We start from the raw sequence: 144,179 nt of genomic DNA on the forward strand, positions 1-144,179 counted from the left end.
CTCTACACATTTTTATTTTGTCACTGCTCTGCAAGGCGTTTAAGTACGTGCTTAACTCCAGGCCTGTCAGTGCACTACTCATATGCATAAATATGTGTTTAATATTTATCTTTCTACATCAGTCCTGGGACTCCCTCTGCCTTACTTCCTCTTTCTTTCTCCACACCCACCAAAAATATAGTTCTTTGCTCTGTCTCTGGGTTCTGCTTTTCTCTTGGTTTTTGGTTTGTTTTTTTTTTTTTAATATTATCTGCCTGTGTTCCTCTCTTCCCTCATATTTCTCCCCTGCTGATTTTCTTTCTTACTTTTCAGCACTTTCTTCTTTTCTGCCATGCTCCATTGCCTCTCCCCTTCTAGTCTTTTGGTGCTTTTTCTGCTCAGTTCTTTCCATTTGCCTCTGATTTTTTCCCATTGAGCAGCTAAATTTGAAGGATTACAGGGATATCTTGTTTTCTATAATATTCTATTTCACTAGAGCCTGCTACTACTGAAATCAACGGCAAGCCTCCCATACACTCCCGGGAGAGCTGGAAGGGATCCGAAATATTTGCTATTTGCCAAATGATGGGAGTCTCTGAGTCCAAAGCTGGTCTGTTTACATCAGGATCAAATGCAGACTCCAGTTTGAATCAGAACCATATGCTCTTCCCAAATTATGAATTTTCATAGTAAAATAATCTGCATAACGCATACTGAAGGACAATAATACCCCTGTTAAGCGCTGACTCAGCACCATGGGAAGGGGGAGGGTTACCCGGCTTTGGAGTGCAGGCTGCAGGACGCAGCTCAGATGTGATGGGCTGGGGCAGAGCAAAGGGGAGCCATGCATAGACAGAGAAAAGTTGGTCATGTTTAACAACAAAATGCAGTCAGAAAATGTTTCACAATGTCTACCACCAGTTACTGAGTGAAACTCTAGCTCCACTGACGTCAATAGCAAGCCTCCCATTGACTTCAGGCGTCTGGAGGTTCACCTACCAAATATTCAGTTTGCTGTTGTGTGTATGTGAGCAACATGGCATCCCTTGGGGACGAGGCATTCTTGTAAGAATCTCAATGATGCTGCATTTTGCCACTGTGACACTTATTTTCTTATTGTGTTGTATTACTGTTGGAGACTCTCAAGATATTCTGATAAATGTCAGCTTGGTTAAAATAAATAAAAATACTGACTACTTTGCTTTTATACTGATGATTGCTTTTAATTTTACAAATACACAGAAAACTCAGAGCATTTGGAACCTGATTTTCTTCTTTGTTCACGGGGCGTTGATACCAGCTCTGTCCCCTCTTTGGCTGAGGTGAAACTCAACTGGGCACAAATGCCTCCTCCGCCCGGGGACAGCTGCGTTTGTTCTGTATTTGCAGAGAAATAGCATGTGATAAACCTGGCGGTGGTGGCGGCTGCCAGCCCTGGAGAGGTCCAGCAGTGGCAGCGAGAGCATGGGGGTCCCTGCTGCTGGGCCTGGCGTCCCCATGGCCTACAGGGCAAGCTTGAGTCTGTGAATGTTTTTATTGCCTATAATTGCAACCCGTGTTTTTAAAACTGTTATTTAATTTAAAAAGAAAGGAATCTGTTTTCCTAGCTGAAAGGAAGCCTGCTGTATGAATTACGGATGAAGCACCCCCTCTGCGCAGCCCGTACCCAGGACACAGTATAGGCACTCTATTTAATTTCTTGTTAGGTCCTTTTTTCCTTCTTGGTCTCTCTCTTTTCTAATGTTGCCTTCATGTTGATTTTTCCCCTGCTCTACTTGTCACCCTCTAATTGCACTGGATTTCTTCCTCTCCCTTCTGCTGACTTTTTTTCCTTTCCACTGTCTCTCCCAAGCAGAAAGCAAACCCATTAACATTCCCACTTCCCCATGAACAAGTAAGCCTGCACCGTGCCAGTGCGCTTCTAGCAAGGAAAGACAAGTTGCCTCCCTCTGCTCCCCCTGAAATCATGGTCGAGCGCAGCCCTTGCTCCTCCCTGACAGGAGCTACTCCCCATGCATGATGGACCAGGAGAGAAGATACCCCTACATCCCTGCCCTGACGGAATTACACCCCCCCAGGATAACAGGGAAAGCAGGGGGGCAGATCATGGGCTGCACAGGAGGTTGTTTGCATGACTACCTCAAGGTGCCAGGGGTGGGCTTGGAGAGGGGGCACACCGCAGCCACGGAGGGCTGGGGTGCCCCATGCCAAACCTCCTCCCTGCAGCCTGCCGTGGCAGCCACAGCGTGCCCGACTGCGGCTTGTTGGTGTTTCTCATTTCCCACTGGGAAGGCAGGCAGGCTCTCCGCCCAGCCCTCTCCTGACACTGTGCCAGGCAGCGTGTCTGTGCTGAGGACATCTTCCCCGGGGAACGCGCGGTACAGCAGCTCCAGCACCATGGTCCTTCAGAGCAGGGTCAGCTCCTCCAGCAGCGATCACGTCAGCATATTCCTCCTCTTGCGCTGAAATGTGGGGCTTCCCATGGTGGCTCTTGTATGGCAGATGGCCAGAGTCCCATTTCTGGCACCACATGAGTGAGTCGGTCAGTATACGTGTGTGCCGCAGCAAGCGCTTCCACGTGCTAGTCATTTTTGAACTGCAAATGTCACCGACTCAAGGGGAAAGGGAGGAGGAGGAGAGGCCTTTATGTTGTGGTAGATAACAGGAAAGGGAGGTGGAGAAAAAGGCTGTCTTGCCTCAGCCACTCTTAAAATGAGTCTGTCTGCTGTGAAGTTGTGCTACAGATGCCTGCGCGTGGCCTCAAAGCCACCCTAAAGCCACCCTCCCTCAGAGCCTGCAGCGGGCAGGCTTCAGGATACCTTAACTCTTCACCTCCCAGTCTTCAGAACTTTCACTTTCACCAAACCCAGCTTTCTGGAAAGGCATGAAGCATCTCTGTGTTTGACAAACCTTATTTTTGGTCACTAAATTCATTTACATTGACCAGCCAGTGGCTGAAAATGGCACATCTTCAAAAGTGACCTAGAGATGAAAAATCGTCTGCAAGTCCCCCAGACTACTTTCTCCTATTAAACATGTACGCTCAGAGCTTTCAGAAAGAGGAATTTTTGCAATGCCAGGTTGCTCAGTGCTGATTTACAAATTACTGCTTCTTTATCATGCACTGAATTTTAACCCTCAGTCCCTCAGTTTTAAAGTACATATCAACCCTATGCTAAAGGAGTCAAGAAGATAGGCTTCAATTATTTCATTTTATGGAGGTTAAAAAGGTTCTTGTAAATGACTGATACAAATAACTGGAAACCCAGTTAAAACAACTGGATAACAGATGGCAAAGGAAAGCGGTTTACTGTAAAGTGTTGCAGAGTAGAAGATCATTTACAAGAAGCAATTACACAAACATCCCTAAGCATCCAAGATCCCATAAAAGGGTTGCTGAGGTGGAAGCACAATTTCAATTGTAGATTTTTGTGCTTGAATGAAAATAAAATCTTTACTTTAATTTTTTTCCATTTTTACTTTTTTATTCCCTTCCCTCTCCATGTCCCTTCATTACCAAAGGAGCCTTAGCGTTTCTCATCCTGTACAAGTAATGAAACTGGCCAGACAAGCACTCCCTCCAACAAAATCTTTTGCAAAAAATATTTTTTTTTTAGTTCTTCATGCATTTAATTCTTATTTCCTCTGGGGTTAAGGATCATTTAAAGACCAAGGAAGACAATGCCTGTCTTGTGGACATAAATAGTTTTAACAAATTAAACCACTAGAGTAATAACACATTTTTCTTCAGTATCATGACAGAAGACAGAAGCTGCTTCATTCTGACATTTAGGAAACTAAACATATATCTGCCTTTACCTTTTCAAGCCCTTTTCATTCCCCCGTCTAATTCATTTTGTATAGATAACGGTAGCACCACTTTCTTGTACCATCTTGACATAGTGATGAGCTAATAAAACCAAAGCCTTTGCATGCTGGATGTCTGCAGACCAAAGTTCTTTCCCTCAGCTGGAAGAAAAGCATTTCTAAAGTTAGCAAAGGCAATTCTGGCCTGTGTCTGCTGTTCTTCTAAGGATGGAGATTTAGCAGTTCCTGCAGTTCCTAACACTCGCCTGAAAGAGATAAAGAGGGAGGGGCAGGCAATAGAAAATAAAAATCTGTATTTTTTTCACTACTTGTCACAGTATCCATGGATTTTATTAACAAAGTTTGGCAGCCTGGCCACTGGTAGGAATACTGGATACTTTCTGCACTCATAAAATTATCTGCAGTCCTGTGATACGATCTTAGGAGAATCCCCTTCATGTCTAAGAGCCAGTATGAGTATGAAAGAAATTCAGCCCATTGACCAATATTTCCCACAGCCTGTCTGTATCTCCCTAACCATCCCCAAATCCAAGCACAGGGCACAAGCATCGCCTCAACAGTATCAGGAGGGTGAGGCTTCTCTTGTCCTGTAATTTGCAGGCTTGTTCTTGATTATATATGTCCACATATGTCAGATTGCCCTCTTGCCATTTATTCTGATTTGACACTGCACTCACAGGTACTGGATTAGGAGAGTGACAGCCTTTCTTATTCCTTACATATACACTCATAACACAAGGTTTTCCCATACATTTCTAATATGCAGGTTGCATTTGGCTCCTGCAGGCCAGACTTTTACCAAGACTGCTGGGCAAAGTGGTCCAAAAGATGTCTGCAGGAGTGGGTGGAAGTCTGTCCCATGTGAAGACATGCCCAGTCTGGGTACCTGCTAATAAGTCCCTGACTGCTGGGGCATACCCAGGGCCAGAAAATATGGGTCGCATTCCCAGGTGCTGGAATACCTCTCTAAGGTCAGAAGCATGCACATATAAACTAGATCAGCCTCAAGGCTGAGATTCAGGAGGCAGGGAGGGGTAAATGTAACACAAAGCCATTATTCCTCCAGTCCCCAAGGTGAACTAAGAGCAGTCCAGACACAGCTGAGGATCAAGAGTCTGCAGACCCAAATCCAAACCACTGCACTCAGGCACAGCGTATGCCACAGAGCTGTAGCCACTGGTCTAACTTGCACTGCTGTAGTTCCTGATGACCTGCACCAATCTCACTGTTTGTTTTTATTTTTTCGTGTGCTGCATGGTTTTTATCAAACCCAGCATCAGCATGGTGTCAGAGGAGTTATTTCCTGACATACATTGGTGTTGATGAGATCAGAAGCAGGCTGGCTATCAGACTGATACTGTCACTGCATTGGCTGATAAGTTGGTACAAGTCTAAGAGTTTTGCAGTATGAACATTTGTTAACCACCACAAGGTTAACACTGAACAATGCCTGAATTTTCTTCTTGTCCTCCTGCACATATACACAAACATTTCCTACCCTGCCACAAGTGACTAATAGATGTGAAGCCCTAACCAAAATGTCACTGTTCTCATGGAGATACTACGAGATTCATTGCCTCCTGCTCTGGAACCAGAGGCGCAGCTTCCTGGCCAGGACTATCAGCCTGAGGCAGGAGCCGCGGCAGCCCCAGCTGCCCCCCTCGCCAGCTGGAGTGACTGGGGCATGGCCAGGCTGCCCCAGCAGGAAGGTCTCTACGCCCTGCTGAGCTGCAGCTATCTGCAGCGTGCATCAGTACACAGCACTTTAGCCAACATCCGACCTAATGTTCAAAGTTACACGTACAGTCCAGGTCCCCTCGTGGGGAGCGAGACGGGGAGAAAGACTCTGCCGGGGAGGCAATTTAACCCGATCCAAAGCAGGTGTCCTGGACAGGTGAGACGAATTGCCCATGCTTATTCCTCCTCGTTGACAACAGAGGGAGGCCTGGATGACAAGTTCAGGGGGGACATCTCCCTTCCAGACAGCTAGGTAAGAGAGGTCAATTCCTGCCCATCTCGCAGGGATCTTCAAAAAGAGAGAATAAAGTTAAATGGGAAAAAGAGTGTTTGCCAAGTTGGACTCTATTTAGAACAATACTAGCTACCAATCACTGGCCAAGAGTGCTATGGACTGTGGAAGAACAGTTCTAGATTTCGTCTGTGAAATGTGCCAATGACGGAGCATTTCCTGAGCAGTGTAACGGAGGGGTGAGAGATGCTCAAGGGGTCCTGCAAACAGTCACTGTGATCCAGGGTATCTGAATAATGTGTTGGTGCTCCTTAAATGGGCACCTTCTGTGGCTGTCCTAGAAAGAGAGTTTACTGACAGGATTTTTTACTGAAGCAATGAGCTCTATATGAAAGACTGAGCAAAGCTTGCAGAAAGATCTTTTCTGCACTCTGACATAATACCGCTCCCAGCCTGAATTTCATCTTCATTAGGTACCTGACACATCAAAGCCACAATTTCCCTGGTACTTAATAGACAACTTATGTGGTCCTAATAACATATCAGCAAGTGCTCAGTATTAAACATACATCATCTGCATGAAGAGGGAAGGGAGGACTGAATGCCCTCATTTTAATTAAGGGGTCTTAACTAAGCCACTAATCCTCCAGATTCAACATGTTGGTTATGTGCCTAACTATCACCGTTTGGCCTACTCATTAAATTGCATCTACAGTTAATTGAGAGCAAAGCATTTCATCCAGAAAATTGCAGGCTACATTTGAAAAAAAAAAAAAAAAAAAGGCTAAAGATGCGGTCCACAAGCAAAAGCAGTTATTGTATCTCAGTAGTGAAGTACGTTTTTTTAAAAAATGGAAAAAGTTATGTTTTGCTGTGAACTCAGCAATCCCTTAGTACTGGTAGTGCTGCATGAAGGCAATTCCCAGTCAAATATGAGGACACAGCATACCAGGCACTGTGCAAATACCCCCATACCAGACCATCTCTGCTGTAGTGAGCTCGCAGCCAGCTACAGTAGAAGTCCTAGTTACAAACCAGAGGGCATTGGGCAGCAGTAAAATGGAAGTGCTCGGGATAACGAATGAGAGGGTAGCTTGCCAACCTTTCAGTGGGGCTAAGGTACAAGTGTCCTCCGCCATCAGCAAGAAGATGACAAACCCTTCTCATGTTGGCACTGGACCTCCAGCTCAGCCCAAAGGGGTGTATTTGGGCGTGTTCGATCCATCGCATAAGGACCAGAAGACCGAGATGGGGGTCTCTGCATTCCCCTGGCAGTGGGGCTCTGCAAGGTGAGGCGGCAGCCCACTATCTCTCCCTGCTCCTGCAGGGATGGAGGAGCAGGACCAAGGGTTCCAGTCTCAGGGAGGACAGAGTGCCTCAGCCCTGCACCCCTCCTTGCTGGGCAGCAGGGCCAGTCACCCTCAGGTTCAGCTCTTCCACAGGGCTGTCATCAGAGCCTCCCCAAGTGCCAAATGAGTTGCTTCCTCCTCATTCGTCAAAAATGCTGCAAACCCTTGATTGCATAGCAAACGCTCCCATTCCCTGGGTTCCTGATGACAGCTTGTGGAATCATCTGTCTTTGATAGAAAGGGGTTTGTGTTAGTGCTTTATGTATCTAATAGGATAAGAGCAAGAAGAGAGCCTGGCTACTGAGTAATATAAAGCAGGTAACCAAATTTAGAACAGTTGTTCACAGTACAAGTATTTTTGGCAGCTTGCTCCTCCAGTGGATCGCGAGTGCAGCTGTTAACATTTTCTCACCCACCTACACAGTCAGGACAGCCAGTGTTTTTTGGTTTGTTTTTTTTTTTTATAGGATGAATTGTATCCATTGGTGAAAGAAGTTTTTCTGGAATCTGCTGCCTTCAGCAACACATCTCACAAGGGATTTGATAGGAAACCCCTCTTAAAGGAACATGAGTCAGTTATGAGCCTTTTTTTTTTTTTTTTTTCAAGCTGTGCTAAAAGAATTGGTAAGGAGTTTTCCATCCTTTACTTACATGGACAAGCTAAGTTTCAAATAGCTTTATAATGAGGAGCTTTTCAAGAAAGTCTTTGTGCTTTGATTGTTTGAAAACTTGGTCTGGGAGTTGCTTCATTGATCCCCTCCCTTCTCTCAACCTGATCTCCCAGAGAAGCAGCTCATGATGAATTAAAGTGTGCATTGCATTCCCCAAAGACTGTGAATGCAACAGCTGGTTACACGTCACCCAGGAGTGGAAAAGAGGTTAAAACCAAGTGTCTCCTTCCTTCTTTTCTTCAGGCCAGTAGCTTGTCTGGAATAGGGCCACTGTTTTCACTCTGAGTTGGGAAGTGGTGATCCTCTCTGCCTCCCTGCCCTCCTTTGGCCTCCTCAGATGCTTCTGCATTGTCTGAAGTGCTCCCCAAATGGTCTAGGGGGAAAGTCTGAAGGTATGCAGAGATGAAATAATGTCCTACGTGGTGATGTTCTGATTTCACAAATATGTCTGTGAAGCAGTATAATAATTTTCCAGACTAGAGCATTTCCCTTAAAAAGACTTCAGATCAGTGGCCAAGACACATGCTTCTCCTGACATCGGGGAAAGCATTCCAGGGCTGCTTTGACATCCAAAATGCAGCACTAACATGGAGGGCTTTTCTTACCTGCTGCCCCAGTTAGGCACACAGATAGCCTCACTGCTTTTTGCTTCAGCTTTCACACTCTCTAAAATCCAAAATGAGACTACTGCACTTGGAATTCACTCTTCTTTTCCCCACATATCATGAAGCAACTCAGAGGCACCAAAGAAATTGGAGTCCTGAGTCCTATGCACTTCCTTGAGGTGACGGATTATCTTGCTACATGAGAAACTCAGGTTCAGATACATGAAGTTCATCAGGTTAATCAGGAGCACAGGTTGCCTTCTTCCTAATACTTGATCAATGATGCCTTCATTTCCAGAGCAACACTAAACACAGGAACGGTCTTACACAGTTAGTTTCAGGAGTGAGTCCTGAACTGATTTGTTGAAAAGCATCCAGATATGCCACACAAGGAGGCTGTTGAAGGAGCCTGGGGAAGGGCTCAGTCAGCACCAGGTCCTTGACCAGCCCACCAGCCTGGGGAGCAAAATGCGGTACAGGACACCACCAGCCTAATGAAGAGAGAAAAGGAGCTTTTGTAAGACAGTAGCTGCTCTTTATGCAATTACTGCATTACATTTTGCAGGATGACATTTCTGACTTTAAGTGAGGAACAGAGAAAACATGTTGTCAGAATTGACGTACATATTAAAGCCTAAGCAAACCACAATGAAAATGAAACTCAGACAAAATGTTTCCCATTCTGTGTGCATTCCTGCAAAGAAGACTGTCTCTCTCAAGACATGGAAAAGTGTCATGACAGAAATATCTTATAGCATACCAGAGGACACCTTCAGAAAAAATACAGTGGCTGAACAAACAACAAGGTACTTGGTGTGGAAAAAGCAACTTGGAGCAGGGGCATGTGAGGAGCAGCTACCTGCCATGACAGCTGTAATCCCCTCTCCCTCTCCTCCTGCAGAGCCACTCACCGGATGTGAAAGCAGAAAGGGCTGAGTGATTGTCAGAGAGGGAAATGCTGCCCTTTGTAGCAGCCACGTGCTGGGATTCCCCAAGATAAGTGGACATTTATACTGTCTTTATGGTTTCAGGCTTCTCTTCAATGGCCTGACCTGCTCCCTTAAGGGAAACGAGCACAGCTAAATGCAGGTCGGAGTCACCAGGTGATAAGCCAGGAGGTCAGAGGAGTGAAAAGGACTGCTGAAACAAAATGCAAACATCACGCACCTCCCTAGACATCTTGCAGTTGCTGGCTTTCTCCAGGGGACCATGGATACTTGTTAGTATGGTTTGTGTTCAGCCTACACTGTAAGTGAGGTACCTGCAGAAATGTATGGTGCTTGGCTTCCTGGGCAGTGAATCAAAAATCCTGATTATTCAGCAGAAGTGAAGAAGATTTTGTGTTTTCTCATTTGCAGGGAAAATAATCAGCAGTTAGTTGACCATAGGTGGTCAGGAGGCCATTTCCCCCATAGACATGCACATACACACACACAGAGTTATCTCACTGTCTATCCAAGCCTGTCATTGATTAGCTGATCCTAAGAGGGCTGAAATACAGGGGTGGGGTGGGGACAGTGAGTAGCCTTTTATTGCACTATATTCAGTTGTTCATATCTAAACTTGGCTTCAGGCTGGAACACAGCAAGTGCTGGTGAGTCCTATCCCCTCCCAAGTCTGAACCTCTGAAATATTGACCACTGTTTTTTCCTTACCACTGGGTGTGGAAAGACATTTCAACAAAATGCTCGTGTCATCTACAGAACTCAGGGTGGGAGTTTCACTTGCATGTTTTTTCTCCTAGTCATAAACAAACCTTAGACATACTTAGCTCAACTATTGACCCTCCTGATTTCATGAGTATAGCATTTCCATGGATGTTGCAGTCAAGCTGAACTGCCCAAGGAAAAAACATATTTTTTTAAGTCCTGTCAACCTTGGAGACATTGACAGTTCTAAGAACAAAAAGCTTATGCTAACAGACTTGAAAAATGTGGCACATGGTTTCTCCCACTTCCAAAAACTGCAGGGCCAACTACCAGTTTAGTCTGAACCACTTCACTGTACTCCTGTTTTATGTCAGTGTGGGAAGTACTGAACAGAAATGTGTTTCTGTTACTACCCTGTCATGTTCTGATGACCTTTCTACATCTTTGGGTTAATGCTCATACTGCTCATATTGCTCACTGGGAAAAGGAGCTGTGAAGCCATCAGATGCACTCAGAGCAGCAGCAGAATATGATTCACAGTTTGAGCACTCATGGCTTTAGGGATGGTCCTTAAAGCAAGGAAGAATTAAAAGCCAACTCCATGACTGGTCTGCAACCCACCAAGGGGCTAAAGGCAGCTTGGGGCTCTTTTTCTCAACATAGTTCAGCTTACATGGGATAGAAAGGTAGTAATGACTTAAATCATTCCTGTTTGTCTTGGCATTTGACCACTGAAGAAAAACATGCCTTAGCCATCATAGCTACCAGTTGCTGCAATGAAGGTGCTGCTGATGTCATTAGCAATCGCACACACACATATTCCCCACTTTAAATGTGAAACAGGGACTCCTCACTGCATTCCTATGTGGCATGAGTTTTTCTACACAGCAGCTGTGGTGCCTAGCCCTCACCCCTCCAGGAGGGTTTATGGTGCCCACAGCCAGAACTGGGTCCTATTGACAAAGGCTCCCTGAATGCTGCAGCACACATGGCCCTTAGCGAGGCAGAGTCATGAGAGGTAGGAAGAGATAAGCCTTGCCTTCAGCTGGAATAACTGGGGGTTTTGCAGAATTTTCTGCCTGCCTTTGTATGTCGATCCTCTGGATAAGAAGGATCTAATGTAATTTCTGCCTGCACCCTTCTGGGACAAAGTCGGGAGCACAGGCAATAAAACTCCTGTGTCAATAAAATCTGAGGGCATAATTCTGCCTTTGCCTTGGGCTTATCCCTGTGTAATATGTCTGTCTTTGGTGAACAGACAAAAAACAGGAAGTGAGACCAGACTTGGGCCTGTGCATTAGAGAAGAGTCAAGTCTTGGGATAGGGCTTTTAAAGATATCTCTCTAGAAGTCATAGCCTTGTGCAAAAAGTCTTTATTTTTCCTGAGTGTTCCCCAATATTGGTACATTTTTGAAGATAACTTTTTTTGAAGTAAATAAAAAAGGAGAAGCAGCCCAGGAAGTACATGGGAATTACCATATCAAACAGAGATTTGCCTAGCAACTGCTACACACAGAGAATATTAAAACAGATGTTTTAACAGGAAGAACTCCATCACTTGTAGTTTTTGCAAACATGCACTCAGCAGTGGCCTTGAGAAAAGCATCTCATCTTAGAAAGCAACCTTTTAAATGAAATTAAACTAAAATGTGCATATGCAAGGTAGCAGAGAGAGAGCTGTGGCTTGCTTCCCTATGGAGGCATATTTTTTTATTGTTGGAGACTTCTTAAAGAAGGCTTCGGTATGTCTGGATGTTAATTGTTGAGTTGTCTAGACGGTGATGATATTATTACCAAGTTATGCACAGATACTCACTTTGTCACTGTTTCCAGTGCTGCCTACACATATTGCTTCATTGAGTACTGTTGACATGTGCAAAAGCTCCCTAGATATTTATTTTTCTCATTTAGACAGAGATACAGCATGTTTTTGAAAACCATTATGCACTGAACCATTTCTAATGTTTGAAATGTCTTGTGGGTTAGAACTGAAGAATAATAAAGGGGATAAAAGGCACTGTGGGCAGAATTTGATGGTCTTGCTTGCTGATACAGACCAAAGTACCTGGGAACAGAACGGGGAGATCTGAACATCCGCCCGATGTGTAGGACAATGGTATCTGCTCTTATCTGCTCCAAATCTAATATGATGCACTACTTGTCCCCATGGCTTATATTCACCAGGACCTGTACACATCTGGGGAAGAAAGAAAAGAAAAAACAAAACACCTTCTGAGACTTTAAGAAGGACTTTTGAGCATATGGTACTCAGGTGGCCATCTAGGGTGGTTTTCAAAGGCAAAAATGATGACTTTGGAATCATACCATCATGCAGAAATGTCATCCTGGGCAGGCTGACCAGGGTGAAGTCACCGAGGAACCAGGGCACCTCACACAGGAATAATAAATAGTCAAGGCTCCCCATGTCAAGTCTGATCCTGAGTGCCACCTCCCATGCCATGTTTGTCCATCACGTTTCAAAACACCTAAAGCATGTGATTTAGCTTGCTGCTATCTCCACAGGGCTTATTGCCTCTCTGACATGCTTCAACCCAAATCAGATGTCAGACCTGGCTTTCCTGAGACATCCTCTGGCATCCTCAGCATAGCTGACACCCAACAAAAGGAATGAGTGCCCTGAAGAACACAACAGACACTGAAGCTTTCCTTCAAAAGGACAGAAGTTACCCTGCTTCTCCACAGCTAAAGCACTCACCCAGAGAGGGGGATATCTGGGCTTAATGCCCACCTTGTACTGGGAGGGTTCAAATGTATGTCTCTGCTTCCCAGAAAGATTCTCAACCAAAAGCACAGGCTTTTGAGAAAAAGAATCTGCCTCTGTCCTTCTCACTAGAGTTGAGCCACTTGGCCATATAGAGCTTTACGCAAAGAAGGAGGGCAAATGAGACAATAATCCAGTGATACAGACACCTGAGAAAGGGATGCTTCGGTTCTAGTCACTGTTCCCAGGCCATTTCTACATCGTGCATCCTCACTGCAAGAACCCAAACTCAGGGCTTTCCCTCACCAAAAGAGCACCCTAACCACCAGCAGCCATGATCCTTCTTGCTAGCTCCTCCTAACTCAATGAATCTCAACATTTCTTTTTGCTTTGCAGTGGATCAGTTTGCACAAGAAATCTCTCCAGCCAGAGAGCCAAGACACGCATGTAAGGTAGGAGTATGGGAATGTCAATATGCTGACTGCTGTGGATCCCAGTCTGAGCCATCCTGCTCTCTCTGGCCTCATATTGGTATTGTAGGGACCAAATGTAGTATTTTAGTTCCTTCCTGTACATTGGACACCACAGTATTTTATATTGCATTTCAGTGTCTGTATCAACATTATGGTGTAGGTGTGGTTTCACCAAGTCACAGAGTCACTGAGGTTGGAGGGGAGACTGTCTAGTCCAACCCCCCTGGTCGAGCAGGGTCAGTTACAGCAGGTTGCTTAGGACCATGCCCAGCCCAGTTTTAAACATCTCCAGGGATGGAGACCCCAAAAACTCTCAGAGTACCCTGTTCCAGTGTTTGATGAACTTTACAGGAAAAAAAAAAATTGTTACGCTTAAACAGAATTTCTTGTGTTTCAGTTTGTGCCCATTGCCTCTTGTCCTTTCACTGGACACCACTGGGAAGAGACTGTCTCCATCTTCTTTACACCCAGGTAGGTATACACATAGATAAAATCCCCCTGAGCCCTGGTCTTTTCTAGGCTGAACAGACTCATCTCTCTCAGCCTCTTCTTGTATGGCAGATGCTTCAGTCCCTTAACCATCTTTGTGGCCCTTCACTGGAATTGCTCCAGTATGTCTCTGTTTCTCATGTACTGGGGAACCCAGACTGGACACAGTGCTCCAGATGTGACCTCACCAGTGCTGAGTTGACAGGAAAGGTCACTTTCCTCAAACTGCTGGCAACCCGCTGCCTGATGCAGCCCAGGATGTTGTTGGCATAAGGGTGCACACAACTGCTTGCTCATGTTCAACTTGTTGCCCACCAGGACCTGCATGTCCTTCTCTTCAAAGCTGCTTTCCAGCTGGCTGGCCCTCAGCCTATACTGGTGCTTGGGGCTATTTCTCTCCAAGTGCAGGAATTGGCACTTCCCTTTGTTGAAATTCGTGAGTTTCATTTCTTGATGTCCAGCCTGTCTGGATCCTTCTGAATAGCAGCACAACCATCTGGTGTATCAACCATGTCTCAGTTTTGTATTGTCTGCAGACTTGCTGAGGGTGCATTCTGCCCCATCATCCAGGTCACTAATGGAGAGGTTAATAGTATTGGCCCCAGTATGGACCCCTGGGGTACACCACTAGTGACTGGCTGCCTTCTGGACTTCATGCCACTGATCACAATCCCTTAACCCCAGTTGTTGAGCCACCTCACTGAGACAGTGAATTGTTCAAACCATCTCACTGTCCATTACCTAGTCCATACTTACCAGTTTGCCTGTGATGATGTTGTTTGACACAGTGCCAAAAGCCTCGCCAAAGTCAATTTAAATTATATCCACTGCTGTCCCCCCATCCAACTTGCTATTCCTTTCAGCATAGAAGGATACCAAGTTGCTCAAGCGTATTTCACCTTTGTAGATCTATGGTGATTACTAAATGAAGAGTGAGCATCTCATCATCACCTAGAGACTGTTGGGAGGATCCATGTTTTGAAAGCTGGGAGGAACTCAGGTGTAAGGAGTACAGTGCTCCAATGCAACTGTTGCAGTAAGAGTGTTGGCAGCTTTAATAACACAGTGGCAAGTTCAACAGCTTTGATGATAAAGATTTAGCTTGAACTTTCCTATTTTAAGTCATGCTGCAACTGTAGCAGGACTTCTTCTACACTTATTTCAAAAGGTGCCCTATGCCCTGGCTTACTTTTTAGATAACTCTGTGTGACCAATAAAGAAAACTAGTTATAAACCAACAGTTTTGATCCATCTACTGCTGGACTGTAAAAGTTGGCCAGGAAAAGGAGCTTATACATGCTATACAGCACTTTATATTTGTGTCACTGACTGAAGAACACTTAGGGGTCCACACAGCAGTAGCTGTTAAAAAAATAGTATAATAAATGGTTTCTTATTTAGATATGTTACATACACATACATCATAGGAGGAACCAGAAGAGACCATTTCCCTTCAGGCCATCACCGTATATGGTTGAGTTTCAAAGTCTACTGGATGCTTCCCTGCTTTGATTACTTTGTCTGTCAAACTCACATTCACTTGGATATGAGGATGTTTCACAGACAAAAATCCCAATGGAGAGAAAAATGTCTATTTTCTTACAAAATAATATGTATGAGAAAAGGTAGAAAGAGGAGGATTTATGCTGTTCTGTATGGGTTTTTATATAGATTTTGCCTGAGTTTTAGCAGTTTTTAGTACAGCTTGATCAGATCCCTGTCAGGAATGCTTTTTGCATACCGTTGAGGCAGAACAGGTCCAAGCTCTTCAATCCCAAAGACTTCCTGAGATCCTAGCTCTACTTTCTCCTGTGTAACTGGGTCAGAACCCAGTCTGACAGAGGCCATCACCAACCAGTCGCTGCACACAGTAATTCTGCAAATCTTCCCATGCAAATATCCCTCTTAAGTGCCGTTCCAGTTAATTTTCATGTGCAGTTCTTGAGCTTCAAGGTCCTTTGGGCTTTTGAGGTATCCAGCAGGCAGTGACAAACTTACTCAAAATGAGCTGTGGATTCCTTTTAAGGGGAGGCTTCAGTAATTGCCTATGGCACAGAAAAGCCACTTCAAGTTTTGAACCAATGAACTGCCAAATGAACGTGCATAGGCAGCATTTCCAGAATCTTTTCTCAATTTACCCTTACCCTCTCACCCTACTCTTTTAAGCTGTTCTGCAAAGGACAGTCCTGGGTCATGGATGCAGAGCTGTGACACTTGCCCTTGGCTAGTCAGATCGTCATTCTTGAGTACGTTCAGCCTGAGGGAGGTTTTACAGGAGAACGTCTACTCTGAAGTACACAGTAGCGGTATCAGTAGCTTCATCACCTTCTCTTGCAGTCCAACTCTCCACCACTGTGCTCACTGCACTCATTATGCACATGCAAGAGAAGGATTGGATGCTACAGAGAGGGCAGGAGGCAGCAACAAACCTGGTGCTCAAAGCAGCATCTGCATAACCAAGTGCATGATCTGAGCTGCAAAGGTGAGGCTGCGTGGGGCTTCAACTCTCACTAGACAACAGCTAACTACTACACTGCAGAGGCTTAGCGAGCAATTGCTTGTCAGCTGAGGTTACAGTAACCCACACAGGAGCTGAAGTTCAGCAAGTCGGTACTGCGGTGGCAGCATGCACATGTTAGGACACTTCAACTGGCAGGCAGTAATGCTTTCAGTTGTCATCATTTGATCTGTTGCAATTTGCAATGGTGAATAGTTGCATTGGTGAAGCGAAGGAGCTGGGTTTCCTTGCTGGGTCTGCAGGTTGACAGAAGTGGGATAACAGTAGAGGAGATGATACATATTTTTGTACCGAGAATTCACTGTAACTCTAAATATACCAATAGAAAGGTTGTGCTGAGCTCACATGGGGATTTTACTTTTCAAAACAGAGTTAGACTTGAAGCGTTCAGAAGGATGCACTCATCCAAGGAGATAACAGAAGTTTGGCTTTCATGATTGCTCTGTTTGCTGATCTAAATACACAGAAAATGACCATCTGTCTCTTTTTCATAAAAAGCAGAAATTGATACTTTTCTCCATGAGTGGCAAAGAGATGATAAGGGGTTTTTTTTGGTGGATGGTCCCCACAAGAGCATTAAGTCACATCCTGTTCAGAAATCGGAACCTTGAAGCTGTGGTTAGAAAACTGAATCATGAGCTCCACTTTACTAACATTGTCCCTGTTTTTATGTGGGATTTTTTCTCTACTTATTTTCATTTCCCCTTTTCCCTTGCTATTTCCTTCCCTACACCAAGCATGCAAAGGCTGTTACTCGGTGCCAGAGGAGCACAGCCATATGCCCATGCTGTTTCTAACACTGCACTTGACACGTGAGTGTGACATGTATTTGATGGGAGCGAGAGACAGAGACGGTGACACCCTCATCCCTCCTACCCAGCCCCGATGAAAGCCACGTTTGATGTTGAACAAAGCTGATAGCATGACTGGCGTGAGTTGAAACAAGCCGCTTAGTCATTAATTTTTGTCCGCTCTGGATAAGTTATAAATTACATCATCATTTGAGGAAAGTGCATGAAATTTAGACTAGTCTCTGTGTAGCCTGGTGGCTCAGGGCCTGGGATCTGGTTTCTGGCTGGCCTGTTGATGCTGGAGGAGGTGCTTTGTGGCTCCGCTCCCCCCCACACCCTTTCCCTGCCTGGAGCCTCGCCTTGCAACCCCCCTGCCCTGCTGGCTTGGGCGCAGTGAGCGCCTCTCTGATGGAGGGACAGGGCTCCCAGGAGGGGATGCAGCCGATGGGTTTTAATACTTTACCAGCTCCGGCTTCTCTCACACCCACAAGGCAGGGAAATAGTGAGTGTTGCCTCATCTGCCTGGGGTAAAAGTGTGCCAGGTCCCCAAAAGGAGCCTTTGCATCTCTATACACCTGCATCTCTATATAACCTTTTGAGCGACCCAGGTATCAACTCTAACAAGCATATGATCCTCTTTTTACCTAAAATAAGTAGACACAGCATATTTTTTTTCACATAGGTTCTTTATATTTAATATCTTTGTAATGAATTACTGAGAAAAGGGGTAGGGTGCTCCCTGGTGAGTAAACCCCAGTGAGTCAGAGCGAGACGGAGGTCCCTTAGCCCGCTTGCCTCCTAATTGTGGGAAGTGTCTGACCCGAGCATTTCCTGTCTTTATAGGAACCACGAAAACATAGAAATTAAAGAAATGGCTTTTGCACTCAAGGCATCAAAACACTAAATGTTGCAGTACCCTATTACCTCACTCACAGTCCCCCAGTCTCCTCTCATTTATAGCAGCCTGATGCAGAAGTGACCCTTGAGCTCTGGCAGAGGGACACTGGAGCGATGGGAGCCAGCCCCACAAGAGATGGATTCACCATCACCCCGTTCAACCATCTGAACCAGAGGCATGACAAATGCCACCACCCGTCCGGATAAGCCTCTGCAGTCATATTCAGCAAATTATAGGGGGGCAGTCAGACAACACAGAACAGGAATTGCAAAGTCATATTCCCATTTTGTATTTCATATTCATAGTTTTCATTCATTTTTATAGCTATCTAGATGAATGTGCTATAACGTTAACTCCTCTGTGCCTACATCCAGAACAACAGGAAAATATCAGAATACTATGGAAAGAAAAGTAGGAAAATTAATTTTTAAGCATCCCATTTTCTAATAAAATATGAAATCTACCTAAGAAAAGTCAGAACTACTTTTAATTAGGAAATAAGCATAGCTGTAAAATTGCTGTAAATACAAGTAGGATAATTAGACCTATGCAAGGTTACTGTATTTCTTGATTTCAACATGATAGCCTCAAGGAAAAGAGACAAGCATTTCTTTGCTATGAAGCACATAAAAAAAAAAAAAAAAGAAATCTTCCATTGTAATACTAATTTAATATATTAGGAATGTTTTGTGTTATGGACCTATTGCTATTATTCTCTGTTAGTTTGGAAGCCACGCAAGCTTGAAGTCAATGAGAATTTTATTCCTAAATTCAGTCAGGCTAGGACTGACTCTCTTACTGGTGCCTGGTTTTTTGCATCAGGTTTTTTAGGTTAGGAAAGAGAGTGTTTGAATATTAAGAATATTTTCCGCATGTGTTAAGAATAGTTGTATCAACAGTGCTGCCGGCTAGTGTTAAAATCTTGTGGTTAGAAGCAATTGGATGGTTTGTGACTAGTTTGTTCCTCCCATGTGCCATGTATGCAAAGGTATTCTCATCTCATCATTCATTTTTTACAGTGGTTTATTTTGTGGTTGAGCTTACTCAGTTTCAAAGAGCAGAGCAGACTTTTTCTAAGGTTGACCCTTCTCTGGCCTTTTTTTTTTTTTTTTTTTTCATTAAAATACTGGGAAAAATGAGCAGGGTGCAGGATTGAACAAAATCAGCAAAATATGGATATGGATGTTTTAGAGTAAATGTAAATGATACTAAAATGAGGTAATGGTAAGTTCACAAAATAAGGCTTCCAAAATTAGGAAATGCCAGAAGTTGCTCTGGTAAGATTAAGTTAACCTTCATTGCATATCAGCAATAAGATGCAGTATGATACTGATTAAAACAGACCAGAGAGCAACATGCAAATATTTCCATTTAACAAGGAAGGAAAGAAAGGATTTTGCAAATGAAACTTGTCCATAATAATTTTGCCATTAGAGATTAGATTTATGGGGGGGCATTTCCTGAGTTTGAGTTGCTTGATTTCAGACCACTGAGGCTGTGTTCATTGTGAGGGCACTGGTGTTTCTCTGTATAATTTCTTACATGTCTTAAGCCTTTTTTACAAAAGCTATGGTTTGAGTCAGAATCCAAAAGTCTCTGATTGTTTTAATGCTTCCTGACTGCAGAATTGAAGGAATGTTTTCCAAGGTCTTCAGAAATGATGCATCTTCAGACAAAAAAAATGTATATAAAATTTCAATCAAAAAAGTGGAGATTTTTGGTGTGTGAAAACAGGTAATTATAATGGAGTTTATTTTACTTTTTAATTAAGCTAGGAGCTACAGAACCGGTAGTCATTCTAGTACCAGTTGAGTGTACAGCCCTTATTGTTGTTCTTAACAGAACCAGCTGAAAAATGTTATTGAAAAAAAAAAGTTAGAAATCACTCAAATATCTCCTTAACAAAAAATACTTTTCAATGGAACTTTCTTCTTTTTGGCAAATTTTAATGAATTTATAGAGAATTTTATATTTTAGAAGAAACTGTCTTTATCACAAACTGTTATCAAAATCCACAGAGTTCATATGAAAAGATTTTTTTCCTGCCAACCCCCTTGTCATATTTTTCACTTAATCCGTTATTCAGTGGTTTCTCTTTATGGCTGACTGTGGTGAGCCAGCTAGCTAGTATAATTCAAAATCAGCTTCACAGAAAGTCTCGGTAGTGTTTATACACGTAGCATTCTTAAGGAGTTTTGCTCAGAAAAAATGGTGAACATCAGTTAACTTCTTTGGTTAAATTACCTCATATCACTGACTAACTCTCTTTGCAGCTTAGAAGTGAGAGCTGCCTCTCTGTTACATCCCAGGGAGAACGTCTGGCTGATTTCACGCCGCAGAAACTTTTCAAAGAGTTATACATCACATATGAAATACAAGAGTAATGTAGACATTTTCACTTCTACCAAAACCTAAGAAGCCTGCTTGAAAAAGTGAAATGCATGCCTCTCTTTGCTTTTTCCTACTGTTCCTTGTCAAAATATTCGGTGTTAACATATATCAAACTCTCATGTTTGGTATTTTCCACTGGTGATAATCCACCACTGCAGATACCCTAGCATTTTCTACTGCTGTTATCCCTAGCATATGGGGCTATTTGGAGAAAACACAAATAAGCCTACAACACCGTACACTCCTCGAGCCTTTTGGTCCTGCTGGAAAAAAAAAAAATAGGTGAGTAAAACCTGGAGTCGCCCCGTGTGAAGTCAGCTGTTTCGTTTTGTTTAGCTTGCGAAAGAGATGCAAATATCCACCTGGCCCCTGCAGCAGAGATGTTTATGTTGCAAACAGCATGTTTTCGTCCCAGCGTGTGGCTTCCCGCTGCCACCACAGACTGTGGCATTTTGTCTGTCAGTGATGGCCTCTTGGACTGTAATTACAGTACACGGATGTGTTTCTCCCCCCGTCACCAGCGTTATTATACTCTATTGGTTTGTGGTTTCCCGACTGAAACTTTAGCTACCTACTGGTTAGAAGTTGCACATTTTGATGAAGTACATTTACCACGTACCACCTCAGTTTGTGGGACTAGAGGTGCTACAATATTCACAGCCAGGGGTTTGCACAGCATCTCTCTCCCTCAGCAACGTGTTTATGTCACTAAAATGGAAAAACTACTGCTCCAGGAAAATGGTTACTGCCCGGATAAGGTTATAATTTACAGCATACCACACGCTACTTGCACACATCAGGAGGATGACTTTCATGCGTGCAGAAGAAGGACGATCTTGTGGTTTAAACCATGGGAACAGGACTCTGGCAACCAGGGCTCCGTGACTCCAGATGAAGTGCCACCCTGCCGCTCTGCCTCAGCTCCAGCGGTGAGGAGACCCGTGCCACACCTCCTTCTCTGGTTTTTGGCAACCACAGTGCCTCACTGGCCAGGATGCTTCCCTGCTCCCTCCTTCCCGGGGCCCTGGCACAGCGGAGCCCTGACCTCAGCCACCACAGCAACAGCAACGCTGCTGTGTGGTGCCTTCCACGTGCATGGTGCTTGCTCAGCAGCTCTCAGCAGACGGTGATTTTGCTTCACTGATGAAGAACCAGTGTGTTATTACAGACCCGGTTCCAGTCCTAGCTAGGCAACTTGAGATGAACTTAAAATCTCAAACTAACATGCGACATGGGTCCTAGATACACAGACATTACAGCAAAGGCACTTGGAATTATGGTGCATGAACTAATTTAATTTTTGTTTAATTCAAACCCCACTGTAGTGTGACTGTCTAATAGTTGATTCAAGATAAATAGATCTTTACATAGTTGAGGGGAGACTATCATTAAAGCTGAGCATAGCCTGAAAAAGTCCACAAAGATTTATGTGTGCATATGTGGAGCAGTTCTTTTTAACTGCTAAAATCTCCCTTAGTTTAAAAAGAAAGAGTCTATAAAAGCAAGAGGAGGAAATCACTCCAGCTGGACAGGCTAATAGAGGATGCTGAAGCACTCAGTGTTTCCTATTACCCAACCCAGCCATGGGATCTACAGATTAACCTAGTCAACCATGCATCAACTTGGCCAGGGTGGATCAGTAACATCGGGTTTTATTCTTGTTGCTTTCCATAACCAAAACACTGTCCTGGCACCCTGAAGGAAGGACAAAAGTCAAAACAAGGCAGAGCCACGTGACTCTCAGCTGTTACCAAGCGACATAGCTCCACTGCTTCACATACTTCTCCGACTGACACAAACTGAGGATCCAGCCGTCTTGCTGAGCACATTAAATCTTGCAATGCTGTCCAGAAAAAAGTGCATCTTACATTTTCATTCCTGCCACGGAGCTGCAGTTGAAGACCAGGCGTGCTTTTATGGGCCATGATAAAATTCTCCCTCCTGGGAGCCACAGGGTGACTGTATGACTCAGTGCCTCTGCTTCAAAACCATTTGAACCTCCCTGTTTCTTCCACTGAGCTTTGAATGCTTTGCAAGGAGCGGGTATCAGCAATCCATCGCACAAAATAAATCTTACCTACCAGCTACTTGAGGATAAATAAGTCGAGAACTTTTGGAAGAGGAGGCAAATGTTTGCAACTTCTGAGCCTTTTCTTACATGAAGATGCTTGTTTGATACCTGTGATAGTTAAATGTTAAGGGCTTTAACAGCACAGCTTTGACCTGGAGATGGCTGGGAGACCTACCAGCTCAGGGTAGGTGCCATGCAGACTGCAGCCCTGCTCAGGCTTTGCATGTAGGTATGGGGCTGGCATGTGGGGCAAGGAGTAAACATCTCCCACTGTCTCTTCGGGCAGCGGTGCCTCCTGAGGGGCAGCTGCCACCCCACAAACCTCGCAGGAGCCAAGCAAAATACCCACCTCAGTGTGTCCCCACAGGAAGCAGCCACTGCGAAATTACAGAGGAAATTACCCAGCACACTGTTTTGGGAATAACATTAAAATAAGGTAGTCCTCTTTTCTGGAGCCTAGAGGAAAACCTGACCAGCATCGAAGGCCGTTCGCACGCACAAACTGCACAGAGGTTCACATCAGCCCACTGAGCCGCCTGCAGGGAGGTCATGGACGGACTTTGGGAGAAAGGCACATTTCTGGGGGCACACGCCCAGCGGCCCTTGCATTACACGTGCGGCTCAGTCCAAGCGCCTGGCCTGAGAAATCCTGCCTGGGCTGCCTGAATACTGCAGATGACATCTGCTCCGCCGACACAGCATCTAGCGTTTGAGGTTTGGCGTCCGGGGCCGGTCGGTCTCTGCTGGCCGTGCTGCAGCTGCGCGGGATTGCGCCGGCCAGAGTGGACGGCGGGGAGAGGGAGGATGCTGGCTGGGCACAGAGCTTCCCGGAGCCTGGAACAGCTGATCTCATGGCTGCTGACTGAAAAGCGGATGTGAATTGGCAGCTACGCTCGCTGGAAAGGCAAACCAGGCCAGAAGTCTGTTGAGCTTGAGTATCTGTCAGGATGATAGCTGACCTCCCTGCGTTAAAAATAGGACTGCTGGGAGAGGAGGGAAGAGCAAGCACAGGAGGGTGAAAATACCCTAGCTGAGGTTCTCAAAGAGATAGCCATCCAATTCCCCTTGAATTTAGGAGGTAATGGGTTTCCAAAACTCTCAGGCACTTAAAAAAACTTCCGCGGCTTTTTTGAAAACTGCAAAGGCAGAGGTGGGAACGGATGGTACAAACCAAAGAAACAAACCAATGGATTATACCCAAGAAAATATTTATTTCTTATTTGCAGACTCTGAGCTTAGTGGTAGGGTAAATTTTCAAACCAGTTGTACTTTCATTAGTAATTAATCCAGTACAAACATATTTAATCCATAGTAACATCAACTGTAATTTAATCCTGTCTCATGATGATAGAAGGAACAGAAAACACTTCCTGAGGCCAGAATCGATACCCAAAACTGTAGACAGTTTTAAAGATACCAGTCTGGAAAATAAATACCTCTGTTTTGTCTCAGCCAAGTCAGAGATGATTCATGTGAAATACATGCACCTTTCATTAAAGAATTATCTTGCTCTAAATTTTCAAAAGGTTCGCTGCCCTCCTCCCCAAGCCTGACATGCAGTAAAGCACGCCTTTAAACTGCTGTGAATCTTTACAGCGACCTTTGGCCTCCTGGTCCTTCAGCTTTCAAGCTCGTCCTCATTAGGAGGCTCCTAGTTTTGTGGCATAAACTAACAAGGATGGGAGAACAAATTAAGCGGCACGTTCCAGTGTTGGCGTCGAACTGTGCCTCTGCCAGTAAGCTTTCCCTCTAATTTTTTCCCTCTCTGTACATTTACGCATCCAGCGCTCTCTGGGAAGACATCCAAAGGTGCCTGGCATGTCACTGTGCATGGTTAGAAATGCAGATGCAGCATGCAGGGGACATATCTGCCACTTCATGTGACTGGGGAAGCACCATGCATGGAAATAACCTCACTACCCATAGGGTAAACCAGGAGCTTAAGGAGGAGCAGAGCAGCTGAGAAGTAAAGGCAAAATTTGGCCCTTTGGTTTTAAAAAAGATCTATATATTCATGCCATAGGTATTTTATAAAAACTTGTTTGGCAATAACCATTTAGAGAGCACATTGTGACCCCCAAGGGAATGGATTAAAGTGAAGATGTGGACACTGAGACATGCTATTAATGCAACATTTCTGAACTTGATTTTCTTGTATCATCAAGGGTGCAATATGCCAGAAACCTGATCCCTGGGAACCATTCAAGGTTGAGCTCCTAAAGAATGCCGCTCATGCCAGTCATTACAGCAGATGGGATGGCTTGTTTACCGTCTGGAATCACTCCTCCATTCCTCTGCCTTCTGAAGTTAAAAAAGAGCACTGCCTGTAAGAATTTGTTTTGCTTTTCCCATAAATTTGCTCCCTAAACTTAAATACAGCATTCCAAAATGAACCAAAATATCACTGAAAACCTCTGCTCTTATCTCTCTGCTGTCTGGCTTTGTGCAATATTTTCCATGACAACCAGTAGCAGCAAGCAACTTAACCAAAGCCTAAGACAACAGCAGGGTATATAAGCACCAACGTAAATAAGGAGAAACACAAGTAATTTTTATCTATGAAAAATAACTTCCTAAGCAAAGATGCCGCTTTAAACATTCTTCCAGACTTCATTAACTTCCTACTGAGTAGGTATTCTGGAAATGTCCCACAAACAATGGCTGTCTGTCTATCTATCTGTCTGTCTATCTATAGATATAGACTGCTAATAAAGAATCACCTTCTGCTAGAACTCAGAATATTTAACTTCTGCAGCTACATATATAATAGTTTCTGTTAAGTTGCGTGTACAATGTGTAGCTTCTTGCACACAGCTCTTAGCAGTGATCTTTCTTGTCATGTTGTGTTAGAACAGAAATATTCAGTCTCAAAAATATTTTCTCGAAGTAGCATTTTTGGTTTAGGTTTTGGGTTGGGTTTGGGTTGTGAAAATGTAATATTCAAGACAACTGTGGAAAAGACAAGTGGCTGCTTCTATCACAAACTGACTGTTTGCCCTTCTTATCATTCCTGTGATGACTTCTTCTGATCTCAATAGCAGTCAATGATGATGTTTCCATCATCAAAACTAACATCTAAAACTGGCATCATGAAATAACTGCAGTGTGCTACCACTAACAAAGGGTTTTTTCAGTTATAGTGCTATCTAACCTTACAAGTAAAGTGTCACTACCTGCGTTTCTGGTGATAGGACTGAGCAGCTGTGCTGCCTTCAGCAGATGACGCCACACATGCACAGGACAGACAGCAAAAGGAGCATGTTAAGGATCAGCCGAGGGGAAAGGCATCATTAGAAGCTGTCGCCTCTTGCATGACTGCATGATAGGAATTGCTGCAGACAGGCGAGTCAGGCTATATGTCGTGTGATGCCGCTGTGCCATGGCAAATTCCTGTACATGCTCCTTTTCACCCCAGGGCTTGGCTCCTCAGGGTGGGTTGCCACTTCCAACAGGATCTTCCTCCAATAGCTGTTTCAGCTGCCACATGTAAACTGCCTTGTCTGCTCCAGAGCATGGAACCGGCCAATTAGTGGGGAAAAAAATTATTTTTGCACAGCTGGCAGCTGGCACAGCTGTTTGTTAAATTTGTTTATGCCAAGGCCCTGAGCATCTCCTACTGTACTGTAACGCACTGCAAGAACTTTGTATTTTTAGGAGGAAATTTATGTTGGTGCAGAAAGGTGTGATGAGCCTCACGTGCGACTTGCGTCCTTTTCAAGCCTCTAGACTGATCTGAAAATTTGATTATTTACATGTTTGTTATTTCACCTCTGATCCCTGGGACCATGTTCCACAAGCAAAAGCGTGAGGACCATGGCAGAAGGATTCACTGCCTTAAGTTCAAAAGCTGCTGAGTTCCCCATGAAGATAAACCATGAAAGTTATAAGAAAATATTATTATTTGTTTCAGCTTTTTTATTACTGAAATTTATATTTCCCACTGTAAGTGAGGCACAGGCTGTTCACTTCTTTCTATAAGGAAATACCCAGTAATTTTGCCTTGGAAATCGTATTTGTCTACCAGAGAATGCTCAATTATGAAAGCTGAAAAGACAGATAAATTCAGTGGAGTTTTTTTTCTATTTTAAGTGTCTTTGATGGTGTGAACAAAAAACCATTTTTTTAAAAATAAGCCAATATAAGACTGTTCTGTGAGAGCATTGACCATCGTTTCAATAGAAGTGAGTCACGGTCTAACTCTTCCAAAAGAGTGTGTGTATGTGTATGGGAGGGGGTGTGATGCACCCTAGACACTACTGTAATCTGTGAAGATGTCTGTAACAACCAACACTCTCCCTAATGAGACCTCAGAATGTCTTGATGATCTTCTCTAATTGCTCTGTATAATTGGAAGATGTTGCAGCCCCACTCTGCACTAAGGATGAGCATTTCAAAAATGCTAATCTGCAAATCGTATGAATATGGCTCTAATTGGGCTGGGGGGGGTGGTTTTTTTTTTTTTTTTTTTAGTCTTGATTATTTAAGGAAGAAAGCAATGTAAATCAGTGGCCAGATATATCGATTATCAAATTGTGAACATAAAGCACCACTGAGCAAGAAAATTGCCTGTATGACTGCATTAAAAATGTTTTTTTGCTGTCAGGATTTTACAGGAGGGTTAGTCTGTACTGAAGTTATCTCACTAATGTGCTGATCCTTTTGGCTCATGAGGGGATTTGCACTGTTAGCAAGGGACCACCAACATTTCTTAATACTTCACTTGCTTCCACTAAATGAGTAGGTCTTTCCAAAATTCTCACTTTCAGGCGCCACACAAATAACCAGAAAGATCACCTGTAAAGGCAGCTTAAAAAATGTAAATGTTTATGATGAAAACACATGTGAGTCTGTCGACCTGGCTTGCAGGGGTGGTGGACTTGGCTCCCACTGTGCAGGAGCAATCTCCAGTGAGGTCTACCAGCCTAAGGGAGTGGGTTTAGCTCTTCCGCATCCCCAGCAGACAGAGCCACTTCGGAAAATGCCGTCCTAGCCCCCGATGCTGGTCCAGCCCACCCCCTGAGCTGCTAGGAAAGGGAACACAGGGCCTGCCCTTGTACCTGGTGCTTTGCCAGCCCCCAGCACTGCTGTACCACTGCTGCAGGTACAACCACCATCCTCCTTGCGCTTTTGGCTTGACATCAAGACGGTGCCTGTGGCAGCCGTGGCCTCAAATGGTTCCTGCGGCATCACTGGCAGCTCTGGCATTAGTGCTGTGGAAAGGATGACACGTGAGGCCAAAAAGTTAATGGAAAAGTCAGCCAACCTGATTTAACTTTTTTCCTTCTCAATCTTTCCAACTAGGACAAGGGTGGTTAATGCAAAGCCAATGTTGTAAAAGCTTCGTTTGCTTTTTCTTCTCTCCTCATTTCCAAGGTGGAGTCCCCATCCCTGGCAAGGTTTTGCATCCCATCAGAGTTGCACAATGAGACACAGAGCTGCCTTTAGCTGGCATCCAGGGACTTCCCTGAGTGCGGAGGACAGTAAGTCAGGCCTTACAGCATCCCACTCTAGCCCACCTCCTGCCTCTGCCTGGTGTAACAGAAATAGCCAGCAAATGCAGTTTTGGCCAACTCCCCGAGGGATATGGCAGTAGGTCAGGCTGTGTTCAGTCATGCCAGAAGTTATCGCTGCTCCCCACTGCCAGCAGGGCTTGGGGGGTGGAAAGAGTGAAAAGCCACACTGCCCCTGCCTACTTCATTTAGGGTCCCAAGGGGACAGATTCATTTCATCTAACTTTGGCACCTCTCCGGGGCACCAAGTTAGGAAGCCAGTCCTCCTTGTATAGTTGGGGGGAGAGAAGGGCCTCTCCAAAAAACAATGTATACCACCCAGATGGAGACCCCTGTCATGCCACCAAGGACACTGCTTGTCTCGCACCGCAGTGGGATCCTATGCCTAGTTAGGCACATATGAAGATACTTCACAACACAGGAGCCTCCTTTCACCTCTTTAAGCTAGAAGGGTGATACTGACCCATGGAGCTTGCCAAATCCTTTAACATGCTGTCAGACATGATCAGTCACGAGCTCCTTGCCATAGATTAGGTTGCATTTATCTCTGTGCTGTGCCGATGGCTGCAAAAGATGTGTGATACAACTTTTCTCTCAGGACTGGATTTCTTTCTCAGTAGCAGCGTGGCATTTAGACTGCACAGCTGACAGAGAGATTAAAAGATTGATGCTCTCTAGGTTTGCTACTGGAAAACCATGAAATCTAGAGCACTTGTTTCTAGCATGTGACTAAGTTATAAGCAACAGAAATCTTGAGTTTTATCATGGAAAATGTCTGTCAGTCCTATTATCTGACATTGCCTACAGTATCTATACTTCCACAAGCAACTCTGCAGAGAGAGAGGCTTGTAAAGGAGAACCATTCTATGTAAGGAGAATCATTCTATGATTCTATGATTCTATGAACCACATCCTCAGCACACTATATGCATCCATAATACCGTAGCTCATTTGCTGGAATATTGGCCAAAAAAAGGATAAGGAAAGGAGTATGAGCACAGACTAGGCAGCCTTATTACCCTTTCTGATCACTACCATCAGCAAAGCTTTGTGGTGTTTGCCCCGTTCTTTTTTTTTTTTATGATTCTTCTTTAGTAGCACAAAAGATACGGGAGATAGAATCTAGCACTTCATCATCTCCCTCGTAATCTCTTTTATCGAAAATGTGTTAATTTGGAAAAATAAAAAGGAGGATAAAAGGATGATTTATGAACACACATAGGCTAATAAATAAGCTTATAACATTGCAAAAGAGCCATTGTGAAATATGTTTTACATTTGAACGGCTATAAAATTTTTAAAGAAACCTCTGGTGAGTCTGGTTTTAATGAAGTCTTTTGTCTCTCCAAGGTAGCATATTCCATGTGGAGAAGGTTATTTTCCCCCCATTTCTGATATAGTTAACTCTCACAGAGAAAGGCAGGGCACTTGTTATAGGTAGTGTATATTGTTCTTTTCAAAAGGAACAAGAAATCCCCCTATTCAATACATTCCCTTACCATGCGTTTGAAGTGGTGTCTGCCAAGCAAAGTGTCAAGTGTGCAAAGTTGGGATTTCTCCTGAGTAAATGGTTGGTGCCAAAAATAAGACTAGCAGCCCCAAAGAGGTGAAAAATACAGGATCTGTCCTCTGCGTTCGTGCCTAGCGAGCACATGCAGGCTGGTTGTCCTTTCCAAAAGCTTTGCTTTTCACACCCTGAAATCCCAGCACTTCTGACTTATTAGTCTTTACCACCATCACACCCCGATTCCCTGCTCCTTCTCCTGGCTTCCCAATGATTCCCTTGATGCTCAGGTGTATGACCTGCTGGCATTTTTTTTCTGTTTGCTATTCCCCAGGGTAAAAGATACAATTCATGTGCCAAAGTATTTTTTGAACAGTGCTGGTCAAAATAAACACAAACACAAGCCCCTGAGGTTAGGTATGCATTCCAGTGTTTGAAAATGAGCAGTACTCCTCGAAGTGTTAACTACATTTTAAAATTAAAATGTTAACTGGGCTGGTTATAAAAGCAGGTCATATGATGAAAACCAAAGTCTGTTGTGAATGCAAAATCTCTGTAACTGATGTGGAGGTCATTTGTCTCTAGCTTTTAATTAAAATTTTGAGCACAAAGGGCCATTCCAGTCGAGGATAAAAACAGAAACACACTGGTAGAAGTAGTAGTTTGAGAGGTAGAAGTTTAGGGTGCTGTTCTTCTTGTCCTTTCAGTGAACCACCAACCCTTTCTCGCTGGAGTTTGGGTAGGAAAGAGTCCATCAGTTCCTTCATGGTTTTTCTTTCTCCCGAATGGCAGGCAGGGCCTACATGTGAGTAGCTTCTGATCATCCCACACACCTTTTTAGGTTGGTTATCCACTGCACCTTTTCTTACAGCCCCCTGAGCATTCAGGTATGCACTGTGCATCCTGCTATGGGGTAGCTTCATCCATGGTTTCTCCTTATCCTCACAGTCTGCTTATACTTTTGCTTGTTCCTCCAAATGGCAGGTTGTATTTGACCCACCCCACAACTAACTCAAACGTTCTCAGTAAGCAACCACGTGTCTTCACACCATCTCTGCAGCCCATGAGTGTCCTTCTGTGTTATTAAGCTGGGATTTTCTTCAGCAGAGTGGACTCTGAGGATCAGCTCTTCACCTTGAAGCCCAGGACAATATTGCCTAGCATGCCCCTTATTTCTTTTGTAGGCTTCTGGGGGAAAATTATTTTTCTCTTAGTTTCCTCTTGCCACTGTGAACTTTCCCAGACCCAGTTAAAAGCTCAGAACTAGCCAAAAGCCCTCTGGCTCCGCCACAGCTGAAGAGGATGACAGTTTTGCCAGTGCTCACCAACTCGGTGTTTGGCTCTATTGGCCTCCCTGTGCATAGTAAAACCCTGGGGGAGTGGAGCAACAGTGTGAGATTGGAGCATCAGTGTGGTAACTGAAGGTAAAATTGGTGATGCCTCCCTACTCTTGTCCTGTAAGGGAATGCGGATGTGAGGTGCTCCTGGCAAGCTTCTCATCCTGAAGAGAAAAGATGAGAGGAAGAAAGGAGCTGTAACTCGAAGATGTGTGCGGTGAGTCATAAAACCTCTTGGGGATGCTTTTGAGGTAGAGCATCTCATGTGTCATCCTTCACTGGTGACTGCGGCTGAAGCAGGGAATCTGGTCCTGCAGGGATGCATAGCAGCTTGCAACTCACTAATTGGCTTTGAAATGAAGGGTGGCCTTTGGCATGCTGTAGCTCTCCCATGTCTGCGTGGGTGTTAGCTTGGCAGTAACTTTAAACTACTTGCATACCCTAGACCTGCTCCTTGCCCTTCCCTTTCTCCTTCTAAAAAAGAATGTGTTTATTACCCCTTGGCATGCCCAGTGATGGCTTTGCTTCAACTGAGTTTGCGCCTTCTTTGGCTAGAGGAGCATTCATTCCCATCCTCAAGATTTTCATTTGGAGCCCAACATGAGCCACTCACGTCTAGCAGGTTTCACACTATCCTAATACATCGCATGGGAAATCTATATTAGCAGCAGGTAAACATTTACTGGACCCAGTTCAAAGGCTCTGAATGGTGACCAAGCAGAGACTGCAGAAGAAAAACAGCCACGGTTCACAAAGCTGGTATCCCACCCACCTCACGGGGCAGGGGATGGACGGGCAACACAGTGGAACATATTTTCAGCAGTACAGGCCCAGGATAATTTATGAGAGCTTATAATGCTAACTACTAATGTTAAAAATGCTATATCCTGTGTAGAGGTGGGCAAAGTAATGAAGCATTAAGTCTGGCTGCAGCTGAAAACCCGGCTCTGTCTCGGCTCCGTGCCCGTGAATGAGTGAGAGTCGGGACAGAGCCAAAGCGCTGAAAACTGTCTGGCATCGCTTCCTGGCGGTCACAGCGACCTGAGGTGCATGCACATATGTGTGCGTGAGCGTGTGCACGCACGCGTGTGTGCCACATTAGGTACTGTTCACATTTTCATGCTGTACACTCAGATCCAAAGATCTGATGATGTTTTTGCCTCATGGGGCTAAGACAAATGTTTGGCTTGTCATAGCCTTAGCTATACCTTCAAACCTTTTGGCTTGTCTCGGAGTAATGCTTAGACATAATTGGAGACATCTTTCAGCAGGGCCTATCTTTGGGACTGCAAAACATAACAAATTGTTCCTGCCCCCGAAAAGGTAAACTGCTGCTGAACTCTCAGCACTGTGTTCACCTGCTTGATGAAACATGTTTTGAATTACATAAGACTAAGTGATATTTAGTTTCCCAAGCAGCAGCGGTGAGACATTTGCACCTAACAGGAGATTATCCCTGAGACACATTTGTAGTTGAAGAAAGCCTAAAATGCAAGCATTGGCATTAGATTTTGAAAAGCTCAGAGGTGGGGACTAGGATTTCCACTAGCTCTTTATAAAACCTGAAGTGATTTGCAAAACCTGGGTCTAGATTTGCCCCAAATTGGGGCAAATACTAATTTCTTTTCCAATTCAAGATCATCTCTAATATTTGGGAATGTAGAAAAAGACTTTCTGGTAATTCACATTCTTTGCAAGTTGGACTTTTCCAATGTTGGGAATGGATGCGACTTGAGTTTTGCATGTGTATTACACATATTTTGAATTCAGACACATCCACTTATATTTTGAATTCACATACATCCACATAAACCCAAACAATATTTTTTTCACATTGAGTGATAGTTGCTAAGTTGCATACGCTTTCAATGCAAACAATAAGCGAGCAGTGAAGTCATCCAAATCCCCAGCTCAAAACACTCATGAGTTCCTCTTTTTGACCTCAAGTACTTCTTGCTGACTGCCCACGAGTCCCAGTCCTCATGCTAAACACCCAAGGGGCTCTCAATCATACTGATCTTTTCATGTGCTTCTGCACTGTTTCATCTGCAGAGGGAAGTGCTGATAATTGCACAACATGTGTTTTTCGACCTATTTTGGGGCTGGTTTTTAGGCACTGTAAAAACTATAGACTTGATACATCTGGGCTTTGTTGAGACTTAGTGTCTTCATGCTCTGGTAGGAAGTGGGCACTGTCCTGTGACTCAGGGAATCAGGAAACCTGTGTTCTCTGCCTCTCCACTTTTGTGGGCTTGCTGGGTGACCTTCAGCTGTTAGCTGACTTTTCCATGTTCCTATCTCTGCACTAGAGGGATGATAACAATTCCCACCTTTTCCATGAAGCCAAATACTGGAGTTAGATACTATAGTCAGGGACCACATATTATACCAATGATTATATAAAAAACTCTCCTCCTCCCAGCCATCCGCCCCCCACGTACATGTGTTGATGCACACAAACACCTACTGGTATGCTATATGCGCACATATGCATATCTTCCCCCTATGCACGCAAGCATGCATAGTGCTCTGTGTGGTATTTAGAGTGCTGAGGAAAAGGCAGGCTGGACTGAAACAAATTTCAGCAGAAACACTAAACAGATTGAAGTCAAAACAAGGATTTTGCGTGCCACATGCTCGGGAAAACATTTAATTCAGTTTCTTACTGAGTACAACGGCAGAGCATTCTTAAGAAGGCACTTAAAAAACCTAAAATTTCCCCCCCCGCCCTTTTTTTCCAATGTATGGGAAAGCTTTACTTAGAAAACAAAGTTTCCCTTGTGCTTTAATTGGCTGAAAACCATGTGGGTTTTTTCCTGATTTCCACTTCAACCTTTGTTTTGCCCTGCCTAAAGGTGCGCTAATGTTGTGGTCAAGACACTTGCTCAGTCCTGTCTTTATATTGTGTTCACAGGCAAGATCTGTGAAACAAGGACTGGGGAACAGTCAACAAATTTTCTATGCCTTAAGAATCGTGAATTTTGCTTAAAAGTGGGGAGGTTTTAAAATAAAAAGAGTAAGTTTACGGTACTTTCCACTGGCTTTTTGTCTATTGGTTTTGAGGTGGGCTTCTGGGTCTTTAAAATTATCTGCCATGAAAGCTAGCAGGGGGAAAAAAGCCACAGGACTGTCGTGTTGAGTGGCAGGGAAAATGCCATTATCAAGAGAGTCAGGATGAAATACAGGGTGGGAATCATGACAATCCCCTCTTTCCCTATTGCTCCGTTTATATCCCAGCTCCTTGGGAACGGTCAGAAGAGGGGCAAGGCGGAAAAGCTTGAGGAGAGCGAAATGCAACGTCGAGCGCAGGTGTTCCCTCAGATGAAATGCTGTTACAGCAGGCACCACAGCCAGTGAAACCCAAGTGATCTCAAGCTTGGGAGAGGCGCTCGACGACGGCTGAGGTCTGCCTGAAACAACTTGGTGACCTGAGCAGCCGATGTTTTACCCCCTTTGGCTTTGGTTTTTTCAAACAGTGCAGGCTTACCCCTTCAAACAAACGAAGGAGCCAAAAGGCTACCCTCGTCTCTTGGGCCAGCTAAACCCGCTCTTCGAAAGCTTTAAGCCTGTGTTGACCGCTGCCTACAGTTGTCTCAGTCTGCTGTCTCAGAACACGCAGGAGCCGCCGCAGCCCCTTAAGACACTTTGGGGGGGGCGGCCCTGAGACGAGCTAGCCCTTAGCGGGGGTTTGCCCGGCTCCCGCCGTGCCCCGGCTCCGCCGCCCGCCCGGCCGCGGGGCGGAGGCCGCGGCTGCCGGCAGGCCTGAGGCTGCCCTGCCATCTATCGGCACCGGCCCCGAAGGGCGGCCGCTTCCCGCCGGCGCTGCCGGGGCGCTCGCCGGCAGACCTTGATCTCCCCGGGCCGGCGGCTGCGGCGGGCGGTGCAGCCCCGCGGGGAGCGGGGTCTCCGCGCCGCCACCCCGCCGCCCTGCCCGCTTGCACGGCCCTCGGGCGGCCCGGCCGGAGGGGCAGGACGGGGCTGTCCTGCGCCCGGGGCTGCCCTGCGCCCGGGGCTGCCCCCGCCGGCCCCTCCGGGCAGCGGGACGGGCGCCGGGGCCCCCCCGGGGGGGATGCGACCGGAGCTCAGCCCGGGGCTGCCCCCCGCGCCGGTGCGCTGGGGTGGAAACATCAGGTTTGGGACCCGTGAGTGTGCTTTGGTGTCCACTGAAAGGACCGCAGGGACATCGGCTGCTGGGGCCGCCAGCCGATGTTCTTCTCGCTAAGCCATGCGTTAATGGAACTTCATTTATTTGGTGTTACATTTGAATCTCTATTCCCACTCTTGAGCCCTTACACAACAGTTTTTAGGCCAGCAACCGTGTACCAGTGTAAATATTACAACATCTTTTGGCCAGATTCAATAAGAAATGTCTTCTCTAACCACGCCTGGCTGTTCCTTGACTCTGGAGCAAAAATATTGTCAGTGACTGTGTGTCATGGAATGGTTGTTTTGTTTTTCTACAGTCCACTTTCATGGTAAGCCAAACATGTGTTTCCAAAGCCAGGATCTGTAACCTTAAAATTCATGTGACATGAAAGGCTGTGGACATTATTTTCTTTACTGAACCAGTCTGTGATACACTGTGAAGTGCTCCCTACAACACTGCACATAAATTCCTAGTACAGAGGGAGACGGTTTGGTACCTTTGCATGGGAAGTGCTATTTTAGCTTTCTGGGACCCTGTTTCAACACTGCAAGGTGTAGCCCCACTGCTCGCTCATCTTAACCTTAGCCTGCTCCTCCCAGCCCAGCCCCAGGACACAGCCCCTCTGGGCTGCCTGCTCCGAACCTGCTCCTGAAGTCTGGTGATCAACAAAACAGGGTTATGCAGACTTACCTCTTAAATATTCGCCAAAAAATGACTGTCTTGTAGTTGCTCCATGGGTTGATCTGAATTTTTTCTGTGCCTTCACCTTTTAGGTTTTGCTGGTTGCCGTCTCCTCAGGTGGTGCACATCTCACTCAGAGCACTCACTGTTCTTCACCAGCGTGGTTGTGTACTATTTTATATCATTCCCCATTTTGTAGAAACCGAGATGCAAGGAGCGTGATCCATCCAACCTGTGTAAACAGCTGCTGTAGGGTAAATGGAAACACACTCCGGAAATGCATGTCTTTCTAATTCTGGTTCTGCCTGTACTCCCAAATACAAGAGTCAGTGACCAGCCCTTGCCCCATGGCCAGGTGGATCAGGCTGCTTGCTGTCCACGCTGCTTAGGGCTAGCTCCCTTAGTAACCAATTTGCCTTTGAAATAGCTAGTTGGAGTTACCCAAAATGGGGCAAGGAAGTGAGCTTTAAGGAACTCAAGAAATGTGTTTGAATTTAAGAGGTGTGAAATGGTCAGCAGTCCAACGCTCCAGACTTGTACTCCTTATTTTTAGCAGCATGGGCAAACCTTCTGGTGGCTATAAAGGGAGTCAAGGAGAAAAGATTCAATGTAGATGTAGAATTTTTCAAAATCACACACTAAACAAGTAGCGGTAACAGACTGGGAGCCTGGTCCACAAGGCCTAGACTTGTACTCCCGTCCCATAAGTACTGTCACCAGCGCCTGGAGAAAAGTTGACATCTTACGGTACATCATTATGGATAAGTCTCTGAGACCTCAATATGAGAGTCTAATTTCATCCTTAGTTTTCTTCATTCAGAACAGATCTATCACTGAAGTCTGTAAAAGTCTTGGAACTAAACCCTGTGCTAAATGTAGCACCTCCAGAAATTATATTCAAATGCTCCTTTAATTGGTTTGGCTTATGTGGGGGGGGAGAGAGAGACAAAATCGTGGGTTATTTCTCCATTCTCATTAATCACCTATACTCATTAATATTATTAATATTTAAATATATTGGTTTTCCATATTTCTTTTTTTTAAGATATAGGGAGGGTTATGGTGTTGTCTAAACCTTGATTCTTTGTTGTTGTTTCTGGTCTCATAAGACTGTTAAAAAGCATATTTTAAAAAAAGGTGTTGGGATAAAGTATGCCCCCACATTCTCTTTTGTGTCCTCCTTCCTCAGCAGACATGCCCAGAAAGGCAGTTCCAGGAAAGCAAAAGGATGGTACTTTTCTGTGAATACAGTAAGACTGCTGTAATTAATGCAGCACTGAGTAAGTGATAGGTTAAGAAACAATTAATCCATTAAAAGCTTAAGTCTTCCTGAGATTATGAAGGATTAGTATAGGCAAAACAAGCTAGTTTTCTGCTGTTTCTAAGCAGGGCAAGGAAAAATACCAAGTTTGCCATTCCTGACAGTTTTAAAACCCAAGTGAAATAGAATCTTCCATGTTATTTTTATAACTCTTCAGTGTTAAGAGAACAAAATTCCTTTAAAAAAAAAACAGTTTATTTGACTCTTTGGTATTGTGATCTGTGAAATTAAGACAATGCTGAACTATAGACCGCTTATTTACTTGATTTTTGAAATTTTCTGTATGGACATAAATAGATTGCAAAGTGGAACAACACTAGAACTGACTGAAATGCAGGATTTAGGGTTAATAATACTTTTTCTTCTTTTTCTTCTCTTTTTTTTTAATGTGGTTTTGTTTGGTCAGGACCTACATCAATTTTTTCAAGACCTTCTCATGACCCAGAAGTCCCCAAACACTGTTTCTAAAAGGAAACATGCGTGGTGTTTCTGAAATATATCATTTCCTGAGACTTTCTTATTAGTTTCACCTCTGCTGGCCTCCACTTCCAGAAACTCAAAGTTCCTAGCAGTGTCGTCTGACGTGCCTGAAACCTTGCTATGGTGAGTCAGCCCAGGGACTGCAGATCTCGGAAGCCCAGGTTCCCTGGCAGCCTGGCTAGGGAACCAAGCAAGGCTGGTGGAACTACATCCCGTTGGTATTTTCATCCATAAACTTCTGACCAGTCCTGAGTAAGGCAAACAATAATTATCTAATAAAAACCTTAAGCCCCAGTCCATCTTGAAAAGATAAAGACTTGGATTCATTTTCCTTTTCTATGAAGAAAACAGTGATATGTTTGGCCTGTTACAGACTTCAAGAGAAGTTAGACTGGACTTTCAGAACATATAATCTTTGATTTTATACAAAATTTCAGACACAACAAGAAAAAGAAACACAGGCTTTGGAGTTTGTTTGTAGTGTTTCCAATTCATGGAAATCCCTACTTAGTAACACACTGCTGTAAAAAAATATTTTGTGGGCTACAATAGTGCAAACCTAATTTTACCTTCAAAACCAGACAGTAGGGAAAAGTGTTTTGGTACTCCTTTAAGTACAAAATTATTAAAGGCACTTTAGTGATCAGAGTTCAGTACGGGGTATGGACTGAGTACCTGACCGATGTCACCCAAGACTACCTCTCTAAGCACTCTGTACTGCACTAATTGATCTCTTAATTGGCTCAGTCAACACAGCAGTCTCCATCACACAACAAGCACTAATTGCTACAAGCTCGCTTCTGAAATGTTAAGTACTCTGAAGGCGAGGCATATCTATATGCTGGAATCGACTGTATGGCGGTGTGGGGCTGAGCGAGCGTTTTTCTGCAGGGTGCCCCGCCACTGGGGCTTGCAGGTGTTCCTTCCCTTGGGATCCCAAGCTGACGAGGACCCCGCTGCTCCCCACGGGCAGCAGTGCTCTTCGCAGCCTAAGACATATGCACGTGTATATAAAATAAAGTGGAGGGTCTTGTCCAAAGGCCAGAAATAATTTGTAAAGGATATTAGCAATCATTTGGGCCCACTTTCAAAGACAAAATTACAAACACAGAGGGAAACTTCTTCTCTGAGATCTATAACTGTAAAGGAGCCCTGAACCCAACCAAATGGATGTTTGCTTTCTGCAGGGCCAAGTTTAGAATATAATGAGCCAAAAAGCTACTTTACAATCACTTAGTCTACATAATGTACCTGGAGACTGGATAATGATTTAAGTGAGGGCAGTGTTATGGTATCTCTGCTCTGACAGATCTGAATATTAACAGGCAGGAATCTGTTACTCCCCTCGGGGCAAGATTCATTACCTTGGTAGGTGGATTAGTGGCAAGGTGCCTGACAAAGTGCCTCCAAGGGCTTGTCTACACAAGACAGTTGCACCCATTTAACTCAAGGTGTGATTTTAAACCAACTGAGTTAAACCCATGCAGAGGCCTACAAATGCAATCCTTCCTGAAGGTAGCACAAGTTAACCAGGTAGGGAGCCAAACTCTAGGAAAATGGGCAAAAAAATGGTTCTAAAGCCAACGTAGGTTTTAATACAACCTGTGGTGCATTTTCCCTACCAAGGCCCAAGGGCTGCCACATTGCTTTCAGTTGGGTGGTGGGGATGACAGAGACTCTTGTCCTTTCCTCATCCACCAGCTATGACAAATTTCTGTCCATATCACCTGTAGAAGTAGTCTAAAGAAAGCAGCGGTAAGCAGAGACAGCTCAACTTTCACCTAAGGTCAGCAGAGATGAATAGGGAATTTCATGGGATGCAGAAACCTCCACAGAGAGGCACTGCTAGCTCTGATGACATTTTCATAGGAAAGGTGAAAAAGAGAGGCAGAAAGAGTAGTGCTCCCTTTTAGCCTAAAGACTTGTTGCTGTATCGGGGTAAAGGCATTTAAGACCTGGCCTCGTCTTTTTCGAAGTTATCTGTGATGAAAAATCGCTCTGACTCAAACACAGAGACTTTCATTTTGCAGAATTACATGGACTAATAAGTAGGTGTGCACAGTGGAAAGTCTAAAGCCTTGGCCCAGAAGGGATATTTTGACACATTCTGTTTTTATAAACATGTTCCAAAAATTTTATTTTCATTCCAGTATGAACTCAAAATACATGTTGAAATCTTGAAAACTGCCACAAAACAAAGTTATTCCCTGAGGCCAGACTAAGTTTGGTCTGCAGTGCATATTATAGCTGGACAAAGATTTTACTCAGAGAAAATACTCATTTTCTGTCAATTTTGTGGATAAGATTTTCCTAAATTTAACAGACCACAGTCAGTATTAAATTGGTAATTCGGTAAGTCGGTTTCTGGAAACCAAGCTTCCAGCATTAGATCACTGACTCAGTGTGTTAGAATGAGGACTTAGCGCTAATCAAGACTAATGAGAAATGAAGGAAATGGAAAAGGTTGGAAGCTGTATACAACCTAGTGGAAAGAGCAAACTGAGTCAAATAGGCAACAGTAAGATGGTTTTAATGTGCTTTTTATAGCAACCACTAAAATCACTAGAAGTTGTATCAGAGTGGAGAAAAATGCAGAAGAATCCTGCACTGTGTCTGTGCTGGCATAATACTCATGAGAATGATTTCTGATCCCTGTGGCTAGAGAAAAACACCTGTACCAACCCTTCCTGTGTGGGTAGGGCAAACAGTAAAGGTTATGAGCTTGCTCCCCAGTACCTACCTGTGTGCCCCAGACCTTTTGTTATTAGTGGCACCACTGAAAGACTCCATTTTTTCCCTCTTGACCCCAATACCATTTCTCAGCCTGGTCAAATCAGCTTCTGTAGGGCTGAGCACATGAGCCAGGATATGTACAAAAGCATCCTGCATACCATAAATTTTCTGCACCCGTGACTACGCTGTGATCTAGTTACACTGGAAACACTCTTAGAGCAAAAGACAATCGCGATCATCCAAACCAGAAAACACAATGGCAGATGTTTGTGAAAGATACAAGCGATGAAATGGAAGAAAAATCACTGTTGATCTATTTATGCTAAGGTTAAATCAGAAAGGTCTCCCTCTTTTTTGCTACCCAATTTTCTGTCACTTGTTCTTATGCTCTTTTGTCACCGACTTGATCATTCTGTATAACTTGTTGCATCCTGCAGCAAAGAAAAAAAGCCAAACCAAAAATTCATGAAGAATAGCACAGAAATGGTGGGGTTTGGATTGAAAACTGAATGCTCTAACCAAGAAGAAGAAAATATAAGACTTTTGTGATGTACTCTCTTTTCTGACAGGCAGGACACCACCTCTGGATGTCAACAAACCATGTTTCCATCCCACCTATGTCACCAGGTTTATAACTTCATTTTTATCTCAGATCCAGACAATTTGTTCAATGAATAGAACATGATGGACAATCTGGTAGATGGAGTGTGAGATGATCTTCTTCAGCCACACAGAAAGAGGCGGGTGGGGGTGAGAAAAACTAACGTGAGGACATGAAACCAGCAGACAACCAGAAAGATGTCAGTTGGGACTAAAAATGTTTGCAGGCATGTTTGATTCTTAAGACCATGTGAGCTTTAAGCATGTCACCTAGAAAAACTAGGAGTGCTGAAGCCTGTTTCATGGCATTATGCTTTGATGGAGTGGATTGCATTAGTTGGAAAACAACACTCAAAATTATAGAATCATAGAATCATAGAATTGTTTAGGTTGGAAAAGACCTTTAAGATCATCCAGTCCAACCATTAACCTAACACTACCAAGTCCACACTAAACCAATTAAGGGTAGACTAAACCATGTCCCAAAGTGCCACGTCTACCCATTTTTTGAACACTTCCAGGGATGGTGACTCCACCACCTCTCTGGGCAGCCTGTTCCAATGCCTGACTACTCTTTCCGTGAAGAAATTTTTCCTAATATCCAATCTAAACCTCCCCTGGCACAGCCAGAGGTTTATCTGTGTTTCAGACTCCTTTCTCTTTTATCATGTTCACATTTCCAGCATTGGTGGTACATGTGTTTGAATAGCACAAGCTCAGGGATGTACCTGGAATAGAGAAGTCTCATGAAGGAAGAATACCAGAATTTTGTACCATCCATTTCCTCCACACAGTCTTCCAGAATTTTATTGTATTATTCCAAACAGCTGAATGTCCTTTCTTTTGGGTTTTAATCCAATTGGTTTCTCAAGACCATAGAATTTTTTCCAAGATTTCAGGTATATTAATACTGTAGATAAGATGTACTCAGATAAATACCAGACTCTTCATACCACTTGTTAATTGCCGTTTCAGCTTCACCCAGCATTGTAAAATCCCCATCCATCTGCCAGCTGTGACAACTTCTGCTAGGCCAAGTGGCATTTGTGATCTTATTAAATTTCTCCCTATCTCCACTTCCTAATTTTGCATTAATGCTATTGATTTTAGGCCTGATCCTTTTGATATTCCAGTCTTAGTGCGAAGTTTTACATGTCTTTTCCATGAAGGGAGCAAGGCATCTCGGCTCCACTGTGCAGATGCATTAGCATTTTTCTAGTGCAGTGGGTGGGTATGCTGGGAAGGACAGAGACTTGAGGAGTATATTTAAAGACAAGATGTGGAAATTCTCTCTAAAATAGGGACACAATGGCATCAGAAGATGATGAAGATCTATGTGTGGTCCAAAGGCTCAGCTTTGAGGAACCATTTGTCTCTTCCAAGATGTTTATTGGAATAGGACTTTTCTTGGTGACCTGGGAACCCATAGCTAGTAAGTTTCCTTACTAACTTAAACACCCACCACCCTGAGCTGAAGAGCTTGAAAGTCTCTTGACAACTTCTTAAGGAAAGCAAGAAACTCATAGACATACTGGAGCGAGTCCTACAAAAGGCCAGTAAAATGATTAAAGTCATGGAGCATGTGACATACAAGGGGAGGCTGAGAGAGCTGTGAATGTTCAGTCTAAAGTAGAGAAGGCTCAGGGGTGTCTTATCAAAGTATAAATACCTGATGGGGGGAGTAAAGAAGCCCCAGTGACAGGACAAGAGGCAATGGGCACAAGCTGAAATATATAAAATTCCATTTAGACAAAACAAACCAAAAATATTACTGTCAGGGTGCCCAGAGAGGCTGTGGGGTCTCAATCCTTGGAGTAATTCAAACCCCACAAGCAGGGTTTGGAATAGATGATCTCCAGAAGTCCTTTCTGATCAGCACACTGTGCTGCTGTGATTCTTTGAAAACTAATTTGGAAGACAGAGTAAAACAGACTAAAATGTACTCTGAGTAAACCAAGAGGTATGTGGTATCCTAAAATCTTTATTTCACATGAGTTGCTTTTTAAATGAGTGATATATGTGGTAGGTGTAGTTTCTCTGATCTTTCACATCTGGATTGCTGCTTCATGGAAAACCATTAGTTACTGTAGAAGCAACAAGAAGAGTCAGGGACAAGCTATGGATCATGCTCAAAGAGGAATAGGAAGTATCAAAACCCATGCAGCTAACAGTCAATTTGACAGTCATTATGCTCTTGACATGAGCATAGGCAGCACAGCTCATATGTGTAATGACATACTACCCTTCTTCCAGTACAAGGCAATGCAATTAAAAAAGCCATTCAAATGAGCATCCCAGAGGAGGTTATGTGGAAGTACTGCATCTATAGTGTAGGTGAGGGAGAGGGATGGTACTACAGATATCCAATATCCATTAGGCATAATGTTAATTGTACTCTGGGTATTGGAAAGCATTAAAAGATTACAGAAAAATCTCAGCAAATGCCATTCTCAGGAATTTTAGCTATTATGCTCTAAAGAGCAGAATACTCTAAATGATGAAATAAAGGCCCTGTTTTTTGAAAAAGCCAGACATGACTTCAAATTGAAAGCCTGATGCTATGATTAGCATCTCTTCCTTTCCAAGATTTAAGCTGGAAACTTGTGAATTACCAAGAACTGTGAATAACTTTTGTGGAGAGGTACCTGAAGAAGCACCACTGTGTTTCCAGTCTCTCAGGTGTCAGCCTGAACAGCTAGTGTATCGGGCAAGGCATGGTGTTTGTGTGATCTTCTTGCTCTAAGGTGCCATTGAAATGTAGCACCATTTCTATCTACTGCCATGGAGGGTGGGAAGGTACCTGGAACCAAGCTGATACTCAGGCCCACTGACTAGGACTCATTTCTTGTCACGTTGCTTACATTATTCAATGTCAATGTGAAATTCAATCCTGTGTTGCCATGGAATAGCAGAGTATCCCTGTCTTCTGCTCCACCAGATTCCCAGGATTGCATCTTTGTTTCTTTCCAGTTCGTCAACAACACATACCAAGTGCGGCTCGTGCACTTGCTTACCCCTTGTCTTCAGCACACAGGATCCTGGAGAGACACAGCCAGGAGGTGCATACCTTTGCCTGGCTACAGCCCGCTCCCCAGTGCAGTAGATGGTGTGACATGACAATTTAATATCACATGATGTAGACATGGCATATAGTATGTCCGAACAGGAGAGACCACTTCTTTATACCAGGGGATTTCATTCTTCTTGAAGGGAACATTTAAATGCTGCGGTTATGGAGCTAATCACACAGAGAATAAGAATCATGGTTAAACAAGGGCCTGGCATGAAACCCTTGGATCTGCTCCCACTCACCATGGAATGTAAGGTGAAAGCACCTCCATAGCAACAGCTGCAGTCTGTATCTCTGCCCTACCTATGCCATCCCACACCCATCCCATTTCTTCCTCTCAGAACCTACGGGCCAGAACATTTTCCACTGTTCTCGATGCAAACACTTGAAAGAATTGTCGCAGGGAATTGCTGTGAAGAGATATTTACAGAACTTTTCTCTTTCTTCTGGGATTCTGCATGGTGGTGTTAGGGCTTGTACCAACTCCTCTATGGTAATGCCTTCCAGAGTGTCATGTACCTTTGCTAAAGGTCAGTGAAACCATCAAAGGCAATAGAGTTAAACCAATTAAAATCTACAGTTTTGGGGAAACACAAAATCCTGCAAGTCAAGTGTATTTTTTCATAAACCTAGAAACAGTAGACATGCTGTTTCATTTAAGTGACACTACTGCTGTGTTTGTTCTGTGTTAATCCATCCTGTTTTCACAATTTATCTGACATGGTCAGGTGCTGTTCACTAAGGTGTTATACCTAATGTTATTTTAGTTTGGGGGTTTAGTCATCTTACTCTTCTGGAATAGAAGAGTATGGGGGGGATATCCATTTTAACCTATTCCATAAAGGTTAGTAAGTTCAGTTTCATAACTCTAAAAGGTCAAATTGTAATAATAAGTCGGATTTGATGATAATCCTTCCTTATCTGAGGACACCCACCGAGTCCTGAGAAGCACTGATCCAAAGACTGTGATAAGAGTGAAGTCCTACCACTGCATGTTTTGAAACGTATCTCGAAAATACCACATATTTAAAAGAGACTGTTGTCTCTACACTACCCTTCAATTATTCATGCTAAATCAATCCCTGAAATATCTGTGATGATTCCACGTTAGAGACTCTGGACAATTTACAAATTATTTTTAGGCAAAATGTGCAGCAAAATTCTTTCAAGTTAATTGCAAAATGTAGTTGTGATTGGCCTGATTTGAACCTAATCTGAGCACTTGCCTAGGCTGCTTATCTGCATTAGCTAAACTGAGGCTAAGAGAAGCCAGGGACAAGATTTGTTCTGTAATCTACTCCATTCTGGGCCCCTTCTCAGCTGTATTACAGTGGTAGGACTCAGGAGTGAGACTACACAAAATGAGCTGGTGCATGTCTTCTCAACAGTGTGGTCAAAGTTCAGTTTTTCCACTTCAGGGATTGAGAGGCAGGTTTGGTCCACACTGCTAAAGGAAGAGGTCAGGGTAAGAACTGGCATGGGAACAAGAATGAAGGGGATGAAGATGTTGGGAGCCCAGGTTTTTGCTCCAGCTGCCAGCAGGGGAGTAAGAAGACCAAGGCTACAAATAAAGTTGATAGAAGATGCTCTGTCCCCTCTTTTCTAGGTCTCTGGCTTAGACACAGTAGGGCAGCAAGGTGGTGGCTTTTCTGCAGACCCCAGCAGATGGCCATTCTAGGAGGTTGCCTCGTTTGCCTATATATCACACAGATGTAAATCCAATCTGAGCTCAGAAGACAATCCCTCCAATGTTAGCCAAAAGATACCCCACCTAGTTTTGCACAGCTCGTGTCCATAAATGTGTAATTGACTGGTGGGTATTAATCCTGTGGTACTGAATATGAGGAGCAGACTTAGAAGGAAAGTTCAGACTGTCTGGAATGAGTTGTGTGATTTGATCAAGATGACAATAAACATCCAAGAGCTCCTGTGAAGGAAATAATTTGAAAATCTCTCCCATGTTGCCCTAAAGAATAGTGTCAGCTTTTGGGGACAGCCTTCAATGAGTGTGACAGTAATTGGTGAAATGGAATTGCTCAAAGGAGATGACAACCTCACTAAAGCAAGGAGACATGATGGTAGCTGTAAAACAAATGTTAACTTTCACTTACAAATTATGTAAAGGAAAAGAAGCTGTAAAAGCTGCATCAGCATTGTTGGCAGACGTTTATCCAACCTATTCTTAAAGATTTTCAGTGATGAAGACTACATTTTACCTCAGAAATTTATTCAAGGTCTTCAACATCCTGACTGTGAAAAGATTTCCTTAACGTGTCTCCTTTATTTTCTTTGCTGCAAGAACCCTTCGGTCTTACCTAATATCCTTCTCAGCCAGTGATGGCTCAAACACAAAAGCATAGGGATTGATGCCATCTAACCATTCAACTTAGCGCTTAGTCTCCAGAAGTCAGCTACTTCTAAAGAAGGTTTCTGCAGTAAGCAATTACTAGATAACCTACAGCAGGTGAAGCTGCTTCTTAACTTATGTCTGTTAGAAGATGCTTGCTCACCTGTCTAAGGTGTAAGCTGTATGGGGTAAAATGAAAAAAAAAAGAAAAAGATTTAAAACAAAGCCCCTAGTTCAAACCACACATGGATTTGTTTTGTTTTACAGGGTCAAAAAGCAAACTCCTGAGGTTTTACAAAACCCAGCTATCCCAAGTTACACATTACAGAAGTGGGGCAGGGAAGGGAAACACAGTCTTTCATCTAACCCACAACCCTGAAAACTTTGGCGGTTCAGATAAAGTGGAACCTGACTCTGAGCCCACACTGGTTTGCAAACCTCAGACCACCCCTACATATCACTAGCACCCCCTGAAGACACTGCCTTGTGGGCTGCAAATGATCTGTGGTGTCTACACTCCATCAGGTTTCCCTACAGCAAAGCCCTGGAGATTTTGGCAATTTGGAAGGTTGAGTATGACCCAAACATTAGCTAATTTTGAAAGAGTACAGCATGAAATATCGCCTGTGACTTCCAATAAGCAGCGTCTCCGAAGATGACTTCTCAGAACTGCGGAACTCTTTATGGGCATTTTAGCAGAGATGGTGCTTGTAAGTAATCTCATTGTAAAGCCGCCCGTCTTCAAGAATACACTTACAGCACTAATTGTTTCCACAGAAAGTGGTGTTTAATGCGGCAAGATCCTCTCACTTCCCCCCTCCCTTCTCCCCCCATCTCACTCGAGAGCATCTAGCTCTTCCCTTTATGAAAGCCACCTCATTCAGTCCTGAGACTCAGAAATTCACTGCAGTCACCAGCACCAGTGTTTCTCACTTATCATGCTTTTCCAAAAATAAAAGTACAAAATACAATAACAGAGAAACTGGTAGATAATTTTTAAATTATTTACCATTTTCCCCCTGATTTTTGGCTGCAAGGTGGCTTGTGAAAGTGTCACAATGATTACTCTTCATTACATTTGCTGTTTGAAATGTTTGCACAAGAGAATTTATCCAGTGAGAGAGTCTGATCTCAGACCAGTTTTAATGGTGGTCTCAACTCAGTTACCTAGATTTAAAAAAAAAAAGAGTCTAGACCCATGTCTTTGAACTATACATCTTTTTTCCAATTAACTATTTAGAGAAGGAGGATTGCTTGTAACCCAGGGTTAGGTCACCAGGATATTATTCCTGACAGCACAGACTCTGTATGACTTCGAGGAAATTACATTGGTTAAGGTTTGCAAAGCTGACTTGAGAAATTGAAGCTGAATCCCATGCACATCTTTTAAAGTTTCAGTCATTATATTTCCTTGATTTTGCTCTTGTTATTGTTGCCCTTATTATTTAAAATTGGCCTTATGGACTCCATTCAGGCATCAAGGCACCTTACACTAAACTCTAAGAAGTCAAGGAGAATAAGTCCCTAATTATAAGAAAGGAGAGGACATGAGACAACAGATGAGTATGATGCAGAAGGGAGCCCAGGCTGGTCAGCAGGCTGAGCAGTAGTCCTTCACATCAGTTGTATACTGCATCAAAAGAGGTTGTTTTAGGAAATATGTAGAGGAAAGCAAGAATGTGGCTCTGTGGATGTTTAATGGCAGTTTTCCTCTGTATCTCAGATTCTGCATCTGAAGAAGGATGACAATTGTAGGCCCTTGCTTTATAGAGGCTAATGTTGATTCAGTTACTAATACGCATCATTCCTGGAAGGAGTACAATGGTGGGTCTACAGGAACAGGAATATCTTCATATAAAACTCATCAGCAATTCAGTCAGCCCTCAGAATTCAAGCCAGGTTAATTATTTTTATGGGAAACCTAGGTTATCTAGCAGCCATTTCCTATATTTCAGATGGTCAGACTGATTCAGCATAGATGTTCATGGCTACAAATTCAGCAACTGTTTGCTACAGGTACTCTCTAATGTTAACTTGAAAGTGACTCTTTCAGGAAAGACTCAAACCAGAAACAAACAGAAAAGGACAGATTCCTGTGTGCAGCTCTCAAGAGTAAATGCTCACTGAAAACTGCATGTGGACAAACAGTGTGTGTTCAAATACAGTCAACCACATTTTACTTCAAGCTCTCCTTTCTTCTGTGCAAAGAGCCTCTATGAGTGACACACTGCTGTTGGGGAAATGTGGCTCTTTTCCATCTACCACGCTGCAGCGAAAGAGCAGTCAATATGCTTGGAAGAAAACTTAGATTAAGTGCATTTGCCAGTTAGTAACCAAGGGGTTTGTTCATAAAGGTAAACATTCTCACTTTGTGAGGCTAAGGGAGCAATGAGTGACTCAGGAGAGGAGATCCCTGTGTGTGCTCTGACTATGCGGGAGAAAGCTCCTCTCTTGTTCTCTCCCCTTTGACTATTAACAGGCTCAGAGTGGAAAACCTCAGTTACCCTCTGTGTGAATATGCCCTCTCCCTTTGTTCTTGGTTACCTAAATCATCAAAATAATTTGAACTGCTATTTGTCCTCACTTGCACCTCTTCTATGAGCTGTTGAAGTCAGCTGGGGAATAAATCACTTTGCCCCCAGGAGCAGGGGAAGATATGATGTTCAGTAGACATGGGAGACAAATCTTCTATACTCTCCTTGCCAAGAGTGTCTGGAAGAGCCCCTTTGGCTGGGGCTGTGGTGTGCACCCACAGCCAAAACCAAAGCATTTTTGGCTCCCCCAGAACTGCCTGGGAACCTTGAGTGTTCAGTGCCTTCAGTGCCCAGTCCTCCCTCAACAGTAAATGGTTAATCATAATCCCAGTGAAAGCAGTGGGAGTTTTGCTACTTACTTCCCCAGGGCATGACTGAGCCCTGAATCTACAGAATCAAATGTTAAAACTCAACTATTGAGCAAACACTTGAGACACTTAAGCAGAAGCTCTCTGAAAACGTGATGCCAGGGTAGCTGGTGTTCTGCCAGGGACAACCTTTTTTCAGAAAGCAACTTCATTTTTGCACGCACTTTCCAGGCAGCATCTCTCCAAAGTATGCACGCTAACCAGCTTTAACACCTGCACAGATGCAGTTGCTAGGAAGTATGTGCACCAAGCCCACTTAAGGTTTAAAAAGTGCCCAAAAAGCCATTTGTGCTCCCTAGTCCTGTGAGCATGACAGGGAGCTGGGGGGCAAAATACCAGTGGGTCTCAGGTTTCAGAGCATCAGTCCGCTGACTTCCACACAGCCCCACTGATTCACCAGCACTCTGGTGTCAGGGAATAACACTGCGGAATCGCCCTACTTGGAAAGACAGCAATATTGGCTGCTTCTGGGTTGTAAGAGAAGGTTTAAAATGATTGCAAAGGAAATGCAGTGTCACCACCTCCCATGATATGATCAGGAATTTCACCACAATTGACATTTGCCATCAAGTCCCAGCACCACTCCTCTAGTAACAGTACAAAAGCATAAGGCCTGAAAAAGACCTGAAAGCATGGGTCAAGTATCTTAGTACTCGAACAGGGAAAGATAATTAGAAAAAAAATACCTAGCATTTATTAAATTTTTTAGGAAAAAATATCTCAGGGATTTTTTCAGTCTGACTCATAACTTCTGAATGCTTTGGGCTGAACACAACAGAAATTGTTCATTCAGAGGAATTTGGTCATCTCTGAGGAAAATGCATTATTTCGCTACTTAATTTCCTGAAATGTTCTCTTTAGCCTAGAAATTCAATCGTTAGTGCTTGGTCAGCAAATTCCTTCTGCCGTTCTTCCCTGCTTCTTTCTCTTCATGACAATCGCTTCCTTTTTCCCCTGCCTTTCCCTCTGACACAAAAGCCATGCTAGATACTGAGAAAGATAAGCAGGCATTCAGCCACTCTGCCAGGGCACTCACAGCTATGCTGCACATGAGCTGCTGTCACTGTGGACAGTTACAGCAGAGTGGGTAAAGTTTAAACCAGGTTGACTTGGGTGAGTGAACAAAAGATCCCTGTAACTCTTCAGCACCCAGTAGGAATTAGTAAAGGGAGGTGGCAAAATAAGGGCTCTGTCTGTAGTGGCCAACTCTTTTCTTTAGCTTTGTGCAAAACTCTAAAGCCTTGATCATTTGGCATTGAGTGGCTTTAGTCAAAAGTCTTTGATTTCTCTCTGAGATCACTTCCCTTAAGCTTCATGTCTGATCCTTCAGTGTTCTCCTCTTCAGTGGACATATACAAGGTACTGCTGGCATAGAAAATACAAAATTAATTCATCCCTGTAAGGTAAGAAAGTGGGAAGATTTCACTTCCAGCATACTAAAAATCTCCATTGAAGGACATACAAGCTTTCTATGTGCATGAGTTCCTCACAATAATCATGTAGTCACTATAGGGCACATGGCAGATGAAACATTTTGGACTTTGTATCAGGAACTGAGAGAAAGCAACTACTGTGGATCATACTACTGCAAGACACTATAAAGTGCTTGACTTCAGTGACATGGTTCATTCAGAGCCAATGGACATTCAGGCTCAGGGACCTTCAGGATATGAAGAAATGCAAAGATCCATGAATGTGTGGCAAGATACAACAAGGACTTGAAGAAGACCACAACATATAGTACTGCTATAGTATCTCCCTTTTGCAGGTTTCAAAGCATCTTACAAATATGAAGTATTTCTACCCACTGTAAGGTACGTAAATATTTAGAGAAGGAGAGGTGCAAGCAGAGATAAGAACCATTAAGGATAAATCCTGCCCCTAAGAGATAGGAGTGTCTCCACTGTGAAGACCAAAAAACAAGAATTTATTGCCTCATTGGTCATTTAGCTCTCAACTTTAAATAAAAACCACAAATAAAATAAGATAGCTCTGGTACAGAGCTACCAGGATTAGTTGCCCCGTCACCTTTCCAGGGATCAAGGCAAGACTGACTGGCCTGTAATTTTCTGGATCCTCCTTCTTGCCCTTCTTGAAGACAGGATTGATGCTTGTTTTCTTCCAGTCTTCAGAAACTTCTCATGGTTTTCTTGATGGTTTAATGACAATTGAGAGTGGCATTGTAGTGACATCAGCCGGCTCCTATACCATTCGTGGCTACATCCCATCATGTCCCATGGACTTACGCATGTCATCTGCATCTTCCCTAACCTGATCCTCCTCCACAAACAGTAAGTATTTAGTGCTCCAGTCCTTCTGTGTGGTCACAGGGGCCTGGAATTCCTGAAGGCAGATCTTACCAACAAAGACTAAGGCAAAGAAGGTGTTAAGTACCTCAGCCTTTTTCACGTCTCTTGTCACCAGATCCCCTGCCCCATTGAACAGCAGACTACATTTTCCCCTATCTTCCTTTTGCAACTGGTTTATGCCCTTCTTGTTGCCCTTCACATCCCTCACCAAATTCAACTCCTGGTGGGCTCTGGTTTTCCTAAACCCATCCCTGCAAGCTCAGACAGTGTCTCCATGTTCGTTCCAGGTCACCTGGCTCTGCCTTTACCTCTTATACCCCAAGTATTATGGGGCACATCAAAAGTCCAACCAAGAGCTCAGAGACTCACTGAAATAGAAGAATGCTTTAGGTTGGAAGGGACCTTGAGAGATCATCGAGCCCAACCCCCCTGCAGTAAGCAGGGATTGAACCTGTGAACTTGGCGTTATTAGCACCGTGTTCTAACCAACTGAACTAACCCGGCTGGTCTAAACACAGAGGGCTCTGGGGCACATGAAAATACACACAGAGGACTCCAGTTTGCACAGAAACACACGAGTGGCTCTGAAAGCCACTGAAAGCAAAATCTGGGGCAACACATAACTCAAATGGAGCACTCTGGAACACACAGAAAGGCACACGGAAGACACTGAAATACACTGGAACCTCTACAGAGGTCTCTGGGGCTTCTCTGGGGCTGCTGCTTCACCCATGTTCTCAATGCTTGCTGGCAACACTGGCCAGGCAGGGCCAGAAAAGCTTCTTGCCTGGGCAGTGGTGCTGGAGAGGAGGCTGTTCTCCCCCTTCAGCTATGGGATCAGGTCCCCAAGGAAAAGACAGGACTAGGTGCATATCCAGTTCATAGTGCTAACTTTCTGCATCTTTCAGGATGGAAAATTGACTATTAATACAGGATACTTGAAAAGAAGGAGGAGGAGGTCTACAGAGAAATGCAATCCTGCCACTAATGCCTCTGAAATCTCCTCAGCTGTGGCTGCAAAACCAGAATTACTTTTCAAAGAAGAGGCTACTACTTCAGCAAAACCTAAAGAAACACTGAAAACAAGTACTGCAACAAGTTTAATTTTACCCTTTAAAGCAGCATCTCTCACATGAAAAAAATTCACATTCATTTAAATCTGAAAAGAATGGCAAAAACAGACTATCTTCTGGAATATTTATTTAATAAATGGAAGTCATCTTCACACATCATCACAATCTTGCAACATTAATAGAGGAAACATGGTCAAGGAAAACAGCCCCCTCATATGTGTCCAAGAGCACAGGGCTACCCAGAGCCAGTTATCCAAGAGTCTCACCTCTCTGCACCCTCTGTGGTCCCTGACTTCAGCAACAACTCTCCCATCACCTCCAAATCACTAGTTGGTCTGGAGAAGGATGTCCTTGGGAGGGCAGGCAATCCCCAAGAAGACCCTCTGGAAATAAAAAAAGAGGAAACTCTGCTCTGCTGCATCCCTGGCACAGCTCCGACAAGAAAGACATGCCAGCCTGCTCAAGCCTACGCAACTCCTGTCTGTCCTGAATTCCTCATTCCTTGGAGTAAGGCTTTCTGTGAAGCCCTTGGCACTTTCAGACTCTTGGTATTGTCCAGTTCCTCCTTTCAAGAGGCCCATGCTGCTCTCTAAGGTGTTTCTGTCCCACTGCTTCCTTGGGTCCTTATTCTGATAAGGGGGGAAAACTGGGGCATGCTGGTCTCTTTAGAGAGTCTCTCTAGTGTAGGGGACATAAAGCCATATGAGGGGAACAGTTACTTGGATCTCTACATTGAATCTGTGCATTGTCACAGTACTTTTAACATTAGAATTTTCATTCAATTCCTTTTTTCTAATCTCTCATTTTTATGCCAAATCTGGAAATGAGAAGGCAACACCAGTTTGAATAAGGGGCAACACAGTCCCTTCCAGACTCCAGTAAGAAACTGGCCATGGAGATACTGGAGTTTCTAGCTTTGCAAAGGAGAATAACATGTTGGCAATATATATTAGGAAACCAAGTGTCACAAAACTCCAGTATCAAGATGGGTGGAAGAGTCTCCATTCATAGGGGTCTTTTCAAAATGGTCTGTTACCACCTTCTAAGAGATGTTTTTCAGGGAAAAACAAACACGCAGGAAAAAATAACATCTTGGGGTTTGGGTTTGTGGGTTTTTTCAATCTCAGTCAAAAGAAAGGAAAGGAGCAGATGAAGCTTTGTGGAGAATGGGCCCTCCAGTGCGCCTCTCAAGTCCCCCATGGGGTAGGAACATAAAACTGTCTCACTTCCGTGTGACTCCAGCTGAAGACACATGGATTCCCAAAGAAACGAGAGTGACCATACACTTTCCTGAAAACCACTCAATGACAGAGTTATTCTAAACTATGTTCATGAAGAGATAAAACCTCACAACTAGGCCCTAGGCAGTTCTAGGAGGCTCAACCAAACAGGAGCCAAGAAGCTGCTTGCTTGGTCAGTCAAAGCTACAGGAGCAAACACACTTAATGTGCCGACACGAAGTCACCCCCAGCAGGCATCTGAAAAACAGCAATTTCTTTGTGGGCTATGATCAATGGCCTCAGCCTTGGCTTCTGCAAGAGGTAGAAAGACACATGAATTGATCCCCAGGATATTACCCCTTTGCTCACAAGGACAGAAAACCTGTTCCACCACCCACACAACAATGTGCCTCTCTGCAACTCTCCCATCAAGTGCTCTTACATCAACACCAGCCCCTGTTCGAACAAGTACATGCTGCCCAGCAAAGCACTGAGAATGGACAGGGACACTGCCAGGTTTTTTGCAAGGGCAAGTATCAGGAGACTCAATCAGGAGAACAGGTCTTTCCTAAATGCAGACTAGCATAGTGCAAAGCACTGCATCAGTGTACCTTGATGGCAGCTGTTTTCAGCTCGCTGTGGCTGTTCTTGAAAATGGAACAAAGAGTCCAAGTGATAGGCTAACCCCAAAGTCTCTCCCAAGAGTCAAATGGATGCATCGTGTAGCTGGAGGAAGAGAGACATAGCCCTTCTTCCTCCTTTGTACAGCTGGGGAGCCTGGCAGAGCTGAACCACTAAAAGGTGCGACAACAGCAGTTGAGCATCCCAGTCTGGGACCCGCTAGAGCAAAGGCTGTCAAAGGCTGGTCAGTGCACCTGAGTCAGCACAGCGAAAGCAGCACAAGGGCTCTCGGCTCTGCAGGGCCTTGATCCATCTGTGCCTCCACATCCTGCCCAGAGGCATTGCACATGCCAATGAGCCTCTACACCACCTTTCCCTTTTTAGATGGTAAGGTCCTGCTAGCTTTTCTGCAGAAGTGAAAGCACAACATCTAGTCCCAGGGACCTGATCTTAGCTGAGTTCATCTGTACAGCATCACTTTCTCCAGAAAGGAGGGCAGGCATCAAGGGGAAGTATCATGAAAAACCTGTCTTAGGCTTATACTTTTTCACTAAGCGAACAAAGATAGGCTGCTGGGCTGGATCTTTGATCTGAACAAAGACAGCTGTGTCACCAAGTCTCTCCTGAGTGCAAGAGAGTAACTCTGCAGAGGCAGGCCATGGCTTTGATCAAATTTCTAAAGAATTGGAAGGAGCACTGAAAACATGCAAAGCTTATACCAAGGAAAGTCTTTTGCAGGTTGCCTGTCTTATCCACTTGTTGAATAAAATCTTCAAAAAAAATCATTATCACTCTCCAAATCCTTTCCTTCTGACAAGGCCCACACAGAGACTGTCATAGTCACCTCTGTGCAATTCAACATCTTTCCCTGAGAAATGCAAAGGCTCGACACAGTCTGGGCATAGTTCCCCTCTGCAGCTTGTATATGCTCTGGAAACAAACCACTGCACAGCAAAGTCATTTGAACAGCCCCTCAGCAGTCTCAAATCACCTTTCAGCACAACAGCCCTTCAAAAGGCCACTGAGCCCACTCCCACTGTGATGATTGCCCATTGAGCAGTAAACATCTTAAGAGCCTTGGGGTGGTCAAAGTCCCCACACAAGTTTCCACACAGACTGCTGTTCCTATCAAGAAGCAGAGGGGGTCATTTGAAGGGAAGAACCACTTCATACACAGTCCCAATCCTTTGGTGACCCACAGCCACCACCAGTGCCATACTACAGCTGTTAATGGCCTTGATGGAAACTACCCTTCCCATCACTTAGAGCCTCTTTTAACTACAAGCTAGCTGGCAGAGACAGCAGGAGTGGTGGCGTTCAACTTGCCAAAGAATGGGGAAACATAAATGTGGAGCATCAACTTCATCACAGTGTGATTGAAAGAAACACCTCCAAGAAGTTTCTCTCAGACAGCCATCACCACAACGTAACATCCACAGATCTGAAGATGTTTTGCAGCTGCAACATAAGGGGAGGCACAGGGTTGAATTTCTCTTCTTACCAGGCCACAGTCTGTTATCATAGCTGAGCTTGTTCTCTACCACAAACACTTGTCCAGGTGAAACATGGGTCTCTGAACATTGAAACCCTCCTTGTTCAATTAACAGAAGTAGTTTTGCTTAACGCATGTATTACCCAGGCCTGTTAGCCTGAGAGTCTGAAAACAAGTGAAAGAAAGACAGAAAGATAAGTATTTTTCAGGGCAGGGCAGGGCAGGGCAGGGCACACTCAAGGTGATCCGTGGTGTCTCCACTCTGATATTCAAAGGGGCAAGACAGGACACTGTGAAAAGCTTGGGAGAAAAGCCTTGCACTCCAGATTATTCCCTTCTCCCCACTCTTCACCTTCCAGGAGCCAATAGGTGAAGCACAAGCAGACCAAACTGCCCTGAGCCTGAGAAGATCCAGGAAGTTTACCCCAACAACTGGGGTAAACACTGAGAAATGGTCCAGGCTGTCTGTCTGGTCTTTCCACCCCACCAGTAATGGCTAGAGAAGACTCCAAAGATGCAACTGCACATTCTTCTTCTAAAGCTGGCTTTGCTTTTCTCTCCATTCACAGAGAGGTTGCTCTGTGGCAAAATTGTCAACTGCAGCATCTTTCTGGGGCAATTATTCTGCTTTCAAATGAAAGGAATAGTGGTGCTATAATGGGAAGGGAGCTGTACTGGTGTCCTGGTTTCGGCTGGGATAGAGTTAATTTTCTTCCTAGTAGCTGGCATAGTGCTGTGTTTTGGATTTAGTATGAGAATAATGTGGAAAACACACTGATGTTTTAGTTGTTGCAAAGTAGTGCTTGCACTGGTTAAGGACCTTTTCAGCTTCCCATGCTCTGCCAGGTGCACAAGAAGCTGGGAGGGGGCACAGCCAGGACAGCTGACCCAAACTGACCAAAGGGCTATTCCATACCATAGGACATCATGCTCAGTATAGAAACTGGGGGGCTGGAGGGGCAGGGAACTGCCGCTCAGGAACTGTCTGGGTATTGGTCAGCATGCAGTGAGCAATTGCCTTGTACATCACTTATTTTATATCATTATTATTTTTTTTCCCTTCCTTTTCTGTGCTATTAAACTGTCTTTATCTCCACCCATGATTTTTACTTTTTTTTCCCCAATTCTCTTCCCCATCCCACTGGGGAAGGGGACAGTGAGCTAACGGCTGTATGGTGTTTTAGCTGCCTACCAGGTTAAACCACAACTGGGCATTTTAGGCAGCTGTCCCCATCCATCCCACTGCCCTCTCCTCAGGGAGGTCCATGTGTCAGGGATAACCAGTGCCGAGCTGAGACTAGGGCAGGGGCAGTTGCTCAGGCTCCTCTCCAAACCAGCTGCATGCCAAAGCCCATGAAAATGTCAATCCAGGCATTGGAAAACTCCTACCCCCTGCCCTGAAATACACCTGTGCAAGTCTGGGAGGAGCGACACTTAAAGACCAGGTCCCTGGCCCAGCTGAACCACATCTGTGCCAAGCTCCCCAGGAAAGGCAGAGGGGTCAGAGGAGAAAAGGGCGAGCTGGTGGGAGGACATGAAGGCCTTGCCTCTCTCTCTCTCTCTCTCTCTCTCCACTGGGGAAGCAGTGCATAGAGCTGGTCAACGGGATTCTTTGTTTTGGCATGCTCCTTTGCTCCCCATGTGAGGACTGGGGGGGCAGCAAGGCAGTGATTGTGGTGGGAAGAAGGGTCTCCCCAGGGGTAACCCAGCCTCTCTGCCCTCTCCTGCATGCACCGCTCCTACCTCCTGCCAAAGCATCTGCTTTTACTCCTGTGAGGAAAAAATGAGAAATAAAACACATGGTGCTGCAGTTATACATTATTAGTGTAATATCTGTCTGTTGTGCTGCTGATATGTATTTTCCTGCCACACTGCAAACCTCCCTGTTGTGAGGACTCATCCCTACACAACCTGCAGACCCCCTTTTAGGTAGATAAAACCAACTGTCAAAGTTCAGATACCAGTGCAGGAGGGGGTCGAGCTGAGGAGTGTAGGTGGGGAAAGGTTAAAGGAGTTTTTCTTTTGACTTCAGTGACTTTGTATGAGCCTCAAAGAAGCCTGGACTTGCAATCTGCTGAAATTAAGTGTGAAGAGCAGACGTCCTGATAGGGAGATACACCGAAGCCTTGAAACAGCATCAGTTCTTTGAGACTGTGAAGTGATTGTTAGCATCTAGCTTTAATAAAAGGAGCCAAGAGTGATGAGAGTAACTAAGGACCAGCCGACTTCACCTCAGTACTTGGAGAGGAGAGTGAGAATCTAATTAAGGACAGCATAGTCGAGCACTTGGACAAGAAAAATCCCAAGGGTCAAAGCCCGCACAGTTTCTGTAAAAAGAGCTAGTTCTTCACAATCTATTAGAAAAAAGTTAATATAATAAAAAGGAGAGGTGATCTGATGGGCATCATCTGCTTGTATTTTCAAAAGATTTTTTATAAGTTCCAGCAGAATAGATCATGAAGAAAAATAAACAGGCAGAGGGTAAAGAGAAATGTTATATTCAGTATTAAAATCTAGTTAGACTAAAAGGAAGAAATGACTCAAGCTAGAAGACTCCTCTAGAAACAAATATAGGAAAGTCAGTGGTAAAGCTGGGCAAGTTGATTTTCACTGAAAAATATTAATTCATCAAAGCAAAAGAGAAAGAAAGCAAAACCTGACAAAAGGTCTGTTTCCTTAAAAAGTAGACACATCTCTGCATTGTTCTTGTATCTGTACGATAGAAACAGCTCACTTGACCAGGTCTAAAAGGTCTGCTTATCCGTGACTTACAGTAGCTGATTAAAAAGGACATTTGAAAATGTGGATGATCAAAATAAAATGCTTTGACTGATGCATTCAGTTTTTAAATTATCATTAGTAGAATTGCCTTGGGAATATTGGAGCTTTTACTTTTCCCCCCTGTTTCAGGAAGAAAAAATTTCCATCCTCCTAACTCTTACAGGATAAGCAGCCTTCCTCTACCCAGCACTTGCCAGTGGGGAGATTTTAGCACCAAGCCCAGTGAGTGTTTGGGAATAGTGTTGCCCTAAAGTGAAGATTTAAAAACTAGGAGCATCTCCCACTGCACGGGACTGACCGTTCCCAGCCATGGACAAAACAGGCCAGCTTCCTAAGGTCTTACTCAAAATTCAAGGAGGGAATTACTCACACACATATTATTTCAGCCAGAGAACGTCCACCCCCTTGGTTCCCACAACGTACCTCAGAGATGGCTGGCATGAGTCTATTAGCTTAATCTTCCTCTCACACACACAGCAACAACAATAATGTTTTGGCAGGCACCACAATTCTCACATAACACATGCACCATCCATTACACACTCACCTCATTTTCAAGCTGCTGCATGTATCAAACACAGGCTGATTGTTTCCCTCCCTTGTTTTTTTGGGTTGGGGTTTTTTTTTGTTTGTTTACAAAATATTGGTAGAGAGAAGGAAGAGGAAAGAGAAATAAAAACAGGTCTAAAAACCCAATCACCCAGTCAAAAGCAACTACCAAAAGTTGAGAAAATAAGTACTGCATCTTTTCCCAAAAGAATAAACAAAACAAGGTGCCCAATGCAAGCAGATGGATCTGATTCGGCAAAAAGCAGATTGTAAGGAGTCATGGAATATCTAAAATTAAGTGGATTGAAAATAAAAGGATTAGTATATAAGCAGAAGTCTCTCTTTATGTGCTTACAGCATCTGCTGGTGTTCCAGCAGCAGGCCTTCAAAGGTGATTTAGGCTGCCCATTGATTCTTTGAGAAAACTAGCATGATTTTCTTGAAGTCATTTTTTCTGCTTTCTTGGTAAGCAAACCAAGAAAGCTCCAAACCAAGAAAACTCTTCCAAACTCATGTCTGAGCCTGCAGACCAGCTCCTCAACTGGCAAAAATTGCTGTATTTCAGCTGAAGAAAATGGATCATCTACTTTAATGGCTGGAGGCTGCAGGGAATCTGGCCCACACAGCTCAGCAAAGATACTGTTGTCCTCTCTGCAGCAATGCCCAACTGCCATTTCCTCAGTGGTCTTGGAAATCAAATGCCATGGAGTGGATACTGAGAAGATTCCAAAAGACAGGAGGACAGCCATCCCAATCTGTCCATACACAGCAGAGACACACCATAGAGCCAAAAGGTACGGTCTAAAAAGCAGAATGGCTTTTTTTTCTCTCATCAGCTATAGATGATTTTTTTGTGCCTCAATACAGAGTAGGTGATTTACTTTCAGGTCTTTGTATAGAGCAGGTAGCTAGTAATAGTGGAGAGGATGGTCTGAAAATATACCTTTATAAGCACAACCCTTTGTTCAGTACAAAGCCTTTTTGTCATCAGTTCAGTCAAGTGCAATAATTTGACATATCAAGCTGGTTTGTGATACATTCAAAATGCTACATGGTGTGGAGGGAACACTGGGAAGGAGAGCTTTTATTAATTTCCTTTTATTTATAAATATTGTAAATGCATTTCAGAGTTAGCCAATAGCTTGTCCTCAGGCTGAGTTAGAGGGCAGAGGGGTAAACACTCCCATTGTTTCTTAACCAGAAAATTATTACTTTATGACCTCTCAAATGCCCTGTCTGCTGACCTCTGAGGATATTTAGCCTGGTAGTTAACATCTGTGGTCCCATCAGCAGCGCTGAAGTAAAAGGTACTTAATGCAGAGCAGCTCTTTTGCAAGGTTAGAAAGGATCAATAGGAGATGTGTTTAATGTGGTATCACTATCAGGTCTCATCTCACTTTTAAAACTGAAATATCCACAGTGGGACATAATCTTAGTCACACAGCAAAGAGATCTTTAACATGGCGAGATCCCTTTCTCCCAGGTCTAGAAATGTAGCTCAAGGCACATGGAGGAAATTACCAAGGTTTGGAATAAATATGCGCTTTTCAAAAAGTAAAATGATCAGAGGAAGGCTTCTGGCATTTCAGTCCCACTGCATTTTTTTCTGGAGCTTGAGCAGTTCTTGTAGAAAACAGGCAGCCTTGCAATAAACTGTGAACAAAACCAGGGTAGTTTTTCCCCTGGGTACATGTGTATCCACTGCCCAAATATAATCCTCTCTGACTTCAGGGGAAAAAAAAAAAAGGTATGAGGGAAGGTAGCTTCCCCCAGAAAATTCAGTAAACTGCAATTCCTACAACAAACCTGTACAGGCTCACCAAAAAGAAGTGCAATTAAGTTGCTCTTTATGTACATTAATTCAGTCTAGCAGACCTTGCGTTACAGCAGATGGTTGCTCCTTTACCTGCCTTTCATCCAACTGTAGCAAACTATGCATCTAAGATGTGCTTCTAAACCCACCACTGCTGCCTTACATTTATTGGCCATAAAACACATACGCTCACTGCTCCTGCTGTGGTCAAGGGCAACACTGTGAGCATGGGGATTCCCTCTGCACCTTCTTGCACCTCACAGTGAAATTCTGGCATGACTCCCAGCCCATGGGACATCCCATAGTGCCCACACATCCCTTTGGCACTCAGTGGGGCCAAGGTCACCACCTCACCTCTGGCAGCATTGAGTGGCTGACCGGGTGCTGGTGGCAACTGCTGCCCCCTTGGTTTATCCAAACTCCGGTGAGTGATAGGAAGTTGACGAGCATGCTGGAGATGGCGGAGCCACCCCCTGAAGGGTTTTATGCTCTTGTACAGCGTGTACATGTGCTACAAGTTGAAGAGTGCAGCTCTATTGCTATTCCCCAAAGGCATCTGCTCAGACGAGTGATTCAATTGTCTGGCTTGGAAACTTGCTGATAATTACAGTTGTTACAGTTTTCAACCCAAGTTGCTGAGCTGGGAATTAAACAGCAGCTTGTTTTCATGCCTACATGCTAGCCACTTTTTACTGTCCTTAACACAGCTGCGTATGTCAGCGTTGCCCCTCTCAGGCTGGATATACATTCTTAGACAGGCTCAGCTAATGCTCCTCTCTCAGCTCCAAGAGGCAGTTGAATGCCCACATAAAACACATTTAAATATCCGTTCTAGCTCTCTTTTGAGATAGATGCAGTCACTCTGGGGCAGAATCTGCAGCGGTGAATTTAAAAATGGAATTGAACCAAGTGTGTTAGGTTTGCAATACGATCGCTGAGGGAACAGAGAGGAAGAAGAGATGCCAGGAGTAAGGCTGCACTAGTTGGCAGTGTGAAACACAAGTTCTGAGCAATTAAGAAATAAGGATCATATTCACTTTATTTTTTTTTCTTTCTTTATAGACAATGCTATTAAGACCTACTTCATGCTCTTTATTTTCACACATCCCCCAAGCACCGAAGTGGGATGTATTCCTGACTCTAGATGCCTATGCTAAGCATTGCAACCACTGATCAAGCAGGGAACCAGAGCTGGGTATCCCCACAGAACAGCAGGCCTGAAATCCTCCCTGTGAATATAGGTGCCACCAGAGCCAGGATGTCCATCGTACAAGGCAGAGTGAGTGCAGCCTTTGCTGGGATTAGCTCTTCTAAAATCAACATCTCCTGTTCTCTAACAAGAAAAGTGTTGTTGGAAAGAGCATGAGTATTTCTCATATCTCTTCGCCCCCTCACATATATATATATTTTCTTTAATTATCAGTAGATTTGGATTCTGGCAGTGCTTTGAGCGAGTGTTTTATGCAGCCACAAAGAAAGCCCTTGAAAAGGCACACACCGTCTGACATAAAACCAAACCAGCCTTTACTGTTCTGACATCTATCCACAGTCCTTTGTGCGCTGCACTCAGATGCAGCCCCAGCAGGCTTCTTACGGTTTAGAAAAAACATTTTTAGTACTTAGCTAGGTCAACATGTGTGCTGAGAAGGGAGGAAAAAGGCATGGGATAAAAACCTGATCCCATTGAAGCCAATGGGAGCTTAGCCATTTACTGCAGCATGGGGTAATATTTCAGCCTATGTCCCAGCTTTTGAAAGCACGATACAACAGCCAGATTATGAGTTGACCTTTTGTAAGATCATAGGGACACACAAGGAATATTTGGCACAGTTGCACTGAGGCCACGCACAGAAATTTCTCTGCTGTGTACAGGTTTTCCTCCTCCTCAGCATTTGTCAGCCTAATAGTTTTATACTGGCATCCACAGTTGCTGTGTCCAGGCACTTTTTCCACAAATGGAAGGATTACACTGATTCTTCTAGTGTAATTGAGGGCATCTCTGGCCCTTCTGCCCTGATGGAGGGTGCTTGCGGGCTGTCAGGCTGAGTGTTTGATGGAGTTTGGTAGGAGCTTCAGGATGAAAACTGATGGGATTATGAATATGACAATAAAATAGCGGGAAAGCCACCACAGTAAGCATTTAATAGCACTGAAGAAATAAATAAACCACATAGTATTTCTCAGCATTAGGCAGCCTGTGGGACTCCCCTGATCTCCTGTGGATTCTCCACAGACCATAAATCCCAGTCCTCATGGGCTTTGTCACCACAGTGTCCCAAAGACCTGTAAATGGCAGAGGGATTCCGAAGATCAGCATTTTGACCTATCACTTTATCTTGAAAATTAGGACTGGAAGCACAAAAATTTCAGCACGCCTTTAGCATGTTTTTGGTAGCCCAAAGCAAGGAGAAAGTGAGCAAAAACATTCCAATATCAGTAAGTGTAAGTTCACCTTCTCATTCACTGTCAGATAAAAGTGTCATCACTTCTCCGTGTAGGTGACAAATGTTCGGATTGCTGCAGCTAGAGAAGACAAAGTGACTTCTCTTACTAAGCTCAGGTGACATAAAGTACAGCCTGGCACAAGGTGGAAGGGAGTGCTAGTGTCCTCTGTGGAGCAGAGTTTCCTCCAGAGAATTCAGAATTCCCCTCATGGTTTTCATCCAAGCATGCTCTTGTGCTCTTCACCCCTTTGTGTTTGCCAAGTTACTGATTTTTAGCAAGATCTCATTCCTTAGCAGAGGTAGGGTGCTATCTCATCCTGAACAGAATATGCACACACATTAAATTAGGGTTAAATTACCTGCTTCCAGGCGGTTGGCATTATGGGGAATAACTGCTGGCAGAAACCTAAAACCCTATCTTACTTTTCTCGAAGGTGCATTTCTCAGAGTTTCTGCTGCCAAAGTTGGGTAACAAGACCCATGTGCCAGAATGAGTCAGCCACTCCTGGTGGCTTTGACTCCTTCATATGAGAGGGACACCCCAGGCAAAACCTTGCCAGTCACCGTGGCTGATACAGCTGCACCTCCACACATCCCATCAGCCTCCTGAGACAATACAGATAAAAACACATCAGCTGGCTGTGGTTAAGTCTTGGGTTAACCATGACTGGAGAATGTGTTCAGAGACACGCTGCCTTTCTAAACCTGCTTGGTGCAGATAAGGCCACCACAGAGGGAGGAGGAGCCTGGGTTTTCTGCAAGTGGGGCTCAGCACCAGCCCAAACTCTCTAGTCACCTCCTGCAAGGTGGAGTGGGGAAGGACCAGGCTACGCTGGTCCTAGGTCAAGCCAGAAGAGTCCTGCCAATCTCTTCAGGGTGCAAGCTGACTGCAGGGCAGTGGCTGAGGCGTGGTCCCTGTCCCCGCCAGATGCAGAGGCTGTGGAGCACCCAGCATTCCCACAGCACACACAGGCAAGCACTCTGCTCCCCTGCCTTTTCAGACCATTAAAGGACATGTGGCTTCTGGAAGGGCCACCTCTCTTTTTGTGTGCATCCTATGGAAAACAAGTAAAGTCCAAGGGTGAAATCCCAGCCCTGAAGAGGAACAGGGGGGTTTTGTTGTGGCCTTCAAAGTGGCCAAGTTTTGAACTGGCATTTTTGTCTTCTGGTTGCTTTAACCTGAGTCATAATCACATTACAATTGCTAACGAATGACAGTTACAGAGCCCATAAATGTGAGATCACTCTCAGCGATTCCTCTAACCTCTAAGTGGAGCCAGTCCTCAGGGATGGATGGAATTTCACTGATTTTTTCCATTTCATTTGTATAATGAAATCACTCTTTGGCCTCTGCTCTGTTCTTTTTGCCCATTTTGGACTTAAGGTGGACCCATTTGATATCGATCTTGAGGGTGTTCACCAATGGCACAGTCATTGATAAGTGATACCTAGGATCAAGAATTTGATTTTTTATTATTTACCTTACACTAAAGTTTCTTTTTGGTATTCCCCAACCATGCCATGTATTACTGTTTAGAGCAATTTAGGAGTATTCAGCTTTATGCAATACAAAATGTCTGATTTTCAGTTGCATATAATTGGGATGCTTGCTTTGCATTAGCTCCACACATAAATGTGTCTGAAAACATTAGGGCAACTGCAACTAAAAGAATCTAGAAATATGAAAAGCAGGAACCAATTTTCCATGTAAACATTGGACTGAACTGAATCTTGACCTGACATTGACATTCCTCAAACCCCCAGGCAGCAAATCCAGAGGCACATACATTTGCACATACACGGGGCTTTATTCTGTTCAGAACTTAATCAGTTTTTTTGCAACACAATGAAGTTGGCACCAACAGGATTGCTTCTGATCTGCACCTGACCTACCACCCCAAGCTAATATACCTACTTGCAAAAACATACTGTGCAGGAGTCCATGGTGATTCACTTACCTGTCAAGAAACTGGAAGAGAGAGGAAGAACATAACAATTGTTTTTGTTGTCCTACTTACTCTCCTAGCCTTTTGATGGGTGAGATACCAATGTACTTCATGTTAGATGCCATTGTTTTCTTTACACATACATTCTTTATACACACACAGCTCCCACAGCTGCACATTTACCCTGATGCAGTGCAAAAGCTCAAGGAGAACCTGAGCTTCAGGTAGCCACACCATGCTATAAAGAGAGGTGCAAGATTTACATCTCAGCAGTGGGAGACACTCACCCTCTCTAGCTTTTGCCACAGAAGAATTAGCCATCTAGTCTAATGTGCTCTTCTAGGATGCCACATGAGCCAGTGGAGAGAGCCACAATAAGTGACAAGGTTGAACTACTTAGAGTCTAAAAAAATCCAATTCCTAAATCTCCTTAGACCTGGCTGCCTCCACGAGGGACAGAGCCAAAAGCCTCAACTCCTGTATATCATGGGCCATCACATTTCCCTCAGAGGCCTATAGCAAGCCCAAGAACAACTGTTACCTTTTTTTTCTTCAGATCACAGTTTTGAAGGACTGCAACACCAGGCTTGAGTTTGTTTTGGTGGTAATTAGTGGCTCTGATATAAATCAGGATTGAACTACTGGGAGGTAAGTGGGAGACACCCCCAGGGTGTTTAATGCTGCTGTAAGACTGACCCTGAACCATACAGACCAGTATGAACATCACCACCAATTTCAATGGAAACAAGCTCAGGCCTGTGCCTGGATTGAAGTGGTGTTGTTAATTTAGTGTTTCCATGAGCAGAGAAATCTGACATCGCTTTTAAAAGTTTGTCATACCCTTTATTGATGACTGTCCCACTGAGTTCAGTGGAAACGGGATCCTATGGATTTCAGTGGGTGTGAGATATTTAATCCCATTTTCCTTTCATAAGTGACTGTGGTGGTTTGACCCTGGCTGGATGCCAAGTGCCCACCAAAGCCACTCTGTCACTCCCCTTCTCAACGGGACAGGGGAGAGAAAACATAACAAAAAAGCTCGTGGGTCGAGATAAGGACATGGAGATCACTCAGCATTTACTGTCATGGGCAAAACAGACTCGACTCAGGGAAAATCGGTTTAATTTATTCTCAATCAAAACTGCGTAGGTAATAACAAATAAAACCAAATCTTAAAACACCTTTCCCTCACTCCTCTCTTCTTCCTGGGCTCAACTTCACTCCCCATTTTCTCTACCTCCTCCCCCTGAGTGGCGCAGGGGGACGGGGAATGGGGGTTGGGGTCAGTTCATCACACATTGTCTCTGCCGCTCCTTCCTCCTCAGGGGAGGACTCCTCTCACTCTTCCCCTGCTCCAGCGTGGGGTCCCTCCCACGGGAGACAGTCCTCCATGAACTGCTCCAACATGGGTCCTTCCCATGGGCTGCAGTTCTTCACAAACTGCTCCAGCGCGTGTCCCCCCCACGGGGTGCAGCCCTTCAGGAGCAGGCTGCTCCTGCGTGGGTCCCCCGCGGGGTCACAGGTGCTGCCAGCAAACCTGCTCCAGCCTGGGCTCCTCTCTCCGTGGGGCCACAGGTCCTGCCAGGAGCCTGCTCCAGTGCGGGCTTCCCCTGGGTCACAGCCTCCTTCGGGCACGTCCCCCTGCTCCGGCGTGGGGCCCTCCCCGGGTGCAGGTGGGTCTCTGCTCCATCATTGACCTCCGTGGGTGCAGGGGCACAGCTGCCGCACCAGGGGCTGCTCCAGGGGCTGCAGGGGAACCTCTGCTCCGCGCCTGGAGCCCCTCCTGCCCTCCTTCCCCACTGACCTTGGTGCCTGCAGGGTCGTTCCTCTCACATGTTCTCACTCCTCACTCCAGCTGCAGTTTGTGTCCCTCTGTTTTGTGTGTGTCCCCCCCCCACTTCTTAAATATGTTATCGCAGAGGTGCTACCACCATTGCTGATGGGCTCAGCCTTGGCCAGCGGCGGGGTCCATCTTGGAGCCGGCTGGCGTTGGCTCTGTCAGACATGGGGGAAGCTTCTAGCAGCTTCTCACAGAATTCACCCCTGTAGCCCCCCCACTACCAAAACCTTGCCACACAAACCCAATACAGTGACACTTGTCCCTTGTACGAATTTGCATGCATTAGACTATATTAGAAATGTACTCAAGGAAATGAATATGCACACTTATTAGACTGCGCTTAGGAGATTCAATACACGGTGAGGGTGAAATTTTGTTTTAGCTAATATCTAAGGATAGAACTATACATGTTTGGCACTATTTAGAAATTGGAGAATATTGCATACAGAAGATGTTAAATTGATATGATAACAAAAAATACGGAACTCTAAAAGTTTGCAGGCCAATTCTAAAATACATGCTACAAGTTTTGCAATATAATAGGTTTTCATCTCTTAACAATAGATAGTTTTAATCCTACACTGGACTTTCTGTTCCTTGGCAAATTTGCATTCTGTCAGATAAGAATAATAGACCCTGATTCATCTTGCCACTTGTTTGCATTTCACAAAGATAAACTATCTAAACCTTCTGTTAACAATGCAAATAGTTTCTTTCTCTTTGTCCTGTTTTTCTCTCATAAAGACATGTGCACATCTTTTTTCCACATTATTTATGCAAAAAAGGAAAACAGTCATCCCACTGGAAAGTCTGCTGCATAAGCAGTGTCCTGAGCTGGTTTCCCACCAGCAAGTCAGTCTATGCCACAAGTGTCCCACGCAAAACACAGATGCTGTGAACTGAGGTCAGACAAGAGTGGTTAAAGTCCTGCTACAGCTCTCTGTGTCAATCCAAGATTGGAAATGGAAATAGCTGCTCTTAATGAAGGATAAGAGGACAAGACTAAATAAAAAATATTTCTGTTTTGTTTGGAAATGTTTTCTGTCTCTCACTTTTGATCCTAAATAGTTCGGCATGTTATTAAACTTTAGCCTGTTATTTCACTGAAATCTAATTATGTTCAACAATAGCATTTAGCTGTGATTTTCAGAAGCACCTGGGTGACATGGACACTGAAATCCCACTTTTAAAGTGCCTGGGGAGCCCCGTTTGAAACCGGGGAGATTTCAGTGCTTGAACAAGAGCATTGCTGTGGAAACATGGCTGAAGAATACAGCTGCATGATAGCCCATCTGCAGCTCTGGAGAAAACGCATCATGTAACATACCCTTCCTCTTCAATATCAGGAATTGTGGACAGCATTTCTTCTAAGCACATTATTTCTGTTTTTTAGGCCAAGCACTTTACTGGATGGGCCTTTTTTTCAGGTTCAAAGTCTTACATATTCAAAGTCAGTTTCTTTTTCTTTTTTCTTTTTAATGAAAGGAAGAAAGAAAAGTATCCAAGGCATTCACATAACATTTAGCATGTAACTCTTTATTTTCATTATATTCATCCCCTAGCTCCTATAGCTAGAGGTGGACATATTTCCAAACTTCTAAAAAAAATTCCTTGCCCAGAAAAAAAGTAAACAAACTCCAGGGTCTTGCCCTGGAAACCCACATCTTGTAATATTGCAACAAATATGGCACTGCTGTGATGATGCAAATGTGAATAAAACTGCAGCCAGACCCAGAAAGCCCTGACTTCTGCACTCTCTGCACTCTCATGCCTCTCTTGTTCTCAGACTCAATAGCCACTTTATCTGAGACACCTTCATGTTTTAAAGAAAACCTAAACAAAAAACTGAAAAACCTGGCTGGAAAAAAGGCCCTTGACAGCTTAACTGAGGAGGGAGGAATTTATTGCCTTTTTGTTTGCCAGGAGTGTGGTTTTCTGTCGTTTTTACCTCTGAATTGCAGGGCATTTCCCAAGCTTTTTAAGGCAGCTCTGCTGTCTGCTGATAGACATCGCCAGTGCTTAGCAAGGAAGGTCACAATCTTAATTATTGCTCTGCTGTTACAAATAAGCATCTGTAGCAGACTCTACTATAGTGAATGTGGCTTCATTACCACAGCAGCTTTCTTCACGCATTTTTAATGAGAGAGCATTTTGTCTTCACTCACCATTAAAACCATTTGGAAAGTATAGGGAATTCTCTTGCCAACATGATTTTAGCTATTCCTGCAAAGCATCGACATTTCAGACCTTCGTTCAGAAATCTGACACATTTACCCTCCGCTGCTGCTGCCTCTTCCATGCGACCATCATCGGTTAATCCCTGTCTCTTGCTGGACTGCAGCCATGTCACCAGCAAGCACCACATCAGAAACAAGGAGCTCTAGGGTGATGCAGCACACAGAGAAAGAAGTAAACTCAGATTTAGCACTTTATTTCAATTCTAGACCCCTTTCACTTCAGTTATATTGCACACAAATGAGCGTAACTGGACTTTTCTCTCATATAAAGCCATGCAAGGAGGAAACAAACCGTGAAGACCATGCACATTGGAGGTTTAATCAAAATCAAATAGGGAAGGGCAAACTGTTACGTCTAGATCAGAGCTTCAGCTGGTGTAAATCCAGGTTGCTCTGTTGCCTGTGGCAGGGATGTGTCAGCTTTCCGCAGCCAAGGCTCTATTCCAGGAGCACATTCATAAGGGTGGTTTGATTTCCTATGTATTTTAGATGTGTATAGAAAGGATGAAATGTTTTTCACAATAGAAAAAAAGATAAAAGTAAGAAATAATAATTGGGAGTGGAATAAAAGCAGGGAAGACCTTGCAGGTTTGTTAGGCAGTCCTCCAGCCTCTCTCCCTCTCTCCCCTCTGCAAAGAGAAGCAAATTAACTGTTTAACAAAGGGATCATATTTCCGGATATGACAGGAGGAGACAGATTATGAGCAGATACAAATGAAAAGTCTTGTGCCAAAAATTGAATGCTCTTAAGGAAGACTAAGTATCCTGGGCAGCTACCAGGATTGCTAAAGGAAATGAGGAAAGAAATTAGTGAAGCCTTAACAGATTTTTTCTAATTGCCCCCGTGACAGGTTAGGCTACAGAGCAAGGGAAAGTGAGCAACACAATGCGCAGACTTATTTCAACCATGTTTTTTATTATTAAGGGGTCATGAGATACAGCAGGTAGTTAGAATCCAGTTGGCTCGAAGTTATTTCCTGGGGAAACAGTTTTGTGGGATTTAATGAAGTCATGATATAATACTTTGAAAAGACTCATTTAACTGGAGATAGCCAAAATGGATTAGGCTGAGGGGCAGTCTTGCTTCACAGCTGTTTGAAAGTCCTGGAAGACATTGCTAAACCTGTCTGGGAAATGGTTTTCCCATCTTGCAAAACTTTTTCAGATTTTCAAATATTTTCCTTCTCTGAATCAGAATGATAAACAAGACTTTGTAACATTTTGTTCTTATTAGGGAGCCAAAAAAACAAAAGAGAGAGAGAACGATAGGGAAAGAAAGAAAGACAAAAACTGACCTGCTCATCTGTGTCAGAGCCAGTGGCAATCCTCTCAGGTAAAGAGAACTCACTCCTTGGGCAAAATCAGGCAGTGTCTCACTGCCTGGCTGCCTACGGTGTGGGCAGTGGTCTCTCCCCTCCCTTCAGCTTTTATCTGCTTTCCCAGTGCTTTCCATGAATTTCCACCTCTGCTCTCCTTTGCCTCAAGTTTTCATTTTCTGTTCCAAATCAATATTCTTTTAAGGAAAGTCATACAGTAAAAAAAAAAAAAAAAAAAATCTGGGCTAAGTATAACTACCTGCATTATAAATGAGAAGTGTATTGAATAGTTAAACTCTTCTCTCTTACAAACAAATGAGTACTCTGATGTTTGTTATATCAGCTAAGGAAAAACAAGTATTTCTTATTGACTGAAATGTGCTTAGAACAAATTACCCAAATACCTTCCAATTTGAACAGTTTATGGTTAAATGACACTTCAGAGGCATTTTTTAAATTATAATTAGGTGTGAAGATGGTCCTACAGCGTAAGCAAGTGGAGCATTTCTGATGGAAATATTCTGATTATAAGTACCGAGGAGCTCCAGTCCAAACTTTGCTGTTAAATCTCTGTGTGGCTTTGAGAGGGAGAGCAGGTAAAGAAATTGAGATAGATAAGCTGACTGCTAAACAGTGATGAAAATTAAAATGTCTGTCTCACAAATGAGTTGTAGAGAGAGATTAGTTAGCATTTATGAAGTATTTTGAAAAGAATATATAATATTCTATAATCCATACTCTGGGTCTTCAAAAAATAGAGGCCTTTCATGATACTAGTTGCCTAGAAAGTGTACTACAGCTTCAGTGTCCTGTAGTGCCACTGATCCAATTTTACATCCAGTGTTAAGTCACTGATTTCAAGACCATTACATCAGACATGAACTTTGTTCCTTGTGTCTTCAAGCACTTCATTTTACCCTACCTTGCTTTCTGATAAAATCATTAGGGTGAGGAGGATTGGGTGTGAAATAAAATAGGAAATTATAATGTGACATGCTGCGGCGATTCAATGTGACAGGCTGACTCTAAGCCAAACATTTCTAATGACTAAAGCACTTTATTAAGTTTGAATGACTTTTAAATAATATTTTAAGACCCGTACTTGTTATTAGCAGGCAGTGACTGTAATGATGAGATTAAATCTACTCTTGTAGGAGTGTCTGTGACTCAAACAGCCATATTCACTGACATATTATGCATTTCTCTAGACTTAAAAACAGCTTCATGCTTGATTTTCCTAGTTACTGTAGCCTGGTGTGTGCCTGCTACACGCTGCTGGAGTGGCAAAGAGCAGCCATAGAGACCTGTGAATGAAATCTAATTATCAGTCAGACTTCTGAAATGAATCTCAGAAGGGGAGCGCAGAAGCTCTTGGCACTCATTGGCGTCCAAGGACAACTGCATTCGCTTGTCAGAGCAATCTTATTTGGGAGGGCAGTACGTTGATACAGAACGATAGACAACACTGCTATTTTTCAGATAAACTCTGGCACACTGGGCCTGCTGAGGAAGTTCGGTGAAGCTAGGTTTTGGTTGTAGCTGGCCAGCATAAATTTAATAAAATCAGGGCATCTTTCAGCTGAGGTGCAGCTGGAAAAAAGGACTGAAATGAGAAGCAGCACTGGCCAAGGAACACACCTTGATCAACTAGAGGGTATAAATTTTAATACAAAATGACATCAAATTAACAGACTGTGCTGATTGCCCTTTTTTTTCTGGTCTTATAGTTGGAGTTTCCCCTCCTAGACCCTCCAACAAGATTACTAGAGTTGGAAAGAGGTAAGAATGGGATGCTGGACTATAATAGTAAGTTCATAAGCAGCACACTAACAGCCTTATTAACTATACTTCAGTGTCCCAAAATTTGAAAGAAACCATATGCCTGAACCACTGTTATGTCAACAAAGGTGACTTCCAGGTAATATATTTCCTGCCAGCTTTTAATATTTCCACGGAAAGAAGAACAATTTTAAATCAACACTCTACAAAAGAGTATCCAGCTTGAGTCAGTGTAACTGAAAATACATACAAGGCTACGGTTCATCAAACACACAGCCACTGAGAAAGTGGGATTTGTCTTGTTTTTGCAGTACGTTTAAAGACATGCTAACAGTCGTGCATATATGTGATAAATAGGGGCTTTGTTCAGAAAGTATATTTGTGGTTAGCTAAGAAGTTCTCAAATCAAAAGACGTGTGTATAGAAAAACATTGATTTCAGTTCTCATTTGATATTTCTTTCCTGTCATTTTTCCTAAACTTGATGGCGGCAGCAACCTTGCCTTTCATGCCCTGCAGAAGATTGTTACCACCTTTGTGCCTGGCAGCCTCTGTGCAGAGAAGCGATGTGAGCTTGATTCCTGGCTCACGCAAACACGACGTGGTGCTCCCTTGGCTGCCTGAGCACCACAAGACCGACCACACCTAGCAATTATTTTAATCATGCCTTCGCTTTACCTCCTGCCTGTAGCACTCAGCCGAGTTGGAACAGACCTGGTAATTACAGTAAAATTAGATGAGAAGCAGAGCTAAAGCATGCGTCATCTGGAGGCTGTGAGAAGGGCCGGGCCACCACATGGGGCTCTGCTGCTTCCCTGAAGGACGAGGGCATCTCTCTGCCCCACATTTCCTAAGTTTCCTCCACTCACTCCCCCAGCTTATATGGAGGACACATGCTTGGACAGAGAAGGAGGTAATGTGTTTTTCCTGTGCCAAAAGGACATACCCCAAACAACGTTGCTGCATCCTCATCCACTGCACTAGCTGCAAACTCATTTTGTTTGTTGATGAGAACACAAGTCAAAGAGATGAAGAGAGAGAGGAGGGGACAGGGGGGTGTCTAATGAACACTAAAACCATACTTTATTTATGGTAAGCCCCCACAGGTCCCCTTTAGCATCCTGGAGACTTGAAAGGAATGTGGACTAAGCCCTAAAAGAGACACTTAAGTGCTTTCCTCCCCCTTGAGCATCAGCTGAGATTGAGAGAGGAAAAGAAGGGGAGAGTAGCAATAGCCTCAGAGGAATGATGCATAAAGTGCTGGTTACCCTCGTGCAGCTGATGGGCTGCGAGGAATAGAAAAGAGAGAAGAAGCATCAACTGAGCCCTAGAAGAAGGGAGAACTACCACTTTCCAGTACCTGTTTTCTTGAGCAACAGATGCAAGATAACCGTTTCCTTGAACCAAATGTCTGTACTGTTAAGGCCTGGTCCTGTGAATGTTTACCCGTGTATTTAAGCTGTATACCAAGGGGTAGACTTAAGTTAAAAAAGACATTCTATAGGCATAAAGGGAGAAAAACTGGGACTTGGGATTGAAAAGGTGGAAATAGCTTTTAACTTCAATTATGATCAAGATAGCCATGAAAACAAAGAAGTCATAACTAAAGGCAAGAATAGAACAATATAACATATAGGGTATTCTCCCTCTCATCACTTCAAACTCTTGACAATATTTCACATTTTACAAAGAGAATGGAGAAAAGCTAAACTTTTACACTGACCATGATTTTCAGCCCATAAATATGCATTCATCGACCAACTTAACCTCCATGAGTGGAGCCATGGGTGTTAGGGCAGCGGATATTTCGTGTTTGTAGAGATGGGTGCAAATATGCGAAACATTCATACAAAAGTACAGTAGTTTTCCTTGCATCGGATGTGAAAAGGGAAGAGCTGACATGGAGTTGCAAAACAGATTCCCATCATTTGATCAGTTCTTCTCCCATTGAAGGAAAGAAGGAAAGGGCTTAAAAGAAAAGCATAATGAAAAGCAGTATGAAGGAAATGAAAAGTCCTCAAAATATTCTGCTGTTGAAAAAGCTCCTACTTTGATAACAAATAATCATTAGCAAGTTTTGGCCAATTCTCGTTTTGTGTGATCATGCCTGACCCCAGCCATAGAAAGCTAAGGAGTTTGTTGGGAGCTCAGGGGGGGACCTTCTCTTTAAAGTAAAAGAAGATGAAGTAGAAGTGCACTTCCTTTCTTTTGTTTGGTACTGTCAGATGTTTCATACATCTTACTGTATATCTACTGCTTCTTTACCCACAAGTAATATATAAGCATTTATGCTATGCAGAGCATAGCACAGCCCACTTAAAACCATTCCCCAGATTTTAATATTATTTAGAAGTTATACTTATTTCACCCTTTTCTAAAGAATACTAAGAAATCTGACAAAGGAGTTTCTTGTGTGGTTGCTGTTAGCTAAAATTGGCATTCTCCCTAGCATGCTACTGCTCCTTTGAATCAAAAATTTTCACCAGTATTTGGGAACATGTGAATTGCTTCCATTAGAAGAAAAGGCACTTATTCTGTGCAGTTCTGCTAATGTAGAGAGAGCAGGCAAACTGTCTCCATTCTCTGAATGCTGAACGGATCAGACGCCCCTATACACTTCCCTAAAGGACTGTTCAAGACCTTCCCCAGACAGGAGTTCTGCCCCAAAACCTCTCCTTGCTTTCTCCCTGGGCAGCAGAATCAGTGTTTCTCCAGCTGCTCTGCTGTTTTCTGTTTGGTTTTGGGGTGTCTATGGGTGGTGTTTCTCTTACTTGTATGGATAAGCAGAGTTACCCAGAAACCTCACCCTATACACCCACACAGCAAACCCCCAGCCATGCCTGCCTCGAGCCATGGGTCTGCCTTGGCCTGCCGAGACCAGGAGGAGAGGTTTTGCCCCTGTTAAGCTCTCTCTCAGGTGCCCATCGATTCCCGGCACGGCACCGAGGTGTGCTGCAGTGGCGCAGTGCTGGGAGCAGTGCCAGTCCCGTGCCAGGGGGAGCAGGATATGTGCGCCATGGGGGCCGCACCCCTGCACCCTCGCCAGTCAGTCCAAGCCCGCTGTAAATGGGTGCATTGCTCTTTAATTGGCATCATTACCTCATATAATGTTTTCTAATTATATTATTGATTTTTTTCCCCTGTTCTTTTTAATGGATTCCCCTTCCAATTCAACCTCAGTAGAGACACTGGCAAGCAGCACGGATGGGTCTCCAGGGAACCTCTTCCAACTACGTGTATTGCACACAGCATACAGGTGTTTCATTCTGCATTGGCTTCTTAGTTAGCCAGAAGTAATATTGTTTGGGGGGTGACAGGGAGAGCAAGAGACATCATGGTCCACTAACACAGTCAGGCACAATAATTACTGCTCCATAATAACAGGCAGAATCATTACTGTGCCCAGCTTTTTTTCTGCTTCACAACTCGGAGGACCTGCCTGTAGAGCTAGGCAGGAAACATCTCATATCCTGCAAAACAATTTTGGTAATTTTAAAAGTATTCTCATTGCACATCAGAAACACCCAAGTGCTTTCAAATAAAAATCAGCATGAGCATCCCACACCCAGGGCAAAGTAGCAGATAAGTAGCGAAGACACTACAACCAGCATGTCTCTGTGTCTCTGTGGGTGCAACCAGGTAGATGTTAGGGGACTGTGCCCATCCTCTGAGCTGTCAGGACACAGTCCCATAACAACAAAAGCCATACTAGAGCCCTGTGCTACGTCTGAGCTAGCAACCCTTGCTGAGGATGGATTTGGGGAGGGGAGGAAGGAACATTGCTTCCTCAGCTGGGCAAACCAGCTCAAATGACCCAGTCTCTCTGCTCTAGGTATGCAGCTCATGCCCACCCAACCTAATAGCAAACCTACTCTGCTGGGAGGCAGGTCCAGGAGGCCCCACCCCTGGAAACATTCAAGGTCAGGTTGGACGGGGCTCTGAGCAACCTGGTCTAGTTAAGGATGTCCCTGCTCACTGCAGGGGGGTTGGGCTAGATGATCTCTGAAGGTCCTTTCCAACCCAAAGCATTCTATGATTCTCTGATTCTATGAAGACATGAGCCTTACTCTCCTCCATATCGGACAACGCTGTAAGCGCGGAGCTACTGCCCTGTGGAAGCTCATACTGCAGGAGTTAACGCTTGAGCTTCACCTGCTGCCGTTACAATGGCGTAAGTCACCCATACGCAGACACCATTTTTTTCTGATGTGTTTTATGCCTCTCTGGAATCAACTGTATCAAAAACATATATATGTTAAAAATAATCATACAGCAGAATAATTGTGTGCTCCAGGAATGAGACCAGTATTACACCAGAATGGAAGTTCCAGGATAACACCAACATGCCGGTTCCCTGTGCAGAGCAGCTCTCAGTGAGCCTGTCCCTGCAGAACCCCTGCTGCAAGAGGAGCAAAATTTCTGAGAAAACTAGAGGGGGGCTTTAAAGCTGGGTAGAAGGTGTTGGTATGAAATGTCCCCTTCCCTATTCTAGCTGTCTTGCAGAAAGCTTGGGAATGAGTGGTGGCACAAAAAAAAAAATATGGTGGGGACCCTTGGACTGTGGCAGGGGAGTGCAATAAACCCCAAAGACCCTCTTCCTTCCCCTCCAGCTCACTTGCACTCTTCCCAGCAGAGCTAATCCCATGTGCTGAGAGGTGCCCACTGGCAGGTGCCCCTCTGGGCAGCACAGCCAGGGGTTGCCTTGGGTGAGGGCTGTGAAGAGGCGACGAAATAAGGGCCCAAGGGTTTGGGCTCAGGCTTTTCTGAATCTGGAACCTCCATGGTGACAACAGCAGGGCTGAAAAGAGGATTTGCAGCCAGCTTGAGGGAGTCGCAGAGGACTGCCTTTCTCATTTTATGTGCTGTACAGCCTTGCATGGGATTTTAAAGCTGAGGAAATACAGGCTCCTGCCTACAAGCCAGCTTCTTAACTGGCACAAACTGCAGCGGTGCCATTGCCATCGGTGAGGCTAGACTAGCTGGCAGCAGACCTTTCTGACTCCATCCCCATGTACCTGCTGCCCTGTGCCATTGCTTTCCATGCACTTCCCACTCATTTAATAGGGAGCCAAGAGTATGACCGCTCTGGCTGGAGGGCAGGCTGTCGGTGCCGCGATGTGTGCGCTGCCCAGATGGTACCATCTGTTGCATGCCATTACGCTCTTGGCCTCGGCCTATTTTTTCTCAACAGACTCAATGGAGAGAGGACAATATATTCTATTCTTCCAATGATGGTATTGCTTTGCCCAGAGCCTAATTAGCAGCATGGTTGTGTAAAGCTGCTGTTCCTCGATACCCTTCCCATGTGGATGTTCCAGTACAAGCGCTGGATGGGTTGCTATTTCATTGTTCATTAAAATTTTTAATCACATGACTGAACATTTGTGAAATTAATGAACAGGATTTTTAGAAGAGTAAACAAAATAATTGTCTTGCTGAGTAAGCTGACTTGAGAGAAGTGGGACAGAAAGAGAAAATTCAGCCCTAACAAATACCATTTGCAGTTAAATGAAGCAGAAAACAAAAAGGAGAGTCTTTTTGACTTTCAGAGCTCCATGACACTTTTGCAGCATCGTTTTCCCTCATTGAAGCAAAGGAGCAGAATGGATTATCAGGGAGCTGTGGCCCTGTGGGTTTTCACAGCTGCCATTAAAAGTCACTCTTGTAATATGTCTCAGAAACACATCCCACAAACTACCAGCCACCTGCAGGCTCACCACCAGCCGCTGCTGGGCTGAACAGCCAGGCTGACGGTAGCTCTGTGGGGAGGATCAGCTCTGCTGCTCTCCAGACTGGATCCTTTTCCCTCACTCCCCTCCCTGCAGCAGCAGGCAAAACACAGGCAGGCAGGCAGACAGCATGGACAACTGCACGGTTCTGCCCATACATGCACCAGCTGACCTCCCTCCTGATACTCCAACCCCATTCCTCTATAACACCCACTGAAGGAAATAGGATGAAGTGGGATGGATACCTAGGACGATATAATGCCTCCACCTTCATTTGGCTATGGTAGTGTCTCACTCACGGTTCTCTGTAACTGCAATGATGCAGCAGTCACTAAGTCACATAGCTGGCCATTCCTTCTCCAATTCGTTCTTAAGAATCCTATCACATATGACTTCATGATATAAAATTAAGCTTATTTTTCTGCACACAGTGATAATAGACAGTTTGCTGCAAAGTATTAGATATCAGTGTTTGAAGTGCAAGTTCCTTGCTTGTGACTGAATACACAGTACATTCAACATACGCTTTGATGAACGGAACATCCACATTTTATATCAAATAGGCAGGTTTGATGAAGTCAATTGGTTTGAAGCATTGCATGAAGAGTTAGGAGGTAATAAAGACTAAAGAGTTTTAAATGTGTTATTGTTAATTTATCCAGACAAATAATTCATATTTCATAGAAAATATGAATTTCATTGAAATTTCATAGGTTGTGCAAATTTGGATGTAATGTGATGTAATCTTCTTACCTTCCCACAAACTCGATTTCTCCACAACAAGGTAATTCCCTTTCTATATGTGTGTATTGAGTCTTGTACATGTTCAAAGGGTCAAAGCTAGGTGCTGCTCAGCTCATGTGGAAAAACCTTTTGCTAACCACAGTTAGAAACAGCTTTTCTAACTGGAGTTAGAAAAAACACAGTCCTATGGAGCTGAGAAGTGCTGGATCCATCTCAGTCATCAAGTTTTATGACAGTAAAATGGTCCACTGAGTCAGACCAAAAATCCACTTGGCCCAGTACAAATGGTGGCAGTATCCAGTACGGGATACTTAGCTGAAAAAATAAAAGTAACAGGGCAAGACTTAAGTCTTATATATCATCCAGCTTGTATGAATAAGTAGCTTCAGGCCCCCTGAGCTAGAAGGTACACACATTTAATAGTTATCAGTGGATATATTGCTCCCAGGTCACAAAATGCATGGAGGTGCAGACTAGTGGAAGAAGTCAAATGTGGCATATAAATAGAAAACATGATTATTGCATGCTCCATCATGAATAGAGATAGCTGAGATTTAGCTGCTGTGTTGGAACAAACATACAATCCTAAGGAATTAACAAAGTTCAAAGAGATGCAAGGACATACATTCCCAGCCATGTTCTCTGCAATAGGGAAGCTGCTAAACAACAACACAGGTGTCAGACCCTCAGGTGCTGTGAAGTATCACCCCTCTGCTCCAGGGTCAGCTAAAGCCCAGCCCAGAGCTATGTAGTGCCTAAGATGGGGTGGCTATCTGCCTGTAAGATCTAGCCTGGGAGGCAGTTTTATCTGGATCCCCAGGAATGCTCCTTGTTAGGTAGCTCTGCCTGTTAAGAAAACAGCAGGAAATTACAGCATCTTCTACAGTGAAGAGCGATAGGTGGGCTTTTTCTGCTTTGCTGCGATGAAGTTAAGGCAACAGCAGCCATTCAGCAAGGACAGCATTGGTATAGTTGTCAGTTCTTTGTATAAATGAGTCTGAGTCCCTGGAAGGTGTCAGATGGCTTTTGCCAGTGTCAGGTAAGGATGTCAGTGTTCAAGAATTACAAAGTCAAATCATTCCAGGCTGGAAGCTCTCCTGCTAATTCCATTCTTTCCAGAAGTTCAGTCACAAAAAAAGTTGCATCTGATGCCTATAATGGTGTGTTTTACTGCTTTTAGGTGTAGGTGGCAAGGGAGAGGTGACTTCTGTTCTCGCAGAATGCCCACAGATAGGGGTGTTCTCAGGAGAGACCTTCACCTGTGACTTCTGAGAACAGATGATGGCACCCACGAACTCTGGATTAAAGTCCTATACAGAGCTTTGAAAGTGGCATTTACAAATGGTGACAGAGAGAGCCTGTCTTTTTCTTCCACCCTCTATCTCCACATATCTAATGTTACTTTTCTCCTAGTTAAAGACAAACAGAAATCTTTCAGCTTTGTTGGGAGTTCATAACCAAAACTTGTGGCTTCTCAGTTATGGAGGAAATTTTATGATAACTTTAACTTCTGAGGCTAACTCATGTGGATGGCTAATCCTCATTGCAGAGCTCTTCATGGGTAGTGAGCCAAATTCCACTCGCTTAAATGGGTGAGGTGTCACAGATCTCTGCAAACTTGCAATTACACGAGCTCAAAACTAGAGATGACCCATCCTTATACCTACGCAGAATCACATTAGTACTTCATGAATCATTCGGGACCTATGCCTCTGTCTGCAATAAACACTGAGTGAGAAAAGTCCCTGCCCTTAGGGATTTACAGCCAGACACACAGAGAGCACAGAAACACCAACAGAGGATTAAAAGGAAGATAACTGAGGGCATGTGACATTAAGTGGTCTCTGTTGAACTAAGCTATACTCCAAACCAACCTATGTTTTTTAAGATTATATCACTTCATATGCTATATTGTATTTTGCAACTTGTGCCTCTGTGGGCCAGTTACCCAAAAGCTCTTTCAAACAGCTCAGGCAATGCAAATTGTAAATTATGCTTACACTTCCTTCCAGATATTTTTGCATCCTTAAATCACAGTCATGCATGCAATGCCAGAACAGGTAGATGCCCCATCAGCCCTTGTCAGAGCTTGAGCCTGGCCAGCTCAGGGCACATGCTGCTGAGGATGTGGCAGCACAGGCTTCCCAATGGAGCCAGCAGCTGCCTTACCCTACCAGGGCTCCTAGCAGCCTCTGCTTGATTAAACTTAGCACATACATTCACAACTACCTCAGCTGCAAACAGTGCTGGTTTAGGCATTTTCTCAGTTTCAGAAGCTTTTGCATCACCAAGAAGCCAGTTCCACCCACCCGCCTTAGTGCTCTGGCAAGACAATTTCTCTGAAGGCATGGGGCGTAAGGCGTCCCCACGCTGACCCATCAGCATTATGAGCTGAACCCTTGCTCTACAACCCCAAAGAAAATCTCTAGGAAATAAGGGCTCTATGAGAGCCTAATCAGGCTTGAGATCAGGTCATTTTATTTCACCAGGTGTTAAAATTTCCCTTTGTGTCAGGAATCTGTTGCTTAAGCATAGGCATCTAGTGCATGGAGGTCTGTCCATCTAGTCTGCCACTGGCCATTTGAGGTGCCCTGGAGTATTCAAGCCATCCCCCATCAGGAAGTTACATGTGAGCTAGAGAAGTTCAGCACTCCTTGGAGCAGCAGCTTGGATCCAGGAGGATACCCTGGGGCACCTAAAAGAGCACGAGACACCCGTGCGTGAGCAGAGTATCCCTCCCTTGCTGTCTTCAACCTTACAGGCCTGGCATGTATCTTACTGGGCAAAGATGTGGCCCCCACACAACAGCCTATGTGTTCCCTGAGAACATGGTAATAATTCCTGCTCTTTCCAAATGGAATATTCATGGGAACTCTGAAAACCAGACTTAGAAGGAATCCTTTAAAATTATTGTCTAGGCATTTGACACATGCAATAAGCAAGTAGAAAGTTATGTGCAACATCCAGCCAGATGCTCCTTACAATGTGTGTGTTGCAGTGAGAAAGTGAAGTCCACCTTCGCCCTTTGCACAATGTGACATAAAGAAGAACCTCTGCTGTCACGCTTCCCTTTCCACACTAGGAAATTCTGCCTTTTACATGCAACAAAAGCCCTCTTCGTACTCTTTAGTCAGGGATGTTGTAATACAATTTTGCCATTCTTTACTTCAGCTCCATTTTCTTTTGTGTCTCGTGTGTCCTGAGCCAGATCAGAGGCGTTGCAGTCATCAGGGGTGTTCTGGACTCTGTTACAAAGAAATGATGAACTTATGTTTTTATTTAGTCTCAATCAGTAGAAAATACAAGCAACACTGATGTGTCAAGCATCAGTTTTGGCACAAGTTGCTAGAAAGATGGGATCTGGGAAGGTTTGGGCAACATTCTGTGGGGTTTATTAATCTAAAACTCTCACAATTGGTAGTGTGAAATTTTACTGGATTTTTTAGAGAAGTAAACTGGCATCTTGTTCACGAAGATGTGCAAACTTTTCACTCTGGGGTGCAGAAGAAGGTTGTTGAGTAAGTACTCATCTTCTGGTTAACAAGAAACTAGTGGGTTTTAAGTCATACTCAGTCAATAAAATTTGACATATATCACAAAAGTTCCTCAGTGTATAAGCCAATGTACTTTCTTCTCTTAAGCAAACACTCTGCACATGGTATTAACTCTACTGAGCATCTGTTCTGTGATTATACCATGGCAACAATGTGTAATGTAATTGTTTATAAACACCTTACTAAATATTTATTTTTTGCAGAGCTTGGAGCTGCATCAAAAAGAAAAGGGAGAGAGATTCACTCTGAACACCAGCAATAGATAAAATCATCATTTGGGGGATAAAGCTACAGATAAAGCACATAAATATTAAAAATAAAGAACCACTGTTTTATTCCCTGCTCTTGCAGCCCAGCCTTTGAGGGCCCCATAGTCCTGGCATTTCAAGTTGCTTTATGCCCTAAACATCTATTGGCAGGCATGCCCTTATGGCACATGCAGGACAGCTTACCACTTTTTGACTGTGCCGTAAGACAAGAGCATGGCATGAAGCAGATGAGAAGCCGTTAGTGGGTGCAATGCTTGCAGGCCACTGTCCACCCCTTCCCAAGCCCATGGGGGTCCCTGCACTACGTACTTCAGTACAGGGTTGCTCTGGCACAGGAGAGAAACTGGTCAAGGGACTAGGGTCATGGGTTGGGCTGGAGCAACCTTGGTCGGGCTGTTGGTTAGGTCCAGTGAGGGAAAGAGGGGAAAGGCTGCGTGCTCCCCACAGAAAGTTGCCAAGTTAACATTCGAGGGGAAAAGAAGTAGATACATTGCCTGTATTTCTTACTTGCACTCAGATTGACTAAGGCCAGCCCTGGAAACTTCATCTGTAGGATAGATTGTGCTTCTTTGTTGGCTGTTTGGTGTAAGTGGTGTTTCTTTAAATTGTTTTCACCACAGAAAGCAAACATCACTACTGGTTTTACATAGATAAAGTAGAGGGCACAGAACTGAACAGCTATTTTCTTTTTACAACCTTGGCAATACACATGGAATTGATTAAATGCCTGAACTCCCAACCGACAGAGACTTGGCAGCATGCTCCCTCCTGAGGATGCTGGATTCATCCCAGCTTTTAAGAAGCAAGTAACACTTTCTTGATTTCAAAGGGTGCTGGGGAGGAGGACCCTGGGCTTTGCCAAGAACTGTCTGCCTCCCACCTTTCCTCTCCCCTTGTCCCCAACATGCACAGAGGCACACACCACCATTCACAACATCACTCGTGCGCGGCTGCACATTAACTCAGGCCCTTGCTTGCTGTCATGTCTAAAGTCCCCGTTCATTCACTTTGCTCTTTTATGGAAAAATAATTGATTTAGTTTTTGTGGAGGCAACAGTTCCCTTCTCACTTTCCAAGGGTTGGCTGTCTGTATGTTTATTGTTTTCCTCAGTGGTCTGGGAGACCCTATAGCCTGACCTAATTGTAACCCTTGTTTCCTGTTTCAGATAAAATACTGTTAAATGGCTAACAAAGAAAAAAACCCACAACCGCCTCCCCAAAAAACCCAACCAGCTGATATTTTTCACTTGAGTAAAGATAGCAAACAGCCAGCTTGTGTCTAACTCTTGAGACTTTGTAAATTGCCTTCACTCCATGACATCAGATCCCTGATAGTTGTGAAGACAAATGTTATGTCATTTTTTCAGAAAAAAACCAGACCTGTTTCTGAGCCACCTGGGCCAAGATAAACACAGGGGAGAGCACCTATTTTAAGGGGGTAGGACTAGACATCTGTGCTGCAGCAAGTGCTGTGTGTGGGCAGGGGAGGGGTGGCTGGGTTCAGGGCACAGCCATGGGGTACTGCGGGAGGGGACGCTGCCATAGGGTGCTGCAGGTGGGACAGCCATGGGGTGCAGATACAGCCCCTGCCTGCCCCCAAGGCAGCCCCAGCAACTTGCCAGCCACAGGCAGGGCAGCCCCGATACCCCGAGGATGGCAGTGGGGCCAAGGACACAGCTCTCTGCAGCATGGGGAGCAGTGAGGGCACTGGGGTCTGGCACAGGCGGTGGGGGCTCCCCTGAGTGAGGGCTGAGCTAATCCCCACGGCAGGGCGGCACACGAAGGCTGGCCCCCAGGAGAAGCCGGCCTTGGCCGGTCCTCATATTTCATTAACGCAGCCATAGCTTACAACATGGCCCATTCCAGAGTTTGCCTGATGCTTCCTGGTTTCAGATCCTGTTTTCCACGCCTTATCCCGCTATCAGCCACAGGTTCCCTCTAAATATTTACATACATATGCATATATAAATATTAACACCCCCCCCCCTTCAAGACTTTCCAAGGTGGAAGCCAGGAAAAGCTTTCCCATTTCTCCGCAATAAAAAAAAATGTTGTTTTCCTTGACAAGCTCCAATTATTTCAAGACAGCTACACCAACACGACTCTGAGGAAAACATAGTGAGAGTGACCACAATATTTGGACTTAAAGCCAAGCTTCCCCTAAGGGGAAGCATGAAAAACCCAAACTTCCATGTTGGCTAATTAGGCAGGCAAACCTCAGGCATGAAAGCTGGAGGTGGAGTTCATCACCAGCGTTTTGGTACAGGAGCCCATGTTTAGTGTAATTGCTGTTAATATGAAGTTTCCTCCTCTTCTCCCTTGCTTTTGGGTACTGGTGGGTATGCATGTCAGAGCTGACCCGGGTTGCAGGGGGTTGTTGCTAGTCCTCTTCCTTGATGAAAACCTGTATGGGCTGTGTCTCCCTAGAGGGGAGCCAGGTGAGACACTTCTGTTGGCTGCAGTTATCATGTAAAGATACTCACCCCCAGGTATAAAATGCCAGCTTGGAAGAGCTGTGATTATTTTGAACTGGTAATCATGCCTTCCTGTGCTTGGGAGTTTTAATTTCAGTAATTCAAGGACTATGTTTGAAGATTCAATTGTATTTTGAATCTGTACGCTTGTTTACTTTCTTAAAGATATGTAATTTTTATTAGAAATTATTAAGAAGTTGATGAATAAGTGCTTTACATTAAACTTTGTACTTCTTTTGGTTAAGTGGGAGCAATAATATAGCTTGAAATGTAAGTATTTAGAGTCTTAATTTTTTAATGTTATAAAAGAGTTAATGATCTACTTCATTATCACTGGATAATTTATAGTTTGCTTATGATTTGTGGCATGTTCTGTTTGGACAGAAATTTGGATCCAAATAAACTGGTATGACAGCTTTTTATATACTAGCTATTATCAGTTAAATGTGCTGGACACAAATTGTGAACTTAGATGTTTTGCATTTGACACTGTTTAAGGATTTCGTATCAGCAGTCAATGAACTGAACTAGTCATTTCTGTCTTTTTAGGTCTAGTAGGTCTTGCCCCATCATGCAGTTTTTATGTGTTTTATGTAGTTTGGAAGAGGAAAACGGAGCTTCTCCCTTTTTCCAGCTTTTCTAGCTGAGCAGGGTGAAACCCAGACAGTCGAAGCAAAACCACCCTCTGTCAGAAGCTTCAGTAAGTTCTGCTTCCAAGTGCCCCACCGACAGCTTCGCTTTCCTTGACACTTCCAGGGTAAACACACATTGCTTTCTATTTTTAACCAGTTGCTGAAGTTTACCAGTGTTGTGGTTTAACCCCAGTCAGCAACTAAGCACCACACAGCCTCTCACTCACCCTCCCCTCCTCACAGTGGGATGGGGGAGAGAATCGGGAAAAAAAGTCAAACCCGTGGGTTGAGATAAAGGCAGTTTAATCAGATAGCAGAGGAAGAGAAAATAATAATAATGATGATGATAGAAGAATATACAAAACGAGTGATGCGCAATGCAATAGCTCACCACCCCCTGACAGACGCCCAGCCAGTCCCCGAGCAGCGATTGCTGCCCCCTGGCCAACTCCCCCCAGTCTCTATACTGAGCATGACGTCACATGGTATGGAATAGCCCTTTGGTCAGTTTGGATCAACTGTTCTGGCTGTGCCCCCTCCCAGTTTCTTGTGCACCTGGCAGAGCATGGGAAGCTGAAAAGTCCTTGACTAGCATAAGCAGGACTTAGCAACAACTAAACCATCAGTGTGTTACCAACACCATTCGCATATTAAATCCAGAACACAGCACCACACCAGCTACTAGGAAGAAAACTAACTCTATCCCAGCCAAAACCAGAACAACCAGCTAACTCATTGTGTTCAGTGAATAAGTGTACAGCTGAACATATGTAATTTTATAAAATGTATTCAATTCCATTATTAATCCATTTCATATTTATTTAATTCTTTCTGCCTTATTCCATCAAGATTCATGACTCCAGATTGACAATGGCTACTTGACTCCTCATGAATTTGGCAATTTTATAGGGAAAGTACCATAATACTTGACCTATATCCACTGTCAAACATCAGGGAGGAACCTGTCATTCTTCAGGGATGCTGCAGCCTGGGTTGCATGGCAGGCAGCAAAGAGGGTCCTTCTCCCACACTGAAACCCGGGGGTAGGACCTGACAGGATGGCACAGAGCTGAGGTATCTCACCACACTTGGTGGCCTCTGTGACACATGAGGCCAAAGGAGGCAACTGTGCTTCATGTAATGCAACAAATACTATGTCAATATCCATAATCATTTTTATAGTATTTCTAATTGTTACTGGCTCCTATATAGACCAGCTTCAGAAGAAAAATAAGGTTAAGAAATCTTGAGGGAGGTTTTCTTAAAACATCATGCCACCATTTGTTATACTTCCTGAAAACACAGACAGTTGCAGGTCATCTTTGTGCCAGATACAGCTATGATGGAGGGGCTGATTTAAGCTTGTTAACAGAGAAGAATTCATAACTATTTATTTATAAATAAAATAAATATCCAGTCCAATTTCATATGTAAGAAGAGGTAGGCAAGATTTTTTCTATTTTATCTTTAATGAAAACCTTTTCTGAAAACAAAACATTTCCTGAAAATCTGTCATTACTGAAAGAAAAGATTATTATTAATTTAATGAAAAGTTGTCATCATAGACCTGAACTTTTGAGGAAAACCAGCAGCCAAAAGAGACCAGTATGTATTAATTTCTGATAAAGGCACCTGAAGTGGTACAGTGCTGCTTTCTGCAGAGGACGAGTGGGCTGGAGCAGATCATGTCCAGACCTTCCATATTTTCATGCTGACATCTGAATTCCCATTTCATCCGCTGTCCTACTTCCAAAGCTTATAAAAAATCTTGATGGGCTAAATCAGGAACGATTGTCTCTATGCAAGATTAAAAATATCTATCTGGTGGTAAAAGAGGGGCTGGGTGTCAACAAAGGCACTACTTTACCTGCATGCCTGGCTCAGGTCCAACAAGACCTTGCCCATCTTTTAGGAAGGAGAATCTAACAGAAAACATCATGATAAAAAGTGTGTCAGACAATTTTATTTTGTGAAGCATTGCTCCAGAGACAATTGAGAGTTCAACAGTTTCCAAGTGCGTGTGAAGAAACAGCAGCATAATGGATATGAGGGAGGAGAACCGAAGGCAAGATGGCAACAGTTAAATGTGTGGTTTGAGTGAGTTCAGTATTAATTTAGGAGATTGTGGTCATTTCAGGGAGAGAGAGAAAAAAGGATGGGGAGTGCTGCAAAGATGATTCATTGCAAAGCTAATTTCTATATTAGTATTGAAGAATGGACTTGATTCACCCACAACTCTCACATTTTGTAAGGAAAAGTGTATTTTCTATTTTGAAATGGGAGCTGATTTCTTGAAGCAAATCACAAATGTCAGCGGCAAAAGCATCTTCAATTTCCAAAGAAAGGTGTCTGAATAGATTACTTCATCTGCTTTTCTCAGTCTAGGTACAGCCAGGTATAAAAGTCAAGAGATTCATGATCAAATCAAAAAGATACACTATAGCTCTCCCTGAGGTGCTCTTTCAGGGTGAATCTGCAGCAAGGTTAGGCATGGCTCCTCTTCCATGAAACACAGGCTGAGAATAGCAAGTTAATTCTTCTCAGTAAGAGAGTAAGTTATAGAGAAACAAAAGAAAAACTAATTTTGAACTGTCATTGTAAAAGCTGCTAAGGCTGAAACACGGAAAGACCCATCATGCTATCAAATAAAACAGATATGCTTTCTGATTCAGATTTGGCTGCAAACTAGATCAGCATACAGCTGTGCTGCTCTAATTATCTGAGAATGTGGCCTTTCAAAGAGCTGTGTTTTATTCTAAAGGAGAGACTTTTTAAAGTTTGGCATTCTGCAAAACAGCCTGTATGGTAAGTGTACTCTGACATTCATATGAATCCTGTTGTTTAAACTAAGTACACAAAAAATCATGGCCAATAGCCATCATGTTTTAATAGCTATAGTTCATGGAAGGATTATTACCCAGAGCAGAAATCCATTTAAAATCTTCAGAGGTGCTTTTCCCTACATACACGCACAGTATACTGCTGCTGGACAAATAGATAAATGTAACCCATTGGACCTGCAAATCAATTTCTGTATTGTTAGAGACAAGTGAAAATGAGTCTTTTGCACTATTGACCCCAGACAGGCTGGGCATTGGTAAAGGCAGGTCAGCCTGCTGCTTCCTTTATGGCTAAACACTGATAACCCCTTTAAATTATCTCTGACTGAAACCTGGAGATTGTGGTAAGGAGGGAATAAGAAACATGAGGGTTTCCCGTGCTCTCCTGACACACCAGTCATGATGAAAGCAAGGGGAGTGGAGTTCACGGCAGAGCCCAGCATGGCCATTGCCTCTGAGCTCTGACAAACAGGCTCCAGCAGGTTTCGCTGGGGCAGCTGGAGGGGGTTATTGCCCCCAGGTGTCTGTCCTGGCCCCCACAAAGATCCGCACCCTGTATTTGGGTAGTTACAGCAGAGTGGGTGGGTGAGCTGGTGAGTCAGCTGCTTTTGACTGTGAGAAAAGTGCAAAAAGTCTGGGGTTGTTTCAGCTAGACAAGACTAGAGAGAGGGTTTACTGCCATCTAGCACGAAAAAGGCTGCTGCAAAGGAATACAACCATTCTTTTCAGTCTTGGATAGCAGAGACTGAAAGGGGGTAGCCAGTAGTTGCAGCACAGGTTCAGCAGGGACAGGCTTTCCCAAACACTAAGGGCAACGCGCCACTAAGAGGGCTTACCTGAGCAGGATGGACCCATCATCTCTGGAGGCTTTTAAGAACAGGCTGGAGAAGTATCTGTCAAGAATAACACAGGTCTGCAAGGCAGGTGATGCTCCTAGTCCCCTCCAGCCCTACTTTTCTACCATTCTGGGACTTTGCTGAAACACTGTTTTTGAAAACTTGACCCTGGGGGTAAGATTTATGGGTTACATCTCCAGTAAGTACAGCAGGAATGCAATATCCAATATGCACAGTGTGTATACTGCTATTGTAGGTCTGTACAGCAGTAGGTGTTTAGGTCTCTTTTTACTATCCCTATCTCCACCACCGAAAACTACTCACTACAAAGCTTTGAGGTGAAAGGGCAAGCCAGTATGTAATTCTAGGTATGTCATTTCCAGAGAGAGATAAGGCATTAACAACCAAATGAGAAAATCAGCAGAAAACCAGACTGCGCCATCCCATCCATAAGTTAAATAACACTTTTCTTCATTTCTACATTATGCTTTATTCTCCCTCATCTTTATCTATCACTTCAGAATTCATTTTCTCTTCACTGAACTTAGCACAAGAAATCCCAAGTGGCTGAAATCAGATATTACCTTGACTAGCCTTCATGAGTCTGAAAACACCACAAAACTACTCTGGCTGTGCAGGCAGGAAGAAGCTTGTACAAATGGCTAATGTATACCACGTCAAAGAGAGAAAAATTATTTTAAAATAAAAAAAAACCCAAACAAACTGCAGCATGCTGTTAATTGGTGCCATCCAAATGCTGATGTACATGTTATCCTTGTGGTGGAGAGCAGGCAATTGGTGTAGTATGTTAAAAGACGTGTCTTTCTTTGTAAATAAATTCTTTAGAGTTCTCAGATTTCTAGCTAAATGGTTATGAAGTTTATCAAGGCTCACAGATAGCGTTGGTGCAAAATAGGAACTTGCAATTATCACTCAATTACAGTCCTTCGAAATCAGACAACGAGGCACCATTGGCACAGCCCCAGGAAAACATTCAGTACAGAGATACTAATCAAGATGCTGATCCTAACAGCTAACAAGAAATTCATTTTAATACATTGTACACTGAGCAGTTTGATGTTGTCAGATCAATTTGCCCCTTTGATTTTGCAGAGTCCCTGTGAATAAAATGTAAGCTAAGGCTCTGATTCCTCCCAGCTATTCCATTATTTACTAGCGTGTCAGAAGATTTTGCAACTGATCTTTTATGGGGGACTTAAAGCATGTTCTCCAGACAAGGGAGGGAGGGCATCAAGCAAGCTGCTGAAAGGTAGTAACTCAGCCCACCAGTCATCCATGTCAGCTCCACAGAGCTTTGCCTCAGAGATTTTCCCAGTTCAGAAGATCATGGTTGTGGGTACAGCTTGGATGGACTTTTGCATTGAAAATGCAGTCTGTTTTCTAAATAAAAGGAACCTCTCCCACTAGCACTGCCCGGGGGCATTTTACGTCTGGGGGGGGCGGGGAAATGTCTAAGGGAAGACATAGCAATGAAAATGAAATGGGAGAAATGAGATGACTCACGACATGAGATGAAAGCATAGCTGTAGGAGTCAGACAAATTCTTCTCTATTTAGGAGGTCCAGAGGGGGCTCACGTCAGACCGGGAGAGCACTTCAGCATGTGTATGAATTTAAGCAAGTTGTTATATAAAGTGTGATGATATTGATGATTGCATTAGCTTGAGGCTGTAAGTACCAAGCAAATGGAATGGTGTGACATTGCTCACCTAGAAATATTTCATAGAAGTAAGATGAAATAAACTTGCCACTCATTTCCCCATAATCTTGCAAATGCAGAGAAGGACATCTTCCATGTGAGGATCAGATTAGTGGAAACTATGAACTAGCAGTGGAAAACTTTTCTACAGAACCTGAATCTAAATTTGCATATCTAGAAACACCACATATCATTTCTTGGAAAGACCCAAGACAGTCACAGAAACATGTCACACTTCAGGACTCTATATAATACCTAAACTTAAATGCTCAATCAAAGAGACGCACAGACATGGTTAGTTTGTTCCTTTGTATTTCGCCAGGCTTTAGAGATTTGGAGTGCTGAGTAGCAAAACTGTAATATAATTAACAAGATAACAAAACTGGAGCAAGAAAATATTTTAAAGCATTATTACTAAAAGGTGAAACACTTTGGTTTGAACAAGTGCTTCTTAGATTCTTATCTGATATGTCTAAGCTTCTTGTTTTGTATGAAAACAGAGATTCCAGCCACGCCAAGAGAGAAATCTATTCAAAATAAGCCACGTTTACCAAATTTTCCTACAATAAGCACTGTCATCACACTTTTGATGAACTCCAGCAGTAACACTCTCAGCTTGTTCCTAATGTTCTCCTGCATGGCTCTGTGAGGCCCATGGCCCACTGAATTTGGAGAAGTTTGTGCACGACAGCTGTTGGGAAGTGAGTTGCTGGACATTGGACAAATAACCGGATGAAATATCTAATGTTGTCATTGGATATGAGGGTCAGGGCTCCTTCTGGATATTTCAGGTGATGAGTTGGGTGTTTAGAAAAAAAATTTTCTCCATTTTCCAAAAGCCTTTGACCATCCAGCTGGCCCTTCCGCCTAGTCCTAGATCTGACTAAAAATGCAAAGCACCCCATGGCACTGCTGCGGTGTCTCACTTGCAGCTGCAACAAGCGTCCAACACTGAGGGGAGTGATTCTGCTGTTGTTTGATTTGTAACAACAGGAGCAAAGCTATGGCAGACAGCAAGGGAGTTTCCTCTCTCTCGCTGTTTCACAGAAGTCAGTTCCTCATGCCACTGTTTCCTGAGAACCATGCGTTGGTGTCTGGGGCTATTTGCAGCTACTTCTGCTCAAAGGCACAGATTTATGTAATGCAAGATAAACAAATGGCATAAAACAAATACCAGGCTCTCTGTTCATGATTTCTTTCCCAACAGGAAGAAATTGTTCTGTGAGTATCATCTCTCTGCGTGCCACTCAGCAACAACAGAGGAAGAATGTGGTTTGCTTGCGCTATGTTGTTGATCGTCTGCACCTCTGTTTCAGTACAGCTGCCACCAGCTCCACAACTTGGCTCAACTCTGGAGAAGAACTGAGAAAAAAAATATTTAGTACACTCTGAGTTTCTCAGTTTTCATATCCTGGCTTGGCCTTTTGGTCAGTTTTATAAAACTGAGGAGGGCAAGAAAGTATATTTTCCAGCAGACTAATTCCTCCTTGGCCAGCTACTGGCTTCCTTCACTGGCTTCTGTCTCTCCTTTCTTGTAAGTGAAAAAAAAAACCCCAAACCCAACCCTCCCCTGGCTCCCTGAAGGGAAATTTTAGCCTCAGTTCAACAGGTTTCTCTGCAGGCCAATTGCTCATATGCATTCCCAGTCTCACTTATATACAGCTGGAAGAGAAAGAATGGAAGGGGCTGTACACAAGGAGTGGGATGAGGAAAACAGGTGAACACAGGAGAGGAATGGCTGGGCTCAGGAGTAGATGCACTCTGCAGGGGAGACCAGAAGAGTTGGGATAAACTGTGTTCTTTTTTTTTTTTTCTCTCTGGAAATTGAGAAGAAAAGTGGTGTGACAGGATCTGAGTCAGCCTCTGGGATGGCTATCTTCTCCTTATATAGAGCTCCTCAAAGAAGGATGAAACTACAAAACTATTAAAAAGGGAGGTTATAAGCAAGGATACATATATTTGTAAATAGAGAAAACAAAGTGACCAAGCAGGAAATTAAAAGTGTTTCTATCCATATCTCCACCTTCCCACTACGTCTTTGCAGATGGGTTTTTGGTTTGAGAGTCCTGCCATCAACTTGATGACTTTTTGAACTGCAACAGCCATTGTACAGCTGTTTCTGGTCCCTAGGAAATCTTCTTTTGGTCCTTTTTGAGGTCTCACTAGGTGTTTGCTCCTTGCTTCTCTCAACAGCCGGTCAGTTTCTTTTACTTTGAGCAATTGGCTCACAGCACTTTCCACTGACTATTTCTCTTACCTTCCACCCCCTTGTCTCTTCCTCTTTCCACCTGACCTGAGGAAAGGAATAGACAATAGGAAAGAGAAAGAAAGGAAAAACACCACCACAGAAGGAAAAACAGATACTTGAATCAAGCTTGAGTTACACATATGGTTGCAGGACAAGTGCAGGAATTCAGACTTGGTCTGACCTCATGCCTTGATTTATCACTCTACAGTCAGTACAGTGTTAACCATTGTTCTCTGCACATCTTCTTTGGTTATCAATCAAACCCCTTAGAAAGATGCTCTAGTTTGCCTGATGACCTTAGGAGGAAGAATGAAAATAAAAGAGGAAAGCAGTGTTAGAAGATGGCATTTTTCATTACCTGTTGTTTCTAGAGCCCTAACAGCACCCCTTTGCATTAAATGTAGTCCAGAAAATTGTTTGTCGCTGTTTTTCAGCAAACAACTTAACTGCATTGAATTTATTTTAGAAGTCACCTGCCCTCCTGGAAAATGTCTGTGTTTATCAGGAAACCAGGCTCCCAAAAAGCATAAGTCAAAAACTTACTCTTTTTTTTTTGCTGAAGGCCAACAAGGTTTATGTTATGTGAGAAATTTCCACAGAAAAAGAAAAGAAAAAATCTTGTCTTCAGATGGACACAAATTTATAGTCAGATGAATCATAAATGTCACGCTTTGAAGGAACTCTGCCCAGAGAGTTCCTTTTCCTGCTAATGTTGTGCTTCTGACTTTGTGGTTCACTGCTTGCATATGTCCCTGACTGACATCCCCCTAGAAAGTTCACTGAAATTTCAGAGAAATTTCCCCCCACCTTGTGTATGTCATTTCTGTTTTATTACACTTCCAGCTGGGTTTTTCACCTTTCACAAAGAAAAATGCATTGCCCCAGTTATTGTTCTGGGCTGAAATATAAATGTGTGTGTCCATGTATGTTAGTGTGTACACACATATATATACCTGCAGAGAGATATGTGTGTATATATATGTCTATATATATCTCTATATATGTGTATATATATATCATGGAGCATTTTTACAGGCCAACACGGGAAAAGTATCAGGTAGGGTCTTTTACTGGTAGAGATCAGCAGAATGTACAAACATTTTGTACCTTCAATGGGATATTCTGAGTGGAAGTCACCATCTGGTTTGTGTCCTGTTAATTTGGTTTTGCCAGGGTAGCAAGCTCAACACTAATTTCTCCAAGAAGAGTGAAGTCACGCCCAGTGAAGGCCCCCCAGGTCCAGAGGCTGGTGCTTTTGAGGCACGTATCGAGACAGGGACACTCAGTCTCGCCCTCCATGTCAGTTCAGGTTGAGTGCCCCTTGTCAGCTATCCCCTTGTGAGGTACAGCGAGCTGTGCTCAGGGCCTCAGCCCTGTCATCCTGTCTCCCATTTGGGCTCATTTATTAAGAAAGCCGGCAGGAACCAGCCATGGGGAAAGGGGGATCTCGCAGTGACAAACCCAAGGCATAACGAGGCTCTGCGTGGCCAGGCTTTGTCAGGGCGTGCACCGAAAACAAGCACTCCAGCCCCGAGACTGGGCACCTCCTCACTGGGGGTCATTCCTGGGGTGCTCTGTTTTGCCATGGCTGGGGGCTGGTTAGGGTTTTCCGGCTTCTGTGGTGGTGTTAGATTGAGGCTGGGCTTGGGTTTGGGTTATTTAGGTTAAATGAGCCTCCAGTGGTCAAATACTCACAGCAAAGGCCAGACCACAAAAATCAACATGATAGTTATTTACCATAACCATATACAAAACCACAAGCGGCAAAGGTTCCCTCAAATACATCAGAGACACTGCACATCTCTTTATTAAAGCCTGTCTGTTTGCTAGAGTTCAGTTTGGCTTTAAATCACAAATAAAACCAGAGAAATCTAAGTCAGCAGAAACAAACCAAAGGACAAAAATTATAACAAATGAAGCAAAACAAGGTTATGAAAATCCTTCCCTCTCCCTCAAATCTTTCTCTTTGCTTTAACTTTGAATTGATTTTACTCCGTTCCAGCACTGGAGATTAGCGATAGGCAGCTATAAAATTTTTTTATTCACTCATAAATAAAATATCTGCACTGTTGGAGAGTTATCCACTCCCTTTGACAGTAATGAACTTGCCACACATTTTAGTAATCCATTATAATCAATCCAAAGTCCTTTGGCCAGAGGAAGCAGATACCTGGTTAGAAATCGACTCTCTCTGGCTCTGTGTCAGTGACACTGCTCTGCTGATTCTTTGTATAATTCCTATTTCTATTCAGACACCAAATCTAAACATTGTTTTGAGGTGCTGCTTCTTTTTAAAGAGTTTTATTTTTTCAGTCTTATGAATCATTTCCATCTTTTTCAATCAAGAAATTAAGTCTGGCTTCTAAACTTTAGGTTTTGTACACAAACTGATAAAAATGTTGAGGTCTCCTTTGTTTCTTATTTCGTTTTTTTTTTCAGCCCTTCTCAACCACAGTCTTTTTCCTTGACCTCTCCCAGGCCTCTTCTTCCAGGCCACTGGCCCAAAGTGTGTTGTTTCCGATAATATTTCCTCAGAGCCAGGGGAGCCGTCCCTCTGGCGAGCTCTGTCCAGCTGCTGACTCCACGGCCAGCAACAAGAGGGTTTTCCCACTCAAAAAGAAAAGGAGATTGAAGCCGATTGGCATTTCCAAATTATGGGAAACTCAGAAATGAACAATTCCTCTAAACACGACTGGTTTGGCAAAAGAAGCAGTGACCTTTAAAGCTGCCAGAAGATGGGAAGGTCTTGGGTGCTTGGGAAGAGGTAGAACAAGGGATGTCCATCCCTTCGTCCATCCCTTCCCCATCTGAGCTATTTCTTTCATCCTCTTCACTCAGTCACAGATAAAGTGATCTGACCTTCTGTGCAATTATACTGAATAGGGATTAATAGGTTTATTTACTGCTCTTCCTCAGAAAGTTTTGTCATTATTGATTAGCCTATCAATAAGAAGATTTGTAAAAGCACAAATGAGAGTTAGGTGCCCAGCCACCATCTGTGCCTTTGCAAGCTCTCTTTGTGGGACATGTGGGATATGTATATCTTCATGCTTCAATATTATATGTAGACCTGATGGCATTTTCAGAAAAAAAAGCATTATCACTTGATCTGAATTTGTTAGCATGTTGGGGTCAAACTCAACAAATCATGTCAAACAAATGAAAATGAAGGAAAAAATATTGCAAATATGAACTTTGGTATTTTGGAGACTTCAAAAATAGCACCCACAAGCATTTTAGACATCAGTCACCCCTTCATGGGTACATGGTGAGGGTAACTGAATTTCATGCCCTGCTATGAATCAGGAGAAGGGATATCACCTCTAGTTTACTGCACCTCACTTTAGTGTCATAACCAAAAGCCACCTTCTCTTCAAGGAAGGCACTGATTTTTAGAGGTTATATCAACATTTGGCCCCAAACTGTAATTTTCTTAGTTTTCTCTAGCTCAGGAACCAAATAAAATAAATTAAGCAATTATTTTCATAGTCTTAATTCTGGAAATGTCCCATTACTTGTATGAAATCCATCAAAGTTGCTTTTAAGAAGTGCAAAACAGGAAAAGAAATGATGGCTAATGATATGTCCAGGGAAAGTACTGAGTCCTCAAGTGAACAATAGGAAAGGATCTGTCAGCCCCTGTCTGTGAGACCCCAGGCATGTTAACAGACTCATTTTTCTAGATCTAAAGACAACAAGGAGACCCAAGTCCCAAAACCTCCAACATCTGATGGTCAGGGGAGGGAGAGGAGAGTCAGCTGCTTCTGGGGAGACTGAGCAACAAGCAAGAGAATTAGGAGGGTAACTCCTATCTCCCAACCCAGAAGTGGGATATATGTCTGGTTTCTGAATTTGCAAGGAACATAGGAAGTTTAGGTAAGAGCAGAGATGCATGAACTTCTGTTGTTTTAAACTGTTTCCTCTGCATGAGCATGTCTTTGGGTGGATGAACAATGCACTGGTTTTGGAAAGCTGTTCTGAGTCACATCAATCACTGGTCACAGCTGCCTGGAAGGAAGTCTCTTTTAGGTGCCCTGCACAGTTAAGCTCCGTGGTTTGAGCCAGATTGATAAATGAGGTAAGGGTAGGGCTGTAACCCAGAGATCCGCTCCCCCTCAGAGACATGAGGAACATAAAACCCTCACAAAACAACCAGGTTAAATGACTGTGTAAGGGGTAGCTGTTAAACGATTTTGGAGGGGTGATGCACAGTGTTCACATTGTGTGGTTTGGGCTTTTATAACAAATGAGCAGTTTGCATCTAAAGAGGGAGCTATGTGTAGCACTTCCTAAGCAGGTGCTGAAGCAGATGTAATCAGTCAGCAAGGGTGCATTTTTGGTGGCATGCCTTAATGCTATTTAATCTTCATATTCAGTGGGGTAGACCTCAAACTAGCACTGCTTACATAGCTCACACTAGCATTCATTCTTTCTTAATTGCGGAGAGACGTGCCAAGCTGGTTCTCATTTCTTCCTGCAGAAGACCACAGATCTTTGTTTTGAATTTGTAAGATCCAAGCTTAAATGGTGTCTTCCTTATCCTCCTCCTTCTCCTGAGACTGGGAATGGGGAATATCTGTGGTCAGCTATCAACTCCATCTCGTTCTGTATCAGGGTGCAGTGTGTGGAAGGCAGGCTTTGCATGGCAAACCTGAGTAGCTGGCTTCCCTCCTCGTGGTTCAGTAATGGGCTGGCAAGGCTCGCTCCTGCAACATGCGGAACAGCTCCTGCAAATTGATGTCACTTAAAAGTGGTCAGTCTCTCCAGAAATGAGTGATTTGCAAGATCGACATCCCCTCCCCCCACCCAGCATAAGCATCTCTGGCCCAGCCAGGAGGAGCCAGGCAAGCAGCAGGAGGGCACCATTGATTTCAGTCAACCTGTCCCAGCTGAGAATCTGACTCTCCAGTACACTAGTTAGACTGGAGATGTGCATCAGCCCATGTTCGAACTAGTTCAGATTTCTTCTCAAATCTAATTTTAGACATCCTCTGCTATTATTTATTCAACAATGTGAATGAGATATAGATCGCCTTCATTGATTGCCTTCTTTCCCTTCTTTCTAACTTGCCTCCTTTCTTGAAAAGCTCACAACAAGCATATTACTGAAGTGTGTCAAGACTGGAAGAGAGAAAGAAACTATATTGAATCGGAATGTTTTAAAAAACCTTATTTTCTAAACTTCATTAATCCTAAATTTCATCATGTTAGTCATAGGCTAGAGTTTATAGTTTCCTCCGTGTATAACTGGTGGCAACTATGCTGTTGCAATCCACACCATACTTTTTTAACAAAAATAGAAAAATGTGGCCTGAAACTGATCTTGGACAGTCCTCAGCAAATGCTGACATTCCACTGTGTGGCAAGAGCTTGCTTGCATTTTTGTGCTGCCACTTGTAAAATACTTCTGTCCCCTTTTTATTCTAGTTTTTGCAGTATACCATTAATGTGGCAACAAAATAAGTGATATGCTGTAAATACTGTGTGTCCCATAAATTCCAGGCAATTAATTAGAGTATGGAATATTAATAGTTAATTAGCCTATCTTTATTAAAGGCAGAGAGAAAACTGACAGCTCTTTTCCTTGACTGAGAGTGCTGTGGTTACAGAAGCTCATTCAGAAAAAGACAAGCTACTATTTGAAGAAAATCTGTAGAGAGACAGGCTGAAGAGAAAAGAAGCATGAAGCACTTTTCCTGTGAGGACTGCTCTCAACAGAAGAGAAGTCTCCGTCCAGGGTGCCCTATGGATGTTTCCTTTCAGTCTCAAATTCATTCCAGGTTGTGACTGTATCTGTGATTTCTGCCCACATGTATTTCCCCTTTCCTATCACTGCTACTTGTGTATGGTCAGTAAACAAGTGCAAAACATGAGAATAGATTATGTTCTTATGTAACATCGGAACAAAACCCAAAGACACCAGGCCCCGCAGAAACCACACATGCTGTAAGAATGAAAGCAGCCCTTGAAAGTCTGGGCAGAAGAACATTTTCTCTTCATGTGCTAGAGGCTCACACCCTCGGGGCCTCATTTTGCAACTTGCAAGAGCAGCTGCAAGATGAAGGGATAAAGCAGCACATAAGCACTGGGTGCAGTTAGTTTGCGTATGGTACATTAAGATATAAAAGGTTGATCACCACCATTGGGTTGGGAGTTGCATTTTATAGAGGTAAAGTTCTCCTCCATTCTCCTCACAAAACTGCCACCAGATCCAAGGGACATATTTCAAAGAATGGGATATGCTCCGCAAAAAAACCCCAGATCTAGTACAAAGCTACTACTTTGATGATTTTTCAGAAAAGAACGATGTGTTGATGGTGCAGCTGGGGAAATCCAGAACTGGCATGCAACTAGCCACCCCCCAGTTCTCCTGCAGAAAAGTGCATGTGCCTGTCACCTACAGCTCTAACACAGAGTAATTCTGTCAGTGGGAAATCCTGGGTACCATACTTCAGCAGAGGCAGCTGGTGTCAAGCCCAGGCATCCGGCCCACCTGGACATATTCCAGCTAGTTCTGACTGAGTAAAAAGGGGGTTAATTGCCAGATTTCAGGTAGGGTGTTTTGACTCCACCTTGGGCTTTTTTTTCTTTTTTCTTTTGGTGAAAGTTAACTTCCTTCTAGGCAGCTACCACTAGGACTAGAACAGCTTGAATTTTGGACACCAATGCACTCAAAGAAGATGAAATTTCTGTTATATGTGAAAAACTGTCTACCTGTGCTAGTTTGTCAGACAAAACCAGTAAGAACTGGGATTCTGAGCCTGAGATTTCTCTTTATATAGATTAATCATATTCCTGTCATGGGGTGTCTGCGAGACAGGGAGGATGCTGATGTGGTTTGTTATAACTCGTGGCAGATGAGGCAGAGGCACGTTTGCAGGACAGCTTTGGGAGGAGGGATAAGAGACAGTGCCAATGTAGTCTAATCAGAGTGGTTCACTCTTTTAGAATGAACCTTTCAAAAATCGCATTTTTCAGTTTTTTCCACTTATTATTGATCTTGAATACAGAAATAGAAGTGGACTATCTATTTTCTTATGTTCTGGGTGCAGACAGACTTCTGCAGAGGATGCATATTCAGGAGAGGCATTCCTTTTCAGAGGTGTGAGCTCATAAACCAGAAGGTGACTCCTTCTGAGACACGGGCTTCTCCCACCAATAACAATTCACAGGTAAGGCACCACAGGACTGGTAGACACTTCTGGTTCCTAAGAGAAAGGTCACCCTCAGGAAAGATGTCTCTTTGCTCTCAGCACAGGGGAGTGTGTAATGACATGATGTGGGCTGCGGAGGAGTGGGTGGGTAGAACAGTAGTTTCAACATAATAAAAAAAATGACATCATTGTTTTTCAGTCTGGCTTTGCAAATGAATTCCTGTAGCATCTGGGCTGCTCAAAGTCCACTCACTTTCTGCAAAAGCCAGGAAAAGAGACAGTGTGTTTTCTGTAAGGATGTGGAATAGCTGCCGAGCTTCCTCTAGTTTTCTGAAAAGGGTTGGGAAGCCCAGTAGTGCAATGCTTCCCAGAGGTGATGTAACCCAATGCGTCATTAACTTGGGGCAGTTCTTAGATGACACAATCCGTCTGTTAGCAAGAAAAACAACGGTAGATCATAGTGCACCTGGTGCAGTAACTTCATGCTGTTGCAGATATGTAATTGTGGAGGTTACTGAACTTGGTGCTTTTGATTTTGTAATTTAAAAAAGCATCATAATTCTAAGGGCAGGGATTTCTTTAACTTCATTCCCTTTATTTTTTAAAGGAAATACAATTTTGGAACAAGGTTTAAAACATTTCAATAAGTTGGCAAGACTTGAAAGCCATCACGGTGATGCGGTTTCCACTAAATTATGCTGTACTGTTGACAAGAAGTTAAGAGCTGATAAATTCCAGTGCCATCTGACACAAACACTTTGGTTAAACACAATTGGGAACTAACATGCATGTCTAAGAACATTTATAATTATGTTAGGTAAAGCATAAAAAATGCCAGTGCCAATGATTCTCCACAGAGGTAGCCTCAATGGAGGAGCCCTCAGACAGAGAAAGGTTAACATACCCCTTCACAAACCAGATTTTTTTCTGCTTAGGTATGATCACTAGGGGTCATTAACCCAAAGCGTCATTCAGTGGAAATGTCTACAGTGCTGGTGTCCATGTCAGTGCTGTTTGCACAGACTCCTGTTAGAGGAGGCTCTTCTAGGACACAACTCGTCTCCTCCTTGCAATATGTCTTTGAATGAGGTGAACTGTTTGCTATTGGGCCTCTCTCTCCCCACTCACTGTAAAGACAGTCCAGACAATAAACTCAGACATAAGTTGCCCAACATCTCAGGTCAGATGAGATGCACTCCACGTAGGATATCTAGAGGCATTGCTAAAACCGTATTGGGGCAAGCCATCCCATTGCCGAGGCATGCATACCACTGTGGGCAGCAAAGCAGCCCCACTGTCTGCATTTCCTCTCCCAAAGGCCCTGGGAATATGTCTGGCTTCTGCCTCAGGTGCATAGGCTGGCAGCTTCCTCAGGAGTAAGCTGCCTCACCAGTGCTCAGCTTTGCATTATGTCCAGGCTCTGCCCTTTTTCTTCCCTTAGCAGAAGCAGCACAGTTTGTTTCATATTCACTTAATAAAAGGAATTACCACTTCTGTGAAAGGAGTATCTTGATCATAGACTGGCATGTTTAATGATCCATCATCTCCTTGTTGCATGTGGCTAACTTCACAAAATGTCCCCACTATTGTATATCCCTGCTGTGAAAGCAACACAGGGGTGTTGGATGGTTTGGAGGGGTACCCACATTGTTTGTCTCAGCCTCTTTTGTACCTCGGAAGCAATAAAAATATACACTCAGTCTGTGGTGAAGAGATGCAGCAGTCTGGATCCAGTGGCTCTCAGTCTTACCTCATTTCACACCCCCTTAGCAGAGCAGGGGACAAGTAGGTCCTACTTCTACTCCTCTGCCCCTTCCCTGTCCTGCCAAACACTGCATAGGACACATGAGCAAGTCAAATCCCATCTAAGTCCTGGAGTCCAGAGGACCTGAACCACATGCCCGAATCAAGGAATTCTCATTCCTCAATTTGTCATTCACAAAACCTTGCTCCCCAAAGGTTGAACCCAAGACTGAAATATTTGCTTGCACCACCCTGTGCGAAAAACATGTCCATACAACCTACCCAGCAGCAGCAATGTGATGCCACCCCTAGGACTGCCACAGAAGGATCTAAAGTACCAGCTTAACTGATCTCCTAATCATGGGCATCTTTATCAGAAAACTGTCCTGTTGGTGCCACAGTAATCATTATCCAAACTTAAAAGAAAGCTTAGTTTATAAACATACTTCACACTGAAGAGGTGATCTCCAGAGTTGCTTGAGTCAGCCGGTAACGTGCGCATTTATCTATGTAAAATATCAACCCACTGACAGACATAATTACTGAGTTTGTATAACACAGAGGATAAGTTATATTCCCGTGTGAATCCTGAAATGACAGTTTGTCTTCATTCAGCCTGTGGTTTCCCTCACTGGGCTCGCCCTGTGAAGTGGTTACATGTGCAGGATGACAGGCACAGAGGTGCCTCACTGTAGTGGGTGAAGTGGAGGGTACCTGAGGTCTAACCACAGAGATTCGATACATCTTAGTGGTTGCATTTTTAAACTCTCTTTGCCCAGTTCCTCAAGGGGAGTACAGTGTGCCGGTCCCACCACTGTCATCAAACCAGTGATGAACAGCTGCTATGGAGGCTCCCAAACTCCCTGACACAGCCCTGATTTGAGGTGCATGAAACTAGAGTGCATGTCAGGTCAATTTGTTAGACCCATGGCAACTCCTGGCCAAAGAGGAGAGGTGACCCAGAGAGGTTTATAAACAAGAGGAAATGCAGATGTCCTCAGAGAAATTAAAATATGCAGTTCTTCACACTTTAAATATGAGTTTGATGAGAAATAGCTTCTAGTTACATTGGTGACTATGGAAATAAAATGTGCAGAATGTTTTCCATCTCTGAAAATTATAACTTGACTGCTGCACTGAAAGGGTACTCAGGGGCAGTGGTACTGCACACATCCTATTCCTCACACCTCTTCCCTCAACATGTGCTACCAGCCACTGCTGGAAGCAGAGTGCCTGCCTCCTCCGACTTCCATATGGCCATATATCTGTTCTGGTGTAGCCTTTTTCTATAAGGCAATGACACCTCCAAGGGTGTTTTAACCTGAGCACTGTACCACTGTACTTGCACACTGCCAAAGCATTTATCAGATAACAGCCTGACAGAATGGCACTCCTAATATCCCACTTCTTTGTGCTTGATAAATTGTCTTTTAGCATCATATAGGCCATCAAAATGGTCTGGCCTTCTGTGGGCCTTCTCATTTTCTCCATTCGCTGTGTAAAACATAATAATATATGCCTACACAGCTAATTAGACAGACAACACTATTTGCAACATAAATAATGTTATATTGCCTTTATCTAGGGTGAGGCAATCAAATAAAGAAGAGGCCTACCACAATACTTGTATCTGATAGGATAGACAAGATACAGGAAGATGCAGTAAGGAAAACATGTCTTCATGATGTCAATTTTTCTGAGCTAAAATGTGAAAGCTTGCTTGTTTGCTTCATTTCCAGCTTAAGGACAAGTTAATTACAGCAGTGCAATAATACTCTTCAAACTGAATTTCAAAGCAACATCTCTTTAAAAGTTCAAAAGTAAACGCTGACTAAATCAACATTTGTTTATGGAAAAAAATAGGAGAGAATACAGGGCTGGTTTATTATGTCTCTCAATTCTCCAAGTTCTCCATGTACTAATGCCAGGTCTCAAAAGAGGCCAGCAAGAGAAATTGAACAACACCATTTGGAATGGATTATTAATTTGAATGACTTGTGATCTTCACAATTTATGATCATGTTCATCACGTTAATTTGAAAAAGAGACAACCTAAACCTTCCCCCCACTGCAGATACAGAACGCACAGCCATAGAGTGTCATGGATACTAGGAATACAAATTGGAAAAATTAGAAGGATAAAAACTTCATCAAATAATATTTCACACCAAGATGCAGATACACCTTCTAGCTCAAAAATTTCAGAAGTCACACGTTGCTGAAAGCTGAAAGGACATACGCTTGGTGGCAGTAACACTGAATGCTTGGGATTTTTTTTAGTGTCTGCTATTAGTCACTGCCGAGGACCAGGCAACGTGGACTTTTGGTCTTACTCATAGCGTCTCAGATTTTATTAACGGAATTTTTACATTTTCTTCAAATTAACTACAATATGCTGAAATTTAAAAACAGCTTGGTTGCTTTCCCCTGCTTTTCAGTCATATTTTTTCCTACAGGTCTAGGTTTCTGACCTCCATGAGGACATAGATGTGGGTGTGCCTGTAACTCCATGGATGATGCCAGCCTGGCAAAACACCTATTTCAGGCCCACCTGCAGGGTTTTTTCTGTCTTGCCTAGAAAAATCTTTCTAGGATTTTGCCTGGTCTGATAAGTCATGCCTGTGCTGAGGATCTGTGCTGTTATTTAGTAGTTAGGTAGGTAGTTCAGCATACCCCAGAGAAGTAAACTTTACCCCTCAGGATGGTCAGGGCCAGCGCTGTTACAGTGTATCCAGGAACTCCTGCAGTTTCTGTGCCTCCTAGGGTGCTCTAAACCTTTTTTTTTTTCTTCCTTAAAATTAAGGGCTGCTTTATGCTCTGGCTCAGTCTCCAAGCTGCTGTAGAACAGCACAGGTCCATCAAGTTTCATGGTGACAGCAAGATGGGGCTCATCTGCTTCATTCAACAAAACAAAGCTTGGGGTCACCTTCATGAATAACCAGCAAGTGGGTCATATACTGAGCAGTTTGTGACCTTCATGGTGTCCTCAACAAACTATTCAGTATGACCAAAATTTGTCATCCCTGATAACTGTTTTTCTGTCATCATTGGTGCAACTGATTCCTGAGAAAGCTCAAGAACTGCATCTACCTGCCAGGAAGGAAGGGAGGAAAGCATTTTCCAAGGAGCTCCAGCTGTTCATCCCTCCCATGGGGAAATGGGGAGCTCGAGGTGTCTGAGGCATGGCTGAGGACATAATTCCCAATAAAGGGCTCAAAGAGCTGAGAAGAAGCCAAACCTGGCATTTTAAACTCGGACAGCTGAAAGAGGAGCTTGTTTGTCTTTTTCTCTCTTTAAAAAAATACAGATGCTTTCCTGGTACCAGCTGCTCGCTTGCGTTTGCAGCCAGCCTCCCTGCCACACCATGGTGCCATTACCAGCCCCACTCCTGGGAGAGGACTTTGCTAAAACCTGGAGCTGGAGCCAAGGCTTCTGCATTTTCCTGGCTAGGCTCATTCTGGGAAATCCAGCCGGCGTTGTGTGTCCCATCCGCGTGGGTGGGAAGAAACTGAAGCTCGGAAACAACCCACTCCAGCCAAGCGCTGACAGGAACAGCCCCCGCCACCCGCACCCCACCACCGCCTCCACCGCCCCACAGCCCACAGACAGGTCAAAGCTCCGGGATTTGCACTTGGGTCACTGCTAGTGGGGAGAGACAGCCGAAAGCAGCGGGGAAGAGAAAAATAGGGAATTAAAAATTAAGCATAGACCAGACTGGCAGAAAGGTATGTCTACGTGGCTTCAAACAAGGAGCAAACAGAATTTTTGCACAGAGAACAAGACAGTTCATCTTTGTTATGAACACGTTGCCAAAAACATTAACTTAAATTTGTGATAGGGGATCAGCAAAACTGGCAACTCCCTGTCCAGCCAAAGGGTGTAGTTTTGTGTTACTGGGACAACTGCTGCCCCTTTTAAAACAGTGTCCTCTGAGTCACCGCGTTCACTGGAACAAAGATTTAATTTGAGGCATTCTGCTGGAAATCACCAGGGTACACGGTCACTCTCACTTCTGAAACACAGTACATGTTTAAGCATTTTCTGCCAAATGGAAGAGCTTCCAGAGAGGAAGCTTTCACCCCAAAGTACTCTACAGCTGAGGCTGGTACATAACACTCAAGAGGCAAAGCCTGGCTGCAACCAGGCAGAATAAAGACCAAGACCCACGTCTGCATGTAAGGCACTACTCACAGGGCTGTTGAGTAGCAAGTCATTACCACATGCCTGGGTTTTGTGTGAGTACTGACGGGAAGGAGAAGTGCAGCGGAGAACCACATGCTTTGTTTACAAGGATGTGCATGCAGCCGCCCTAGTTGTGAGGCTCCAACTTAAAGCCTGCTGGAGCCTTTGCAACTAGGGTGGCTGCATGCACATCCTTCAGCTGTGTGCAAGACCTTCAGCACCTCAGGAACATGCTGGAAAACCTCATTTGCTTCCAAATTCATATGGCAGACAAGAAAGAGCTTAATTTGGGGCTTGCACAGGTACAATGTCAGCTAAGCCTCAAAGTCTCTTTGGGAATTAAGCCATTCATGTCCCTTGGAGCACAGGTATGGCTGCCACATGCACTAAACATTTTTCTAGACTACTTTCCCATCCAGACATAGTCAACTCTGTACCACTGTCCTCTTAGGCAGTCACGCTGCTGTGAAGCAGGCACATTGAGCCAGAGTTGCCTAAACACCGTTCCAAAGCTGGAGTGACCAGGGTGAAACTGTGCTGCAACTTCTGCTTTCTTCATGTTAATAGCTATGAGTGAAGGAGAAAAAGAACCCCCTGGGCTGAGCTATTTAGTACTTTTCCAGCAATGTACCACCCGCTTTGCACAGTCCAGGGCGTTCAGTGCCAAGGAATCTGGGATCCATATCGGTCTGGTCAGAGATTTCCAAAGGTGTAGTTCCCCACATACTCTGACTGTTTCTTGTACTCACAAAGTCAGATGATGGTGGTCAAAACACACACAATCACTTCAGGAGGCTGTGCAGGGTTTTGCAGAGATGTGGACTCAAGCTGCATCCCCCCCACAGCAAGGTTCCCCAGTCACCTCCACCTACACACAGCCCCTTCTCCCTGCCTTAGCCTGGGCAAAGGTACACACATGGTGTCAGTAGGGTTGTAGCCCCCACATTGTTATTGAAGCTAATTAAACTGATGCAATGGAGAGAAAGTGTTAACATTTTCCTTGGAGTGGGAGAATGGTCGACACCTGGATGTTTAGCAAAGCAACTTTAGACTGGGCAAGAGGAGGATCCTCTAACCCTCTATTATTGTTTTCTTTGGAAAAGCTTGGGGTTTCATTGTCAAGAATGATTTAATATGATAAGTTACAGTGTTAAAAACCATGCACAGGAACAGATGAATAACTCCATGTACTGTCTGCTCAACTGTGCTGAGACTGAAGTCAAATATTTGAGGTTTGCCACAAACCAAGATGAAGCTTATTTACACTAACAAAGGGCACCCAAGGAACAGTGGTGGTCTTAAGTATGCACAGTGTGTTTATCAACACCAGATATTTACCTTAACTTTTATATTTGGAGAGCGGCTTCCCACATGCTCAGAGTCATGACCTACGTGGTTAGCTTTGTCTTGTCTTGCTTTTGTACAGCACATGCTGTGTATTGTAGGAAGAGACCAGGCTCAGAAAAAAAACATGTACAGCACAAAATAATACCCCTGAGTATTCATGGAAACCATCCTCCTCTATTATATCCCAGACCATAAGACTCCAGAGCCTTCTGCCCTTGCTAAGTTCTCACAAAACCTTCCAGCTATTAACTATAAATTAGACTCTCTTTCTCAAGGACATTTTTATTTAGAGAAAAGATGTTTCATTGCCAACAAAGTGGAGTTAGCTTCCCTCATATCACGTCCCCTGGCAGCTCCCACAGACCCTTGTTAGCATGCTTTGGTGGCCATGGGGGAGGGCTTCCTCAGCTGCCGTGCTGGGCCAAGTGCAGCCAGTACTGGAGACGCACATGACAACATGGGTTTTTGCAGGCTCAGAGCAAGAGGGACTTCCCTCTGCAGCGAGGCCTGGAGAACCAGGTGGCAGGAGGGAAGGGGCAGCATCCACAGAGAAGCTGCCAGGGTGGAGAAAAGGACGCATTGCTCCTCACCCAGCCTTCCTCCTACCAGACATGGAGAATGGCTTACCATGACATGCTCCCTAGAGACAGCTTTTATACTGGGAACTTGTTATTTCTCCACCCCACCAAACAGCCCAGGTCTTTCCATCTTGCCTCATGTTTGCTAAATGTTTATGCTACTTATGCATGTCATCCTTTCCCTAGACTCTCTCCAGCTCCCCTGATTCAACAAGGAGGATGTGAGTGTTGCTTTGATGATGTACAAGGATCCAAACCAGACAGCCTGAAAAAGGACAGCAAGTCTGGCAAGAAGGAGGCTCATCTGGCTATCAGTGAGGAGGAGAAAAATCACCTGGTTTCCCCAGAACAGGAAAAAACCTGAGGACAGAGCACCTGAGATGTCCTCAGACCTGTCTGCCAACTGTGCCCTGCTCAGTAACTCAGTCAGCAAGGGTCTCTGTGGCTGCCTGAGTCACAGAAAGGCATTAATACAGACTGCTAATTCCCTAAAACCTCCATCAGACCAGGTTTTTTTGGTCCAGTTGTCCATAGACAGAGGTCTGTTTTCAGCTATGTTGGGTTCCTAGGTCACACTGCACAGAGCAGGTTATTAAAACATGATGGAGAGATGATCACTTGTTTCTCATCAATATTTATGCAGCTTAAGTTCATCTACTACAAACCCCTGTACTGAGGCAAGATTAAGTGTAACCAGGAATCTCTGGCAGAATATTGTCTAGCTGAATCTTGAAAACAATTTGGGAAGGAATTCCACAATTTTCCTAGATAACCTGCTCTACCATTTCAGTAAGATGCTTTTTTTAAAAAGAGGAACAAACAGGATTAAAAACAGGAAGAGATTTTGCTAATAAGCAAGGTATATTATGTTTGCCGTAGATTGAGCAGGTTTCTTTTTGTACTTCCCTAGGTGGACTTGAAGAAAATTGATTGCCATCCTATAACAGCCTTTAAATATTCAAAGACTTTATATATCCTTCACCAACCTTTGCCCTTGACTAGGCCCCCTACTTCCTTTAATCTTTCCTAACAGACTGTGTTTTTTAAATTTCTTATTGTTCTTGCAGCTCTCCTCTGGCCTCTCCCTAATTTGTCTACATCCCCAGGCACTGAGAGCATTTGCATTATCCACTCTGATCTCCTGAAAAGCAGTTCCCCCTCCCTTGTAGATTGATCATTAAAAGCATTTTTCTGCATTATGTTATCTTTGAAACTCAATGTGAAATTTCAAAATGAGAATAACAAATGCCGCCAATAGCATGTTTGACTAATGGACTTGCTTGCAGAAAAGTCAAAGCATCCCAAAGCAGTCCTACCTTGCTTGGGCCCACAGCTGCCCCTGGCTGGAAACAAGTCCAGCTGGAACGACAAGGTAGCTCCAAGGCTCCAAGCTTCAGAAAAAAACCCACATAGAAAACAGAAGCTTGATTAAGACTTTTTCATCCCTCAACATAACTACTTGAGGTTTCGGGTACATCAGACCTTCTGGTTCCTCAGAGATCAGTTACCTGTTTTCACTTGTTTAGGATGAAATGCAAATAACAGCAAAAGAGAATGTGATGTCCAAACTGCAGTTGAAGTAAGCCAGTAGAAGTGCCCTAAATCAGCTTGGTATATCTTGTGACTGAGAGGGATCAACAAGGAGAGACTGACACCACCAACAGCTCTGTGCTCCAACTGAAGTCTGTATGGGAAACCACATGGCCATCACTGCCACTACTTCAACATCAGTTTCTCTCCCTTTTTTCTCCTGACAGAGTACAACAGAGAGCTGCTGCGCCTTTTCTGTCACCCAAGAAGGAGTGAGCTGCTGCTCTGAGTGGTTTTTGATGCAGAAACCTGCAATTCCATAGGGTAAGATCCTTCTCCATAGGGTGGAAGCCATGGGACCTCTCTTCTCTTTATCAGATGCCCAAGGACATTTCCCCTCCTCATTCATCCATAAGAAAATGTTGAAATAATGTGAAATAATGAATGTGGGTTTTTGCTTTAATTTGCAAAATCAGATGCTCTTTATTTTCCAAAGAACTCTTGGAAATGAAAAGAGATGGGAATACAAGAAGAATGCCAAAATTAATTAAATGGAAAGCTCAGCTGTTGAATACTGCACAGTTAAACTTCCTGGACAGTCTTAGAGACCTGCAAGCCAAACACAGGACATCATTGCTCCAGACACATTAAGCAATCATTAACTTCCCTGTGTGAGGGAAAATGATTAGGTATGCACACAGTCCACCGTGTAAGAAATCAATTGTATAACCAGAGGTTAGCTGTGAAAAGCAAAATCCTGTGATTAAGAAACAGAGCAGGTTGTACGCTTATGCAGGTAACACAAATGAATGTGTGTGGCACAACCCTCCCTCAAACCCCAGAGTCCCTCTGACCCTAGCCTCCCCAGACCTGCTCCCCTTCCCCTAATGCTTGGCACTGCTGCCTGCTGCCATTGGTGTCCAACTTCTGGTCCTGTGCAGGCTCTGTGAGAGTACAGGCTATCTGGGGAGTTCTTTTTGCAGAGTATTTTTACAGTAGTGAAGGTTGACCAATGTGGGGATGATGTGCCTGAAACTGTAGTATTTCACATGTCAACTGTTTGTTTTATCTCAGGGCTGATGTATTGCCTGTAAAATATGATAACTTCCAACCATGTTGGTGAATTCTGGGTTCCACTGAAGGCAATGGCAGAAGTCCATTGACTTTACTGAAAGTAGGGTGGTGCCCACAGGCTGGGTAAGTGTGTGGGAAGAGAAAGCAAAATCTTATCCCTGACTGCAGATTGTAGAAGGAAAATGGATGGAAACTTCAGGTTATCTTTTCTAAAAATTGCATTGACCAACTTCAGAGCATGAGGAACTGAGGACGCATGACACAAGACAGGCTTTGCTTCCTGGCTGCACATTCACAACACATTCAAGGACAAAGGGAAAGAAATTATGACTAATACCACAGCCTGGGTTTTGATACTGCTATTGGAAAACCTAAAAATTTTCTAAAAGTTACTATTATTGGACAGATTGTCAGTCTCTCCCTTTGAACCACCAGAGTAGAATTGAAGCTCCTTAGACCAGTCATTAGCAGCCAGCGGTAATGCATAACTAAAGCCAAATTTTCTCAGCCCATCTTCCCCATGTAGGAGCCCATCACAACTAAGAAACTGAAGACAAAGCAAAGCGCACCCTGACGATGCTAGGCCTTGCCCCAGCCTATGTAATGGGCCACATGGGACTTTCCCAGCTGATAAATAAGCTGGCAGAGCAGGCCTATGGATGCTCAAACTTGTAGGAGCAGCTGGTTCAGACCTCGGAATCAGCATCTGAGTCAGTAAGGCAGGGTATGGCTCTGCACAGCCAAGGAGTTTCTCACTACTGAACCTCTGCCAAACATCCTCGTTCCTTTAAAAAGTGCTTTACTGTCAGTGGGGTTTGCATAAAGTCTCATCTCATCCTGGAATTGAGGTGCCCTGGAGAAATGGCATTTATATTACATGTTCAAAAATGTATTACATAACATGTTTATTATTTACCTTGTTTTCAGTTAATTGGTTTTTTGCATGGACTAGAAAGCACTACAGACTTTCAGAAACTGGCATTGTCTAGCACACTGTATTAAACCCCCAGGGCAGGCCTAATTGGCTTGTGGTTGCAGATATGTTGTAACTGACTTGGCTTGAAGTTTTGCTGGCCACTTCATTTAGATTCATCCTTATTTGCTCCTTTAAAAGAGGAAGAAGGCATACGGATTTCTTGGGTGAGGTCAGTGTGAGGTTTCTTTCCAGACACAGGGGCCATTTTCTCCCAAATCCTTCAGAATGAATTGAAACACTAACAGCACTTCAGACCATGAAGCATTAATTCATAGGAGCTTGTTGAACTGTCTATTTAAACAGTGAATAATTTTGGTATTTCAACTCTTAGACCAAACCTTACATGTCATCTCTTGGACCTTAAGCTTCTGGCTGTTGTCAGGATTGCCCTACAGCAGGGCAGTCCAGCCTCCAAAGGGTAGGAAATGATAGAAAATAAGTTGTGATTCTCTATACGCCTTGTCTAAACACAGTTTCTGTACGCAACAATTATTTCAGTCGGCGATGCGACCTCCTTCTCGCACAGGGCTAGGTCTGTGCCACTACAGGTGCGAATGTTGCATCAGAACATGTGTAAGACATAGACAGTAGCCCTGTGTATACATCTGCCTCCACGTATCAGTGTTTCAGCGTGTTCCTTCTGGCACCCACTTCTGTGCAAATTTAGCCCTAATTAGATCAGCATAAGGCTTGGTGGGGATGCAGTTACACTGAAGTAAAAATGCCTTGTTGTGGTAAAACACACTCTGCTTTTTCTCTAAGAGTAACCCAGATTTGTATAAACATCTTTATAGCTGTGTGATTGCATCCACAGCAAGGAGGAGTGGGGGAAAGGTAGAGATTGTTTTACTCTAATTATACCAACAAGGCTAGAGCAGTACAGCCTTTCTCTACAGACGAGGCCTTAAGGTCAGGATATAAATGTCCAATAAGTGGTGACCTCTGAGAGCTGGTAGATGAATTATGGCTTCTGATCATGAAGGTTTTCACTGGACATAGCAGTCAGGGCATAGCCATGTAGGAATGCGGAAAAATGGCAGCGGGAATATAATTTAACAGAATGACTCAGGAAAGTGCACATAATGGGAAAATCTTATTTTTCCACATCATTCAGGGTGTTCTCAGGAACTGAGGACTGGGAAGGGCATTGTGTATTGGCAAGTTCAGCCCCTCACTACCTCAGGCAACATATCCTATAACCTTTCTCGTAACTGACCGAGATTTATCCTGAAACAGCTTACCTAGGGAGGGGGGAATGGTGCTCTACATTTCGTCTCCTGGGAGGCTGGCAGTTACTTGCATTGACATTTCAGTCTGGCAGCACAAAAGCTGAGTAATGCAGCAGAGTACAGCAGCGGTGCCAGGAGTCTAACATGCTCAGCTGGAAAGCTAGTAAGAAAAAGGCAGGGATTTTCAAAAAAACCTAATAGAGTTTGGCTCCCAGAAAAACAGAGTTCCTAATTCTCTTAGGAAAATCCTAGCTCTGGCTGTTGCAAAACGTACATGTATGCCTCCAGGGCTGGCACCTTAGTCATTCAGAAAACATTCCCAGTCTCATGCAGGCCCTGTGAGAGGTTAAGTGTCCCTGGCAGCTAATGAAAGAGCTGAGCGATGGACGATGACCATACTGACCAAGTGTGGGAAACCCAGAGGTTTCCACAGCTTGTGAACCTGTAATTGCATTTCCCAAAATGTTGATTAACACCCACTGTGTAAAGAAAGAAATTCCTCCATCTGGGCTCTCCATGCAGAACCCACCCAGGGATGGAGCGGGGGGAGCAATGATACACCACTGAAGCTATGCCCACACAGTGAGCCCCACTCCTGTGAGTCAGCCAGATGAGAAGCTGCACACAGCAGTCTGCGCACACGTCTAGCTGAGGGCAGCCTGTTCCCCAGCCCCACGGTTTCCCCAGCTAGTCCCCTCTCCAGGGGATGGGGAGCAGGCACCTGGCATCCCCTCTCGCATGCCTCCCCCTCCCGGAACCAAGGGGAAATTCAGAGAGACCACTCCGCAGCTGCTTGGTTTTTTTTCCCACACGAGCAACAGAAGAGTTGGCATTTGGGACATTTGAAATCCAACTGCACCGAATGTCTGAGTTAGATCCTCATTAAGATGATGGGGGCAGCTCGCATGTCAGGGAACTGATTTTCCAGGTTCTGTGCATAAGTTTTGCACAACAATATATAGGGATGTAGACCTTTTCCAATCCAATATGGTTGAGAGCAGCTTGTGAGAGGTGCCAGGGTTAGAGCTAGACCTTGAGCTCTGCCCCTTTCTCTGACTCTTCAGAGCTGCTCTGACCCTGTCGCCAGAAAGACCCTCATTGGCAACAGGGTAAAAGCTGGCAGAAAGCCCCAGAAAACTTCAGCTCCCTTCTTCCTTACCTTGGCACTATCTCCTGCCATATTTAAGGACCACAGACTCAGAGTCAACAAAACCAAACACTACTGGGTGCCTCCACCGCACACACTTCTCATGGGATGGTTTTGTCAGGTTGGCCCAACATGACCGCAAGCCTCTGTTTTATCAGAGTTAAGCAACTTCCTTTCCCGTGCTCTCCCATCATCACCTTCCCCAGAGAAAACCCAGAGGGAGTAATAATCTCTACAGTAACTTGGATAATTTATTCAAACTTCCCTTATTCCAGAGATAGCTAAACTTCCTTGGCTTGGAGCTAAAAATCACAACTATTTCAGGCTTTTCTCTCCTCCTTCCCTCCATCTTGGGCGCTAAACATCCTCCTTCTGCGCCAGAGGCAGCTGAGCTGAGGCTCAGCACCCGGAGCCACTCAGGCACTACCGTAGGTGACAGGAGTTCATCAGAAGTCAGGTCCCATCATCTATTCAGAGGTAAATAAATAGTTGGACTTTTCATCCAGGCTGTCTTCTTGCATATCAGCAGAAGAGCAACCAATGAATTGCCGGTGGCAGGGCAAGTCCCACGAAGGTCTGGCAGCTGGGGTAAGCACTACCCTTCCAACTTTCATCTGAACTTACCTGGCTGAAAAATCAGACCTGCTGGTCGTCATTGGGCTGCACCACTGCATGGAAACTTGGAGGCAGAAGGTGAGGGAGTGAGGGGGAAAGGCAACAGAGAGAGGTTACTTAAACACTATGGATTCAGAAAAGGTTACTTGAATCCTGAACCCAAACAGAACAACAGCTCTTATTTTAGTTCAAACCAGTCACTTTCACAATTCAGGTGATCGGCATCCCCTGATTTCTCTGCACATATTTCATCTCCATCTCCTCCTGACGAGTCTGACATGTCTAAGTAACTATAGCAGCACAAGCATGAGAGCTGAGGTGTAAAGAAGGGGACTTTTAAGTGGTGATTTTTTTTTTTAATTAACCTGAATTCCAGCCTGTCACTTTCTCTCTCAGTCTAAATCCATCTCTGAAATTCAAACCAATCTCATAACTCTGCCCTTTTGTGACCAGTTAATACAGCAGAGTATAGCACCTTCTGCAACGATAATTTGGGGAATCATGTTATTCCCTATGGCTTCAGGTGAAATGCCCACTGGCGACACCATTGGTGTATTTGGTTTCATACTCCTGATGGATCAACAGGTTTAAGACAAAGATTTGAGTGAGATATTAGCATTGCACAATAGCAGAGGGGGATGAATGCCTTTCCCTTCACCTTGGTCCCATACACTCTTCCTACCTGTCAATATAACCCAGTCTATCTCCCCTGAGCCTTTATTTCCCTGTGGTCCAGCCCACCCTTTGGACCTATATCTCATCAAGCCCTGCACTCTGCAGGCCTTCCCTAGACTCACTCCTGCTGCAGCAGGGGGCCATAACCTCTCCCACACCAGAACCTAGGGCATGCACTGCACGCACCAGGTCCCATTTCCGCCTAGAGCCAGCTTCAACTGAGTACTTGAAAACAACTGGTTTTTCTCCATTACTCACACAACACATCAGCAGTGACCAATGGCAAAAATTGGATGAGAAAGGAGCTGAGTGCCATCAGGATAACGCTGTTAAATAAAGTACACAGTCCTTGGCATCACACTCATCCTCTTCCTTCCTCTGCAAGGGCCAGAAGAGTAGCATGGACATACCAGAGCAGTTAATGGTGGGCAGGTAATGCCGGCAGGAGATTAAGTGTCTTTACAAAGCTGATTGAAGTCAGTGCAAAGACTTTACATTCACTTAAGGTCCTTGGAAGAGGCCCTGAAAGAAGTTGTTATGTGGGGGATATTTATGTAGTTTTAAATTAAAGATTATAACAACTCATAGACAATTTAGTGTCCTGGATCTGAAAAGTGTTTTTTTAAATTATCTTAAAACTGAAATTTTTGGGTTAATAATATCTGTTTAGGAGAGTTCATAAATATGCATTTAATTGCTAAACCACTGATGTCTCTATAGCTATAAACACTCTACTGGTTTAATAATGTACATTTTAAAAGCTTCCTATCATCAGTATTTACACTGCAGGGTCAAAAATTATGTGTAATTCATGCCTCTCGCTGCAGGAATTTTTTTCAAAACACGTACCAGCAAGTTTGTTTTGCTAAATCTTTACATATTAAATTCAGCTACAGGGATACCTTGGCTAATGTACACTGGATAAGAGTGCCTAAAAAACTAAACATCAGTAAGGCTGGACTAGGCTTAGTAGCTTAAAATAGAGGCTTAGCCAGTTAGATCAGCTTAAAAAAATCTTTTTTCATGCATGATGTTAGGGTAAGGAACTCCTGGCCACGAGAAGTTATTGAGGTCAAGAGCTTAGCATGAAGGAGAAAGACATCAGACAGGTTCAAATGAGTAACAAGAGCATGCAGTTACAGTAGCGCTAACCACAGAGAGCATCATCAGAGAGATAAGGTATTGGAGTAGAGACCCATATGGAACATCCAGCTATCCAAGGAAAGGAAATTTTGAGGGTGGAGGAAACTATGTCATATTTGCCTGATGTAAAATTTTCTGGAATTTCACCCATAAGATCAATGCCTCCCTCTCCCAGAGACCCTTGACTAGCAAGCCTAAGGAGCTGATTAGCTATGGTATGTCCCATATTTCAGTGCAGAGCACCTGAATGCTACAACTTTTTTTACAAAATTTATTGTACACCTGCCCAAACTGCCTTCTCCCTCTGTCCCATGTGTGTTTTCTCCCTGTGCCTTTCTGCTCCTTTTCTAGGCCTTTTTCTCCCAGTGTCACTACCCCTGCATGTAGCACCAGGCCAACATGCCCAGGAACCAAACTTGCAGTCCCATAGACATATGATCCCACACTTAGGCAACATGATTCCATTCATGATAGCTCTTGTTTATTCAGGCAAGCAGAAAATGGTTGTGATTCAGTCTGGCTTGGCAGTGAACATTCAACAAACAGTCTTACTATTAACGATAAGAATCAGCGTGTCTCCAAATGAAAGGGAAGAAAACTCCTACCTAAAGCCTGAGCCTTGCAAAGAGGGGTCAGTAGGGGAGGTCTTTTACATTTTCTCTGCATGAGTGTCAGAGTCTGGATAAGCAGATCCCCTTATGGGTTGTTTACCCAATGGGCCTTCGTCTCTCTGAATTACCTGAGATTTGTAGAGAGGACAAAACTGGCTTGGGGCATCCCAAGCCCACAGAAACACCTCATCAGGGCACTTGGCTTGCTGCCTCCACGCTGGGGCATTTTGTGGTCAGGAGCACCCACAATCTGGATGACTTGAAATGGAAACCAAAACTCCAGCCCCCTGTAACACCCACCCAGCTACTAGATTCAGTCCAATGAAATTCTTAGGATGGGACCTGGTTTTAAACATGTTAATGTAGTAATGTCAGTGGGTCCAGCCAGTATTCAGGGACTTTACAGTATTAAAGCCTTTGTAAACTCTCCATCACTGCTAATCTGGAAGAGATATGCCTTGAAACACATATGCACAAAAAGGCATAAATCAGCGAGCGTGCGTTATGAAGGAATACTCTTTTTATCTCTCATGGCTTTTGTAAGGGCAATTCGCAACCTTTACTTTCTTACGTAGGCTCATTGCTTGACATATTTACTCTGGTCCTAGCTTGTAATATTTTACTTAGCAAATTCTGGATGTTTCTTCCTGTTATTCATTTAGTAACTGCAACTCTTCCACCATCGATTAGTGTGTTGCAATATAGGGTGTTAATCGACTTTAAACATTTAATTATGGTTTGTTTGAGCACAGCATTTTACAAGCACAGTGGCTCATCACATTGCTGGAACAAGTACAATACAGCATCTTTAAAATTATGCACAAATAATAGATTAGTTTCAGCAATACTTTTTCAGCAGCATTAATAAAATCTCTCAAGCATGCTCAGAGCCAATGGCCAGGAGGATTCTCAGGAGGTCTTTCATACAGGATGCACATCTTTGTTACGAAATTCCTCAATGCCTTTTTGCTGTCTCCCTAATGACCAGTTAAATGGGCTCCCATGAGAATGCCTGAGTCAGAGCCAGCTTGAAAACTGCTGAGGAAACATCCTCTCTTACTGGAAATGATTTCCATCAAACTGCCATGTACCATATTTAGACTAACGGATCAGTAACGCCAAACAGAGGGAGCTAAGTTCACAGGGCTTGGGATTCTGCTCTATGTGAAAAGAGATTGCCTTTGTCTGGCCACAGTTGCTTTAGGGCAGGCAGTCCAAGAGCTCTGTAATGCTCAGAAATAAATTCCAGTGGTGAGCAGTTGCCACCAGCCAGAGTTGGAGTGGGGCAGGCAGTGGTCAGGAGCAGCAGCTGACCTTGTGAAGTCTGATTTGACCTGCAAATGAGATATCAGGCACATCTTCTAATACCTAATTGTGGGAGAGCTGTCTCATCAGTCAGCCTGTACTAACTACATGGTTTAGATCTGAAGCACCATTTTCCTTTCTTATGTGGCAAATATATAGTGCAGAAAACTTATTTTCAACCATGTGCTTGCCCCTCAGTGAATGCATACAACAAACCAGCAATTAACAGAGCATAGGGACCTCTAAGGTCACTGAAGAAAAGAAAATGCCTGTCCTGTGTTATGCAAGAAGTCTAACATAAATCTACTCTTTTTTTATTATGCTTTTCTTGCTTCAGCTCAGTGTCTATTAAAGAGATAATGGTCACTGAAAGCAAACCACATGCAGGAAGTTTTCTTTATTTTCATATAATAAAGACATTTGTTGAGTCTGGATTGCTTAGGTAGCTGTCTAAAGCATTTTTATTTTTAGAACTAGTGAAAAATGTTTACCAAGGACTGGAGGGAAAAGTGACTCCCTGGAACTCCTCCTGCTTGTTCTTCATATTCAGAGGACAGTATTTTCAAAAGGCCCCGGGTTTGTCCAGTTGTTTTGCCATGAGTATCTGTACTAGCTTTGACATTATCTGGGGCGGATAAGCAGCAGCTTTGAAAATCCCAGGGTGGAAGAGACATGGCAGGAGAGGTCACTGAGGGGAGCATGTTCAGGGTTCACTAGACCCCACTTCCCTTAAAGGCCTGAAAGAGCCTCAGCCACTTCCCTGCTGTTCATAAACATCTATGAGTACCTTAGTGAAGCATGATACTTCTCGTCCTGCCCGGCTGCTGGTCCTGCCAGGGGTTGTTAATCTGGTGTTGCTAACAGCAAGGTTAACGTTCGCTGCAGCGGAGGAGCCCTCTGCATCGGCTCCACACACTTCAGTTCCACTCTCAAACCACAGAGCACATTAAGGTCCCAGTCCACAGACATGTTCCTTCTCCCCGCCTCTGCCCCCAAAGACTAGAAATTACCCATTTTATTCTCTCCCCTTCCAGGAATAAATCAATATTTCAAATCCAAACATTCTGAAACTAGGGGCTGCTGTAATTAAGAATCTTTATATTTGATTACGTAAGAGATGTCTAGGTCTAAGCAAGAGAGTCTGGGTTTGAAATTGGAGTATAAGTCCAGGTTGCTCATTACCAATAGGTGGGGAGGATGGCTCCCTACCCAGCTCCTTACCTATAGGTCTAAAAAGGAAGACCTAGGTTTGGGTTTAGGTTAGGGTCCAGACAGACCTGGCATGTTCATTCTGTGATCTTTTCCACAGCAACTGTGTTTTGCTGAAGGAACAGAGGAGACCTGCTTTGGGCATGAATCAAGACAGCGTGGCAAAGTAGCATAAAGTCTGTAGTACATCTGCTTTATTTGCTGCAGAGGTTGGAAAGTATGAAGCCAATGAGTCAGGGGACTGGAGGAACAGAAAAGGCTGACTGCTGCCTTGGGGGAGCTGAATTCTGTTCTTGCCTCTGCCACAGTGTGCCTGCATGATGTCAGGTCTGAGGATTTATCACAAGAAGTCATGCGTTCCTCATTTTCTGCATGCCAAACCTACGGTCTTATGGTCTGACTTGCCAAAATGTTGAAACTCATAACTTCAGTTAAAGTCAAATGGCATCTATTCTTGGATGTTAGTGTTAGTATTAAATAGACTGAAAAATAAAATTTTCAGGCTCTTAGAAATGAAACATCCAAACTACTAGATGTTTTGCAACTGTAAAACAAGAATATTATACCCTCTCCCCTCAGCAGGGCACTAGGAGTTAAAAATCACTCTAGTTTGTGAAGTCCGTGTGCAGGCCACTGGTGTCTACCACAGGAAAAGAATGAGGAAACTGATAGCTATATCTTCAGAGCAGGCTTTGAACACTGTGCAGCAAGTAAAGCCTGGAATCACACATTAGGCAGAGAACTTGTCATTATTTGTGTGTAGCCCATCCTGTGCACTGAAGGAAACAGAAGCTCAGTGGAAAAAATAGCATGTAGTGAGTGAAGACTGTCATAAGGCAAGCACCTAAAGGCTACAAATAATGGTTGCACAAGCATCCTCACCTCAGGCAACAGCTAATTTCTGAGGGCTTGACTTTGCAACCTTAATAATGTTCTTTTAACTTAAGAGTTTTTTGTTTGTTTGTTTGAGGAGAACAATTGCTTTCAGTCATGCACGCAGATTACCAACTAATTCTTTGCTGAGTACATTTAAAGGAAGGGGCTGATCCCCTCTGGCTAGGTTCATACTAATAAATAAAATAGAGACAAGGGCTGCTTTCTGGCCCAGAGGCTAGGTGGAACCATACTCTATATGGTTTATGCTGCTAAATAGGTTTAGGACCACATTCCCAGCTAAAGCAGTAGCCTTCTGACTTTCTGCTTTGCACAGGTATTAATATATTCCTGGGCTCTGTGCTGGAGCCACCCTACTACCTCCTAGGAATAACACCTGAGCATGATTACAGCTATTTTCAGAAGTTATTTTGTATAGGTAGTAGGGACCAGACTGACAGGACTGACTTGCTCTGGCACCATCCCAGCAGGCTCTGTATCCCCTGCATCCCACATCCTTACCCCATGCACTGGGGAAGAGTGCACACCCTCACAGTCTTATTACCTCAACACCCCTCCCAGGGGCTGCAAACAGCTCTTTTATCTGTGTGGGCCAAATTCATCCTCCTGGCTGTAGAAGACAGAAAAACACACAGAGAGATGGCTGAAGCACACCAGAGGGTTGCAAGGGAATGCAGACAGATCCCCTGTGGCCATTCAGGCGGAGGAGGCTGGGAGGCAAGAAGCAGAAGACAAGAGAGGTCACCGGTGGCAGCTTGTCCCAAGATGGCCTGGAAGCCTGCCACTGAGAGTGAACCTACAGCCAGCAGTAGTGCCAAGGCAAATTTCAGAAACCGAAATCTGTTTATAGTGAGGCATGGGATGCCAAGAGGCATGCTAGGACAGCTTGGCACACTGGAGGGTACAGTAACAAGCTACACCAGAGGTTTGGCTCCGGTGAAGAAGCTGTGCTTTGGTAACTCACAACCTAAAACACCAGGGCTGTGAGCTACTTGGCAGCTAGAAGGACACCAAGACCACGCGCTCCCAGGGGAGCACCGGTGGCTGGGACGTGTGAGGAGGGGATGGAGAGGGGGGATGTCCTCCAGCGGTCTGCCTTCTCCACATTTGTATCCAGGCTCAGGGGCAGGGGCAACAGCACAGGTCCACAACAAGGGCACAGGTGCACTGCTCCGTCACATCTCCTTAATGGTGCTGAGGGAACAAGGACCAAATCTGGGGGAGAGCTGACCTGTGGTGCTTGACAACTCGCAAAGCCACAGCAAACAGGCAGTGGGAGCCTCTCAAACTGGCAGCCTCATGTGATAAGCACAGCAGATAAAGCCACAGCTGTAGGAGATTATTTCCTTGTCAGCCATATCAACACCTCCACTCCCGTCCCTGCCTGCTGCAGTGCAGCGTGTGATGGCAGCAGACCTGTCAGGTGCACAGGCAGGCAGGCAGGCACACACCCTCCTCCTGGCACACCTCTGGGATGAGGCTGAGGGTGCTGCACCACAACCAGAAATACCCCTGCCCACCCCAGCCAGGTGAGAGACCCCTGTCCTTCCCAGGCACACCAGGGGTGGGCAAGCCCAGCCAACTTCACAGTGTTTATTTGCCTTTCACAATATCATAGAACTGCCTGGATCTCTTCTCCAAAGGTTGGTCCCAGGATCAGGACCCCTCAAAACATGGCAGCAGATGTTGGTCTCGGAGGTAGCCCTGAGAGCCCTGAGAGCCCCAGCTGAGAGGTTGGCAGAAGGAGAGGACAGCCTGTAAACCAGATAGCAATGGGGCTGAGTTGTTCCAATGAATGACTAGACTCACACAGATGGTGAGAGGGAGACATTTAATGTATTTTGCATGACTGGACATGTGAATATAAGCAGAAATTTCCTGCTTACAGGAAGGAGAGGAGAGGAGAGAGGAAGGGCTGAGGGAAAGAGGAAAAGCAAAAGCTATGTACGTGCAGGAAGAAGTAACCCTGATTTTTGTTTACAGCTATTGCAATAAGCTAGAGACCTTGGTGGAGCTCATGTTGCAATGTGGTACACGACGGCTGTGATGCTGTTATCTTCTGCCAGAGAGGCATAGATGAATCCTCGCCATCATCCATCCTTGCTGGCCTCAGGTCACCAGGCTGATGCTGGGGACTTACCTGGCTCCACAGTCAAGGAGCCCAGATCCAGCTGCAATGGCTCACAGGACCACACTGCACAGGCAAGGATGGTGGTAGCACGAGACACACAGAGACACACAGCCCTGGTAGCACTGCTATCCCTCCTGTCCCTCAGTTCAGGGGCAGCAGCCACAGCCATGGCACCCAGTAGCGGTGGCAGCAAGTATGCCTGGGCACATCAGCCTACCTGGAGTCCCAGTGCCCCCCTGGGCCAGGACAGGCACCCCCTCCCTGCTCTGGCCACAACTCCTGCTCCCATTTCATAACAGCTGGCCGTGCCTTTCCTTCCTGCAGGCTCTGACCCCTGTGGAGATGAGGCACAGCATGAATTCAGCTGGCTGACCTCCATGCTAGACAAAAGCCACATGATTCAAGTGCTGCAACACACACCAGTGCAAAAATTGCAGCTGATGGTTTTGCAGTCTTCCATGATCACGCCTGCTGCAGATCTGAGGGTCCTGAGCTGGTGCCCCAGCAAGCTGTAAGGGTCAGAGGTGTCTGGTAGCAACACAGGCTCATAAAAGTCACAGGCTGCACATTAGCCAAACTCTGCCAGTAACCCCTGGGGACATGGATTGCTCCCTGTTGCTTTTGGATGTAAGCGGCATAGGCACAGCCTTAAGCATGAGTGTCAGTGTGAGTGTGAGCACAGGTGGCTGCAAGACAGAAAATGTTCTGAGCCCTTCATAGGCACCAAATAGCCTGTCTAAATGATTTATCCTCTAAAATGTAGTATGGGAGAAGCTGTTGGGTGGCTAGGGCAGTTCATTTAATTGCCTTATTATAGATTTGGGAGCATTCAGTTTTGGTCTGTTAATAAGAATGAGGGTGAATGTTATTTCATGTTAGGTTTAGCCATTTGAAGGCTGGACAATTATTATATTTTCTCATTTTCTGAAATGACCTAATCACCTATTCTATAACAAATTGTCACTTTAGATCGTTGTTTTACATGACCCGGTCAAGTATTCTTTGTACTGCTGTGAATTTGTTTTATCTAATTCAGAGTTTTCACAAATCCACTGACAATTGCCTCTTAAAATGAGAAATATAAGCTTGATTCTCTTCTCTCTTACATGCCTGACCAAATAGGTTCACTTGCTTACACCATGTGCTTTGAAGAAAGAAATGCCTAATAATAAAAAATAACTGAAAACCAATATACTGGAAAATATCCTCTCTTCCTATTTATTTCATATTTTTAAAATTTGTTCTTTCAAAAGTATAACTGACTCAGAGTTCTCACACTTACCAAAACTCTTAGCAGAGGCAGAGCCAGATTTGACTGTGTACTCCATATAACAAATTTAAGTCAATATAATAAAGGGCAAAAAAAGTTTTTGTTCTTAATCTATAAAATTAAACTACATCTGTAGGATTTTTCAGCTCCTTTTCATATCTGGATTTAGCTTCCTCCTTTTCATGTTGTAATTAAAATTATAGATTATTAAAGTGATTTCTTCCAGCAAAACTGGTCTGCTCAGTATGTTCCAAATCCTACCTCTCTCTCCCCAAAGAAGAGCCAGCCTGTGTACCTCACTCTCCCTTTCTGGAGCCAGAAGCGCACCAAGCACCTTCAGCTCTTTTTGGATTCAGTGACATGGGTCACGACAATAACCAGGCTTTAAAGCAACTCTTTTATAGCTAGACACAGATAAAGTATCCTCTCTACACAGGTATATGAAAAGAGCTGTTCTCTCACACTTGTGCCATTTCACCTCATCTTGGCTGTGAATTAAGCCCAGATTCCCAGCTGCAGGGAGTGCACACTGTCATGGTTTAGCCCCAGCCAGCAACTAAGCACCACGCAGCCACTCGCTCACTCCCCGTACCACGATGGGATGGGGGAGAGAATCGGAGGAGTAAGAGTGAGAAACACTCCTGGGTTAAGATAAGAGCAGTTTAATAATTGAAATAAAGTAAACTAGTAATTGTGATAATAACAATGTAATAATGATAATAATAATAATATACAAAGCAAGTGATGCACAATGCAATTGCTCACCACCTGCCAACCGATACCCAGACAGTTCCCGAGCAGCAATTGCTGCTCCCCGGCCACCCCCTCCCACCCCCCCAGTTTATTTACTGAGCATGACGTCACATGGTATGGAATAGCCCTTTGGGCAGTTTGGATCAGCTATTCTGGCTATGCCCCCTCCCAGTTTCTTGTGTTTCTTCTGGTGAAGCAAGCTGCTCTTTCATAAACCAGTCCTCAGGAAAAGCACGCCTGTCCTCAAACCTACTTCACTGTTAGTTCCTCTGCTAGTTGGTTCCTCCTGTTGGGGAGGCAGGATGGCGGGGTGAAATTGAGCTCTTCCCAAAGCACCTGCCCCCATTGGGTTACAGATGTACTCGGAGAGCTTTGTAAAAAGTTTGTGCTTTCCTGAACAAGGATGTCAGGGTGTTATTACAGATGCTTTGATAAGATTCTGTCGTGGTTTAACCCCAGCCAGCAACTAAGCACCATGCAGCTGCTCACTCACTCCCCCTACTCTGATGAGATGGGGAAGAGAATTGGAAGAGTAAGAGTGAGAAAAACTCCTGGGTTGAGAGAAGAACAGTTTGATAATTGAAATACAATAAAGTAAAAGAGTAGTAGGAGGAGTAATAATAACAATATAATAATAATAGTGACAATAATATACAAAGCAAGTGATGCACAGTGCAATTGCTCAGCACCCACTGATGATACCCAGCCAGTTTCCGAGCAGTGATCGCTGCCCCCCGGCCAGCTCCCTGCAGTTTATATACTGAGCATGATGTCATGTGGTATGGAATAGCCCTTTGGTCAGTTTGGATCAACTGTTCTGGCTGTGCCTCCTCCCAGTTTCTTGTGCACCTGGCAGAGCATGGGAAGCTGAAAAGGCCTTGACTAGCATAAGCAGTACTTAGCAACAACTGAAATATCAGTGTGTTATCAGCATTCTTCTCCTACTAAATCCAAAACACAGCACTATGCCTGCTACTAGGAAGAAAATGAACTCTATCCCAGCTGAAACCAGGACACACACCATGGCCAAGCTCTCTGACACAGCACAGTGAGGCACCAAGCCTGAGCCTAGGGACCTGCCTCCAGGCTAAGCATGTGAGTGGCCATGGGGTTTCTTTTCCCATGCGTGTACTGAGGGGTGATGCCACAGATCTCCCAAAATGGCACTAGGGACTCTTTCCTCCACGCTAAGTGCAGGGTCAGAAGCAAGGGCATCCCTCAGTACCTGCTAGGCAACTCCTATGACATGGACAGGAGCTGATGGACTGACGTGCACATGTGAGAAGCAGAGCAAGGGCTGGTCATTCTCCACCAGGTTTGTAAATGCTCCTTGGCAGTCCTGGTGGGCTGGAGACTCAGCTTAAAAAGATCAGCTTATAAAGTAACCACATCTTTCCCAGCTCTTAGGGACATGTCAATGAAGAACATATATGCCCAAGCAGAGCACAAGAAAAGCCTGTGCAAAGATACCAGCACTAGTTCCAAATAGCTACCAGAAGCAAAACAGCTGCATTAATGAGGCCATCCTCATGGGATCCTTAGTTCAACAGAGAAACACAGTAATAGCATGGGCAAATTATAATACTGTTATTTTCTTTCTCCAGCGCCCAGGCAATGTCAGGCGTTGGTATGAGCACAGTACTTTTTGTGCCATGTAAAAGTATCCCCTGCGTCTACGCCTTAATTGGCCCTACCCTGATAGTCACGTAAATGCGTATTTCCCTTTCACTTCAAAGCATCTACCACTTTCCAGGAGCAGATTTTCTTCCTGCTCCATTGTCTTGCCCACAATTGAGATGTCGAGATCAATCATTGTTCAGCTGCAGCAAGGAAAACAGATTATATTACCTGGTAGAACTAGGTTACCCCCAGGTATAGGCTAGGACTTTTTTTTCTCCAGAGCTGGAAATTATCCATTACTGCATACTGAAAAGGAAATTGAAAGCAGTTCACTTTTCCTTTGCTTCGGCTAAAACATATGAATTGGCGTTTCAGCTCTGTGGAGAAATTCACAGGACCAATCAAAAAGCCAGAGTATAGCTTCTATATAATTAAATTGTAGGCAGTTATATTTTCCAGCAGCAGGTATGGTACTTGAAATGAACCTCCATGCTGTGTATCTGAGCAGTTCCAATTAAGAAAGTTCTGCTTTGAGATCTCGCAAGCCAAAACACACAGTATGGCATTGTGCCCTCAGCTATTAAACTGGAAATACAAACCACTTTTTTGTGGTTCAAATAATCTCCAGGAGATAGCTTTACTGGAAGTTTTAAGTCATATTCTTCACATCATATTCGTCTAAATTGATGATTTCTATGACCTTTTCATATAATTACAAGAGTGTTGTGTGTCCATTTTGATTAAATGGTTCCATACGCCATTATGTTGCAGTTGTTTTTAATGTTGCTGAAGTAATTAGGTGCTCTCTTCTAGCTCTTCTCACAGGAGACCATGGAGGACACACTGATTTCTTAAAATCAGTATCGACTTTTTATTGCATTGCATTATCTGATATTTCCACTCAGCTGATGTAATAAATTGGTTCATAAATTTCATGGACAATAAGAAAGAACTGATCATAATCACGGACAGAAATTTATAAGAAGACCATTAAGAACAGTAAGCCATACACTCCTGTACTTGGGCTTCCTTGCCATGTAATATTACAAATGAATGGCATACTTTAATGACTAGCAAATTAAAATTTAATGGATTTTCCATTGCCGCCTCCTGTCTGTGCTTTATTTGAACTCAAGGTAGAGAGCCTCTATTTTCATTTAATTCGGCTGTCCTGTTGGATGTTTTCCATTCAGTTAAGTGACCTAGAACATGTATTTGCTGGCATTGCTGATAATAGTAAGTTGATAAAATCAGAAATGCAGATACTCCAATTCTTTCTTCGTATTTGTTGTTGTTATTCTCAGCTGCCTTTTTCCCCCTTATCCTTAATTCTTCAAAGTCAACAAAAGTTTTGTCTCCTTGTAGAATGGGGAGACACATGCTTTTAAACCCCCCAACACACACAGTGGGTGCTGTGCAAGTGATTAGGTAGGCTTGCAAAGTATTAATAGTAATTGCATTACTAATTTCATTAGCCCTTGCATTATCATTATGTATTAATTATTATAGTTATGCCATCGAGTGCTAATATCAAACGCTGACAGTACCAATTCCCTGAATGCATTTTGTGGTTGCTGAATGTGATCACTGCTCAACAGACTGCTGCTTTTTGACAGCTGCAAGGTAACTAACGCTGCTGTCTGTGTTTAGCAAGCACCATACACCACTAAAATCTTTCCTACATAAATTTGGTATGGAATTTAGAATTTAAAGTGGAGTAAAAGCCAAGCAGTCAAATCACAGCAAGGAGTTTCTGTTTGCTACCAGGACCAGGAACTGAATACAAGGCAGGAATCAAAGTCTAAATGCTTTCTTTGTTGGTAGCATGAGCCATACCTCAGAAAAGCAAAAGTCTCCCCAGAGGACTAACCTCTCCCTCACTGACCACTCTTTACCTTCAGGTGACTCTGGATGGCCAAGTGAGGCAGCAGCAAAGAGCTTCCTCATTGCCTCTGGCAAGAGAGCGGACAAGAGGACATCAGAGCAACAGCAGTCTCCTCACCACCAGCCTGGCAAGGAGCAAGGGGACAGCTTGGTCCTCCTGCTACTTGAGCTCCCCCATCCTGAAATCAAAATAGCCCAAAAAACCTTACTGGCCTTTTAGGCAAGCAATGCCAGATCCCTTCTGCCCACCTGACCAGCATGGCAAGGACAGAGGGCAGCTGACTGTCAGGTGCTCTGGACCCCAGTGTGCAGCAAGGAAGCTGGCCTTCATCATTGCTGAAAGTGCTGGGCAGACCTGAGGTTTCTTCCTTTGGCCTCTCATCCTTCACATAAACTTTGCTTTTCACATTTTTTGCTTGTTATGTCTTGCCTTAGGTTGTATCTACACACAACATTTCTGTGCCAGCTGGAGGTGAAACACCCTGCTTTGCATAGGGCTCAGCAATAGTTCTTCCAGTCATTTAGAAAACTCAAGCTTGCTTTCAAATTATGTCTATGTAAACCAGGCATTTAGATAAGGTTTACATGTGGTACAAGCTTCTTGCATTATGTAAAACCTGTCTGTGTAACAATGGAGCACTGGTCCTGGTGGAAGCCTGCGAGTTACTGCAGCAAAAGTAATCATGCTGAGGAATAAATAATCATTTGCATTGAGCCTGTATTATTTTCCAGTCCATTTTAACAGTGTACTACTATGACTTTCTGCTTCCCTTTTATTTTTGACTTCTGGCCTGAATACAATAAATACAGTTGTTCAAAACATAGCAAAAGCACGTTATGTCTGTCAGTCAGCCTGATCTGCAGCATCCATAGAAAGATGTTTTCCAGTCATAAAACAAACAGTAATTCATTCATTCCTTGCAAATTCCAGCAAACACTTTAGAGGCCTCTTTGTAATCCATTCACTGCTTTATTGACCCAGAATCCTCCAGGGAATGTCATAAATCCATATAATGTGTACTACCATTTGTGTCTGGATCCTTGATTTAACTGAAAGATATGTTTAAAAATCACACAGAAGCCGTACAGTTCTCTTTGGGTCACATACATAAAAAGTAGCTCAGATAGATTAATTAATTCTACAAAGGCCGCTCAGTTTTGCCACAATTCAATAAACTGCTCAACTTTAAGCACGTGCTTAGATTTCATTGGCATGAATAGGACTTAACCACATATTTAAATCTGAGCACATACCCAACTGCATTGCCTCGCTAGCCAGGAAACCAACCTAATTCAAAGTATTTAAGCATGTATTTCTGTCCACGTGACTTATCGCTGGGTAACAGCTCCTGTGCTTCAGCTGCCTCACAAACACATGTGTTCCATGCAACAAAAGTGAATTTTCTCAGTAAGAAGAGACTGAGGTAATGCCTAAAAGTCAATTTCTATTTAATGGCTTTGATGAATGAAAGGGTCAAAAAACCGGCAAGGCCATGAGCCACTCAGGAGGGTCAGAGCCCTGATCACACAGCCCCATGCCACACAGAGGTACCACAGCTGCTGGATCAGGTAGCAGAAACTGCATTGCTGCACTCCGCCAGGGTTTGTGCACCATGAGTCTCCCCAAGGCTACATCAGCCCAGGCAGAAACCTGCATCAGCCTAAATATACACCCTCCAGGACCATAGCCAGCTCGTTTAGGACTACCCTGGACATCTTTCCAAGGCACATCATTGTGTCATGGCAACTTACTGTTAAACATACCCTTTTAAGCTGAAATCTTATACAGACAGATCCTACATGACGGTAAACCGCTCAGTCATCTTTTCTCAGACCAAACCATTCTGCTTGGATCTCTGCCCTGACAAGCACAGAGATCACAGAGATTTGGAAACCCACATTTTTTAAGGATGGCAGAATATCAATGCTTTTCCAGTTAAGAGTAAGCTCATTTATGAGTCTGGCACATTGGACTGAAGATTTTGGCTTTAACAAAGAAGCTTATACTAAGACAAATAAAACTACAAAACAAAAAGTAACCCATCTGTGTGCTACTTTTCTCCTATAGGTAGTAATCAGTTACTCGCTGTACACTCCTTCAAAGGTTCCCACGCTTTTGGTACACTGGAGAAGTCACATTGTGCTGTCCTGACAGCAGCTGAGGAAACCTTCTGTTTGTGGCTCTGCTTAATGCCAGATCTCACTCACAAGAATGGCAGCTAAAATTACATTTACTGTTCTTTCTCTATTCTTCCCAGCAGACATTCATTCCTGAAAATGTCTCAACCTCTCCAGCGACTGAGGTAGCCATCCTCTCCTCCAGCATCTCCTTTTCGGCAGCAAGCATCTTTCCAATGCCTTGAAGAATGAGTCTGCAGATCCCAAGGGGCATTAGCTGAAACAGTGATGAGCCAATGTGCAGCAGTGGGGTACTCAAGGCCAAAGTCTGTACCTTCAGCCTTTCTATCCCCAGTTTCCTAGGGTTTCTCACCAATTTGTGTACCTCTGCACTAGAGTGGCTCCTAGGAGTGTCAAAATTTCCCCAGAGCACAGCACAGCACAGCACAGCACAGCACAGCACAGCACAGCACAGCACAAGCAGCTCTGCCTTTGATGGACTTTGAATTGAAACTCCCTCAGGTCACTCGACATCTGGGCATGGCAACTCACCCTACTGGGGACTAACAACAGTGACAAAGGACAACTCTTTCTCCAGAGCTAGCGAGGGGATTATTTCATGTATTCTGGATCAAATGGTACATTAACAGTACCACAGGAACTGGCAAGGAACTGGTGAGGAAATGTCCATTAATTTAACATCTGAATGATCACTGCCTAACACTACATAAATGTAATAAATCACTTCACTTAATCTTGAACAGAAGTGACTGTTCTGAAAAGAGCCTTTTGTTCAAGGCCCAGTGGTTTTGAGATGTGAATAAAGGACTAATAAAAAAAGGAGGAGGCTGGGAGAAAATTTTCTTTAAATGGGAGTTTTGCTTTGACCCTCCGAGAACGGCAGTCTGGTGAAATATCTGAAGTTTTGGGGTTTTATTGAGCAATAAACTACAGTGAGGTTTGAGTCTGTGGTGTCTCAGAGAAATTGTTAAGCCTGGAAATCACATGGCTGAGTGACTGGCATGGCAGAAATATTTGGCACTTCAAACAACTCGCAAGACAAATGAGCAAGAAAGAAGAATTTCTTACACAAGTGTAACCCAATTAATGTCAACAAAAACTTGTAAAATTTATGGTTCAATTTGTCTCGGGGAAAGTGCAGAACTGACCCTTTCCTGTACCTTCTGGGCAAGTTCATTAGCAAATTCACTGGTGTCTTGTTAACTCTACAGTCCAGTTATACAGTCAGGGGCAGGTTCACAATCCTACATCCCTACAAGTCAAGGTTAGAGGTGGAGTGTCATAAAGTTGTTAAAAACACATGACCTCTTGGATCAAGTGCACGCCTCCAGAGATGCAGGTAAAACATACTCAACCAACTAAAACTGAAAGCTAGTCTGGAGAACTAAGGGGGATAAAGACCCTGGTCCAAAGCCTACCAAAGTCCACAGAAAGTATGACTCATCTCAATAACCCTTGGATCACTGTCTAATTCAGGTGCTTTGTTTTACAAGCAGGCAGGGTGGACAACACAGCAGAACCCCCAAAGAGCACCCAAAAAGACCTCTGCCCTTTTGCTGCCACACAAACATTTTCCTCTGAAAGTGCCTGCCTGCACCCCTGCCTGTTGAGCTGAGCATCCAAGCACCTGCCTACGTCCCTGCCAATAGAAAACAATCTACGCAAGGGCTTGAATTATATGTCCAGTTGGGGAAAGAGAGATAATCATTGTGACATCAAACTGAATGCAGTCAATCACACTAAAAACAACAGAAAGGAAATAAGGAAGCTGGTTTGGACCTTTTAGCATCTCATCCTCCTTTTGAACCAAACAGCTTGCTATTGTGTACTGCCAGATCTTTTTGGCACATTACTGCATAGCCATTTCTTGGACTGCTTTATGTACTTATGTACTTAAACCAGCTGATAGCTTGATATCTCTTTCAGTGTTTTATGCTGTTGGTGTGCCACTTAGGTCACTGTGTAGTTTTGGTTACGTGTTTGGACAATCTCATCTAAGATGCAAAATTAGGTTAATGAACAAAAAATTTCCTGAGACCACAGGAGGCATATTTGCGTACTTTCTCAAGAACGGTTTTCTGAAGAAGATGTGAATTTTTCACTGAAAAAAAAAAAAGGGATTTGTGAAAAGGAATTTAAACACAGCTTAATTCTTCTCTTCATGCAAAGGTTGCTAAGGGTCAAGTGGAGAATATCCCTCAAACAAAACAAATCTAGGTAAATAACCCAGCATTTCCACATCACTTCCCCTGTTTAACTTTTCATCTCGTGCAAGACTGCTGGAATTGCTATGCATTATTATTATTGTAACACCCTGGTGGTAGTTTGACTTTTCCACTTTGAGAAGGATAATTGTTTTCTTTAAGTGTAATTGCTGGCACAGGTTATATTTAATCACTTTTCAAGACTTTCTTCTCTTTACACTTTTGGAGAAGTTCCTTGTAAAGTTTTATGGACTCTATTTTAATTCTCCCTGCTAGGTTGATTAAGTTGATTAATTTCTTTCCAGTTTTGGAAGGTTGCTTTTTTCTTTTGCCCTCCTTTTTTTTTTTTTTTTTTTTTTTTTTTTTTTGATGGTGGTACGCTTGGAGGATTGGGTTCAGGCTTTAATTCTCAAAACTGTGTATTTCACACAGTTGCACCTATACAATATTTCTACTTCCTTTTCCACTCAACTAAAATTACATATGCGTTATTAACTTCTTCCCAGTTGATGTTTTCTATGAGGGGTAGCTCATGCCTCAAGCTATAGTCCCAAAAGTGAGTACAGTAGAAGATCTGTGGAGTCACTGAGACCCATGTATTTTACATTGAAGATTTTCAGATTTTACCAAGGTTGTTCAAGATGCTCTCCAAAATACAGCTGATTTGAATTACTACATTGGAAGCCATTCTAAATGACTACTTTTAGAAAACAAGGAAGTAAAGGAAATATCATACGTGAGCAGTCACAGAAGATTCCCAGTTTAAAGTGCAGAGTTTGAATCCTTCACTACCCTACCTCTGGGCCACTCTGCCAATATGCATCAGTCTTCAGTGGGATGGGTTACCTGAAGATACAAGGGTCCAATCACAAATCCATTAAATTCATTGAACAATTGTTCTGGTTTCAGCTGGGATAGAGTTCATTTTCTTCCAAGTAGCAGGCATAGTGCTGTGTTTTGGATTTAGTAGGAGAAGAATGTTGATAACACACTGATGGTTTAGTTGTTGCTAAGTACTGCTTATGCTAGTCAAGGCCTTTTCAGCTTCCCATGCTCTGCCAGGTGCACAAGAAACTGGGAGGGGGCACAGCCAGAACAGTTGATCCAAACTGACCAAAGGGCTATTCCATACCACATGACATCATGCTCAGTATATAAACTGCAGGGAGCTGGCCGGGGGGCAGCGATCACTGCTCGGAAACTGGCTGGGTATCATCAGTGGGTGCTGAGCAATTGCACTGTGCATCACTTGCTTTGTATATTATTGTCACTATTATTATTATATTGTTATTATTACTCCTCCTACTACTCTTTTACTTTATTGTATTTCAATTATCAAACTGTTCTTCTCTCAACCCAGGAGTTTTTCTCACTCTTACTCTTCCAATTCTCTTCCCCATCTCATCAGAGTAGGGGGAGTGAGTGAGCAGCTGCATGGTGCTTAGTTGCTGGCTGGGGTTAAACCACGACAGAATCTTATCAAAGCATCTGTAATAACACCCTGACATCCTTGTTCAGGAAAGCACAAACTTTTTACAAAGCTCTCCGAGTACATCTGTAACCCAATGGGGGCAGGTGCTTTGGGAAGAGCTCAATTTCACCCCGCCATCCTGCCTCCCCAACAGGAGGAACCAACTAGCAGAGGAACTAACAGTGAAGTAGGTTTGAGGACAGGCGTGCTTTTCCTGAGGACTGGTTTATGAAAGAGCAGCTTGCTTCACCAGAAGACGAGAGCCAAAGAAATACTTATTTCCCACCAGATTTAGCAATCCCTTCCTCTGAATTGTGTTACTTTGAGGTCAGGGATGGATAGCAGTCACAGGGACATGACAGTTTTAAGATTCAGTTTATTATTCTTGCCACTTTATTAGAGCTAGAATAATGGAGCTGTATATCATTAGTAAGGGGTATATTTCTATATATCTCACTGCCAGAGTACTCCCTTATAGACCTGGCAAGTTGCAAGGTGTCAGACTTTGAAAATCTATTATATGCAAGTTTAGTAGTTATTTTTAGAACTTTCTTAAAATTTATGCAAGATTTACTTTTCCTGTTTTTCCTTTAGACCTGTAGTGTTGGCTCAAACTACTGCCCTCAGTCAGAAAGCAGATGCATACTGTCAGTCACGTGAATCGCCCTGTGGAAGTCACTTGTACCACTAGAAGGGCTGCTGGTTTACAGCCTAAATCATCTGGCTTCACAAACAGATTGATGTGAAGCTGCACTTTTGAAAAACATGTGCCCTCCTGTAAGACTCAGATTCTGCATGTCCGGCAACGCTGTGTTAAAAAGACCGGTCTGACAACTCTTTCGGGACAACCTGCACCACATCCTTTTGGCCTTACCCCTGTGAGCGATGATGCCATCTCAGACTCATGTTGTAAAATCCTTATGCCTACAATGATGGATTTACTCTGTGTCTGAGTCAACACTTATTAAATACCAGTAGAAGGACTCAGACAGACCTACATGGCAACCAAGTTGGGTTTCTAGTTAGAAAATAGGGGAGTGCTTTTATAAACACCAGCAAGTTTCTGCGTGGCAGATGGTTTACATCATGATACCATCAGAGGTTTATGGTAAAATCCTGCACTTCATTTCATATAAGCTATTTCACGTGACAGAAAAAAAAGGGATCATTTAACTTCTTTTTTACCCCAAATCAGAGTTAAGCCCTTGTAGGAGAAGAACAGTAACACACTGTGGACTGAACGACCGCAGTTCTGTAGTTGTTAAAACCAAACTGCAGTTCCCCCAAATACACTTCAGACAGAAGTCATAAAATACTGCATGATGTTATTTGTTTATTGTAAAATGCCAGGAAAAATAAGTTCACCTTTGGGCATTTTTAAAGGTAAGGAACCATAAGGTGTGAAAGCATGCTGTCAGAAGTCTCATTAAGACATTATTTACTAGTTCAAAATGAATTTACATTGATCTTTTGAAACTATTGCTAACCACAAATGCATTAAAACTAAACAGTCTTCATTTACTGAGAAATAAATGTGTCAGCATAACCTTGACTTTTGTCCAATGCTGTTCCGGCTTTTAATTCACAGGAGCTCAGTGTTAAGCAGTTTATTGCTTGTTGTGCTAAAACACGCTAATTTAATTGCTAATATATTTCCTTCCTGCAATCATTTTCAAAATTGTTATCTTGAGAAAAAATATATTTTTAAAGAACCTCCTTCAAAATTGTAGCAGTGCTGGGACGTATTCACTGAAATTGTTTTCTGCTACATACTAGGTATTGCCCTAAACAGTTTTAACAGAAAAGGCAGATAAAACACATTGAAAGAAACCTGTGTTCATCTAGATTACAAGAAGTTTTGGAGTTTTGTAAAATATGTATGCACTCTTTAGCATTTAAATTAGTAATTTAATGTTTACAATGAAGAAAATGACAACTTTGTTAATGGTTCCAGGCCACTGTCTAAAAAATAAGTGATTTTTATTTGTTTAGTAACTTTATAACACACACTTAAAATACCACTATGCATGCCTGATGCAAAGCAAAACAGAGCATACAGGTTCACTTCGCAGTGATCTTTGGACTAAGTTTCCATTGCAACAAGAAATCCAAGTCAAGAGGGCAAAGAGGAATTCTACATTTGGTTCCTGCCAGTACCCCTTATGGATTTGTCATTAGCCCCTCTTCTCAAGGATAGTGAATGAGGAAAAATACCAAATTCAAGTACAGCTTTTCCTTTTATAGCCCAGTGCTGGCAAGTGCTTGGAGGAAGCACCAAGTTCTCTATTTTTAATGAAGAACTTCAACACTGTCATCCTTCTACTTTGCTGTCCTAAGGTAAAAATAATCAATTTTGAGCTCCTGCTTTATCCTTCTTTTCACTGTTGAGTCTGTTTCATTCCTATTTATTACTATAGGAACCACATAAGCTATATTTGGCCCTGTTGCACAGTGCAGAGAAAATCCATGTTGCTGGGGATGTGCCTGGCAGGAAGAGCTGCTCCATGGGGCCAGCCTGGAGCTGGAGCTGCCTCTTCACAGAGCAACCTGATCCTGTGCCATTGAGGAAAAGCCTGGCTGGGCTGAAATGGGCTATTCAGAGCTGCACCTGCTGACTGGGTGCTCTCAAAATTGCAAACAGACCTACTTGCTGTACTTTGGAAGTTCACTCCTTCAGTCCCTGCCCTCTAGCCAGGCTTAAAGAAGTCTTTATATGAGGAAGGGTAAGGACACCAGCCTTCCACAAGCTAGGGTGGTGCTTGTACAGCTGAAGATCCAAGATTGCGCAGCAACTGATTTGAGACCAAGCACCTGAGACTTTTGAAACTAACTCTTCATTTTAAGTTATGAGTGACAAAAACTCAGCAGCCGAGGGTGATACCATGAAAGCACCCTATATCCTCTAGTCCCCACAGGTAGGCACAGCGTGTTTAGTTTGCATATGAATGAAGGCATACAACACGTGGCAGACTTTCTGCATTAGCATTGTTCTGCTGCAAAAATGGTAAACTTATATTGGGACATACAGTGGAGTCTGGAAGACAATGAAGTAGTTTTTCTGCTCAGTCTCAGCTGAAATGGAAGAACCAGGCTGGGGCAGGGCATATAGAAATGTCTGGAGCAGAATTCAAAGAAGAATAACACTGAGAAGGGATCTCATGTTGAGAACTGTCCTCCCAAGATCATCGGGAGAAACTAAGAGTTGAACTGTTGTGTTGGTTTTGGCTGGGATAGAGTTAATTTTCTTCATAGTAGCTAGCATGGGATATGTTTTGGATTTGTGCTGAAAACAGTGTTGCTAACACAGGGAAGTTTTTGTTACTGTTGAGCAGTGCTTACACAGAGTCAAGGCCTTTTCTGCTCCTCACCCCACCCCACCAGCGAGGAGGCTGGGGGTGCACAAGGAGTTGGGAGGGGACACAGCTGGGACAGCTGACCCCAGTGACCAAAGGGATATTCCATACCATATGATGTAATGCTCAGCATAAAAGGCTGGGGAAAGAAGAAAGAAGGGGGGACGTTCAGATTTACAGTGTTTTGTCTTCCCAAGTAACTATTATGCGTGATGGAGTCCTGCTTTCCTGGAGATGTCTGAACAACTGCCTGCTGATGAGAAGCAGTGAATGAATTCCTCATTTTGCTTTGCTTGTGCGCGCAGCTTTTGCTTTACCTGTTAAACTGTCTTTATCTCAGCCTACCAGTTTTCTCACTTTTATTCTTCTGATTCTCTCCCTTGTCCCACCAGGGGGGAGTGAGCGAGCGGCTGTGCGGTGATTAGTTGCCGGTTGGGGTTAAACCACAACAGTCCTTTTTGGTGTCCAAAGTGGGGCTTGAAGGGTTCGAGATAATAACAGATTTGATTGGAATTTACTAGATCGAATTATAACTGTTATTGCTGTTTATACTAGAGGAGACAACTGTTGGAAGACAGAATAATTGTCTTTATATCCAATAACAAGGCAAAAAAGCCAATACTCTCTTACAGTTTTTATCACAGCACACAGAAAAATAAACACAGAAGGAAAGATGCCTAGGCACTGTTAGACAGAAGCAGAAGCAGGAGATCAGGCTGCCAGGAGAAGCTGGGAAACCTTATCAGGTTGAGACTGTCAGAGGAAATGGCCTTGGCACAGTTGCTCCTCCTCCAGCCTGGAGGGTGGGGTAGGTGGCTTCCTAAGGGCCCTTCCAACCACATCTTCCTGTCTCCCTGTCTTCATTTTGTGAAAGGGAAGGTTTTGGCCTTATAGCCAAACTCTTCTACTGAGCAGCCTGTTTTCTATCAATCTTTGCATTCAGTGCTTGTCATAAAATCGCTATAACCATTTCATTTTTTTTTTCCTAAGTGATTAGTTAATGAGCCCACACCCTGTAGCTGGCGGGGGAGGTACACCTGAGAGGGGCTGCCATCCAAGAGCTTTCACTTGCTGTGGTTCCTGCCTGGAGCGGACATGGCCTCAGTGGAGCCAGCACCTGGTAGGGCCAGACCTGGCAGCAGAAAAGGTGACCCCACGGAGGCAGAGGGGCAGTCGGCAGGCTGGCACAGCCAGCTCCTCTGGGCTGAGCTCTCCGTGTGCAGAAGTGATATCTGTTCCACTGGACTAGAGCAGACAGGCTATTTAGATGTCTTAAACCCCATACAACTCCTCAGTTACTACTGCATTTAGCTCAACTTACAAGGTGTTTTCTAGGTCTGACTGAGATTAGACACATTCTTAAGCTATCAAAACATTGTTTTATTAAGATACAGATATTTTCACAATTTATGCAAGTAACCAAAACTTCTATGAAAAATCTTCAGTCATAGTGCCTCAGACTGTATTCAAACTTATGTTATTTGTTCTTTCCTCTAGATACTGATGCTATGGCTCCCTCTCCAAAACCAGAAATTTTAGGTTTACTTATTGTTAATGTTAATTTATACTCCAGCATTCCCAAAGTCCCTCAGAAGCTTGTGAATGCAGGTGTGAATACAAACTTCGTATTACTCAGGGTCATGAAGCACACAAGGATAACTCTAATTGAAAATTACATTTTGCCCAATTAAGAGATCATCATGGGTTATGGGCCCCAGGATTCTTGCATGCTTGGAAGTAGAGAAGAAAACACTTGTGAAAGTTGCCAAGGGAATTATTATCGAAATTCTTGAAACCTGAGAATTCATACAGTGCTAGGTGATGGCTACAAGTTATCTTATTTATTCTAATGCTGACCCTTCATTTCTACCGGACAAAAGCATAAGGTACATTCTCTTAGCTTTGGTACCTTACCAAGTTTAAGAGAGAAGAGGTTTCCAGAGAGCAGAAATAGTCTATATTAGCCTTTTGTAATTCCTTGCTCTGGTCAGGACAGCCTTACATCACTGGACACGTCCAGACTGTTACATGTCCTGCAAACAGATCTGTGTCCAGAAAGCCAGTCCAGCAATGAAAGGCTGTTCTGTGCAGGTCTCCAGACACCCGGGACGCCAAATACTTGTATTGTGTGAGGCATTGGCTTGCGGAGTCTAGGTCTTTTTTCGAATTGCTCCTGATTACTGTGTATTATAGGTCCTGTTAAGGTCCACAGTACAGGGAAGAGATCAGCAAAAAGAAGAGCTCAGCATATCCTGCAAAAGTAATTAGAGGAATACAAAAAAACAATTAAAAAATACAAAATTCATATTCTGTATTACAGATCTACAAGATGGCTCCTCCTTTTAACAAGCAGTAACCCTTTAGGGTCATTTGATCTGCCTGTACACTACATGCGGGTAGATGTGGCACTTCAGGACATGGTTTAGTCTAGTCTACCCTTGATTGGTATAGTGTGGACTTGGTAGTGTAGGTTAATGGTTGGACTGGATGACCTTAAGGGTCTTTTCCAACCTAAACGATTCTATGATTAATAAAACAGCAATATTCACCCTCACCTAGCCCTCATGTCAGTTAACCGTGCCTATCTTTCCACTCCCACCCCCCTTCTCTTTCCATTTTCCATCTCAGCTGTACCCGGCAGCATTGCTTTTATAACTCTAAGTCACAGAAAAATACTTTGCAGCTGTCAGAAAAGTGCTAAAAATCTTCACTCGTTAGCATACAATCATTCAATTAAGAGAATAAATAGTGACCCAGAGGTTGATTGGAACTGGCTTTGCTTCCCACATTTCCACAATTTAAGATGGAAGTAATAGAGGAAATGTTGTGTGGAGAATGCTCACATATTCCCTGCTAATGGTGGAAATGCTTAAGTATCGTCTGCACAGAGCTAATATAAACCAAAGTGGTTTATTACCACCGTTTTGTGATTTATGACTCACATTATGACTTTATTTTGAAATGGTTTCATTAAAAATTAATGTGTGGTGAAGGAAGAATGCACAACAAGTTACAGTGATCAGGTTCTATCGGGGGCAAGGCCAGTCAGTGATTTATTCCTTATAATCCACTGAAACAGTCATTTCTGTGCTGCATCTATTGGGATGCTGCAAGATGCAGCGTATCATGCTGGAACTTCCCAGGTGAGGCAGTCACGCTGTTGTATCCAGCTGCCAGTGTTGCACAGCACGAGGGCTTGGGGTTTGGGTCTTTTTAAGATCTGAGTAGTTTATAATGAAATCTGAATAATTTATAACCAATGTTCTCAGCATTGATTAGTGTTCTTTTGTAACAGAATGTCTTTTTGATAATGCTTCATTCCTTTAATGTCTTGTGAAAACTCAAGGAACTGGCTATTGCATAGCTTAATGGAAAAATCAGTTTTCATTTTTATCAAGTATGTAATGGAGGATAAGTATCAATATTTTTTTCCTCTCTCAGGTATGCACAGCATTAACACGGAGACAGAAGAGGACCAGTCAGGAAGCAAGTTAACAATCCTAAGGAACTGCTTTCCCTGCTGGGTACTAGGAAGATGCTGTCCCTGAGCACTGCCTTGCCAGGATCCCTCACTGGGACAAGGTCCCCCCAGTCCACCAGCAGAAGTGTCCCCTGCACCCCATTCTGACCTCCTCCCCGGGGAAGCCATGCTTGGCTACTTCCATGGCACTCTTCCCGTCATCAGCATCATTAAATGACTCACCATCACTTCATAAATTAATAGGCCCACATGGGAAAATGGAGGGAAAGAGAAGTTGTTGAGAGCAATAAAGGGCGTCAATGGTTGGGAGAAGAGAATTGAACCCTGGAGGCCTAGCGTCCGCAAATATTGTCCCTTTTCAGGGGCTGCAGCATGATCCAGCTTTGACAAGTTATACTTTCCGAGAGGCTCAATCTACTCTAAGCCAAATATATAGACACATATAGTTTTAAAAGCAGGTGTTTTAATAATATATAATAATAATAATAATAATAATAAAAGGAATACAACAGTTCCTCCTCATTTCTGAATTTCGTTTATTTAGATTGACACAAGAATATGTTTGTGAAAGGAGAATAGTTTTCTTTTGGCAACACAGATGATACCCACTTCAAATATCTTTACGAATACTTTTTTGTATGAATAATGCTTCATTTGAAGAAAAGATAGAATCTAGTTTTAAAGTAGAGAAAATCATTATCAGTTCTGGATTTGAATGTAAAGATTTTCAGAGAATTAGGCACTAGACTTCTTTTTTGTAATTTCTGTTTGGCTTTGAGTTCATTATTAAATGCTGGGACACATGCAATACCCAGGTCTTCAGCCCGAGTCAGACTCCAGACACCTTTTTATTTCAGGAGTGTGTTCACCTAATTTAAACACATTCAGAACTTCTCTTTCTTGGTTTGGAGAAAGTTTATAAAGCTTGGTTATAAAGCGGAAAAAGTTTCACTGAACTAAGGCCATTATGCTCCTAGTAAGAATACACCCTTTGGGATTTAGTGTGTATTCTTTATGTAGACTGACTTCAACCCTGCAGGTAATTCATCTTAACTTCCCTGGTTGTCCTTCCTTATTCAGCTGGATACTCCAATAAACACAATGTTGAGAATAATTACACTGTTTTCTTCAAAGATAACTTATTTTTCTATGACTGAAGGTATTTCTTTCTAGAGGCTGTTTCTGAAATTATTGCTTGAGTAAAGAAAATGTCCTTCCAAAATCCACATCTTTCAAGCAAACTCTCTCCTTTATTGATACCCAAATAAACACTGTCTAGTTATCATATATAGGCAAACGCTTTGCAACTGGAGGGGGTGAGGTAAAAGAGAGGGGGGTGGAAATATTTCTTCTATTACATTTTAAAACCCTGATTTTGACAAAGGAAACCATAAGAGACCTTCTGGTGAGTGGCTTGCAGTTGACACTTCCCACTGACAGGTCAAGGAGCGCCGAGGAAAAATGGCACTTAAGTGGAACAGTTTATCAGCCTTCATCTTTCGGGAAACAAAGTACTTCATGTTTTGTCTCTGCATATGCTTAGCTTGGTGGGGCACTGGTCTACCATAATGTTGTTAGCATTATTAATAATACATCCATGCAAAGCTGCGTAGGAGAGCTCTGCCTTCCCAGGCAGGTTGCACAGGACTCAGGACCCTGGATTTTACCCCACTCTCTGCGCCCACCTGGGAGAGCTACGAGGGGCAGCCAGCCCCAAGAGCGGGCTCTCCCCAAGCGATCCCACCGCACCTGTGGTGGGTCTGAGGCAGGTCTTGCATCCAGGCGCCTCTGAGGAGCTGACCCGACTGCCTGACTCCCCCCGGCTCCTCCAAGCCAAGGAACCCGGCCCTGGGCAACACGCTTCCCAACCTCAGGGGCAGAAAGCCTCTTTAATACCCCTGCTTCATCATGTGTGCCAAGCCAGAAATCTGGGCTCTGGCTAGAGGCGGATGGTTGTTTATCACCAGCTGGCATCTTCCTGCCAAGCGGGTGGTGGCAGGTGGTTGGCACCGCTTTTCCAGGTCTAATTCCAGAGTACTTTAGTGCTCATAGGAAATTCTTTGCAACATTCCCTTTGCTCTAATATTCAATTAGCTTTCAAATGAGTGAAGAGCCTGGATGAGCTGAGATGGCCATTTTACCAGGTACTGTACCATCACAAAGAGTTCACAGACAGCTGTTTCAAAGTAATTGAAGTCATAATGCGCAGAAAAATGACTTTTCTAATGGTTGCCTTGAAGATTTATTTTTTTTTAATGTAATTAAAAAGTAGATTTAGAAATATGCTCGGCAACCCAAAAGATTAAATATTAATATGGTGCATAATTAATAAATGATACATCTCTTGATTACTAATGGGTTATTGACTCTAAAAGCCTAACATTATGGAATATTAGGGCAAACAAAGGCTTTGGGGGAATATCTCTAAGTTTCCAGGATGAAGCTGCATCTTTGTCCTTCTAAAAAGTTGTACACCTCTTTCAACACCCTCCAAACCGTTGAAAAATAGCATTAAGCTGAAAGGTATGATTATTATAACCACTTTTGAAAGCTTTATTCTTACCTTTCATTCTACATTGGAGTCCCATCCTGCAGGTTCTTCTGTCAGTGAAAATTCTGCCTAAAAAAATATTTTGTCTTAGAATAGAAATGCATCACATTATCCTTGTTGTTATCACCTTATTCCTTTCAAAAATATTACAATGCCTTGCTGAAGTCAGGTATCAGCTCTGCTGTCTATGCTAAAAGATCCTGTGTAATAAAGTGAAACTGAGGAAGCTGTGAAAGATTAATCAAAATTCTAGATACCTGTCAAACTTACAAGACAAACATTTAGGAATTTTGAAAGATAATATTTGGTTTTGTAAGAAATTAGAGTAGAATAAGAGCATTAAAGATTCTGTACTGTAAAATTGCAGAGACTGGAGAGAATACAGATTTGTGAATTTAATTATATTGGTAG

Source organism: Pelecanus crispus, chromosome 1 (assembly GCF_030463565.1).
Source record: "Pelecanus crispus isolate bPelCri1 chromosome 1, bPelCri1.pri, whole genome shotgun sequence".
Lineage (NCBI taxonomy): Eukaryota > Metazoa > Chordata > Aves > Pelecaniformes > Pelecanidae > Pelecanus > Pelecanus crispus.